Source organism: Oncorhynchus clarkii, chromosome 1, assembly GCF_045791955.1.
Source record: "Oncorhynchus clarkii lewisi isolate Uvic-CL-2024 chromosome 1, UVic_Ocla_1.0, whole genome shotgun sequence".
Taxonomy (NCBI): Eukaryota; Metazoa; Chordata; class Actinopteri; order Salmoniformes; family Salmonidae; genus Oncorhynchus; species Oncorhynchus clarkii.
The window spans coordinates 65634255-65753956 of record NC_092147.1 but is presented as its reverse complement, the minus strand read 5'-3'; the positions used below and the strand labels follow the sequence as shown (position 1 = coordinate 65753956).

The window sequence follows — 119702 nt, the reverse complement described above, 5'->3', positions numbered from 1 at the left end:
AAAGACCACACCCCCTGGATCCCCTGAATCAGCGACCTACTGCGCGCATTGTTTAACACAATTAATTTGTTAAGTGGCGGTTTGCAGGCTGCTTCAGGCTCAATTTGTCATAGCTATTCAAAGGATATAAAATGGTGCATAAGATGAAAATTCAAAAATTCATTGTGTTGCATGATGTCAGGATTTATGCCAACTGATATTCAACTTTTACATTAGAAGAAAATTATAAAAAAACAAAAAATCATTATTTTTATCTGTCTCTCCTGCAGGTTGTTTTTCTGAGCTTTCTCCAGTGTAAAGCATTTATACTCTCCATGAGGTAGAGAAATAGCAGTTTCATCACTTTGTGGTCCATATACAGTACCAGTCAAAAGTTTGGGCACACCTACTCATTCAAGGGTTTTTCTTTATTTTTACTATTTTCCACATTGTATAATAAGATTGAAGACATCAAAGCTATGAAATAACACATATTGAATCATGTAGTAACCACAAATCAAAATATATTTGAGATTCTTCAAAGTAGCCACCCATTGCCTTGATGACAGCTTTGCGCACTCTTGGCATTCTCTCAACCAGCTTCACCTGGAATGTTTTTCCAGCAGTCTTGAAGGAGTTCTCACATATGCTGAGCACTTGTTGGCTGCTTTTCCTTCACTCTGTGTTCCAACTCATTCCAAATCATCTCAATTGGGTTGAAGTCGGGTGATTGTGGAGGCCAGGTCATCTGATGCAGCACTCCATCAACTCTCCTTCTTGGTCAAATATCAACCTGGAGGTGTGTTGGGTCATTGTCCTGTTGAAAACAAATGATAGTTCCACTAAGCGCAAATCAGATGGGCTAGCGTATCGCTGCAGAATGCTGTGGTAGCCATGCTAGTTAAGTGTGCCTTGAATTCTAAATAAATCACTGAGTGTCACCAGCAAAGTACCATCACACCTCCTCTTCCATGCTTCACGGTGGGAACCACACATGTGGGGATCCTCCGTTCACCTACTCTGCATCTCACAAAGACACAGCGGTTGGAACCAAAAATCAGAAATTTGGACGCATCAGACCAAAAGACAGATTTCCACCGGTCTAATGTCATTTGCTCATGTTTCTTGGCCCAAGAAAGTCTAATCTTATTATTGGTTTCTTTAGTAGTGGTTTCTTTGTCGCAATTTGACCATGAAGGCCTGATTCACGCAGTCTCCACTGAACAGTTGATATCAAATCAAATCAAATTTTATTTGTCACATACACATGGTTAGCAGATGTTAATGCGAGTGTAGCGAAATGCTTGTGCTTCTAGTTCCGACAATGCAGTAATAACAAGTAATCTAACTAACAATTCCAAAACTACTGTCTTGTACACAGTGTAAGGGGATAAAGAATATGTACATAAGGATATATGAATGAGTGATGGTACAGAGCAGCATAGGCAAGATACAGTAGATGGTATCGAGTACAGTATGTACAAATGAGATGAGTATGTAATCAAAGTGGCATAGTTTAAAGTGGCTAGTGATACATGTATTACATAAGGATACAGTCGATGATATAGAGTACAGTATATACGTATGCATATGAGATAATTAATGTAGGGTAAGTAACATTATATAAGGTAGCATTGTTTAAAGTGGCTAGTGATATATTTACATCATTTCCCATCAATGCCCATTATTAAAGTGGCTGGAGTTGAGTCAGTGTCAGTGTGTTGGCAGCAGCCACTCAGTGTTAGTGGTGGCTGTTTAACAGTCTGATGGCCTTGAGATAGAAGCTGTTTTTCAGTCTCTCGGTCCCAGCTTTGATGCACCTGATGCACATGTTGAGACTTGTCTGTGAAGCATTTATTTGGCCTGCAATTTCTGAGACTGGTAATCCTAATTAACTTTTCCTCTGCAGCAGAGGTAACTCTGTCTTCCTCTCCTGTGGCGGTCCTCATGAGAGCCAGTTTCATCATAGCACTTGATGGTTTTTGCGACTGCACTTGAAGAAACTTTCAAAATTGAAATTTTCTGGATTGACTGACCTTCATGTCTTAATGTAATGATGGACTCATAATGTATGGACTGATGGACTGCTTATTTGAGCTGTTCTTGCCATAATATGGACTTGGTATTTTACCTAATAGGGCTATATTCTGTATACCAACCCCACCTTGTCACAACACAACTGATTGGCTCAAATGCATTAAGAAGGAAAGAAATTCCACGAAGTAACTTTTAACAAGGCACACCTGTTAATTGAAATGCATTCCAGGTGACTACCTCATGAAGCTGGTTGAGAGAATTCCAAGAGTGAGCAAAGCTGTCATCGAGGCAAAGGGTGGCTACTTTGAAGAATCTCATATATAACATATATTTGTATTTGTTTAACATGATCCCATATGTGTTATTTCATAGTTTTGATGTCTTCACTATTATTCTACAATGTAGAAAATAGTAAAGAAAGAAAGAAAAACCTTGGAATGAGTAGGTGTGTCCAAACCTTTGACTGGTACTGTATGTAATTTAATCTTTAAACCCCTAATAGCATTTTGTCAGTCAGTGGGTCAGACAACATGCTTGATGGTTCTGTAATCTTTCTCCTCATACGAGCAAACATTTTAATAATAATGATAATAACAACAAAAGTATGTTGAGTGTATCCTAATCGGCCCATAGATTTACATACAAATGACATTTAGAACAATTACGTCAGATCGTTAAGGAGCACTTCCAATGGAAAGATGACGAATCCAACTAAGTTGTTAAGCGAGACAGAACTGTCTATGTGTTGAGAAAAGAGCCCCTCTGACCTGCTTCTGCTCACATCATGGTTATGATCTTGGAATCTCAAGGAAGGTCTTTGCCCCCTTAGTTCTATATGGTATCTTTTAACCACTTGTGAACAACTACTACTACCACTACTACTACCACTACTACTACTACTACTACTACTACTACTACTACTAACACTACTACCACTACCACTACTACCACTACTACTACTACTACCACTACTACTACTACTACTACTACTACTACTACCACTACTACTACTACCACTACTACCACTACTACTACTACCACTACTACTGCTACTACTACTACTACTACTACTACTATTACCACTACTACTACTACTACTACTACCACTACCACTACTACTACCACTACTACTACCACTACCACTACTACTACTACTACCACTACTACTACTACTACTACTACTACCACTACTACTACTACCACTACTACTACCACTACTACTACTACTACTACCACTACTACTACTACTACCACTACTACTACCACTACTACCACTACTACTACTACCACTACTACTACTACCACTACCACTACTACTACTACTACTACTACCACTTCTACTACTACTACTACCACTACCACTACTACTACTACCACCACTACCACTACTACTACTACATGCTACTAAATTGCTTACAAGTTATTGTGATCACCAGTAGCAGTATGTCCAAAGTAATGGTAGTGTTTTCTCAAGGTTCTAAATATCGAGTAGTTGTTGGAGTAGTAGTACTAGTAACACTAGAATAGACTATAGTAGTAGTTGTAGTAGTAGAGAATACACAGTGCAAAGCATGTGTATATTGCTATATTTTAAGGATGGCCCACTTGATCTCTAGAGGGCTGAATTCTAAGAATTTCACTCTTTCCTTTCAAATTCCAAATACAGTAAAACCAATAAGCTCAACACAGAGGATGATTGAGAGAAATATTGTCAAATAAATATCTCAATGCACAGACTTTGCTTCCCTCCATTGTGGATAGAAACGGGTTAGCCAAATTCCCCTCTTTTCACAATTATAGCATCATAGTCTCTTCTATGAAACACTTGAGCCCCAGTACATCAAAACAGCAGGTTGACACTGCTTTGTGTGTTTACTGTTAAAACTAGAATGACTCAATACTAGATATTATGTTATCAGAGAGACCTCCAGTGTATAGCCTATTTGACCATTTATGTTTCTCTAATGGCTGGTTTTCCATGCACATAGTTAAGCCCTGCGAGCAGTACACCCTGAAATAATAAGAAAACCCCTTATTAATCTCCTTATAAAGTACCAAACAGTTGTCTAATCCAGCTCTTATTGGTTATTCTAAATACACATAACCTCAGCAAAATCCACGACCTGCTGTATTTCATGGGGACAGAGCACCATTGGATGAGATTACATTTAATCGACTTTGGGAGAATTAGTCATTCCTTATTACCATAGTGGTTTTTCAACTAACATAACAGGACTTTCCTAGAAAATCCCATTGAACACACATTTTAATTTAATTTCTTCAGCTCAATCATGTTGAAGGCAACGTAAATAATCCAATGAGATTAATCAGTATACTATTTATTTTTGCAGAGTTTGGTATGGTTCAAGAAAGGCTGGAGTACAGTCTTTCAGTCTTGGGTTTGAGATTGTTGAATAAAACGGCTTTTCTGAATATTATGATCCCAATTACTGAAGAGGATGAAAGATAATAGTACATAACAATACATCATTCTTGCATAGTCAAAATGTCCACGTCTTGGGTCAGTGGTATATGAGCAAAGGACTTTACGAAACAACCAATGAAATACATAAGGACATGCATAAGAGACAAATATTTACTTGGAAAAATTAAAGGTAGCTCAGACCAGATGTCCATGCTGTTCATCTCGTAATCCATGGAGAACCCTGATTTAAAATATGAAAAGTGAAATATTCTATTAATTGTTATTCTAATATACTGTACTTACACTGAATTATATGCCTATAAATCCTTCAAGTTATTTCCTAATAATTCTCCTTATAGTATCACGTGGCCTAGATATATAGCAAGTGGTTGTCAACCGAATCCTCACGTATACACCTCCCTCTTGGTTTTTTAATTGCTTTTACCAATATAAATAATGGTTGATTGTTTGAAGTGCGATACTATAATCCAAACTGTAAAATCAGAGACAATACAAAATGCAAAAGCTCAAATTACAAAAAAAAAGCTCAAATTCATAAATGGGAATTTACTGCATAATCATAATGATTGGCAGACACTAGTGTCCCTCAATTTCTTATGCTCATTAACCTAACCTAGCTTTTTTTTTGCCGTGGCAGGTAGCTTAGCAGTTTAGAGCGTTGGGCCAGTAACCGAAAGGTCGCTGGTTCGAATCCCTGAGCCGACTAGCTGAACAATCTGTCAATGTTCTCTTGAGCAAGTCACTTAACCCTAATTTCTTAACCCTAATTGTGCTAACTGAGCTAAATGGTGCAGGTGCAAACTTCTGTGACTTTCAGGTTGTAAGTAAAACCCATTCAAAGCTTGAACAGAAAGTGTTCTAAAGCATCAACCATGTCAGCAAACCTTGAAATTGTATACAAAAGTAACCATACACCTCCACTATTTCTCAACCCATGTAGGCACAGGACCTTAGTTGCCCTTTGTGGAGGCTATTGCTATTATAGTCCGGTCCCAACTATTTCATTTGTAGCCGATTGCATTATGCAGTTTCAATTCCATTTTCTAGCGCAGGTCCTTTCTAGATGGAAAATTAAAGGGATACTTGGGTAATACCACTTTAATTCATTATATAATGAATTCAGGGGGTGCAGGCAGGGGAACTATAATAATGTTGGGATAATTTAATGCAATTTTCAATATTTGATGTGTTCTGAATCGTCAGGCTAATCTGCAGACATTGTTTAATACATTAAAAAATGAAAGAATCCAAACTATGGCTAATCCCTCAGCCAATGTCCTGTTGGGGAGCAGTTGAGGATGATATATTTAGAATTCACCAAGAGACTTTCAATTAGGGAAAATTAAATTAACCTAACCTAGCTTATTTTACCGTGGCAGGTAGCCTAGCAGTTAAGAGCGTTGGGCCAGTAACCGAAAGGATGCTGGTTCAAATCCCTGAACCGACTAGCTGAAAAATCTGTCAATGTTCCCTTGAGCAAGGCACTTAACCCTAACTTCTCCTGTAAGTTGCTCTGGATAAGAGCATCTGCTAAATGACAAAATTGAACTGTATTGTATAAGGAGAAGGGGACAGTCATAACAGGTCAAGTGCCTTCAGAAAATATTAATTCCCCTTGACTTATTTCATTTTGTTGTTACAGCCTGAATTCAAAATGGATTAAATTATTTTATTTTTCTCACCCATCTACACATAATACCCCATAATGACAAAGTGAAAACATGTTTTTAGAAATGTTTGCAAATTTATTGAAAATGAAATACAGAAATATCTAATTTACATACTGTAAGTATTCACACCCCCGAGTCAATACATAAAAATCACCTTTGGCTGCGATGACAGCTGTGAGTCTTCCTGGGTAAGTCTAAGAGCTTTTGCACACCTGGATTGTACAATATTTGCACATTATTCTTAAAAAAATTCTTCAAGCTCTGTCAAGTTGGTTGTTGATCATTCCTAGACAGCCATTTTCAAGTTTTGCCATAGATTTTCAAGCCAATTTAAGTCAGAACTGTAACTAGGCCACTCAGGAACATTCAATGTTGTCTTGGTAAGCTACTCCAGTGTATATTTTGGCCTTATGTTCTATGTTATTGTCTGGCTGAAAGGTGAATTTGTCTGGAAAGCAGACTGAACCAGGTTTTCCTCTAGGATTTTGCCTGTGCTTATCTCTCATTCCATTTATTTTTATCCTAAAAAACGAATTAGTCTTTGCCGATGACAAGCATACCCATAACATGTTGTAGCCACCAACATGCTTGAAAATATGAAAAGTGGTACTCAGTGATGTGTTGTATTGGATTTTCCCCAAACATATTTTAGTTTAGTGTCTTATTGCAGACAGGATGCATGTTTTGGAATATTTTTATTCTGTACATGCTTCCTTCTTTCACTGTCATTTAGGTTAGTATTGTGGAGCAACTACAATGTTGTTGATTCATCCTCAGTTTTCTCCTATCACAGTCAATAAACTCTATAACTGTTTTAACCATTAACCTCATGGGGAAATGCTTAGCAGTTTCCTTCCTCTCTGGCAACTGAGTTAGGAAGGATGCTTGTATCTTTGTAGTGATTCCTCTGGCAAGTGTCTTCTTATACAATTTCAATCTCTCCTTGTCCCAGTCTGTAATTGCAACATGTTTCAAGCTGACCACCATTGTTCCTGTTCCCAAGAGCTCCAAGGTAACCTGCCTAATTGACTATCGCCCTGTAGCCCTCACATTTGTAATTATGAAGTGCTTTGAAAGGCTGGTCATGACACACATCAACACCATCATCCCAGACACCCTAGACCCACTCCAATTCGCACACTGCTCCAACAGATGCCACAATCTCAGATGCATTTCACACTGCCCTCTCCCACCTGGACAATAGGGTGAATAAATGTGAGAATGCTGTTCACAGACTACAGCTCAGCATTCCACACCATAGTCCCATCCAAGCTCATCACCAAGCTAGGGACCCTGAAATTAAACCCTCCCTCTGCAACTGGATCTTGGACTTCCTGACGGACAGGCCCCAGGTGGTAAGGGTAGTCAACAACACCTTCGCTAGGCTGACCCTCAAAACGGGGACCCCTCGCGGTTGTGTGCTTAGTCCCCTCCTGTACTCCCTGTTCATCCACAGCCTCAATTTGTTGGGGCATGGACTCTACAAGGTGGCGAAGCATTCGACATGGATGCTGGCCCATGTTGACTGCAATGCTTCCCACAGTTCTGCCAAGTTGGCTGGATGTCCTATGGGTGTTAGACCATTCTTGATATACACATGGGAATCTGTTTAATGGGAAAACACAGATAAATCGCACTTCAATCTTTTTTCTTGGCACACATACACAGTCCATATTTCAGTTGTCTCAAGGCTTAAAAATCCTTCTTTAACCTGTCTCCTCTCCTTCATCTACATTGATTGAAGTGGATTTAACAAGTGACATCAATAAGGGATCATAGCTTTCACCTGGATTCACCTGGTCATTCACCTGTCATGGAAAGAGCAGGTGTCCTTAATGTTTTGTACACTCAGTGTATACACGCCATATACACAACTACTCACACACACTACGTTGACACTCCCACACAAAACCTGCATGCACACATTCACATACACTACATACACACACACACATAACACATGCAGACGCATACCGCCACAACATTTAAAAAATCACATTACACAAGGCTCAAGTGTTTTTATCCATGTGAGGGAGGGTGCTAGAGTATTAAAAACAGGGGTGCGAATAATTTTGACCCTTATCTTTTTAAGATTTGTTTTTATTACTTGATAAACAAGATCTCTTTCTCTGAGCAATTGTATCAGTATAAAATAATATAATTTAAAACCAATTTGGAGCATGCAATATACACTGAGTGTACAAAACATTAGGTACACTTTCCAACCCGTAGCACTCACATCTGTAGCCATGAAATGCTTTGAAAGGCTGGTCATGGCTCACATCAACACCATTATATTCCAATTTGCATACCGCACAGATCTACAGATGATGCTATCTCTATTGCACTCCACACTGCCCTTTCCCACCTGGACAAAAGGAACACCAATGTGAGAATGCTTTTCATTGTCTACAGCTCAGCGTTCAACACCATAGTGCCCTCAAAACAAGACCCTGGGACTTAAACAGCTCCCTCTGCAACTGGATCCTAGACTTCCTGATGGTTGTCGTGGAAATTCAGTATTGAGAGAGACTTGGGCATTTCTTCAAACAATCTTCTTTATTTAATATTGATTAATCATTGCAATAATGAGACCGTCAGCCCACCAGTCTGGACTGACTGTTAGTCTGAGAGTCTAGCCTTTACAGATGATGCAAAGTATTTATATAGCTCATACCAAGATTGCTTAGTTAGTCATTTCTAACCTTCCCATAAGCCACGTCGGTTATCTACACAGGATGGTATTTTACTTAATTTCCCAGATGCCAAGAAGATGAGACAATGAGGCATTGTTCTCAACTCTTCCAGGCTCTCTCTATCTCGAGTCACACACACCACATCTAGTCTATAGAGGTCAGCTTCAAGCTATCTCTAGTAGAACCCATGTCCTCAACACCCAGACTAGCTGCAGGGTGCTAGAGTGAAGACCATAAAACACAGCATTAACAGGATAGAAATATCTTACTGTTTGTTAAGTAAATAATTGTTACATATCCAACAAATAAGGTGAATACATAATTTTCCCCTCACACGGGCCACCCCCAGGTGGTAAGGGTAGGTAACAACACACCCGCCACGCTGATCCTCAATACGGGGGCCCCTCAGGGGTGCGTGCTCAGTCCCCTCCTGTACTCCCGGTTCACTCATGACTGCACGGCCAGGCACAACTCCACCATCATTAAGTGTGCTGATGACACAACAGTGATGACACAACAGCCTGATCACTGACAACGATGAGACAGCCTATAGGGAGGAGGTCAGAGACCTGACCATGTGGTGCAAGGACAACAACCTCTCCCTCAATGTGATCAAGACAAAGGAGGACTACAGGACTGTGGACAGGATTGTGGACTACAGGAAAAGGAAAAGGTTGATAGCTTCAAGTTCCTTGGCGTCCACATCAACAACAAATTAACATCGTCCAAGCACACCAAGACAGTCGCGAAGAGGGCACGACAAAACCTATTCCCCCTCAGGAGACAAAAAAAGATTTGGCATGGGTCCTCAGATCCTCAAAAGATAACTGCTCCATTGAGAGCATCCTGACGGGTTGCATCACTGCCTGGTATGGCAACTGCTCGGTCTTCAGAGGAAGGACTTAAACATCATCAAAGACTCCAGCCACCCTAGTCATAGACTGTTCTCTCTGCTACCACACGGCAAGCGGTTCCGGAGCGCCAAGTCTAGGTCCAAGAGTTTATATAGCTGACCATAAATGGATGTTGCATTTTACTTTATGGGTTGGTTATGTAGGCTTCTTCTAACCCATTGCTTTTAATTACAGATTAACTATATGATTAGGCTATATCTTTACATTAAAAACCAAATCCTGTCAGATGTCCAGGCATTCCAATTAATTTAATACCTCATGATCTTCAAGAATAGGACTTGGAAATATGGAAATATAGATTATCAAAGTTGTTTGACCTGAGCATAACCCAAAACAAATGATTTATTAGCTTGTCTTGTTGTCATGGAGGATTGACTGGGCTCATTGATTTGAAAAGTAAATGCTGGTGTCATGGAATGACATGCTTTGATCACTACCAAAAAGTGCTATTTGCATATGAAAATTATTGCCACATGCTGCATTTGCTATAGACCTATTGTGTACGTTTTTGTTGGTAACACTTTAATATCTAGATAATTTGCAGCTGTTTAAGTCTATCAATGGTTTCCATTACACCTATGAAATTTGCAGCACAAATTAGATTGAGCAATAAAAGCCCCACTCGTGGTCTTCTTAAATTAAACTTGTTTTTGACAGTTTGGAGCACATTTAGAAGGGAGGAACACCCTCAAACTTTTATTCCATAGGCAAGGATCGGTGCTAGACTGAGGTAAAGACAGATTCAGATTCAAAACCTGTGGTTTTCCTTACGTCCACCAACAGCAGTTAGGGACCGTCAACATAGTGAAAATCAAATTTTTCAATTTTCAATGGCTCTTTAACCATTACTCCTAAAACTTTCAAAACAGATTCTAGCTAACCCGATGGCAGAGACACATATTGCTCACACATTGTTTGTCGATTTACATCTCGTGCTATTTAAAATGATTTATTTAAATGTTTGAAATTCAATAGCACCTTGGTCATGTGACCCACACACCTCAAACAAGGTGTATAATGTACACTAATTGGGCCTACACATTGCACACCCTTTTGTTTGTCCATTTGCATCTAATAAGATTTTACGAGAATTTGGAAGTTTCACATTTCAATGGCTCCTTAGTCATATGACCTACAACCCTCAAACTACTTTCAGAATATCCACGGAGTAGCCTTATATGTAGCACAACCTTTTGTTTGTCCATTTTAATCTCACACGATTTTACATTAATTTTCAATAGTTCTCAATGTTTCTAATTCAATAGCTCCTTGGTCATGTGACCTACAACTCTCAAACTACTTTCAGAACATCCACTCACTACTCTCATATATTGCACACACTTTTGTTCATCCATTTTCATCTCAGGTGATTTTACATGAATTTATCTATGTTTTCATTGTTTTGAATTTCAATGGCTCTCAGGTCATGTGACCTACAACCCTCAAACTGCTGTCTGAATGTACACTGACAAGCCTGATATATTTCACACCATTTTGTTTGTACATTTCATCTCACACAAATTTACTTGACTTTTTCAAATGTTCAAATTTCAATAGCTCCTTGGTCATGTGACCTACTGACCTCAAACAAACTTCAGAATGTTGATGGACTAGCCTTATACAGTGGCAAGAAAAAGTATGTGAACCCTTTGGAAATACCAGGATTTCTGCATAAATTGGTTTAAATCTATTTTGATCTGATCTTCATCTAGGTCACAACAATAGACAAACACAGTCTGCTTAAACTAATAACGCACAAACGATTATATGTTTTCATTTCTTTATTGAACACACCGTGTAAACATTCACAGTGCAGGGTGGGAAAAGTATGTGAATCCTTGTATTTAATAACTGGTTGATCCTTCTTTGGTAGCAATAACCTCAACCAAACGTTTTTGTAGTTGCAGATCAGAACTGCACAACGGTCAGGAAGGAATTCTCTTTACAAAACTGTTTCAGTTCAGCAATATTCTTGGGATGTCTGCTGTGAACTGCTCTCTTGAGGTCATGCCACAGCATCTCAATCGGGTTGAGGTCAGGACTCTGACTGGGCCACTCCAGAGGGCGTATGTTCTGAATGGCTTCTGTTGAAGCCATTCTGTTGTTGATTTACTTCTGTGTTTTCGGTTGTTGTCCTGTTGCATCAACCAACTTCTGTTGAGTTTCAATTGGCGGACAGATAGCCGGACATTCTCCTGCAAAATGTCTTGATAAACCTGGGAATTCATTTTTCCGTCGATGATAGCAAGCTGTCCAGGCCCTGAGGCAGCAAAGTAACCCCAAACCATGATGCTCCCTCCACCATACTTTACAGTTGGGATGAGGTTTTGATGTTGATGTGCTGTGCCTTTGTTTCTCCACACATAGTGTTGTGTGTTCCTTCCACACAACTGTAGTTTCATCTGTCCACAGAATATTTTGCATTTTGCAGGTACACTTTTGCAAACTTCAGACATGCAGCAATGTTTTTTTTTGGACAGCAGTGGCTTCTTCTGTGGTGTCCTCCCATGAACACCATTCTTGTTTAGTGTTTTATGTATCGTAGACTCGTCAACAGAGATGTTAGCAAGTTCTAGAGATTTCTGGAAGTCTTTAACTGACACTAGGATTTTTCTTAACCTCATTGAGCATTCTGTGCTGTGAACTTGCAGTCATCTTTACAGGATGGACACTCCTAGGGAGAGTAGCAACAGTGCCGAACTTTCTCCATTTATAGACAATTTGTCTTATCGTGGACTGATGAACATCAAGGCTTTTAGAGATACTTTTGTAACCCTTTCCAACTTTTTGCAAGTCAACCATTCTTTACCTTACATCTTCTGAGATCTCTTTTGTTTCGAGGCATGATTCACATCAGGCAATGCTTCTTGTGAATAGCAAACTCAAATTTCGTGAGAGTTTTTTATAGAGCAAGGCAGCTCTAACCAACATCTCCAATCTCGTCTCATTGATTGGACTCCAGGTTAGCTGCCTCCTGACTCCAATTAGATTTTGGAGAAGTCATTAGCCTAGGGGTTCACATACTTCTCCCAACCTACACTGTGAATGTTTAAATTATGTATTCAATATAGACAAGAAAAATACAATAATTTGTGTATTATTAGTTTAAGCACACTGTTTGTCTATTGTTGTGACTTAGATGGAGATCAGATCAAATTTGATGACTAATTTATGCAGAAAGAGTTTATTGCCACTGTATATTGCACACCATTTAGTTGGTCCATTTTTATCTCACGCAGTTTTACATTAATTTTTTAAAGTTTTTTAATTTCAATAGTTCCCTGGTCATGTGACCTACCACCCTAAAACATGCTTTAGATTGTCCACTCACTATGCCTTCATATTGTACACTCTGTTGTTTGTCTACTTTCATCTCACGCTATTAGACTTAAATCTGTAAGCCTGAGACCCAGTAGGTGTGGACATTGCTGCACAGTGGACACCCACACTCAGAAGTAATTTGGGTAAAAAGAGAGTATCTGACTGACAGAGTAGTTAACAGTGATTACTATTATCTGTCTGAACCTCTTGTACCCTCAAACCCTTTCAGGACATTACAATCTCACCATGCAGGATATTCCATGGTCCCTAGACTCCTTTCTAACAGTCCTCAAGCTTCAATAGGATGGTCAAATAGGATGGTCAAATACTGTGTAGCTGTTGAAATTCAGAGTTAATGTTATAACTTTTTGTAAGTCTTATGGTCGGGCATAAAATGTTATCTCCAGTTTCTTGCTTTCTCAGGTCCTGTTGAGTGGACGGTATTGATGCCTTTTCAGTCTAGCTCCAGTCAGGTGTCATTATGTTACAAGCACCACGCCACCCCTCTCCCATTTCATAACAGCCTATCACCTTCTACCATTTGTCTACACTTCAAGAACCATGAGAGCCCTCTAGCTGTAGACGCCCCCAGATCCATGACAACTGAGATTCCCAATCCACAGCCTTCTTCCCAGAGACACCGTCACGTCTATTAACCTGAGAGGAAGGATGGGTAAAGACTCACGTGTCCGCACAATACAAAAGGAATATCGGGGGCCAGGTTGTCTGAGACCCCTGCAGAGATAATATGTACTGTATTGTAACACTACCTGCAGGATCACTTTGTTCTGTATGTAAAAGTGCTGACATGCCCTTTGTTTCTTTGATGGCTGACATTAAAGATTGCCACGTTTTCTTACCAGATCAGATCTACTTCGGTAGAGGGTATATGCTCTGCCAGTTTGTCTGTCCATTTAGGAATGTTGTGTGTATTTGTGCAACAAAATCCAGAACTCATCCTGAAGCTTTTCCCCAAAACACCTTTCTTTCTTCTCTATTAATCATAGGTCCTTATGTTTGGTTCAACAGGTCTCATTCTTCACCAGTGGTATATTTATTTCAAACGTGTGCTCATGTAAGCAGGCCACTAGTACTTCAAAGACCAATAGTTATTTTCATGGAGGACAACCTGCAGATTTCTTACATCCAATTTCTTGAATAAACCTGTAAACTTCCACAATCTGGGTATTTGCGGTAATCTTTTGTCATAAATGATTAATTATTCTATGTCACAAAATTGTTATTAAAGTTAGAACTACACAAGTAACAATGACATAGCAGGCCCATCTTCACCTGTAACTACATTCAACTTTTGCAAGGTAATAGAAGGAATACACTAATAAATCCTTACATTTGTGTGACTATCTTAGAGGGAATCATGTTGTCTTTGAAGAAAACTAGAATTCCTGAAACGTTTTATGAGTCATTTAGAATGTCTCTATGACTGTTTTTTTCCCTTGGGTAAGCTGAGATGCACATTTGCCCAGGCCATTTAAGCAAATGGTCAGCTGGAGACAACAAGTCTGTTTGCCTCCAGAGAGATAACAGTTGCTATTGCTAAATGATACAGGCACCATCATGGAAACAATCTGGCAGTGTTTATTGTCAACGAAGAAAGCAACACAGGTTCTTCTATTATGAATTTTCATTAACAATATGCTTGAACCAAATGCTTTTACCCAGTCGGGCTGGAGACCTTGCTTTTCCATGTTAATGTAAACAACTATCTGTCACATGGCCCACAGAAACTACATAGTCTGAAGCTTCAATGTAGCTTGTTGCGTTTTTGTCCTTGCTATTTTGAAATATCAAAGACTAAGCTTTAAATGTGACTATGGAAAGTCATTTCAAGTCGAAAAGCCTTCTTTTCCCTGGTACATAAACGTATACTACTGTCACGACTTCCGCCGAAGTCGGCTCCTCTCCTTGTTCGGGCGGCGTTCGGCGGTCGACGTCACCGGCTAGCCATCGCTGTTCCATTTTTCATTGATCTATTTGTTTTGTCTTGTTCCCTACACACCTGGTTTTCATTCCCCAATCACACTGCATGTATTTATTTTTCTGTTCCCCCTCATGTCTTTGTGTGAAATTGTTTGTGTTACGTGTTAATTGTTGACGTGCCAGACTGGTTTGCGTATACCGTGTTGTTCACAAAGATGTATATTTTTAAACATAAATTATTGTGACTGTTTTGCGCGTTTTGCTCTTTTGCCTATGGGCTGGAGGTTTTGACACAGTTGCGTCCGTCTGTTGGTTTCTCCTGCCTCAATAAAGTGTGCGCCTGTTCACAACTTTCTGCTCTCCTGCACCTGACTCCGCTACCAGTACGCACACACCTGACAACTAACTAGTTCTGTTTAATTTGTCTTTGCAACATAAAAACCTCACTGGCTGTGCAGTTCACTCTCCATCCCTGCTTTGGACAATTAATAACATGACTCTCGTACTTTACCCTTTGATATTAACAAAGATATTGGTTGATATTAACAAGGAGATAAAATAAATAAATACTGTGGCAAAATAAAGCCTTAAGGAAAGGGAAAATAATCACTCAGAACTACCAATTATTATAGGTAAACATTAAAGAAAAGGGTAAACACAACACTGGACTGAACCCCCTAATTATCAAACTAATATTAATGTACATCAATATAGAAGATACATAACTAGAGGTTATGCAATATGGGTATATATCCACTACACACTTCTTAGGTGTGTAATTGACATGACCAAGGAGCTATTGAAATTCCAAACTATGAAAAATGTACGTAACACCGCGTTAGATTACAGTACACAAACAAGAGTGTGCAATATATACGGCTCGTCCGTAGACATTCTGAAGTTTGTTTGAGGTCAGTAGGTCACATGACCAAGGAGCAATTGAAACTCTAAAGTTAGAAAAATTCATGTAAAAACATGTGAGATGAAAATGGACAAACTAAAGAGTGTGCAATGTGTAGGCCCACTGAGTGTACATTCTGAACCTTGTTTGAGTTTAGTAGGTCACATGACCAAGGAGCTCTTGAAATTCGAATGTAAAAAAAGGTTTGTACTTTGTTTACGCTCCCTAACTAATTAAACTAGGAATACGGAATGCTGCTCACATTTCCACATATTAGCTTTGGAAAGCGAATTAATGTCCAAATCGTGAAAATAAGACCTGTGCAATGTTTTGCACAATTTTTCAAACATCACGACACATCAAGTCCACTGGTCGCAAAAACAATGATTGGTAGACAACTTGAACTTCTTAAATTCAACCATTATTGGGATAAAATACACATATACATTTGTGAACAGTCATCCACAACAACCACAATCCGTAAGGCACAAATAGCTAAATGAGAGAGGAGCAGTGTGATTCACATCAATGTGCTATGTAGATATCAATAAGTGATATTCATATCACCAGTAGGCTAGGCCTACTACACCACTGCTGTCGTACTTAACTCCAAACATTTATTCAAATTTGATAGTCTTTGGATGCAGACAGTAGACGCACCATTAGAAGACATAGCTTGGACTGTAAACTTTAAAGGGCTTAGCATGCATTTGACAGTACCTTACAGTAAAATTCTGTATTTCATATTACAGTTCACATACTGTAATATATAAATATGGTATCAAAGCAAGTATTGTGTAATGACACAGAGTACATTATGCCACCTTAAAATTGACTCTATTATACTGTAAAAAAAATAAAAAATAAAAAGTAAATGCTCCCATAATCGTGATGAATTCATTGAGGGGAGGGGGTTGTATTTCACAATATTTCATGTAATTACAAGGGATTTGTGCAAGCAAATTGGGTGCTAGGTAAAGTGTTTACACATTACAGCATATTATTAATGAGTATTTGGTGGCACTTCTCGAGGCCATAACAACAGCTTCCAAACTGGCAGCAACTACAGGGCAAAACAGACCAAAAGGACATGGCAAAATGCTCAACCATTTAAGGTTTAAGAATTTCTGCTACTCCAATCTGTTCTTTACACAAGGTAAACTGATGGGGCACTATAAACACATAAGAGTTCAATTGTTACAGTATTCTCACTCACGGGAGCAACAAATGCAGGTTCTTTCAAGGCAAGCCTCAAAATAGGTTAATGAGCCAGACACTACAATACCATGCAACCACTAATGGTGATAAGGTTTTTAGCGTTCCAAAGATACGGTACGGGGCTGTAATCTGTGGGGTTGAATTACAGTACCATTATTTCCTTGCCCACAAAATTTTCCCACAATGCATCATCATTTACAGTATGTTGCAGGAAAATGTTTCAGAGTACTTTACTGTTCTCAAATGACCGTGTTAATTACAGGTTTCCGTAATAAGCCTACAAAAGATCATTCCTGTTCTTTTCGCGTGATCCATCAAACGCATTTGGTGTGTCGTCATAGTTGTCTCTGGCTTGTGGTCAGACTCGTTTAGGCTGAACAAACTTAAATGTGTGCCTTTTTTCAATGCTGATTTGAATGTCATTCAGAAAACAGAAAGAATTTCTGAATGTGGAAGTAATCCTAGAAGTAATCAGCTAGTTTTTGCAAAAGTATCTATAATCTGGTTACAATATGTTTGCTTCTAACGTAACGCATTAGTTAGGTCTACAGTTTTTTTTTTAATCAAGTTACATGTAAAGGATTACATCTTATCCGTTACTTCCCAACCCTGCATACATGGTATACACTGAAAATACCAAACACTAGGAACGCCGGGGCATGGCCTCTACAAGGAGTCAAAAGCATTCCAAGGGGATGCTGGCCAACATTGACTCCAATACTTCCCATTGTGTCAAGTTGGCTGGATGTCCTTTGGGTGGTGGACCCTTCTTGATACAAACGGGAAAATGTTGAGCGTGACAAACCGAGCAGCGTTGCAGTCCTTGACACAAACCGGTTCACCTGGCACCTACTACCATACCCTGTTCAAAGACACTTAAATATTGTGTGTTGCCCATTCAACCTCTGAATGGCAGGCATACACTATCCGTGTTTCAATTGTCTCAAGGCTTAAAAATCTTTCTTTAATTAACCTGTCTCCTCCCCTTCATCTACACTGATTTGAAGTGGAATTAAGAAGTGACATCAATAAGGGATCATAGCTTTCACCTGGATTCACCTGGTCAGTGTGTCATGGAAAGAGCAGTAGTTGTTAATGTTTTGTATACTCAGTGTATAAGCAGGAACATTATGAGCATTCATTAAAAAAAAAAGTTTTATTGGGCTCTGAGACTGTAGACCCAAATCCTTTTCACATGCTCTTTTAGGCTTATATGAAATTCAGAAAATACAATTGGTAAAATAAGCTGCAGTAATCAAAACTCCCCCAGTTTAATCATAAAGTAGATATTGCAAGAATACATATTTCCACATAGCATATATCCTATGCAAACAATTGCAACAACTTACAGGAGATGAGTTTTTATAAAGACAGTAACAGCTTTGTGACCTTGAATATCAGAACGTTACCAGAAAATACATTTCACTGATAAATCTTTTTCAATCAGATTTGTGAGAAGTGGTTGAAAAGCTGATTTAAGGAACTGTAAAACATAACTTTCCCCAGGAAAAGTCTTAAATGATTTGTGTTGCCTAAAGGTCAAGGGTCAAAGTTGTCACCCCAAGTGTCGATCAGCATGGGACACCCCTCTTCCCCAATAAGCAAGGGCCTTGATTCAACTTAAAGTCGAGCCCCTTTAAATGCCAGGTAAGACTGCCCCCACTTAAATTAGAGTTGTTTAATTTGACTGATAACCTGTTAATTTTATTGTTTTCTGCTTACATTACATGATTACAGCAATGACCCAGGGAATCAAATCACTTAAAGCATTATACAGAATGATTTATTGAGGCCAGGCCAGGCACTCACCCTCCTTTAGTCAAATGACTGTTGATATTTGCTTTTAATTTAAGCAATTCCAATCCAGTACAAGACTCATTAACGTGCCAGTAGATTAACTAATTTGAAGCAGAGGTTATCCTCCCCTTAATGCCTTTTTCATGAAGGATAATCCGAGTTAACTTGGATTTGGGACCTACAATGAGATAAGCAGCAAATATTAAGTGATGGCCAAATAAATAAGATGCCTCCTGATGCAACCTGTGGTGTGGGTCCTGGCTTTTGTTGTCTGATCTCACAGAGGATGATTGTTTTTGTAATTTATGGTAATTCCACTGGAGGCATTAAATGTGCTTAATTTGTAATGTGTGTTACTGTCAGTCATTGTAGCTCACAGCTCTGAGGTGACACTGTATTTAGGAAAAACAATTATTTTTGAGGTCCCCATTTATGTCACATACACTCTTAGAAAAAGGGTTCCAAAATAGTTCTGCTCCTGTCCCCATAGGAGAACCCTTTTAGGTTCCAGGTAGAACCCGTTTTGGTTCCAGGTAGAACTCTTTTGGGTTCCATGTCAATCCCTCTGTGGAAAGGGTTCTACATGGAACCCAAAAGGGTTCTAACTAGAACTAAAATGGATCTACCTGGAACCAAAAGGGGTTCTTCAAAGGGTTCTCCTATGAGGACAGCTGAAGAACCCTTTTTGGTTCTAGATGCACCTTTTTTTCTAAGAGTGTACTCATGTGTAGGCTGTATCTTTTGTGTGTGCCTGCATGCTGCACCATCAACCATTGGGAAATGCATGGACATGACCCATTCAACTTTCACAGTGTAAAATGGTGTGAAAGAAATTCACAATGAATTGTCTTGTGTGCAGACGTTCACAATGTGGTGTCTGTGTGGTCTTGTCACTGCTGTAGCTTCATTGATAATATATTCATTACTAAAACACATCTAGTCACTAGGGAATGACCCTAATAAAGAATAAATTATCCTATCAAGGATACAACCAATTCTGACCAGGCATCTGGCAGGGCACCGGGAGGATGTCAAGGAGCATATGCGTTACATTAGGGAGCAACTGTTTCACCTCGGGGAGGGATTGGAGGTCGTAGATCCAACCAGGCTACTTCTGTTCCCCCTGTCAGAGGACTGCACGCCCCACTGCACAGCCACATAGGCTACCCTCTTTGGAGGCTCACAACAGAGACACTCAGGAACACAGGCCAATGCTACTCTGAGCATGGATGGTCGAAGATGGCGATGCACTCTGACATCTCTGTCAGACAATCCAGTTCAGCCACGGACAGTGTAATGTGTATATGGAGAAAACATTTAAGAAAAAAACATGAAGAAGGATACAACATTATTTATATGATGACATGATGATACTGTACAGTCAAATGTGGTCTGGAGAAAATTAAATGAGAATGGCAACTGTATTGACAGTAGTGTTTGCCAGTGCAAACAATATAATTCATAAATGTCCATAACATGTCCTCTGCAATCTCTATTCTATGCAGCATTCATTTTTTGACCAATTTTAGCATACAGTAGTTCACAAAAAAAATGCCATGTCCACTCATTGGCCACCAGGCATCTACCAATCAGCTCATAGTTTTGTTACATATTTCACTGACTTTTAGGAAACACTGACCTGAACGCCCACATGGAGGTTAAATTCATTGTCATTAATTGTGAATTAAACGTTTGCATTTTAAACCGATTTTCTTCTTCTTTTACTTTTCCCCTTTTTTCTAATCTGTTCTTAGCCTCATTTGTTCTAATCCTGCCACACAGTTGGTGGGGCAGGACGAAGCGGGCACACTTCTGTAAGACAGAAGCAAACGTTAATGGGAGGCATTACTGCCCTGGACACTTTCCACACATCACCCAGTAACCCCCCCCCCCGCCCCTGCTTGCCTTATCCCCCCTTCATTCCCTCCCTCTGGTCTGTACCAAGCCAGGGCATGACGAATGGCTCACGAACTGCCGATAGTAGCCACCAAGGATTATCTTCAGTGTATTAAAAGGTGTAAATGAGCTATATTCAAGCCTAATGTACTTTTATACTTTTACTACATCAGACATAGCTTAATTATGTTGTTTATATAGTCATTATAGTTAAATAGACAATAATAATAATAAGTCGGAAGTTTGCATACACTTAGGTTGGAGTCATTAAAACTCGTTTTTCAACCACTCCACACATTTCTTGTTAACAAACTATAGTTTTGGCAAGTCGTTTAGGACATCTACTTTGTGCATGACATAAGTAATTTTTCCAACAATTGTTTACAGACAGATGAATTCACTGTATCACAATTCCAGTGGGTCAGAAGTTTACATACACTAAGTTGACTGTGCCTGTAAACAGCTTGGAAAATTCCAGAACATGATGTCATGGCTTCAGAAGCTCCTGATAGGCTAATTGACATAATTTGAGTCCATTGGAGGTGTACCTGTGGATGTATTTCAAGGCCTACCTTCAAACTCAGTGCCACTTTGCTTGACATCATGGGAAAATCTAAAGAAATCAGCCTTGACCTCAGAAAATAAATTGTAGACCTCCGCAATTTCCAAATGCCTGAAGGTACCACGTTCATCTGTGCAAACTATAGTACGTAAGTATAAACACCATGGGACCCCGCAGCCGTCATACCGCTCAGGTAGGAGACGCGTTCTGTCTCCTAGAGATGAACATTCTTTGGTGAGAAAGGTGCAAATCAATCCCAGAACAACAGCAAAGGACCTTGTGAAGATGCTGGAGGAAACAGGTACAAAAGTGTCAATATTCACAGTAAAACGATTCCTTTATCGACATAACCTGAAAAGCCACTCAGCAAGGAAGAAGCCACCGTTCCAAAACCGCCTTATAAAGCCAGACTACGGTTTGCAACTGCACATGGGGATCGTACTTTTTGGAGAAATGTCCTCTGGTCTGATGAAACAAAAATAGAACTGTTTGGCCATAATAACCATTGTTATGTTTGGAGGAAAAAGGGGGAGGCTTGCAAGCCAAAAAACACCATCCTGACCGTGAAGCACGGGGTGGCAGCATCATGTTGTGGGGGTGCTTTGTTGCAGGAGGGACTGGTGCACTTCACAAAATAGATGGCATCATGAGGAAAAAATATTATGTGGATATATTGAAGCAGCATCTCAAGACATCAGTCAGGAAGTTAAAGCTTGGTCGCAAATGAGTCTTCCAAATGGACAATGACCCCAAGCATGCTTCCAAAGTTGTGGCAAAATGGCTAAACTTCTTAGGGCTATGCCCCCTTTTCTCCACTTCCTGTCTGAATAACGTGCCCAAAGTAAACTGCCTGTGGCTCAGACCCTGAAGCCAGGATATGCATATAACTGGTTCCATTGGAAAGAAAACACTTTGAAGTTTGTAGAAATGTTCAAATAATGTAGGAGAATATAACACAATAGATATGGTAGAAGAAAATCCAAAGAAAAACCAACAGAATTTTATTTTTGAGAGAGACCATCCTCTTAGAAATGCAAGAGAAGTGTCATATTGAGAATTTGCTCCCTGGGTGTCAGCAGGGTGTCAACAGTCTATGTTCAAAACCTCAAAAACAAATAAGAAATATCAGTTTTAGCAGAAGGACACAGTCTTGGAAATTCGTGTCTGCTCATGCCATGAAGACATTACGCACCTGCTAAAATCGGTTTCCTATTGAACATACTACTTTCCCTAAGAAATATTATAGTTTGACTACATTTTATGGTATCTGAGGAGTAAATATACATGTATTTTGACTTGTTGAAAGGTTTAGGGGTAGATTTTCGGATTCCTTTCTCTGTAAGTTGAACGAGTGGATTACTCAAATCGATGGCGCCAACTAAACTGACTTTTTGGGATGTAAAGAAGGATTTTATCTAACAAAACGATACTACATTTTATAGCTGGGACCCTTTGGATGACAAATCAGTTTGTAAAATGTTCAAACAAGTAAGTTAAAGGGCCTCCCGGGTGGCGCAGTGGTTAAGAGCGCTGTACTGCGGCGCCAGCTGTGCCATCAGAGACTCTGGGTTCACGCCCAGGCTCTGTCGTAACCGGCCGCGACCAGGAGCTCCGTGGGGCGACGCACAATTGGCCTAGCGTCGTCCGAGTTAGGGAGGGCTTGGCCAGTAGGGATGTCCTTGTCTCATCGCGCACCAACAACTTCTGTGGCAGGCTGGGCGCAGTGCGCACTAACCACGGTGTTTCCTCCGACACATTGGTGCGGCTGGCTTCCAGGTTGGATGCACGCTGTGTTAAGAAGCAGTGCTGCTTGGTTGGGTTATGACTTTCAACCTTTGTCTCTCCCGAGCCCGTATGGGAGTTGTAGCGATGAGACAAGATAGTAGCTATCTTGTCACGAAATTAGGGAGAAAAGGGGGTAACAACAACTAAAAGAAAGTAAGATAATGTGAATTTATGAAACCTGTGCCGGTGGAAAATTATGTGGGGCGCCGTCCTCAAACAATCGCATGGCATGTTTTCGCTGTAATAGTTACTGTAAATTGGATAGTGCAGTTAGATTAACAAGAATTTAAGCTTTCAGCCACAATATTTATGATTATTTGAATTGCGTTCCAGTTTCACCAGAAGTTGCCCTGACCTCAAATTTGTTGGCAGAACTGAAAAAGCAATGTGATGTCCGAGCAAGGAGGCCTACAAACCTAACTCGGCTCTAACCAGCTCTGTCAGGAGGAATGGGCCAAAATTCACACAACTTATTGTGGGAAGGTTGTGGAAGGCTATCCGAAACATTTGACCCAAGTTAAAAAATGTACCAAATACTAATTGAGTGTATGTAAACTTCTGACCCACTGGGAATGTGACGAAAGAAATAAAAGCTGAAATAAATAATTTACATTTCACATTCTTAAAATAAAGTGGTGATCCTAACTGACCTAAGACATGGAATTTTTACTAGGATTCAATGTCAGGAATTGTTAAACTGAGTTTAAATGTATTTGGCTACGGTGTATGTAAACTTCCGACTTCAACTGTATATGCCATTTAGTAGATGCTTTATTATTGCAAAAGACTAAAACAAATTCAGGCCTGCTACTTTTCAGTGTCACACCCTGATCAGTTTCACCTGTCCTCGTTATTGTCTCCATCCCCTCCAAGTGTCGCTTGTTTTTCCCAGTGTATTTATCCCTGTGTTTCCTGTCTCTCTGTGCCAGTTCATCTTTTCCCGTACTCCTGCTTTGCTATTCTCTTTTTCCTAGTCCTCCCGGTTTTGACCCTTGCCTGTTCTGGACTCTGTACCCGCCTGCCTGACCATTCTGCCTGCCTTGACCACTAGCCTGTCTGCCACTCTGTACCTCCTGGACTCTGATCTGGTTTGGACCTTTTGCCTGTCCACGACTATTCTCTTGCCTACTCCTTTTGGATTATTAAACATTGTAAGACTCCAACCATCTGCCTCCTGTGTCTGCATCTGGGTCTCACCTTGTGTCATGATATTCAGAACTCCCCTTGAGTTTACATTGTTTCATGGTTCCCTGGAGACTAACCCAGGTCCCTTGGCCTGGGTTAGTCTGTCTATGTGGGGACTACTGCCTCCCCACTCTCCCCACATATACCTCCCACCTGTCTTGCATCTGTTGCCACGTTGGGAATGTCTGATGGGCACGGGTCTTCATTTACTAAGGAGGAGGAAGAAGAGGAGGAATAGCTAAATGTGGTCAATGTTTTTAATCATCAAATGATAACACAAGACATCTGCTTCCAAGGCCACAGCGGCACTGGCCTGGCGTCACGTTGATGAGTATGCCAGGCTACCGTAATTCGCACCAAGGAATTGCTTTATTCCTCTGTTCCTGCGTATTCACAGCTTAATCCCAATACATAACCCCCCCCCCCCCCCCCCCCCCCCCCCATGCACACTCTTGAATAATCTTGTGTAAATACTGCTGTAGATACAGGTATTATCCCAAAAATATACGACTGGTGCAATCTGTTGAGAAAATAAATCCCCCAACCTCACAATGAATTTGTTCAGTTTTGGATAAAAGAGAGGTAGATTTTTTTTTTATCATGGCGTTAAGAATAAAGACACATGGCTTAGTCTTTGCATGCAACCTGATAGATGCGGAACAAAACCCACATTTTTGTCATTGCCAGAGAATGGAATATTAGATACTAATAACTAGGTAATCCATCAGAATAATTGCACTTTTCTATTCTTCCCTCTCAACATGGACCATATGCCTGATTCTGTACCAAATGTGATCTTTTCTACCAGAAAAAAAGTGCAATAGCATTTTTTTGTATTAATCTGCAGATTTTTATACCACAGTTATTGTTTAAATCAAGGGCAGATTTTGTTTTAATTTTCTTTGTATCACTCTTAAGGTTTCTCCATAACACTTTCAACCAGTCTTCACCCAGTTAAAGCTGGACTCTCGTCCCTTGAGTTTAGAGAAGATTTCTTTCAAAGCAGGTGGACATATCTCTAACCTTATGACCACCTGATGTTTCAATAGTTTGTAGAAAGACGATTACTTGTATCAATCTTGGTTTGAATGATTACTTATAGGGCTCAATCTGTAGTTTAAACAACAAATTGTTGTTTAGCGATCACCCTGCCACTGGTGAAGAATGGGTCTGGAAAAATGTAACCACTCTCAAATTCATACACAGGGCTAATAATGCAAGGACTATCCATCCATAAGATGAAAATGATAGTTTTAACCATGTGTTGAGGCTATAGGCCCTACAGTGTTAATTTGATTACAATTACATTGTTTTCTAGGCTAAATTCTGGCAATTTACAAAAAAGTTCCGCCTTAGATTTAAAAAACAAATGAAGAGATATAGAGAATGCTACAAACGTATTGTGCTGTATTTAAACTAATGACAGGAGCAGTGAGGGAAGTTGGTCATAGGAGCAGAACCTTGGACTCTGCCTGTAAAATAATTTTTGGTGCGCCAGCACGGCACACTCTAGACTGCCACTTGATGACTGGTTCTTTTTTTGTGTCCAGAAAGCATCGTTGACAGCGGTTGACTGTCAGTCTTGCCCAACATTCCCTAGCTGAGGCCCATTAATGAGTCTCTCCATAATTGACTTGATGATCTCGGTGTCTAATTAGCACACTTTGAGAAGGTGGGGAGAGAGGGAAGAGGGAACGAAGGAGAGATGGAGAGCGATCACCCTGGAATTAACTGAGTCAAACAGACAGGCTTTTGGCTGAGAAGATAATGGCAGCGTTGTGAGACTTGCTAACTGAAATACTTTATTTTTGGGGGGCGAAGGCTGGGGAGTCCGTTGGCTTCAGGCAGCCTATTGCGACCCATACAGACAGGCCCAAAGCGACCCCGTAGACCACCATTGGATCTCTTCACCATTCAGCTGAATACCAAACTCAAGGATCCACTCAAAATGGCTAACCTCCAGTCTTTTGAGTGTGTTTTTTTAATGAGCATTTAATGGCGGGCATGGAGCTTTTTGAGGTAGTAGAGAAAGCGGTAGTGTAGTACCAGGAGGAGATTTCCTGATCCAAAGAGGAGAATAACTGGCTACGGAGACTGCTGCTTTATCGGAGATGAAGCTATGTAGAGAAGACTCCCTCTAGTTCTCTCTTGCTGTCTCTGAGGAGGAGGTTACCCCTGAGCAGCAGCACTATGATCAGGACTGGAGCCCCAGTCTGGTGCAGGAGGACTCAGAGCCCACACAGATTAAGAAAGAACAGGAGGAACTCATGACCTGTCAGGAGGAAGAACAGCTTAATGGGCTCTTTGACACCAAAGACTCCATATTCACTACTCCCTTTGTGAAAAGTGAATGTGATCAGGAGAACCCACTTCAGTCCTTGACTCTTCCCCAAACCCAGACTGTGGAGAACAGAGAGGGTTTTTCGAGTGACTCTTAACCATTTAATTCTCAAAGCTTTTGACACTGGTCTCCACATTTCCTGTGGCCAATATTCCCGCTAATTTTTTTCATCATCACTGAGCAGATTTTAGGTCTGCTGAGCGCAACTTCCGGTGTGCATTTACTGTGAACACAGAGGTTGTACCTGCTTTAAGTTAGCTTTTACAGTGGTCAAGTAGGCTACTGTGGCTGATCATAATATAGGCCTACCAGAGTGGCCTACCATCAAAAACAATGGAGAAAATGCATCACATATCATTTTAACATGAAAATAGCTTTTCTATCGTTCATTCTACAGTAGCAGCCAATGCATGGTGTTCAGTGTATGCTTAAATTCCATCTGACTTTCGAAAAAAACATGCAGGGCTTGACATTAACTGAAAATGTTGTTGTGTTGTTTGATTCAAGAAACCACTTTACAAAATAAAATTCATCATTATTCCCATATTGCAGAAAATCAGGCAAATTATTACTACCCTCTGCCTATTGGGCTTATTCAAGCCTGTCTCAAAATACAACTCCATTTTAAGACACATTTTAAGACAAAAAAAAAACTCTACTTACTACCGCTTATGCTGTAACAACAGTCCAGTTCAAAGTGAATGGCACAGATCCATATATGGCAATACTCTACTTGCATATAGGCCTACTGCAGCACTGATTGTTGAAGGTGCACTGGTCTGTGCACTGGTGCACTGGTTCCTTTCAATACAATAGAATCCTACTCTGATGCGTTCTACCTACAACAAAATCTCTTGCATAGTTTGTTTTGTATCGGTATGTTGCATTGGAAGTGGCTAATATTGCATTGATTCGATCACAATTCCCACAGTAAAGGGAAATGTTCAAGTTTAATCTCATGATTCTCTGCACGGGCTGATATTTCTTCTGCGAGGCAGACCCAGGGAGCTGTGCACCCGCGCACTAGCGCAACTTAGAGGGAACATTGCCTGTGACCCTCCTGATAATCAAAATAATGCCTCCAGTAACAGGTCTGCCGTAAGCAGCGACCCAACAGGACTTGACATCAACCCACCACTCGATCTTGACCAACCCACCATTGGATCCCAACACACGATTGGATCCCAACACACGATTGGATCCCAACACACCATTGAGGGAACCAGCACTAAACCCAGGCCCACGTCTAAAAAACCTCACAGCTGCCTTGACTGTGGCGAATGCTGGCCAGCTGATGATGCACTCGAGGATTCACTAAGAGGACAAACCATTGAAAATGTGGTGACCGTGGCAAAAGATTCAATTGCAAGAAGACCCAGAACAGGCATATACTGACTCACACAGGAGATACAACTATTGAACTGTGCTGACTATGGAAATAGCTTCAAGAGGAAGGGACACATAACTGAACATAATGACTCACACAGTGGATACATTATTTTACTAGAACTGTTCTGACTGTGGGAAAAGCTTCCGACTCAAATTAAACCAGAACAGTCATGTACTGTTTATCCACAAAGAAAGAGAAACTTGCCCGATGGAAAGAAGAAAGACACAGAGATCATCTGTCGAGAGATGGGAACAAAAAGGCAGGATGTCAACACTGTTAGGAAAGAAAAGCAAGAATTCTTGCTGTGAGTTTCGGATAAATTGGTGTATTATGAATTTACTTTTGTAAAACGTTCTATGTATATGCAGTTTATTTATATTTTTTTTATATTATACTGATGTAATTATCAAACTGTACCAAGTATTTTAGGAAAACCATGAACCATTGTTTGAAGTCCAAGGAAATGTTGGATCCAGCTGGTCGGAAAATATAATTTTAGGGCCCTATTCAATCAAACTTTTGTGATTTCAGTCAATAGCAACAAAGGACTGCACCTTTTGGATCCATACACTCAAAGCATTTACAAATTCATATACATTCAAACATAGTAGAAGAATGTTACTTTGTATTAATCCCAGAAATGTACTTGCTTATGAATTATATTATCAGTGATAAACCACTTTTCTTGACGTAAAGTGCATGTGAAATGTATTATAGAATGCTGTTCCGTTTCAAAGGCAGCCTTCATGCCAATATCATTTTGTTTTCTTACCTGACCTCATTCTAATGTTATGAAGGACAGTTGTGGTAGTACTGTCAGTTTGGATGTGGCCATACATTTCCGTATTGTTTCCTCGAATGTCAGTTCTACGTCCCAAATAGCATTTTGCATGGATAATTGTTATTTAGTCACTTTTAGAGTAAAATGGAGGTTAAGAGATTGCAAAATAGTGTATGTGTGTGCTGTGTAGTTCATTTGTCAGATTGGCACGCGCACCAATTATGATTTGTGTGACCACATGGCTCCCCAAAAGCGTGACTGGACACGTGCGGTTGCTGCCTGGTGTTTAAGAAATGGCCCAGACATGGTGTCAGTATACCGTTAAACTTTAATCATTAGCCATTACTGCTAATGCCAGTAGACAGTGTGATTGTATTGTATTGTATTGTGTTTGTGAGAAATATCCTGAGTATGTCATGTCTGGCTTGGCCTCACTTTAAGGGTGAGATTAGGAATATATAATGAGGGGAAACGCCCATTGGAAGACTGCACCCAGACTTCCAGACTACTAGGGGTCATTATATACCCTTGTCTAATTGACAAAACTTTAATCCCAGTCGAGGAGTTGTTTACATCACAGAATTAGGTTAATCTATCCTGGGCTATTTGCATAAATGTGATTTTTTAAATAATTACTGGGCCAAGTCCGACTGTGGTGGGTTGATTTGCGGGTGGATGACGTGTGGCCAGACTGTTGTCTCCTGTGCCGTTGTCTCAGATAAACAATGGACCTGCAAAACAATTACAACACAACCAAGAAGGCCTGTTGACCAGCATCCTTTGTGTTGGTGACCTTGGGCATTATCACTGCCTGGGAGGAGAATTATTGGGCTCCAATTACTGCTATCACTTACAATGCCCTTTAGACTAAATTATTTCAGTCATATGCAGTACGGTCATTGGGTAGCAAAGTAGAATTAATGTGAGGAAATAACTGTATGTTAATTGTTTCATTGATTAAATTAAAAGGGTTTTATGATAATGTGTGAAAATATTGTGCTGGAAACATTGTTGTACTGTTTTGTTGTTATTTCTTTGAATCCATTAGTGCTTGTCATTGTTTTCAATTAACATTGTCGATTCATGTTTTTCAATCATTCTCTTAACCATGTAACCACTGTACAGTATGGGTGTTTTATTATCTGTACGAATACAATTAGCAAGGTTGGAGAAAATCTTATGTCATTTGTCATACTGTAGATATTGTGTGCCTTCTTCCACCTTAGCAACTATCTCCAACGATTTGAACTACACCACACAATAAGATGACAGGAGCTAGTCTGAATATATATTGCACAAAACACGTTTGATTAGCATTTCCAATCACACTTGCTTATGCTTTAATACAAATGTACCATTAAACAAAATTAAGCTTTTTGTCTTTTTTTTTACAGATGCACTGAACTGATTGCTTTTTTCCTCTATTGATGTTCTGAAGTGTGTAAACTATGTTATCAATCAGCCTCACTGTCTTGTTCCCAGGTGGGTACTTAAAGGACAATGTCTCCATTCTCATTCAGCTTCCCAACGCTTTAACGTCACACCCCGTCCTGATTAACAATTCTGCAGCCCCCAGCTGAAAGACTATATACTTTGGTTGTACTGTTGTCAGTAAAAAACAGAAAGGTCTGCACACTCTTTAAGCTCCCAATTCACTGCTTTATTAAATACGTTTCGATCTTCGTCATTTCGGATTGAAACGTAATCAATAAAGCGTTGAATTGGGAGCCTCAAGGGTGTGTGGGCCTTTTGGTGTACTGTTGTTGTTGTCATTTGTATCAGGATAAGTAAGGTATGACCCAGATGCAGACCGTGTCGAAGTAACAATGTTTATTACAGCAACAGGGGCAAAGGTACAGGATGGCAGGCAGGCTCAGGGCCAGGTCAGGCATAGGTCGGTAATCCAGAGACGGGGCAAAGGTACAGGACAGCAGGCAGGCTCAGGGGTAGGCAGAGTGGTCAGGCGGGTGGGCTCAGGACAGGCAAGAGTCAAAAACCAGGAGGATGAGAAAAGAGAGACTGGGGAAAAGCAGGTGCTGATACAAAAACGCTGGTTGACTTGACAAACAAGTCGAACTGGCAACAGACAAACAGAGAACACAGGTATAAATACACAGGGGATAATGGGGAAGATTGGTGACACCTGGAGGGGGGTGAAGACAATCACAAAGACAGGTAAAACAGATCAGAGTATGACAATTTGTCTTCTTTCTTAGCATTAATAAGAATATATAGCCTTTACTGTAGATTACAGTTTGTTATTCAGAGATGGGAAATAAAACTGTTGTTAAAATGAACATTTAGTCGTTTTTTTGTAGTTAAGAGCCTTTAATAAAGTGATTGCCTTCATGTCTGATATGTTTTTGTACCCCCCCCCAAAAAAATCATAATGGAAAATAAAAAGCAATCATTGGGGGTTGCATTGTTAATAATAGAGAAAAATACCTTAATTTATATGTCATCGTGAGAGCAGGAAGACAACAGAAACAATGTAATGTTGCTCTAATGCCACCATCACACACGCTGTGACCTTTTGAGGATGGCCTCCCCTTATTGGTGATAATTACAGAAAGAAGCTGGTTTTAACAGATGCAATGCACCGCCCCCTTTTCAATCCATCATGAAGCCATCCAATGGAATTAAAGTGCCTATAGAAAGTCTACAACCCCTTGAAAATGTTTCACCTTTTTTACCTGTTGCATTAAAACTTGGGAGTGAAATAGATTTAGTTGTCATTTTTTAAATTGGTCTACAGAACATAATCCATCATGTCAACGTGAAAAGAGAAATCTTACGAATCTAATAACTACAACATAGTCGTAGAATACGCATTCATCTTCTTTGTTAAGGCAAGCCTAAATTAGTTCAGAAGTCAAGTTTGGTTTAACAGATCACATAAGTTATATTGACTCACACTGTGAAATAATAGGGGTTGACATTCTTTTTTGTTATGACTACTCCTAACTCTGTCTCCCATGCAGACAACATTCTATAAGGTTGCTTAGTCTGACTTTCAAGCAGAGATTCAACCTCAAAGACAAAGACCAGGGAGCTTCTCGAAAGTCTCATAAAGAAGGGCAGTTTGGTAACAATAACAAATTAGACATTGAATATATATTTAAGCATGGTTAAGTGAATAATTATGCTGTGCATGATGTATTAACTACCCAGACACATAAAAGATGCAGTCTTGCTTCTGAACAGAGCTGCATGACAGGACGGAAACTGCTTAGAGATGTCACCATGAGGCCATTGGTGATTTTAAATCAGCTACAGAGTTCAATGGCTGTGATGGGAGAAAAGTGGGGACGGATCCACAACATTGTAGTGACTCCACAATAATGAACAAAATGACAGAGTGAAAAAAATAATACAAATATACGGAATATTCCAAAACATGCATATACAGTTGAAGTCGGAAGTTTACATACATTACATCATTAAACTTGTTTTTCAACCACTCCACACATTTCTAGTTAACAAACTATAGCTTTGGCAAGTCAGTTAGAACACAAGTAATTTTTCCAAAAATTGTATACAATTCCCGTGGGTCAGAAGTTTACATACACTAAGTTGACTGTGCCTTTAAACAGCTTGGAAAATTCCAGAAAATGATGTCATGACTTTAGAAGCTTCTTATAGGCTAATTGACGTCATTTGAGACAGATGGAGGTGTACCTGTGGATGTATTTCAAGACCTACCTTCAAACTCAGTGCCTCTTCACTTGATATCATGGGAAAATCAAAAGAAATCAGCCAAGACCTCAGAAAAAAATTGTAGACCTCCACAAGTCTGGTTCATCCTTGGGAGCAATTTCCAAACGTCAGAAGGTACCATGTTCATCTGTAAAAACAATAGTATGCAAGTATAAACACCATGGAACCACGCAGCCGTCATACCGCTCAGGAAGGAGACACGTTCTGTGTCCTAGAGATGAACGTACTTTGGTGCGAAAGTGCAAATCAATCCCAGAACAACAGCAAAGGACCTTGTGAAGATGCTGGAGGAAACAGGTGCAAAGGTATCTATATCCACAGTAAAACGAGTCCTATATCGACATAACCTGAAAGGCCGTTCAGCAAGGAAGAAGCCACTTCTCCAAAACCGCCATATAAAAGCCAGACTACGGTTTGCAACTGCACATGGGGACAAACATAGTTTTGGGAGAAATGTCCTCTGGTCTGATGAAACAAAAATAGAACTGTTTGGCCATAATGACCATCGTTATGTTTGGAGGAAAAAGGGGGGGCCTTGCAATCCGAAGAACACCATCCCAAGCGTGAAGCACGGGGGTGGCAGCATCATGTTGTGGGGGTGCTTTCCGACTTCAACTGTACATGCAACAAGGCACTAAAGTAGTACTGAAAAAAAAAGTCAAAGGAATACGCTTTTTGGCCTAAATGCAAAGCCTTATGTTGGGGAAAATCCAAAACAACACATTACTGAGTAACTGCTTCCTTATTTTCAAGCATGGTGGTGGCTGCATCATGGTATGGGTATGCTTGACATCAGCAAAGACTGGGGAGTTTTTCAGGATGAAAAGATACAGGATGGAGCTAAGCGCAGGCAAAAACCCAGAGGAAAACCTGCTTCAGTCAACTTTACACCAGACACTGGGAGAGGAATTCACCTTTCAGCTGGACAATAACCTACAAAACAAAGCCAAATCTACACTGGAGTTGCTTACCAAGAAGACAGTGAATGTTTCTGAGTGGCCACGTTACAGTTTTGACTTAAATCTGCTTGCAAATCTATGGCAAGATCTGAAAATGATTGCCTAGCAATGATTAACAACCAATTTGACAGAGGTTGAAGAATTTAGAAAAAGATAATGGGCAAATGTTGCACAATCCAGGAGTGAAAGGTTCGTAGAGATTTACCCAAGAAGACTCACAGCTGTAATCACTGTCAAAGGTATTTCTAACATGTATTGACACAGGGGGGTGAATTATTATCTAATCAAGGTATATTAGTGTTATATATTTCATCAATCTTTAAAAAAATGTTTTGGGGATGTGGGTACGCAAACCCGCAAGCAACTGCAGCCCCTCATGATGAGTTCAGATTATTTGTGATTGCTAAACTTCTAGATTTACAAAGATTCAACATCGGTTTTGATTGTATGATTTGTGCTAGGTTTACTACTCATCCAAAATCTACAAAAGTGTGTGTGTGTGTGTGTGTGTGTGTGTGTGTGTGTGTGTGTGTGTGTGTGTGTGTGTGTGTGTGTGTGTGTGTGTGTGTGTGTGTGTGTGTGTGTGTGCGCGTGTGGCATGGGGGAGGTCGTAAAAGCCGATGCTCACTTAAGCAACCTATTTCCAACATGGATTGTAATTATATCAAGAAGAGGATTAATTGATTTGGGGGGGGATGAATAATATGTCCAGATTAAGGTTTTTAGATTCTTAGCCCTTCAGAGCTTTTATCCTGATCCAGATTTCTGCTGGTTTATCTCATTGTTTCATATCTTAACATTCTAAGGGTTTCTCGGTTTTTGGTTTTGTAATTAATTGCATGTGTTCTGTAAGCACAGCCACGTTTAATTCCATTGGATGGCTTGATGATGGATTGAAAAGGGGTCCGTGCTTGCATCTTTTAAAACCAGCTCCTGTCTGTAATCATCACCAATAACAGGTGGCCATCCTCAAAAGGTCACAGCGTGTGTGGCCACATTACTCTATTTCTTTTTCTGTTTTGTACTTTTTCCCCTTTTTTCTCCCCAGCTGGTAGTTACGGTCTTGTCCCATCACTGCAACTCCTGTACGGACTAGAGACAGGCGAAGGTCGGGAGCCATGCGTCCTCTGAAACACAACCCTCCCAAGCCGCTGCTTCTGGACACATGCTTTGCTTAACCTGGAAGCCATCTGAGGAAACACCATACAGCTGGCGACCGAAGTCAGCTTGCAGGCACATGGCCAGTCACAAGGAGTCGCTGGAGCGCGATGGGACAAAGAAATCCTGGCCGGCCCAACCCTACTCTAACCTGGACGACACTGGGCCAATTGTGCACCGCCTCATGGGTCTCCCGGTCACGGCTGGCTGTGACACAGCCTGGGATTGAACCCGGGGGTGTGGTGCCGCCTCAAGCACTGCCTTAGACCTCCTCACTTTATTTCTGTTCTCATCCTGACCTCGTTGTCTCTGCATCAGGACAGTCTATTATACCACTGCTGTTCTCTTTCCTGATCTCGTTGTGTCTGCATGAGGACAGTCTCTTATGCCACTGCTGTTCTCTACGTGATCCTGTTGTCTTTGCATCAGAACAGTCTATTATACCACTGCTGTTCTCTTTCCTGATCTCGTTGTCTCTGCATCAGGACAATCTCTTATGCCACTGCTGTTCTCTTCCTGATCTTGTTGTCTCTTTATCATGACAGTCTCTTATGCCACTGCTGTTCTCTTCCTGATCTGGTTGTCTCTGCATCATGACAGTCTCTTATGCCACTGCTGTTTTCGTCCTGATCTCGTTGTCAGTCTTCTTCCTTACCGACCCATGGTACTCTACACAAGGCATACTGGGCAGATGGACAAATCCTCTCTGGGGTGGGGCATAGATAGATGGGGTGTGACTGCGCGGTGCACACTTGACGAACATGTGTTGTGCAAGCAGATGGACTGGACTGAGTCCAGATGTTTCAGACTCTCTATTAACGTTCTTCAGGATCGTAATCACCAAGAACGTGAGACACCACTGTCGTAACATATTAATGGAGAGAGCTACTTATTCCCTCATCAGCCAATGTGAGGGACCTCCTGCCGTTCCCTTCTTGATCTCATTGTCTCTGCATCAGGACAGTCTCTTATGCCACTGCAGTTCTGTTGCTGATCTTGTTGTCTCTGCATTAGGACAGTCTCTTATGCCACTGCTTTTCTCTTCCTGATCTCGTTGTCTCTGCATCAGGACAGTATCTTGATATATGGCCAATATACCGCGGCTAAGGGCTGTGTCCAGTCACTCCGCGTTGCGTTGTGCATATGAACAGCCTTTAGCCGTGGTATATTGCCCATATACCACACCCCCTTGGGCCTAATTGCTTAATGAACCTCTTTTTTTTTAAATCAGGGACTCATACTGAGACCAATGTCCCTTTTACAGATGAATTATTTCTGAATTACAGAAATTACAGAAATATACATATCAGAATACAAATGCAAAATGCAAGCAGAAAGTAAACATGGTCATAAAAAACAAACACATTCATCAGCAATAAGGTCTCAATCAGCTTTCCGAATTACACTAGAGGCACCAAAACATCAAACATTACGATTTTGAATAAAAGAAAACAATATAACAGCCTTTTGGTCCGCAATACTTTATGCTAGAAACAAACTGTTAAATACCTGGGAAAGACCTGACGCCAATGCATATGGGGATATCATTGTTTAATTTCTTTGACAGTCAGAGGCTGAGCTCCAACCTTCTATACCCGAGGAGACAAAAAAATAGAGCTGGGATTTAATCTAATTCCGTCTTGATCAATTGATTAAGCTATTCACTTTCTGTAAAATAGAATATGTTTAAACCCAAACAGCTTTTAGGGAAACACTTGTGACCTCGTTGGGTTAAGCCATGGAAGAAGAGTAGCCATCAGTTAAAGCTGCATCGGTAGGCCAAATACAGTGCATTCGGAAAGTATTCAGACCCCTTGACTTTTTCCACATTTTGTTACATTACAGCCTTATTCTAAAATAGATTTTTTTTTTAAACATCCTCATCAATCTTCACACAATACCCCATAATGACAAAGCAAAAACCGCAAATGTATAAAATAAAAACGTTTTCAGACCCTTTACTCAGTACTTTCTTACAGCACCTTTGGCATCGATGAAAGCTTTGAGTCTTCTTGGGTTTGATACTACAAGCTTGGCACACCTGTATTTGGGGAGTTTCTCCCATTCTTCTCTACAGATCCTCTCAAGCTCTGTCAGGTTGGATGGGGAGTGTCACTGCACAGTGTTTTCAGGTCTCTCCAGAGATGTTCGAACTGGTTTAAGTTCGGGCTCTAGTTGGGCCACTCAAGTACCTTCAGAGGCTTGTCCCGAAGCCACTCCTGCATTGTCTTGGCTGTGTGCTCAGGGTTGTCTTCCTGTTGGAAGGTGAACCTTTCCCCAGTCTGAGATCCTGTGCGCTCTGGAGCAAGTTTTCATCAAGGATCTCTCTGTAATTTGCTCCGTTCATCTTTCCCTCGATCCTGACTAGTCTCCCGTTCCCTGCAGCTGAAAAACATCCCCACAGCCTGATGCTGCCACCACCATGCTTCACCGTAGGGATGGTGCCAGGTTTACTCCAGATGTGACTATTGGCATTCAGGCCAATAAGTTCATTCTTGGTTTCATCAGACCAGAGAATCTTGTTTCTCGTGGTCTGAGTCCTTTAGGTACCTTCTGGCAAACTCCAAGCTGGCTGAGTGACTTCCATCTGGCCACTCTATCATAAATACCTGATTGGGGAAGTGCTGCAGAGATGATTGTCCTTCTGGAAGGTTCTTCCATCTCCACAGAGGAACTCTGGAGCTCTGTCAGAGTGACCATCGGGTTCTTGGTCATCTCCGTGACCAAGGCCCTTCTCCCCCGATTGCTCAGTTTGGCCGTGCGGCCAGCTCTCGGAAGAGTCTTGAAGGCCACTGTGTTCATTTGGGACCTTCAATGCTGCAGAAATATTTTGGTACCCTTCCCCAGTTCTGTGCCTCGACACAATCCAGTCTCGGATCTCTACAGACAATTCCTTTGACCTCGTGGCTTGATTTTTGCTCTGACATGCAGTGTCAACTCTGAAACCTTATTTTGATAGGTGTGTACCTTTCCAAATCATGTCCAAACAATTGAATTTACCACAGGTGGACTCCAATCAAGTAGAAACATCTTAAGGATGATCAATAGAAACAAGATGCACCTGAGCTCAATTTCGAGTCTCATAGCAAAGTGTCTAAATACAAATAAAGTATCAGTTTTTCATTTTTTATATATTTGCTAAATAATATAAAAGCCTGTTTTTGCTTTGTCATTATGGAGTATTGTGTGTAGATTGATGAGGGAAATTTTTATTTAATATATTTTAGAACAAGGCTGTAACGTTAAAAAAATGGGAAGGGATCTGAACACTTTCCGAATGCACTGTATGTCTGGGGTGGAAAGGTAGGCCTAACTTTTGATAGTAAGCACCATGCTACTGACTTCTCAGATTGAATTATTTGCAAACAGGGACATTTTCATTGCGAACAAGACACACTGATTTGTCATTGGATAAATATGATATGATGAACACATTGGTCTATCTGTCCATTCTTAGCCAGTCATTTCTGCATTTGGGTGGTATTAAAAAACATTGCACGAAATGTTTATAAAAGGCAACAAGAAACAATTGTACAGGCAAATACAATGGTAGATTCATGCAATGATTTTACAATGACACTTTACAGTGTCCCAGAACGTTTTTGAGTTTGTGCAACAGGATGGAAATTTCTGCTTGAAAAAGCTAGCCTTAGCTTTCCTAACTGCCTGTGTATATTGGTTCCTAACTACCCTGAAAAGTTGCATATCACGGGGGCTATTTGATGCTAATGCAGAACGCCACAGGATGTTTTTGTGCTGGTCAAGGGGAGTCAGGTCTGGAAAAAACCAAGGGCTATATTTGTTCCTGGTTCTACATTTTTTGAATGGGGCATGCTTATTTAAGATGGTGAGGAAGGTACTTATAAATAATAACCAGGCATCCTCTACTGATGGGATGAGGTCAATATCCTTCCAGGATACTGGGGCCAGGTTGATTAGAAAGGCCTGCTGGCTGAAGTGTTTTAGGGAGCGTTTGACAGTGATGACGGGTGGTCGCTTGACCGCAGACCCTTTACGGATGCTGGCAATGAGGCAGTGATCGCTGAGATCTTGGTTGAAAACTGCAGAGGTATATTTGGAGGGCAAGTTGGTTCGGATGATATCTCTGAGGGTGCCCGTGTTTACGGATTTGGGATTGTACCTGGTGGGTTCGTTGATAATTTGAGGGCATCTAGCTTAGATTGTAGGATGGCCAGGGTGTTAAGCATGTCTCAGTTTAGGTCACCTAGCAGCACGAGCTCTGAAGATAGATGGGGGGGCAATCAATTCACATATGGTGTCCAGGGCACAGCTGGGGGCAGAGGGTGGTCTATAACAAGCGGCAATGGTGAGAGACATGTTTCTGGAAAGGTGGATTTTTAAAAGTAGAAGCTCAAATTGTTTGGGTACAGACCTGGATAGTAAGACAGAACTCTGCAGGCTATCTCTGCAGTAGATTGCAACACCGCCCCCTTTGGCAGTTCTATCTTGTCGGAAGATGTTATAGTTAGGGATGGAAATTCCAGGGTTTTTGGTGGTCTTCCTACGCCAGGATTCAGACACGGCTAGGACATCCGGGTTGGCAGATTGTGCTAAAGCAGTGAATAAAACAAACTTAGGGAGTAGGCTTCTAATGTTAACATGCATGAAACCAAGGCTTTTACGATTACAGAAGTCTATATAATAGTACCAGACATAACCGAGAAACCCTTAGAATGTTAAGATGTGAAACAATGAGATAAACCAGCAGAAATCTGGATCAGGATAAAAGCTCTGAAGGGCTAAGAATCTAAAAACCTTAATCTGGACATATTATTCATCCCCCCAAATCAATTAATCCTCTTCTTGATATAATTATAATCCATGTTGGAAATAAATTAAATATGACATAGTTTGCTCAAGTGAGCAGCAGCTTATACAAGTTCACCCCATGCCAAACGCACGCACACACACGCACACACACACACACACACACACACACACACACACACACACACACACACACACACTTTAGTAGATATTGGATGAGCACTAAACCTTAACACTGTTAAGCACAATTTTTATTATCATACAATCAAAACCGATGTTGACACTTTGTATACCCTTTGTAAATCTGCACAAGCTTAGCAATCATTGTAGATTAATCATTGTTTCATTATGATTTTACAGAAGATTATACTGTACTTGAATGGAAATGAATAAAAAATGGATTAAACAATTCATTTTGCACTCGATTAATGTGCACAGTAAGGGGATGGGAAATGTGGGTGTGTGTGTGTGTGTGTGTGTGTGTGTGTGTGTGTGTGTGTGTGTGTGTGTGTGTGTGTGTGTGTGTGTGTGTGTGTGTGTGTGCGTGTGTGTGTGTGTGTGTGTGTGTGTGTGTGTGTGTGTGTGTGTGTGTGTGTGTGTGCTTGCATACATGCATGCATATGTGTGTTATGTGCAACCCAGTGTGCTTTAAGTGAGGTTAGTACAACTATAACATCTGCATCACCTTAAGATCCTGCTCTTATCATGTCCAGATTCTTAGTGGCCAAGTTTCCTGGAGATAAAGATTGCTGGAAGTGTAGTCTCGGGGACTACAAGATTGGCACACCTGTATTTGGGGAGTAGCTCTGTCAGGTTGGATGGGGAGTGTTGCAGCACAGCTATTATCAGGTATCTCCAGAGTTGTTTGATCAAGGACATTCAGAGACTTGTCCCAAAGCCACTCCTGCGTTGTCTTGGCTGTGTGCTTAGGGTCGTTGTCCTATTGGAAGGTGAACCTTCGCCCCAAGTCTGAGGTTCTGAGCACTCTGGAGCAGGTTTTCATCAAGGATCTCTCTGTACTTTGCTCCGTTCATCTTTGCCTCGATCCTGACTAGTCTCCCAGTCCCTGCCGCTGAAAAACATCCCCAAAGCATGATGCTGCCACTACCATGCCTCACCGTAGGGATGGTGCCAGGTTTCCTCCAGACGTGATGCTTGGCATTCAGACCAAAGAGTTCAATTTTGGTTTCATCAGACCAGAGAATTTTGTTTCTCATTGTCTGAGAGTCTTTAGGTGCCTCTGGCAAACTCCAAGCAGACTGGCATGTGCCTTTTACCAAGGGGTGGCTTCTGTCTGGCCACTCTACCATAAAGGCTTGATTGGTTGAGTGCTGCAGAGATGGCTGTCCTTCTGGAAGGTTCATCCATCTCCACAGAGGAACCCTGGAGCTCTGTCAGAGTGAACATTGGGTTCTTGGTCACCTCCCTGACCAAGGCCCTTCTCCCCAGATTGCTCAGTTTGGCCCGAGCGGCCAGGTCTAGTGGTTGCAAACTTCTTCCATTTAAGAATGATGGAGACCACTGTGTTCTTGGGGACCTTCAATGCTGCAGAAATGCTTTGGTACCCTTCCCCAGATCTGTGCCTCAACACAATCCCGTCTCGGAGCTCTACGGACAATTCCTTCGACCTCATGGCTTGGTTTTTGCTCTGACGTGCACTGTCAACTATTGGACCTTATATAGACAGGTGTGTGCCTTTCTCATAGCAAAGGTTCTGAATACTGAATACTCCCTCCCCTCATGTTGACTCCAATGTTTCCCACAGTTGTGTCATGTTGGCTGGATGTCCTTTGGGTGGTGGACCATTCTTGATACACACTGGAAACTGTTGAGCGTGGAAAAACCCAGCAGCATTGTAGTTCTTGACACAAACTGGTGCGCCTGGCACCTACTACCATACCCCTTTCAAAGGCACTTACATTTTTTTTCTTGCCCATTCACCCTCTGAATGGTACACATACACAATCCATGTCTCAATTGTCTCAAGGCTTAAAAAGAGTGTCATAAGAGACTGTCCTGATGCAGAGACAACGAGATCAGGAAGAGAACAGCAGTGGCATAAGAGACTGTCCTGATGCAGAGACAACGAGATCAGGAAGGGGACAGCAGTGGCATAAGAGACTGTCCTGATGCAGAGACAATGAGATCAGGAAGGGAACAGCAGTGGCATAAAACACTGTCCTGTTGCAAACAATGAAATCAGGAAGAGAACAGCAGTGGTATAAAATACTGTCCTGCTGCAGAGACAACAAGATCAGGAAGGGAATAGCAGTGGCATAAGAGACTGTTCTTATGCAGAGACAACGAGATCAGGAAGGGAACAGCAGTGGCATAAGAGACTGTTCTTATGCAGAGACAACGAGATCGGTAAGAGAACAGCAGTGGCATAAGAGACTGTCCTGATGCAGAGACAACGAGATCAGGAAAGGAACAGCAGTGGCATAAGATACTGTCCTGGTGCAGAGACAACAAGATCAGGAAGGAAATAGCAGTGGCATAAGAGACTGTCCTCATGCAGAGATAACGAGATCAGGAAGAGAACAGCAGTGGCATAAGAGACTGTTCTTATGCAGAGACAACGAGATCGGTAAGAGAACAGCAGTGGCATAAGAGACTGTTCTTATGCAGAGACAATGAGATCAGGAAGGGAACAGCAGTGGCATAAGAGACTGTCCTAATGCAGAGACAACAAAATCAGCAACAGAACAGCAGTGGCATAAGAGACTGTCCTAATGCAGAGACAATGAGATCAAGAAGGGAACAGCATGAGGTCCCTCACATTGGCTGATGAGGGAATAAGTAGCTCTCTCCATTAATATGTTACAACAGTGGTGTCTCACGTTCTTGGTGATTACGAATCCTGAAGAACGTTAATAGAGAGTCTGAAACATCTGGACTCAGTCCAGTCCATCTGCTTGCACAACACATGTTCGTCAAGTGTGCACCGTGCAGTCACACCCCATCTATCTATGCCCCACCCCAGAGAGAATTTGTCCATCTGCCCAGTATGCCTGGTGTAGAGTACCGTGGGTCGGTAAGGAAGAAGACTGTTTGTGATCAAGAGTTTAACTCTGAGGAATCTCGGCTCCTATCTGATGACCTCATGTGAGAACATCCGCATACCATTTTCAAACTATGATGCTGACCTGAACCGTATTGTGCTGGCTTGGATATTTTCTTTTTACACAGTCCTTTCCAGCACAGTACGAGCAACTAGTGCTCAAATGTGTAACCAGATGTAATGTGTAACCAGGCCAGTGAAGTAGCCTACGGGCACAGCACTGCTCAGTGTAGTAATAGTTACTCTGAACAATCTTTTTTTTTTTGGTCCAATCTGGCCTTTTTTTGCTGAAATGACATCATTTGTGTTATGGAAGGTCTCCGTTTTCAGATGGACATCATTCAGTTTACAGTATTACCTAGAATAGAGAAATTGAAGGATTTCCTTTTAAAATGTGCAGCCATCTTTAAAACTTCACCTTGGCCTACCAATGAAAAATGCGCCTCAAGAACATTATACATTGATCTTACTGTTATATATCACACATAATATGATTTTTACATACTATCATATATTATATTAGACGTATGATTTTATGCTGTAGGCAGGCAGTTTGCGGTTGCCCTACTTTATTAAAGTGGCAATTTGCAGTTTAATAAACAATAACAAAGTGGACACTGCCCCTTTTTTGGTAAAACGCTGAGGGATAAGGGCTAGATAAATGTAGCAATTATCATATTCATAACCAGAGCTATGGGTGCAATGACTGGCCATGCAGGATATAAAAATGATAGTTTTGACCATGTTTTGAGGCTATACATTGTTTGTTTATGTTTACATTGCTTACAAACATTGGAGTCAAACAAGCTCATATTTTGGGTTCTGATGAGTTACAACAGCTGAATTAAGAGCATGAGACAATCAATGGGTATAAATCATTAAGCCACGAATAAAATAAATCACATCAACCATAAAATCACTTGAGATTTAAAGTTTTTTTTTTCTTCCCATGTTTAGTGAGCATTTGGTTGGGGCATGGATGGAGCATTAAAATGACACCTGTCAACACTTCAGAGTGCTCTCACAGAGTTTCTCAACTAAATGCATACTAAACCATCTTTGGTGCTCGGATTCCCTAGTGGCTGGATCCTATTCAGATGTAGGGCACGTGGCCCATCTATTAGCCAAACAACCCCCATGTTCCAGGGTTAGACAGAGAAAATTAGAGCAAAAAGCGATTTTTTGATGTGCTCTTTAAGAGATTAATAATCTTGGTGGTGGAGAATCGCCCTGAAATATTATCTGGAAAATAATGAGCAGAGAAACATTGACTATGATTATTATTAATTTAAAAAAATTATTTAACCTTTAGTTTCATCCCAGATAATCCCATTTGATTACACCATGAAACCCAGCCTTGTAATCTGGCCCTTAAAATAATGTTTTTTCCTCCCTCCACTCAATTCACTGCAAGCACTCACTCGTTTAAGAATGAAAGGAGTGTTTTTTCTGCCTATTTTAAGGGAATTATTTCCATCAAATTAGAGAGGATGTTGTGTTTATCTCATTTTCCTCAATTTACCCACACATTAACTCATTAAATATCCTGCTATGTGGGTTTAGAAACGGGTGAAACAAATTGAATACCACGCCTGGTAGCCTACTAATGCTGGCGCTGGTGTATGAGTCTGGGTAAACGGGCCTGTATAGAGTCTTAGTTATTGGCAATGCTGTAAGCCTAATAATTGTTACTGCATGCCCTCTAGTCTAATGCATTGACTCGTTGAGGAGATTAATGATGGTAATGGTGATGATTTATTCAATTTATATTTTATTTTAAGGGATGAGGGATAATTCATGTTACTTACCTCTTATAATTGACATTGAAAACACTTATCTGATGTTAACTGTGGATTATCCTGAATAATCTTTTACTATTTTATATAATTTTAAATTCGGATAGTTCAATGTTAGGATGGTCCACTTATTATGTCCAATAACTGAGCCTATCATGTTAGAATCCCACGATTTCCCATAAACTATTAGCTATTTACGACCATATCGCTCTAAACCCGTGTGAAAAACACACCACATGCTCTTTGATGGATATGTGTCCTAAAAGCATATTTCACATGGCTCTGTATTCAAGTGATAGATTAAACTAATTTAATGCATTTGGTTAAGAAGATTTCTCTAATTTAAAAAAAAATCAGAGACCGACTCCATACCACCTCCTTAAATGAAAAGTCACAGGGCAGACGGGGATGATCTAACTTTATTAAACGATCACCATTTGCCAGAGTAACCTGTTGTCGTTATTCCCTTAACATGCACTTTCCTCTCTATGAGTATTCTGACCTTGAATTCAAGCAGGGCCAGTGCCAGCAATGTATGCGTTTGGGGGTGGAGATAAAATAAATGGAGGTGTGTCTACAGATATGAAATATTCTAACCTTGACTTAATTCCCTAATATGTCCACCACCTTTACATAACAGGAAACCATGAATAAGGTCGAGCGAACCGGCCGGTTCCAAATGGAAAAAGCATCTACTGTATTTTCTCCTATAGAAATAACAGCATTCTCCATGCGATGTTATTTATAAATTGATCAGAGCTATTGATAAGAGTTAGGTAACTGAGTAATCCGTTTGGATAAGGGGATTGTAAATATAGGTTATTGTTTTATATATATTTTTACCTGATGATGGCTGGAGATGAATGTGAACGAGTCATATGGCAGGAGAACGACCCTAAGTAATAACCACATATATTTAACTGCCAATTTAGTGTTCATTCCTTTCCCTACATTCATTGCATTCCATTAAGACTATATTTTTTGACTTAGCTACCTTTATTTATTTACTCTGTAAACGCTGTCACATCCATGTGGTTGCTCAAACCGTTACTTTGAATGTGACTAGCACTAGCCATCACACAGTTCCACGATCAGTATGGGCAATTAGGGTATATTTTTATTATATCATACTATTATATACTATTCTCCATATTATAATGATATTGTAGTCTACACTACTTCCAACCTTACCATTGATGACCAGAATGTGACAACATTCAGAATGAATCAAACCACTTTTTTCCGATTGTGAGTAAAGGCTCTATTAGGATACGATTCACGATTATTCCCTAAACATAAATAATGACTAAAATCTTTATTTATTTTTATTTAACTAGGCCAGTCAGTTAAGAACAAATGGTTATTTACAATGACGGCCTACCCCGGCCAAACCCTGAACGACGCTGGGCCAATTGTGCGCCGCCCTACGGAACTCCCAATCACAGCCGAATGCGATGCATCATGGATTCGAACCAGTGATTACAGTGACACTTCTTGCACTGAGATGCAGTGCCTTTGACCGCTCCGCCATACGTGAGTGTTCTTTTTTAAATCTACCCATGGGTTCTGAAACAGAGAAAAATATGAACATGTTTTCATGGCTATCTTTGTATATTCTGAGCGCATTCTATATAGTCTACATTCAAGTATTGTGCCGATCAAATTCAAATGAAAGGTACACCATTTTAAAAGGGTTGCTTGAGAGAAATTAATAGTAAAACGAATTGAACAAAAACTCCCTGATCAAATTGGTAGGCGACCCAGTGGGTGTTTTCTGTGGTTTAATTGCATGTATTCAATGTATACAAAGGAACCACACTAAACCTCATTGTGCGCCTCCATAAGGTAAATCTGAATACAAACTACTGAGAAGTGTGTAGGAATGGCGTTTGTATGGCGTCAATTTCCTTCTTCGTTATCGCCCCTAGGAGTAGAGCAGATGCATATGTAGAGAATCCCGCACATGCGCAGAAGCGTCGGGATCTTAAGAGGTCATGATAAAGGTCCATGAAAAGTGGCATTCGTTGCCACTCCGTTTTTTTTTTTAGACAAAGTACCTGCAGGCAGCAACACACCCCCTCCGCTCAATCCCTTGGGATTACCATCATTTGGTTTTAATGTCCAGATTTACTTTTACACAAGGAGCTTCATTTTCTCCCGAGACCTCGTTATTAACTTTATTTAGCCTACAAAATAAAGCTGATTCTGCGTCTACGTCAAACCAATTACGGGTTTATCCTAATATCTGTACAGACAGGAAATTTGGTGAAGGGCCGGATTACGAACTCTAATTACACCGGGAGATTTTCTCCACGTTAGTTTGCTGTGGTCTAGTGAAAGTGCATTTAGAGGGACATGTGTCATCCACGTCATCATGATGAATATGAAATACTATTAAGATCGGCGCCTCGTTTGCTGCTGGCAATAGGACAACCACACACACACATTTCTGACAATTTATGGGCTAGGTCAATAAAGACCCTGAGAGCAAAATATTTTAGGCTATACTGCAAGGGACAAATACAGTTGCGGACCAATAGACACCCTTGTACTTTTCGTAAAGAATTCCCTACTTCTAAAATAAATTTAAATAGAGAAAAACGTTGGTCTACAGACCTTGTGTTGAATTTTCAACCCTGTAATTCAAAGGCCAATTACCCAAACGAAAAATATGCTTTGTTAATCCAGATAACATATTGTCAGGGAGATTTTGACCTTTCTTGAATATGAAATGAATGCCTTTCCTTTTTATTCATCAGGAGTGTCTAATAGACTAGAGTGGAAAGAGTCGAAATCAGTTGTAAATATTGAATCAGATGTGGTAAACTGTCGTTTGTAAAAGTAATTTGAATGCATGATGTGATGTGCATGCATATGATGGACTTTCTTTGTTCATATTTTTCAGTTAGCCATAGGCCTAGCCTAAAAAAACGTTGTAGTGCAAAGAACATTAGAAAAAAATATTTATATCGTGGGAAACATAAAAAAGTATCGTGATTATGCATTGACAACTGACATCGCCAGGCCACGTTTCCAGGCTATTTAAATGGCTATTTAAATGTTCTCTATTCTGCAGGTTGCATCATTAGTTTGCTATAGCCTATTATATAATATTATTTGCCAAAATGAATTTAACATGCAATTTATTAAATCCCAGAGCGATTATAATAAACCAACGATTTAAACTTATTTTCAAATGTTAATCTTTTTGCGTTTTAAACCTATTTCCAGTTTGGCTATAGGCTGTCACGCTAAATAGGCTAGTCCCAAATCAACAAGCTATTCTCTCATTTTCACTACATGGGCAAACAAAGATTTTCTTTGGGATATAATATGTTTTGACATTTACAAATAATACAACAATGACATTGAAGCATCACTGAGCAATGACCATAGCCCAACAACCTCAGATTGAGATACAGTTAATAAACGTTTGATTGCTAAAAAACTCTATTTCAGTTTTGGTTGATAATTGAAAAATATGACATGAAGGCCTGTATTCCTTCAAAATATGATTTTGAAAGTTGTAAAGCATTCATTATTGTTTGGCCTGCAGACCTGGCTACATAAGTGACATTTGCCATCAGAGAAAAACACTTAGGACCAATTCGGATAGAGGGGACAGAGGAGAAAATCCTTATCGGATTTGATGGGAAATTGGTGGCAATTAATCCTTTGGGATTGAAAAAGGGAAACGCCTCCTTTCGGTTTGACGGGTGCCTTTTGCTCTGATTGGTCACTAGAGGTTATCCCTGGATATGACACAGGGATAAATTGTCCTGCCGTTTGTCATCTCCCGCCTCATCACCCCGAGCTACAGGAGAAAGAGAAAGTAGCGCTTTACAATGACAACCATGACAGGAAGAGATGATGGCTCGGATGAAAAGCCCAAAGTCAAGATGCTGGCTCCATCATTTGGGATCGATAAGTCACGACTTCATGGATCTGGGTTTAGGTCTAAAGGCTTTGCCATCACGGACCTACTGGGTCTTGAAACGGATCTCCAGCCTCGCCCATCCGGACCTCATGGAGTAGGGGGTAACGGGGATATTCAGAGCACTGGGATGGGATTCCCTTTCGCTGGAGGATCCTTGCCGCTTGGTCTAGGGTTTCTGTGCAGTTTGGCGGCTCAGCAACCTGCGGGAGCCCCCTGCTTCCTACCGAGTCACATACCCCTCCTTCAGTCCAGGACCGAGAGTCATTTCATGCAGAACTTGGAGCAACAAAGAGACCCATACTCTGGTACAGCTCACTTCAAATAGTTTACTTTAAAGTTAGTGCTTTAGGGAAGCGGTCCACTTTGCATTTCTTCTCAGGGGTCCTGAAACAGCCACTTCTTCATGTAGCTCAATTTATTTCAAATTTGATTGCGTTCAAGGTTGATTTAGCGCGAGACTAATATGGGAGCTGTTATTTTGGATAACATTCCAACGTGTAACTTTTGATACATATAATTTTATTCAATTCGTCTATATAGCATGTATAAGCTATGTTCAGCACATTTTGAATTTTGATTTTGAATAGATTATTTTGTCTCTAATATATTTTTTCCTTTTTCTTTTCAGATGATGAATGTCTCTCTGGTGATCGAAACGATTCGAAACACTCAGGGAACTCACAGAAGAGAAAGAAAAGGAGGCACAGGTTGGTACATAATGATGACAGTTTTATTGCTCCAGAGCAAAAAAATAGAGACATTGAGTAGACTATTACATTAAACTAGTACAATGAATGCCTTTGGGAAGCCTGCTTTATCAATGCTTCCAACTTTTAAAAAAATTATTTACAGAACCGTGTTCACATCGCATCAACTGGAGGAGCTCGAAAAGGCATTCCATGAAGCACATTACCCAGACGTATATGCCAGGGAAATGTTAGCAATGAAGACAGAATTGCCCGAGGACAGAATACAGGTAGGCCTATATAAACATGTAGGCCTATATAAACATGTAGGCCTATATAAACGGCCATATTGATGGTTTAATACCGGAAAGTTTTCCAAAGATCTAACATTTTGTGCCTATTTTTTTCCAGGTATGGTTCCAGAATCGTCGGGCCAAGTGGAGAAAACGTGAGAAGTGCTGGGGACGCAGCAGTGTGATGGCAGAGTATGGGCTCTACGGTGCCATGGTCCGCCACTCCATCCCTCTGCCAGAATCAATCATCAACTCCGCCAAGAGCGGGATGATGGGCTCCTGTGCTCCCTGGCTTCTAGGTGAGCCAGCAGGTTGTTTGCTTTATTCATCATATAAGACTCAAATATGTATTTAATCCATTGAATACATAGCTGAGATGTGTTTTGTATCTGTGCAATGTTTGATATAGGCCTAGATGTAGCCTACAACATAACATAGACATGATAACGAGGAAGTAGGCCTAAATGTTACATTTTCGTTTACCAATAGGGCTAACCTCTACTTATATGGATTTATTTAGCTATAGGCTACGTGTACGCCGAGACGAATTGTTTTTTTTCCTTCATTTTTATCACTTTACGCAGGAATGCACAAGAAGTCCATGGAGATAGTAAAGAAATCCCCAGGTACGCCAGAGTCTTCCCACTCGGAAACTTACTCGGAGGAAACTAAAGGGAAAGACAGCGACATGTCCTGGCCCAGCCGCGCTAGTGCTGTAGACGACAGTGAGGACATGGCAATAGACCTATCCAGCACCTCCAAGCAGGACAGCAACAAGAGCACTTTCAAATCATTGTCGCCGCAGAGGGATCTCGTTCCCAACAGTGATTCAGACGATGAGAGCTAAATAGACGTCAATCCCCGTTGCAGACAGTGAGCTCGGACATTTGCGTGGAAATGATGCTCACCTCGAAGACAATTCCCACTGGGCACAGACGTCAAGGCAACGTCTATTCCACCTTGGTTCAACGTAATTTCACTGAATGACGAGGAAACAACGATGATTCAACCAGTGTGCGCCTTGTGGGTTATTTTCCAAAGATGTGCAACGGTCCCATCAATTTAGGAGTGTACAGTGTACTTGTCTTATTTCTTAATACTTGTATTTGAACATATGTTTTATAACCTTGTCTGGTTTTAAATAAGATACTATTTAATGTTTTATTCCTTTCTATACTTTTGTTACATTTTTTGTGGTATTGAAATAATATTTCAAGAAAGAAGAGAAAGGACCACCAGAAATACACATACACAAACACATTTCTCTGAAAACAATTACTGAAAATTACCAACCTTACATCTTATTTCATATTTTTGAATGTTGATGGTTAGGGTGTAAGCCCCACCGCCTGCATTTTGTATAAAACATCAACTAAAATACACAGATCATCGTTATCAATGGGCGAAATTAAGCACTTTAGTTGTGTTGATACTGAATGTCATGCTGCATTCAGAGGTCAATTCCACTGTAATGACAGCGAAAATAAGAACAGCAATATCATGAAAACAGTCAAATAAATAAAATCTTTTTTTTTAAATTCTGTCTTTCTTTGAGTTGTTCGTATTCGTTCATTCACTTGATGTACCATTTAAATGGGTTAAAAAAAGACATACGCTGATGCAATAAGGTACTAACTATAGCGTACACTGATATAACTAACTTCTATTAAATAAATTACATTCCAAAAGGTAGACTTTGCGTATGCACTTAAAATGTTTTCTAGCACACATCTTTGACACCTGCTATCGTTGCTATGTTGGTACACTTACCACTAACACACAGTTCCACATTGTTGCTTTTTTCCCATTTATTATTTATAGTCAAAAATAAATATTGAATGTTGGGAAATTCTGACAGAAGAGGACAACCAACAGAATCAGTGTATCGATGAGGCTGTATAGTGGAGCGGGTCGATCGCTTCAAGTTCCTCGGAGTCCACATCACTAAGGAATTAACATGGTCCACACAAACACACACAGAGAGAGACAGCGCATCTTTCCCCTCAGGAGATGAGATTTCCTGTTGACCTAAAAACATATTTTTTAGAAGAAAACAGAGATGGAGATAGGCCTACACAGTTGGTTCTCTCACCGCCTTATTCACCCCAAAAATGTTAAGACTACATTAAATATTTAACAGAAATGACATAAATCAAAATTACTCTAAAAAAACAACTAATTAGTTCACGACATGGGTATCAAAACACAATGTTTTGCCAATGTTGAAAATGTAGGCTATTTATCTTTTTTTGGAATACAATAAAAGTATTAAAAAGATTCCAAAAACAAAATAGCACCCTGACCAATTTTGAAGATTGAAAGGCACATGATATTTCCTGTACATTAAACGTGTAACCTTTTAACCTCTAACAAGCAAACAAGACGGCGGTTGTTCAGTTGAAGCGCCGTAACAGCCCTGGATGCCTCATTGTATATGTATGCGCATAAGAGTAGCAGAAGACGATGATGATTGAAAGAGTTATGATGGTAATGGGAGCATCCTTGCAGTGGCTCTATTTAACGCACCCTGTCCCAGGTTGAGCAGGTCACGGTCATTCCCACTAAGCACGGACCGACGCCTGGTCCTGTCCAGACATCTTTTTGGGGGTGGGGTCCGGGCGATGAAATCTGAATCATAGGCGTTTATGTTTGGTTCAAATTGGGTCAGGTCTGGATGGGCCATGATTTCAACATCCACAGCAACACAACCTCACATTTAATTCGTGCAAATATGTACAAAAAGTATTTCAGCAGATATGGGATATGGTCAGTTTTGTGTTTTTTTGAGTGTGGCTAATTCATGTGAAAATATATATTTTTTTTATAGTATAGTATAATGTACTGTACTATACCCTCCTTTACTCTCATGCACTCTACTCTACTGAACAAAACTGTACTGTACTGTACTGAATTAAATGATACTGTATTGTAATCAAATCAAAATCCAATCAAAGTGTATCTGTCCTGTATACAGTTTAGCAGATGTTATAGCGGGTGCAGAGAAATGCTTATGTTACTAGCTCCTAACAATGCAGGAAAATGTTCGGCAAATACACAAATAATACATAGATTTTTCTTAGTCATTTTTATTGTAACAACAAATCTTGGAATGTCGGAACAATTCCAATTAACCCAAATAGCACTGTAACAGTAATAGAAATGCAATCTATACATACAGTGGGGCAAAAAAGTATTTAGTCAACCACCAATTGTGCAAGTTCTCCCACTTAAAAAGATGAGAGAGGCCTGTAATTTTCATCATAGGTACACTTCAACTATGACAGACAAAATTATTTTAAAAAATCCAGAAAATCACATTGTATCATTTTAAATTAATTTACTTGCAAAATATGGTGGAAAATAAGTATTTGGTCAATAACAAAAAGTTTATCTCAATACTTTGTTATATACCCTTTGTTGGCAATGGTAGAGGTCAAACATTTTCTGTAAGTCTTCACAAGGTTTTCACACACTGTTGCTGGTATTTTGGCCCATTCCTCCATGCAGATCTCCTCTAGAGCAGTGATGTTTTGGGGCTGTTGCTGGGTAACACGGACTTTCAACTCTCTCCAAAGATTTTCTATGGGGTTGAGATCTGGAGACTGGCTAGGCCACTCCAGGACCTTGAAATGATTCTTACGAAGCCATTCCTTCGTTGCCCGGGCGGTGTGTTTGGGATCATTGTCATGCTGAAAGACCCAGCTACGCTTCATCTTCAATGCTCTTGCTGATGGTAGGCTTTGTTACTTTGGTCCCAGCTCTCTGCATGTCATTCACTAGGTCCCCCCGTGTGGTTCTGGGATTTTTGCTCACGTTCTTGTGATCATTTTGACCCCACGGGGTGAGATCTTGCGTGGAGCCCCAGATTGAAGGAGATTATCAGTGGTCTTGTATGTCTTCCATTTCCTAATAATTGCTCCCACAGTTGTGATTTCTTCAAACCAAGCTGCTTACCTATTGCAGATTCAGTCTTCCCAGCTTGGTGCAGGTCTACAATTTTGTTTCTGGTGTCCTTTGACAGCTCTTTGGTCTTGGCCATAGTGGAGTTTGGAGTGTGACTGTTTGAGGTTGTGGACAGGTGTCTTTTATACTGATAATAAGTTCAAACAGGTGCCATTAATACAGGTAACGAGTGGAGGACAGAGGAGCCTCTTAAAGAAGAAGTTACAGGTCTGTGAGAGCCAGAAATCTTGCTTGTTTGTAGGTGACCAAATACTTATTTTCCACCATAATTTGCAAATTAAATTCATTAAAAATCCTACAATGTGATTTTCTGGATTTTTTCTTTCTCATTTTGTCTGTCATAGTTGAAGTGTACATATGATGAAAATTACAGGCCTCTCTCATCTTTTTAAGTGGGAGAACTTGCACAATTGGTGGCTGACTAAATACTTTTTAGCCCCACTGTATATACACCGGAATTGACACAAGATATACTAAGTATGATATGTACAGCAGTAAATATATTAGAGTGAGCTATGTCAAGAATCCAGTATATAAATAAATATGCAGTGCGTATAAACAGTGTAACTAAAAGGCAATGTACAGTAGTAGAAAAAATAGAATGAGCGAGAATACATTATTTAAACACACAGTACAAAACCCAATGGCAAAATGGATAGAATTGCAGGAATTTAGCTTCCAGACCAGAGTCCGGAATATAAATATACAGTCAGGTCCAGAAGTTTTTGAACAGTGACACAATTTGCATCATTTTGTCTCTGTACGCCACCACAATGGATTGGAAAGGAAACAATAAAGATGTGCTTTAAGTGTAGACTTGCATCATTAATTCAAGGGTTTAGTCAATATTATGTAATTTGACAAACTAACATAATCATCAATTAAATTGCTAGATTTAATAATTGGTTGCAAATTCTTTGCCTGAAGTCTGGAACCGATAGACATCACCAGATGTTGGGTTTCTTCCCTGGTGATGCTCTGCCAGGCCTTTACTGCAGCTGTCTTCAGTTCCTGCTTGTTCTTGGACCGTTTTGCTTTCTGTTTTGCCTTCAGCAAGTAAAATGTATGCTCAATTGGATTCAGGTCAGGTGATTGACTTGGTCATTGCAGAACATTTCACTTCTTTGTCTTAAAAAAGTATTGGGTTGCTTTCGCAGTATGCTTCGGGTCATTGTCCAGCTGCACTGTGAAGCGCCGTCCAATGAGTTTTGAAGCATTTGGCTGAATCTGAGCAGATAAATAGTATTAAACACTTCAGAATTTTTTGAAAAAAATCTGGTCTTCCTGCTTTTGAGGCTTGCCAAGGGTTTAGATCTTGTGGTAAACCCTCTGTATTTGCTCTGGTGAAGTCTTCTCTTGATAGTTGACTTTGACACAGATATGCCTACCTCCTGTAGGGTGTTCTTGATCTGGCCAATGTGCAGTTGTAAACCGTAGTCCGGCTTTTTTATGGCGGTTTTGGAGCAGTGGCTTCTTCCTTGATGAGCGGCCTTTCAGGTTATGTCGATATAGGACTCGTTTTACTGTGGATATAGATACTTTTGTACCTGTTTGCTCCAGCATCTTCACAAGGTCCTTTGCTGTTGTTCTGGGATTGACTTGCACTTTTCGCACCGAAGTTCGTTCATCTGTAGGAGACAGAACGCATCTCCTTCCTGAGCGGTATGACGGCTGCGTGGTCCCATGGTGTTTATACTTGCAGACTATTGTTTGTACAGATGAACGTGGTACCTTCAGGCATTTGGAAATTGCTCCCAAGGATGAACCAGACTTGTGGAGGTCTACAATTTTCGTTCTGAGGTCTTGGCTGATTTCTTTTGATTTTCCCATGATGTCAAGCAAAGAGGCACTGAGTTTGTGTCAGGTACAAAGTAGATGTCCTAACCGAATTGCCAAAACTATAGTTTGTTAACAAGAAATGTTTTGGAGTGGTTGAAAAACGAGTTTTAATGACTCCAACCTAAGTGTATGTAAACTTCCAACTTCAACTGTATATTTTCCACATTAGGAATAATTCTGTGAAATTGTGAAAATGATGGTAATGCCCTTTTAGTTGAAGAGCTATTTGAAAAGACCACCTGAAATGTCAGCCTGTTTTGGTGGGATGGAGTTTTGACATCACCATTTGGTATATTAGTTAATAGACCAATAAGAAAGAGAGTTCCAAACCTCTCTGCCAATAAAAGCTAGTTTTCAGTTTCCCCCTCCCCCTCAGACCACTCCCAGACAGTCCTAGCAAAATTCTTGCTTGAGAAATTACTCTTTGCTAAAAAGCTACTTCTGTTCCTTTTTGATCATTTTAATTGAAAACAATCACAGTAAGGTGCTTAATTCTTTGCCAGAAATGATTTGATATTGAGATAAAACGTATGCATTGGATCTTTCAAGTGACCAGTGTTCAATGACTCTATGTACATAGGGCAGCAGTCTCTAAGGTGCATGGTAGAGTATCGGATTGTAGCCGGCTAGTGACAGTGCCTAAGTTTCAGGGCAAGGTACTGGGCGGAGGCCAGCTAGTGAATTAAACTCTACTGTACTGTACTCTACTTGACTCCACTGAATGACACTATATGACACTCTACACTCTATTGTACCATACTCTACTGCAGGGGTTTTCAAAGTGGGGTCTGCATTAATCTGTTGTTGCACCTTAAATTAAATGCATTTTGGACAAGGGATCCGTGGAAGGTGAGTGTGCAGTACAATACAGTATATGCTTTAGACACTTACAAGAAAGCCCGCTACAACCTCCGACGAGCCATCAAACATGGAAAAGGTCAATATAGGACAAAGACAGAATCATAATACATCGGCTCCGACACTCATCGGATGTGAAAGGGTTTGCAGACTACTACGGATTAGAAAGGGAAACCTAGCCGTGAGTTGCCCAGTGACGCAAACCTCCCAGTCAAGCCGAATGTCTTCTATGCTCGTTTCGAGGCAAACAACACTGAGTCAGGCATGAGAGCCCTTGCTGTTCCGGGCAAATGTGTGATCTCGCTCTCCGTGGCCGATGTAAGACTTCTAAATACGATAACACTCGCAAGGCCACTGGGCTAGACGGAATACCAGGGCACATTCTCAGTTCATATGCAGACCAGCTGACAAATGTCTTCATGGACATTTTCAACATTTCCTTGTCCCAGTCTGTAATCCCAACATGTTTCAAGCAGACCACCATTGTCCCTGTTCATAAGAACTCAAATGTAACCTATTGTCCCGTAGCACTCACATCTGGAACCATGAAATGCTTTGAAAGGCTGACCATGGCACACATCAACACCATCATCCCAGACACCCTGGACCCACTCCAATTCACATACTGCCCCAACAGATCCACAGACAACGCTATCTCTATTGCACTGCACACTGCTCTCTCCCACCTGGACAAGAGGACTACCTATATGAAATTGCAGTTCATTGACTACAGCTCAGCATTCAACACCATAGTCCCCTCCCTTTGTTACTAGATCCTGGACTTTCTGACGGGCCTCCCTCAGGTGGTGAGGGTAGGTACAGTGCCTTGCAAAAGTATTCGGCCCCCTTGAACTTTGCGACCTTTTGCCACATTTCAGGCTTCAAACATAAAGATATAAAACTGTATTTTTTTTGTGAAGAATCAATAACAAGTGGGACACAATCATGAAGTGCAACGACATTTATTGGATATTTCAAACTTTTTTAACAAATCAAAAACTTAAAAATTGGGCGTGCAAAATTATTCAGCCCCTTTACTTTCAGTGCAGCAAACTCTCTCCAGAAGTTCAGTGAGGATCTCTGAATGATCCAATGTTGACCTAAATGACTAATGATGATAAATACAATCCACCTGTGTGTAATCAAGTCTCCGTATAAATGCACGTGCACTGTGATAGTCTCAGAGGTCCGTTAAAAGCGCAGAGAGCATCATGAAGAACAAGGAACACACCAGGCAGGTCCGAGATACGTTTGTGAAGAAGTTTAAAGTCGGATTTGGATACAAAAAGATTTCCCAAGCTTTAAACATCCCAAGGAGCACTGTGCAAGCGATAATATTGAAATGGAAGGAGTATCAGACCACTGCAAATCTACCAAGACCTGGCCGTCCCTCTAAACTTTCAGCTCATACAAGGAGAAGACTGATCAGAGATGCAGCCAAGAGGCCCATGATCACTCTGGATGAACTGCCGAGATCTACAGCTGAGATGGGAGACTCTGTCCATAGGACAACATTCAGTCGTATATTGCACAAATCTGGCCTTTATGGAAGAGTGGCAAGAAGAAAGACATTTCTTAAAGATATCCATAAAAAGTGTCGTTTAAAGTTTGCCACAAGCCACCTGGGAGACACACCAAACATGTGGAAGAAGGTGCTCTGGTCAGATGAAACCAAAATTGAACTTTTTGGCAACAATGCAAAACGTTATGTTTGGCGTAAAAGCAACACAGCTCATCACCCTGAACACACCATCACCACTGTCAAACATGGTGGTGGCAGCATCATGGTTTGGGCCTGCTTTTCTTCAGCAGGGACAGGGAAGATGGTTAAAATTGATGGGAAGATGGATGGAGCCAAATACTGGACCATTCTGGAAGAAAACCTGATGGAGTCTGCAAAAGACCTGAGACTGGGACGGAGATATGTCTTCCAACAAGACAATGATCCAAAACATAAAGCAAAATCTACAATGGAATGGTTCAAAAATAAACATATCCAGGTGTTAGAATGGCCAAGTCAAAGTCCAGACCTGAATCCAATCGAGAATCTGTGGAAAGAACTGAAAACTGCTGTTCACAAATGCTCTCCATCCAATGGGAAAAAATGTCAGTCTCTCGATGTGCAAAACTGATAGAGACATACCCCAAGCGACTTACAGCTGTAATCGCAGCAAAAGGTGGCGCTACAAAGTATTACTTAAGGGGGCTGAATAATTTTGCACGCCCAATTTTTCAGTTTTTGATTTGTTAAAAAAGTTTGAAATATCCAATAAATGTCGTTCCACTTCATGATTGTGTCCCACTTGTTGTTGATTCTTCACAAAAAAATACAGTTTTATATCTTTATGTTTGAAGCCTGAAATGTGGCAAAAGGTCGCAAAGTTCAAGGGGGCCGAATACTTTCGCAAGGCACTGTAACAACACATCTGCTACACTGACCTTCAACACGGGGGTCCCTCAGGGGTGTGTGGTTGGTCCCCTACTGTACTCCCTATTCACCCACAACTGTGTGGCCACGCACGACTCCAAAACCATCATCATGTTTGCTGACGACACGACAGTGGTAGACCTGATCACCGACGACGATGAAACATCCTACAGGAAGGAGGTCAGAGAGCTGGCAGTGTGGTGCCAGATCAACAACCTCTCCCTCAGCGTCAGCAAGACAAAGGAGCTGATCGTGGGCTACAGGAAATCGAGGGGCGAGCACGCCCCCATCCACATTGACTGGGCTGTAGTGGAGCGGGTCGAGAGCTTCAATTTCCTCGGTGTCCACATCACCAAGGACTTAACATGGTCCTCACACCAGCATAGTCGTGAAGAAGCCGAGACAGCACTTCTTCCCCCTTAAGAGTTTGAAGGACGGCCCAGTACATCACTGGGGCGCGAGTTCCCCGTCATCCAGGAACTCTATACCAGGAGGTGTCTGAGGAAGGCCCGGAAAATTGTCAATGACCCCAGCCACCCAAGCCATAGACTGTACACTCTGCTACTACGCAGCAAGCAATACTGGAGTGCCAAGTCTAGAACTAAAAGGCACCTGGACAACTTAGAAATGCCTCTTGAGCTTAGTTCAACTGGTATACCCCATCAGAACCCAAACTACAAGCTTGTTTTACGGCAATGTTTCTATACAAACATTATATAGCCTCAAACCATGATTAAAATTCTAATTTTGATATCATGGATGGTCAGTCCTTGCATCCATAGCTCTGTTTATGAATTTGAGAGTGGCTACATTTCTCCAGCCCCATCCCTCAGCTTTCTAGTGAAACAGTGGCAGGGAAAATGCTTTGTTATGTTTTAACTGCTGATTTCTGCTTTAAAACTGCAAACATTTCTCTTTGATGCCAAGAGGGGGGATTTTAAAATGTTCTTTCCCAGGGCCCGAGACTTGGTTAGTCCAGCCATGCACTGCAGAAGTCATTGTAAAACTTATTGTATTCAATTTAATCTCACTTTAAAGTAGAAGTTGTTTTCTGATACACTATATATACAAAGTATGTGGACACACCTTCAAATTAGTGGATTCTGCTATTTCAGCCAGTTGCTGACAGGTGTCATAGACAAACATTGTCAGTAGAATGGCCTTACTGAAGAGCTCATTAACTTTGAACGTGGCACCGTCAAAGGATGCAAACTTTCCAACAATTCAGTTTGTGAAATTTCTGCCCTGCTAGAGCTGCTCTGAAGCAACAACGGCTCGGACCACCGAGTACGGAAGCATGTAGCGTGTAGAAATCGTCTGTCCTCGGTTTCAACACTCACTAGACCATCAGTCCGACGGACAAATCTGAGTTTGGCGGATGCCAGGAGAACGCTACCTGCCCCAATGCATAGTGCCAACTGTAAAGTTTGGTGGAGGAGGAATAATGGTCTGGGGCTGTTTTTCATGGTTCAGGCTAGGCCCCTTAGTTGCAATGAAGTGAAATCTTAACGCTACAGCATCCAATAACATTCTAGACGATTCTGTGCTTCCAATATGAAAATTCCCCCATGAACAAAGCGAGGTCCATACAGAAATGGTTTGTTGAGATTGGTGTGGAAGAACTTGACTGTTCTGCACAGAGCCCTGACCTCAACCCCATCTAACACCTTTAGGATGAATTGGAACTCCGACTGCGAGCCAGGCATAATCGCCCAACATCAGTGCCCGACTTCACTAATGCTCTTTTGGCTGAATGGATGTAAGTCCCCGCAGCAATGTTCCGACATCTAGTGGAAAGCTTTCCCATAAGAGTGTAGGCTGTTGTAGCAGCAAATGGGGAGTGGAGGCTTTTATAGCAGCAAAGGGGCAGCAAAACTCCATATTAATGCCATGATTTGTAATGAGATGTTCGACAAGCAGGTGTCCACACACTTTTGGTCATGTAATGTATTATGAGGGGGTCCCTGATGAATGTGCTATGACAAAATGGGTCTCCGATGCCCAAAAAGTTTGTGAACCACTGCTCTACTGTGCTCTACTGTACTGAACTGTGCCAAACTGTGCTGTGCTGTTCAAACTTGTGAAACCGAATTTAGACGTCTATGATTTGTTCATATTTGGTCTGGTCCAGACTGACCACATTTTCACTTGTTTGGGGGAAGAGCTCATTATAATAATACCTAGCATGCTTTGCAAGTGTTTGTTTTTACATTTTCATTTTGGTCATTCAGCATACGCTCTTATCCAGAGCGACTTACAGTCACTGTATTAAACTAAAGTAGATAAACAACAACATATCACAGTCATAGCAAGAAAATAATATTTCTGTAATCATTACTGAGAATGTTATTCTAGTTGAAGTGGTCTGTTGGTTTATTCTGTGACAGGGGTATGCAACTAAATCCATCCACCTAATGATGTTGTTTGTTGGAGTAAATGGTTGGTGGGGGGCTGGATAATAATTATAATAAATTCTCCAAAAAGAGATTTCATACCTTAATTACGCTGAGCTACAAATCACATAGGTCTCTTCATTTGATTTGTGTGAATACTTGGGAACAGGCTTCCTAAATTAAATTGACTGGTGATTTTACAGTCTTGTTTGACCAAAAACTAAAATGCCCCAAAAATCCATTCTTATAATGTTTTTAATTACTCGACGACCACCGCGGACCCCCTGTTGCTGACCCCTGTTCTATAGGTTGGACTACTTTGAACATAATCTCTGCCAGTTTTAAAGCTTTCGACAAGCTAACATAAGTGCATGTGACAGATGGGAGCTATAATAACTATTCTATGTTGGAATCTTAAGGTGGCTCCTCTTTCCCATATTAAATTGATGTAATAATTATTATTGTGATATAATGCTTACTCAAAAAGAGGTATTTTCAACGTCTGTAAATTATGTCTTTTCAACTTTCATTCAGAACCAAAAATGAACCTGATGTGCATTGCACCATCCCCCGAAAATTCCAGTACATCTGGGCAGAAATTAATAGGACTACAGCACAGAGAAGGCTATAACAAAGCATTGTAAAAGACCACAGACCACAGAAACAATGTGTAGGACGGCTACCAATGAGTAGGCGGCTGTTCACCAGCAAAGTCAACAGCAAAAAAAATGACAATAATAAAAAATATAAATGGTCTCCCTGAAGGGATTTGCCAGAATGATCAAGGTCCTCTTGAACAGTTTTCTTGTTGAGCTGGGTGAGATGGAAAAAGAGCACATGGTACTGGTGGCCTTTGTTGAAGCCATAGTGTAAGACTGACTGATCACATGTTGTAGTCCTTGGCGGGGGGTCCGAGGGGTCCTAGGCGAGAGCTCAGGTGCCCCCCCCCCCCCACACACACACACACAGAGCTCTCGCCTGTAGACACTAAATAAATCTGAAGGATGGGGCAACAGAAATATAACCACTTTTGAGTACATGTAGCCAAGGATGCAATTAATGATAGTCCATGAGATCGACATCAACATTTTGGGTGATGGGGCAAGACTGTCCAGAATTTTCTCTGCAGATAGCACTATTTTAAGCCTATGTGTGTTGCAGTGGAGGCTGGTGGGAGGAGCTCACCAGCCTCCACTGGCTGAATGGAATTAATGGAACGGAGTCAAACATGTGGCTTCCATATGTTTGACGTGTTTGATAACATTCCATTTATTCCATTCCCACCATTACAATGTGCCCGTCCTCCTATAGCTCCACCCACCAGCCGCCACTCGTGTGTTGGGTAGTTTAACATCGTTTAATTTACATGTGCAACAGTTTACTCCCGTGACATGACCACCTTAAATGACCCGTGAAAATCAATAAATATTGCAGACTGAACCCTGAATAAGAACACTGGCTAGAGTTATCAATAATGATGAGCTGACAACTGGCAAACTAACTAATAATTTTCATCATTTGGATGGCAACTGGCAGGAAATCTGCTTATCTGCTTACACATGGTATTGGGTGTGTTTATTTATTTTAGAAGCTAGTTTGAAATTGATTGACCACTAGTTCGCTAATAGTGAGCTAGTTACATGGACTGAGGAGGTTGGTGGCACCTTAAATGGGGAGGATGGGCTCGTGGTAATGACTGGAGTGGAATCAGTGGAATGGTATCAAATATAGCCTCGCTCCTGTATATAGCCTCGCTACTGTTATTTTTCACTGTCTTTTTACTGTTTTTATTTTTTTACTTACCTATTGTTCACCAATTTTTATTTTTTTTACTTAGAAATTGAAACTGTTGGTTAGAGCCTGTAAGTAAGCGTTTCACTGTCAGGTCTACCTGTTGTATTCGGCGCAAGTGACAAATAAACTTTGATTTGATTTGATTTGAAACACATCAACCACATGGTCCTTGGATCTTGGAGGGAATGCTCAGTGCATCTGCTCTATCTATTCTAGACCACAGACTCATCAGATGTTGGCCTATCTATCTGATGTGCCTCATACTCAAAATGTAAGTGGTTGTTTTGATGTAAGGATACCACATTGCGGAGATGTCAAACAAACACAACTGGCCTAATGGATCTCAAGTAATCCTCTCAATTTTCAAGCCCCTATAAGTACGTGAACCCCTCCATATTTTCCACATTTGTTGTGTTATGGTCTGAAAAGTGACCACATTTTATTTGTATATATATATATATATATATATATTTTACCTATCTACACAACTTACTCCACAATGATAAAGTGAAAAAAAAACATGAGTGTTGTGTGAATAAGTAGGCCTATGTAAACCCCCGAGTGAGTACTTGATGAAAGCACCATTAGCAGCAATTAAGTATTTTCAAACAAATCTCTACCACCTTTGCCCACGAGATTCGGGAAATATTCATACATTATTCTTGAATAATTGACTCAAGTTTTGTGAAATTGGTGGACAATGATCTTCAAGTCTTGACCTAGTTTTAAGTCAGAACTGAGACCACTCAGGGACATTCAACAACTTAATTGTAACCCTCCAGTGTAGCCTAGCCTTCTATTTTGGGTTATTGTTCTGCTAAAAGGTGACAATTATATCCCAGCATTAGGCTGAGGCAAAATGATTGGGCGATGCGTTGTGGTAGGTTGGCCCCGGATTAAAAGCTTTATATTGAGAACAAATAAATATTTCAGTATTACTAAAATGTTGAATTGTAACAAAAAATGTTAGCTACTCAGTGGTAGTAGGCAGTGGTCAACCATGGTTATTGGACCATGTACCAAACTCAAATATCAAGAAAAAGAACATAAACATACTGTAGCTAATGTGCCCAACTGAATCAAACGGGCCTGAGGCATGCTTCAGGGTGCCAATCACACAGAGACAGCACCAGCACGGATAATGCTACCAGCAACAACAAACACACGGCTTACACAACTTATCACCATCACACCATTACCAAAAACCAAAGAAGAAATGGATGCTGAGGTGTTCATTTCACAACCTGATCATATTCAAGGTCAAGAGCAGAACTTTCAAGGTCAAAGGCAAGAAGTTGCTCATGGAGATATGCCAGAAGCAAGAGCACAAAAAGAACATCAAGCAGAGCTGTGACCAGCTCGTGAAAGAAGAATACCTGCTAGACTCCATGACTTTATCTTGACTTAGGGTCCTAGTTAAAGAAGGGGGAAATGTAGGACTGACTACATAGCTCATAGTTTAGTTATAGGACCACAATTACCAATGTTCATATTAACAGAAGTAACTGTTAACATCCGAACTGAGACGAATAGGCTAGCTAAGGGATAGCTTAGCTGACAGCTATGAGCGCTAACCATGTAACTTTCTAATACTTATTCAACCTTGTTATGATACTACAAGTTGTAATCATTAGCCTGAGAAATACTCCTACATCTGCCTTTTCAATATTTTTTGCCAGTAGTGTATATTCGACTGGCAGGAAATGAATGGCGGGGGATGGCTTATCGCTAACCCATTTTATTTTGTTACGCCTTTCCCTAATCCTAACCTTAACCACTGAAACTATACCTAACAACTTTAACCTAACCCTCATTCTTAAACCTAACCTTAAACCTTACCTTAAAAAATGTTTACCCCTATGCCGAAATGTAATGTTCCTGCTGCCGGTTGACTATACACTTCCATACTATTAACAATAAGAGATTTTTCTACAGGCAAAGCCTAGCTTTTACTGGTTTTCATTCAATCCATCTCTCCCTCTGTTTAAGTTAAAGAACAAAATATTTGGAGCCGTGGAGAGGACTACCAGACTTTCATTCTGATTAGTGGGGTCAGTTCATGCACTAGCTACTCATTAGAATATGTTATTTGCAAGACCGAAAGTGTTGAAGTGAAGGGTTTCTGTATGACTGAAATGATCATAACATGTTTTTTGGGGAGTGCAGTCATAAATGAGGACTGGTGTGGATCTCAGGTCAAAATGTGGAGAATCCTGATCCTGACTTATGAATACATATTTATTAGAAATATTGTCTTTCATACCAAAGAAAAGTCAAACATTTTGAAAAGTGAAATGCTATTACGTTATGATTGCTCATGTTTTTGCTCCTCTAACCTCACAGGGGGAGCTGAGTCCAGTTCGTATGGAGGAGAGAAGGTCAATGAGCCTCAGCACAATGAAAAGGGATCAACATCTCAGCTCACCCCTACAGAGAGCCTGGAAAAACCAGACACACTGCTGCCCTCCCCAGGCCCAACCTCAGACACCAAAGACAAGGATAGTATTACCGTAGAGCAGAGCAAAAAGTGCAGAAGCAAGACGACAGTCAACACAAAAAAAACGGCATTCATGCTAACTTTGTGGAATGCATTTTTTGCTCAGGAATCTTCAGTGAATAGTACACCTATTTAAGGCCAAATCATTCGTCTGTGGTTACTGTGGTACAGGTTTTGTCTAAAGCGGCATCACGCCAGACACGATATCAATCACACAAGAGAGACTGTGTGCCAATGTAATACACAGTTGAAGTCAGAAATGTACATACACCTTAGCCAAATACATTTAAACTCAGTTTTTCACAATTCCTGACGCTTAATCCGAGTAAACATTCCCTGTCTTAGGTCAGTTAGGATCACCACTTTATTTTAAGAACGTGAAATGTCAGAATAATAGCAGAGAGAATGATTTATTTCAGCTTTTATTTCTTTCATCACATTCCCAGTGCGTCAGAAGTTTACATGCACTCAATTATTATATGGTAGCATTGCCTTTAAATTGTTTAACTTGGGTCAAACATTTCAGGTAGCCTTTCACAAGCCTCCCACAATAAGTTGGGTGAATTTTGGCCCATTCCTCCTGACAGAGCTGGTGTAACCGAGTCAGGTTTGTAGGCCTCCTTGCTCGCACACACTTTTTCAGTTCTGCCCACACATTTTCTATAGGATTGAGGTCAGGGCTTTGTGATGGCCACTCCAATACCTTGACTTTGTTGTCCTTAAGCCATTTTGCCACAACTTTGGAAGTATGCTTGGGGTCACTGTCCATTTGGAAGACCTATTTTCGACCAAGCTTTAACTTCCTGACTGAAGTCTTGAGATGTTGCTTCAATATATCCACATAATTTTCTTTCCTCATGATGCCATCTATTTTGTGAAGTGCACCAGGCCCTCCTGCAGCAAAGCACACGCACAAGATGATGCTGCCAACCCCGTGCTTCACGGGGTAATGATGGTCATTATGGCCAAACAGTTCTATTTTTGTTTCATCAGACCTGAGAAAGTTTCTCCAAAAAGTACGATCTTTGTCCCCATGTGCAGTCGCAAACCGCAGTCTGGCTTTTTTATGGTGGTTTGGGAGCGGTGGCTTCTTCCTTGCTGAGCGGCCTTTCAGGTTATGTCGATGTGGGACTCGTTTTACTGTGGATATAGATACTTTTTTACATGTTTCCTCCAGCATCTTCACAAGGTCCTTTTCTGTTGTTCTGGGGTTGATTTGCACTTTTCGCACCAAAGTATGTTCATCTCTAGGAGACAGAACACGTCTCCTTCCTGAGCGGTATAACGGCAGTGTGGTCCCATGGTGTTTGCGTACTATCCGCTGTACAGATGAACACGGAACCAGACTTGTGGAGGTCTACAAATTTTTTCCTGAGGTCTTGGCTGATTTCTTTTGATTTCCCCATGACATCAAGCAATGATGCACTGAGTTTGAAGGTAGGTCTTGAAATACATCCACAGGTACACCTCCAATTGACTCAAATTATATAAATTAGCCTATCAGAAGCTTCTAAAGCCATGACATAATTTTCTGGAATTTTTCCAAGCTGTTTAAAGTGTATGTACACTTCTGATCCACTGGAATTGTGATACAGTGAATTATAAGTGAAATAATCTGTCTGTAAAAAATTGTTGGAAAAATGACTTGTGTCATGCACAAAGTAGATGTCCTAACTGACTTGCCAAAACTATAGTTTGTTAGCAAGAAATTTGTGGAGTGGTTGAAAAACTAGTTTTAATGACTCCAACCAAAGTGTATGTAAACTTCTGACTTCAACTGTATGTGTAAAAGGTTTTGCCAAAGTCCATTCCCTCAAATAACACCAGCACACTCACCGCAGCATAAAAACTTTGGTTTTGGTTATGCTGCCCATCTGAACCGACATCTAGATACACACAAGGAGGAGAACGCATTCGGCTATGAGACTTGTGGGAAGAGATTCTGTCTGTGGATAGCATTTCCACCAACCTTCCGAACTCAAGTTACACATGATTGTAAAACACGCAGAGTGTCCCAGAAAGACACTGACCTGCGCAGCCTGTGGAAAGATATTCTGTCATGCCTTCAGCCTCAAGCGACACATGTTTACTCACACAGGGGAAAAGCCACACCCTTGGGATGTTTGTGGTAAGCAATTCAGTCTCTGTTGGAATCTCAAGGAGCACCATAATGTCCACCAAGCTGAGAACCCATACAAATGTGCCACCTGTGGGAAGGATTTCGGTTCACAGATGTCAATCTCCAGGCACAGCAGTATTCACACAGGTGAAATGCCCTTGTGGAAATAGATTACGTCTCTGTCAGGTATGAAGACTCATTATGAGACACACAAAACAGAAGATGAGGACTGCTCACACTGATGAATAAGCTTGAAGAAAACCCACAGGCAGGTCCACAGTTTGAGTAGAATTGTTTTAGCTTTTCAGGTGAAGATATGTACAGTATGCCTACTATGGTTACTGAATGTTAAATTAGTAAATACTTTACATTACTAAAACATTACTACTACATTACTAAAAATAAAATAAAGTTAATTGTTTATTAAATTCAACCTATGTATATTTTCTAGGGTCTAAGTGCATGTCAATAAACATTTTAATGAATTGTTATTACTGTCACGACTTCCGCCGAAGTCGGCTCCTCTCCTTGTTCGCGCGGCGTACGCGGTCGACGTCACCGGCTTTCTAGCCATCGGGGCTCCATTTTTCATTGATCCATTTGTTTTTGTCTTGTTTTGCACACCTGGTTTGCATTTCCCAATCACACTGCATGTATTTATTCCTCTGTTCCCCCTCATGTTTTTGCGTGATATTGTTTGTGTTACGTGTCATTTTTTGACGCGCCAGACTGGTGTTCGTAGATTCCGTATCTTGTCACGAGGCATGTTTATTTGTTTGAACATAATTATTGTGACTGTTTGCGCGTTTTGCACTTTTGCCAATCGGCTGAAGGTTTTGACACAGTGGCGTCCGTCTGTTGGTTTCTCCTGTCTCAATAAAGTGTGCGCCTGTTCACAACTCTCTGCTCTACTGCACCTGACTCCGCTACCAGTACGCACACCATTGGCAATTACACATATTTAAATACAGTTTGTATTTTCAAACAGTCTTTTTATTTCAATATCTTACTTTTAGATACCTTTTTCTGTGAGAAAACAGCAATACAATTAGTCAAACAGGTATCTTGTTGACATTGCTTTGCTTCGCCTATATGCCTCATCGTGATGGCTTGAGTGGGTATTGGAAATGCAAAACACCATCACAGTTGCCCTATTTGGTTAATGGTTCTTAAGATTCATATTAATATCTAGTTGTTTATTTCATGTCTAGTTTAAGCCTTAAAACCCTGCTTAATCACATATAATTCCCACTTAATGGTTCACAAACCATATAATTGCTCTACTGCCTTATCCTTATTTTCCACATTATAGTCTAATGGCCCACTGCCTTTAATCTGATATTGTTTTGAGATTACAATGTTTTTGAATAGCAAATAGGGTAGTAGATTTCCAAATGAAATTGTATTTTGGTTTGGGCTCAATAATGGTTTATTTATCCTGTAATATTAATCCCATGATTAACAATATCAACAACAACAGCTTTAATATGATAAATAACACACATTTCCAAACAATAGTTATAAACAAATACTACTCAGATGGATTATAACATGATAAATTGGGTGTCAAAAAATCCTGCATGTGAGTAATGGAGAGAGTTCATCAAACAATGCTGTTGTTCTGTTTCTGTCTGCAATCCAACAAGCAGAATACTTACGTTTACATTAGTTATTTAGCAGACACTCTTATCCAGAGCGACTTACAGTTAGTGCATTCACCTTAAGATAGCCAGGTGAGATAGCCACATATCTCAGTCATAGTAAGTACATTTTTCCTCAATGAAGTAGCTATCAGCAAAGTCAGTAAAGTCAAGTCGGGAAAGGTCAAGTGTGAGTTCATGAAAGGAAAGGGTGTTAGTATATATCTTTTTTAAATGTCATTATGTTATGTTTATCTCCACAGCCTCATCAATATAGAATACCTCTGAATTTTAGCAAACGTGCAAAAACAATACAGCTAGGCTACACAGGCTGAGTAACTCAGAATAATATTATTCAGTACAATTACAACCATTGTATTAGTATTAGACCATTGATCATGTTCAGTGAACCAATCAGTGGTCACATTATGTGAGTGATTGCTTTTCCCATGGATTGAACAAACAGATTAGCAGTAGGGAGAAAAACAAAGCACAAAGAGATTAGAGACACCTCATTGTTAAGAATGAGGGGTATTAAAATCTATTAAAATGTCATCAATCAGAATTTATCGCACAAGTCACGTTCATACCTTTACACCCCCTCGCCCAAACTAAACTACAATTATATGATGGTACTATGTTAGAGCATTATAGAAAACAGGGCAAATAATCTGGCCTTTTGTTGGAATTGTCTGCTAATGGAAAACAGTGTTCGTTTATAGAACAGAATGTAATCAGAATATCTGTTGTTTTGTCAAGCAGGAACCGCCTGTCAAATGTTTGTTTTACTCCGTTCACAAGCATTCATCTTTTATGGTGTGTTTTTATATCACATACATAGTTTATAAAGAGATGATGGGCCTAAAGCGTATTTAGTAGATAGGCCTATGCAGTGTGTTGATGAAAAGTTTGTTTCTGTCTAAATTGGAAAGTTTTTTTTTTTAAACAAATGAACTATTCACTTTGGTTTAATTAGAATTCATACTATTAATGCAAGATCTGGAAATAATTGTCCATAGCATAATATATTAGTGTATTTTAGACAATATGACTGTTGCCAAACCCAATACAGTTTCATATTTCAACTGGGGATTTGAGTAAACAGTCTAATATTATCACACACAGAACAGAGAAGTGTTGTTGAACAATGTGTTGGAGTGTGTTTGCAGGTTACATTGAAACTATTGCATTTGTTTTCCCCTAATCCAGATGATGGGATTGAGATTTCATTCAGGATGAAATAAAAATATAATTTCACCCTTCTGTATGGTCCTCTAGGAGGCAGCATCATTCTTGGATTTGAGAATACATGTAATAACAGAGTAGTGGCCAATATGAAAATGTTTTAAGAGTTTAAATTGAAAAGTTGTTATTTTTTAATTATAGGGGACTACAAGAGATGATGAAAAATTCAAAGGAAAATGTACTATCACACATATGCAGAAATTCAATAGGCTAATCATGATTTGTTTCACACATTGTTTTTAATATGATGAGTTTTGAGTCTTGTACCACAATGTACCACAATCTACTAGGACATATCAATACATGAAATAGAAACATTTAAAAACACATGCACAGACCAAAGAATAAGTAAAACCTGTCTTGGCAGCAGAGAGAATGTTTAGCAGTTTTAAAGCACATTTCCTGCAATTCTATAGGTCCCTTATTATTTCTATATACTTTCTATTTGGTTTTAGTGGTTTAAGTTTACACTGAAAGCGTTTTTCCATCCCAATTTTAACTATTCTTTTTTTTTTATTATTACTTTTGGGGTTGCAATGCACAAAAAATGTCCCGACTCCCGACCCACAGTTTGGAAAACAGTGGGCTAGGCTACACTTTAGTGATAGTGAGTGCTGAAACTAACTGTCCTCTGTCATGAACACTGACCTTTACATAATACATTTTCATCAACGACTTGTTCCCACCCTTTCTGTACCACTCAAGGAAGCTTGAAAGAAAAGGATCCGGCTCTGGTCAAATTCTGCGTGCAGCAGGGGAGCAGAATATGGCTGCACATAAAAACGGGAGTTTGATACATATAATAAACAGAGCCAGTGTATTCTTCAAAAACGGCAGTTACCGAAAGAGAATTTTATTGACCTCTCTGAAACCTGTTCAGTGTCAGAGGCGAACAGTCTCCAGTATCGGCGATAGGAACACGAACTTGACACCGCACTTGAGCTCAAATCTCGCTGGATGGTCATACAACGAGTTATACGAATTGTCTGTGAAAGATCCGGAAACCTTTTGGGGATCAATTGCTAAAGAGAGGCTTACATGGAATAAACCATTCGATCAAGTGAGGGACTGCGAAATTACTAGTGGGAAAATCAATTGGTTTCTTGGGGGACAGTTGAACGTTTCTGGTAAGAATTGCCATCCCCTTTTATTATTATTATTGGCAACACTAAATATTTACTACCCCATTGCATTACAGCCTTTCTACATAGACCGGAAGTGCGTGCTCAAGACTTATTTTCTTCTAGGATTAAGTTATTGTATTGTTTTTGTTTGTGTGGATCTTAAGGTTTGCTAACTATGTTTAATGTACATTATGCTTACTGGACAGCCCCCCAAATACTGGACAGTAAGTTACATTAGTTCATCCATTTAATTGGCAGTGAATTGTTTGGATGTGCATGTTGCCAAGCATCCTGACAGAGTCGCCCTGGTCTGGGAGAGGGATGAACCTGGGACGGAGGTAAAGGTCACCTATAGGTAAGTTCATGCCTATGCAAGGACCTTCAACAGGGTGGGGGACTATTATAAAGTAATGCTTATCTTGGAAAGCTTGAGATATGATATAGATTAGAGTCATCTGAATGAATTAATCCACATCATTCAGCAGAGGAGCTGGAATTTATACTGATCTGTGCAACAGAGTAGGAGGTATCAAACCAAAATACTCCACATTCCACACTGATGTTTAACCAGAGATGATTGCCTCCAGATGTAGGATTTTCATTTCAGCCAGTTTGCTACAGCATGAAAATAATCCTGCGGCAACAGGAATTGTGAATTATTAACCTCAAATACACTACAAGTTTAAAATGTCCTGGGTAATCACATTAAGATCCTACATCTGTATCCTGTAAAAAGATAATCTTGTCCTCTGTCAAGTATCCATGTTAGGTTCTGTTTTGTTTTTAGTTTATGCTATACTGTAAAGGGTAGGAGGAAACATGGCAGAGATTCAGCAGTAATATCTAAATATTTACAATATTCCAAATAGTTCTCTAGATATGCACAGTGAGATGTTCAGCTGTGCCAAAGAAGAACTGGATAAGAACCATGTTCTGGATCTGTATGGATATATTGTTAACTTTAATATTGTATAGTACATAAATAGCATGACATTGAACCTTTATTGATACAGGGAATACCAATTGATACCAGGGTCTCTTTTTCAATGATGTCCTGTGTTACAACAATCAGCAAATCACGAAGGCTTCAATACTCCCATTACAATTTGCATTATGAATGAGACACCATATGTACTTTATTGTTGATGAGATTAAATTATAAGGAAGTGCTGTTGAAATTGCAAAATTATTTTTGGCTGGGTGTCACAGTTATTGTGTAAGGTGGTAGTGTGAGATTTCAAAATGAGGCCTTTCAGCAATAAAGCTGCTTCCTGGATCAGAATGTAAACAGGAAGCTGTGGGGTGTCCAACTGAACGTTCACTAGACATGAAACTGAAAGTGTACTGGAAGGTAATTTCAGTGCTCCCAAAAATTATTAATCATAGTTATCCATTGTTCAGTGCCTCAAAGGAGCCTCAAAGTCACTAATATACATCTTCCTATATGGCTTGCAAGGAGTAGGGATTTAAAGTAGTTCTCAAAGACTCTCATTTTACAACAAAATACTTATTCGGTTGTCACCATAGGAGAACCCTTTTGGCTTCCATGTAGAACCCTCTGTGGAAAGGCTTCTAAATAGAACCCCAAAAAGTTCTACCTGGAACCAAATAAGTTCTACCTGGAACCAAAAATGGTTCTTCAAATGCTTCTCCTATGGAGACAGCCGAAGAACCCTTTGAGGTTCTAGATAGCACCTTTTTTTCCTAAGAGTGTACACTTCAGATAGTGTTTGATGGAATCAATACAGAATACATAACTTACATACGCAACAATAGTTGAGGTAACTATTGCTCCAAGTAATAACTTCTGTCTGAACTTTATACAACTTTTCTACAGGGAGCTACTTGAGACTACCTGCCGCCTAGCCAACACCCTGAAGAGGCATGGGGTCAACAAAGGTGACCGGGTGGCCATTTATATGCCAGTGTCGCCCATCGCTGTGGCTGCCATGCTTGCGTGTGCTCGTATCGGTGCTGTGCACACGGTGGTGTTTGCTGGGTTCAGCTCAGAGGCCCTGGCTGGGAGGATTCAGGATGGTGAGTGATACTGGGCCTGGACTCATGTTTGACTGAGATGAACTCTTTAGAAATGTTAGTTGCTGCAGGGGGTGCTGAGATGTTGGCCAGGGTAGGGGTAGCCAGGTGGAAAGCATGGCTAGCCGTGGAAAAATGCTTATTGAAATGATCGATTATCATAGATTTATTGGTGGTGACAGTGTTTCCTATCCTCAGTGCAGTGGGCAGCTGGGAGGAGGTGCTCTTATTCTCCATGGACTTTACATTGTCCCAAAACTTTTGGAAATTAGTGCTACAGAAAGAAAATGTCTTCTTGAAAAAGCTAGCCTTAGCTTTCCTAATCTCATGGTCCAGTTGGTAACCCAAGAATGTATTTCAAGGACGTTTGTGTTTTGTATACAGATGCTCCCTTTAAAGCCCAAACATGACATTTGAATGGTTGACTGAACACAAGGGAAGGGCACAAGGGCATTTCAATTGTGCATGCATGTAGCTATTCAAGTTAAAATAAAAAAATAGAGATTTTCGAGGTTGTTATCTGTAATCATACAAAGCTGACATAATACTTGAGCTTTGCGCCTTTAAATAAAGCGTAATCATAGAGTTTACAGGAATTTCAGCTTTTCTATTCAAAGGCACGGGATGAATGTCTGATAGTTAAACAGGATATAGCTCCAATGGCCATGACCCCTAAAATGGCTCGACTGAATGGCTGCCAAGTTCTCTGCACTCCCAAGTGAGTCATTATGCATAGAGCAATGTCAGATTTTTTTAATTGAACATGCTCTTGGCCATTGTATCTGGGATACACCAGTCATCAAGTTTCCTCCCCTTTTTCCCAACTTAACTCCAGTGAGAAACTAACCTGTTTTACTCAAATGCTACTAACATCATGAGACTAGGCAGGGCTGTTTAATTTCAAGCTGCATTTTGCGGTCAGACAGAAACCAGGCCAATTTAGAAAGATCAAACACAAGGCCAGCAGTTTAGGACACAAACTGAAGGATGAGACAGAAAGCTAGGAGCAGCATGTCATCTCAAACCTTTATAACATGTGCAGTACAGTACTGAGTGTACAAAACATTAGGAACACCTGCTCTTTCCATGACAAACTATCCAGGTGAAAGCTATGATTCATTATAGATGTCACTTGTTAAATCCACTTCTTGAAGGGGAGGAGACATGTTAAATAAGGACTTTTAAGCCTTGAGACATGGATCATGTATGTGTGCCATTCAGAGGGTGAATGGGCAAGGCAAAATATTTAAGTGCCTTTGAGCGGGGTATGGTAGCCAGGCGCACTGGTTTGAGTGTGTCAAGAACTGCAGCTCTGCTGTGTTTTTTACCCTCAACAGTTTCCTGTCTATATCAAGAATGGTCCACCACCCAAAGGACATCCAGCCAACTTGACACAGCTGTGGGAAGCATTGGAGTCAACGTGGGCCAGCATCCCTGTAGAACGCTTGTAGAGTCCATGTCCTAACGAATTGAGGCTGTTCTGAGGAAAAACGGGGTGGAACCTCAAAGAGAACCAACAGATAGCAATTAGGCCTATTGACATCTTGCAATTGTTAGAAGCTGCTTGCATTTTCTCAAAGTACTTCATATTCTCAATTAGACTGTGTAGTGATGTGTCCGCATGATCTCAGATCTCTCAGACTGTGTTCCCCATCTCCCTGCAGCCCAGTGTAAAGCTGTGATCACGTGTAACCAAGGTGTGAGGGGAGGCCGGTTCATAGACCTGAAACCTACAGTAGATGCTGCAGTGAAGAACTGCCCCAATGTCCAGCATGTGTTTGTGGCCCAGAGGACCACTAACCCAACTCCCATGGGCAAACTAGACATCCCATTGGAGGAGGTAATACTTGTTCTTCATTCTTCTTATTGTGCCATGGAGGAGGTAATACTGAGTCTGAGTAGCGGGACAAGCCAGTGGCAGTCCTGTAACGGGATCAGATTGCATTGCCGCCAAGCTCTGCTCACAGATGGAAGTGGGGAACTGAGAGAACGGTTTTGCGATGTTATCTGTCATGTTAAGATCTGTTATGAAAGATCTCTTTATTTGTCTGTCCTTTCATCTGCCATTGTCACTGACAAGATGAAACACCTTGAGGTGTTTTGTCTTCAAGAACAACCTGTGTACAGTCCCGTTGAACAAAGCGCATAGACAGATCTACTATGAGAGGAGCATGATGACATAACACACATTTAACTTGAAGCAAATCAAGTGTAATCCCACTGCATTTAGTAATTCCACTGCAAGAAACATTCCTATCACCAAACCATACCTCCAGTCTCCCACTCTTTTCCTCTCTGTCTCAGGCGATGGCCAGTGAGTCGGCACAGTGTGCTCCAGAGCCTATGGGCAGTGAGGAGATGCTTTTTATGCTCCACACGTCAGGCAGTACAGGCAAGCCCAAGGGCATTGTCCACACACAGGCTGGCTATCTGCTCTATGCTGCACTGACTCACCAGGTATGTCTTCAGTTAACCCCTCTATGGAATACTTCTTACTTTAGAGAAGCAAATACAGGTATGGTGCCTTCCTTAAAATGGTGATGTGGCAGAAAATATGCATCTGTTTAGCTGATAAATAGAACCAACTATAAAAGGAGGAGGAAGGCCCAATTACTGTGTTGTCTGAGAATGTTTTGATGAGGGCTACAGAAAGGGGGCTACAGACAGGGCAGTTTGAACAATATAAATATTCTGCCACATGGTTTGGCATAGCTTAGATCAGAACAATGAATTCAGTGTTCCCCTTTCGTGAGAGAAGCCCCATTCCATATTCTGGGTCAAAATTAGCTCCCTTTGACTGACAAATAAAAACATCTGTTTTCTCCCTGCTTTTCGATGCTGGTGAGCATGTTGTGCTTGGTGGGATTGACAGACACAAAGCTTACATGCTGTTAGTGATAATAATAGAATGAAAAAACACAGCTATGAATCTGCACGAGATGTGCTGCTAATTTCTAAGTAGCTTACCAGCTCAGACCCGAACAGACGTTTGGCAATTGCTCGCACTGTCTCTTTTTGGCATGTTGGCTGTTTAGATTCAAATAACAGACAAAGCTGCTTTATATCTGTATCCCCCTGAAACAGACTGGGCCTCTTGGGACCATGCCAAAGAGAGACCTGTTGCTGTTGCCAGGCTGTTAAGCAGTTCTGCTCAGAGAACTATCAATGTGGCAGCCATGTTGTGTGGGAAAGCCTGTTAGCCAGAATTAGTCAGAATTTCGCAATCTTGTAATTTTGATGATTTCATTGTCTGGAAAAGTACAGCATTGCTCAATGGACTTTGTCTCTAACCTTACGTGTTCTTGGTCTTGCAGTATGTCTTCGACTACCATCCGGGCGATGTGTTTGGCTGTGTGGCAGACATTGGCTGGGTGACTGGTCATAGCTATGTGGTGTATGGTCCTCTGTGTAATGGTGCCACCACGGTCCTCTTTGAGAGCACTCCTGTGTACCCAGACCCCGGTGAGCTATAACAGTACAAGTACAAGGGCTGCACCCTGACAATATCTGATTGACGTAATCGTCCACTATTAATCATTAAGATGTGTCTACAACTGTTACATTGAGACAGAGGATACTTTGGCAGGAGACTTTGACATACAGCATCAAAGTTTGTCCCTTCTTTTCTGGTGCTTTTTACTCACTTGTCCTCTTTACCAGAGGTCATAGAGTTTTACAGGTCGTATCCACAGAGAGATAGCCAGGTGACTTGTTACCAGCTGGGTGGGTGTCACAGCTTTTGGCAGTATTGGAATACTTATTCACTGGGCTAGGGGCAATAAGGGACAAAATTCATTATTGTTTTTGATTCTATTTTTATAGACAAGTTAGAAGTTCTATATTATTTATGCAGGTGTTAAGACGTTCTGTTGCTATGTGTGCTAGAACTAATGTATAACTATTACCGCAATACGCAATATTTTTCTTTCTATAACCCGCGGATAACTTGTATATATAGTGTTTGGGACAACAAGAAAACTTTAGAAATGTGAATAAAGTAGATCACTGTAGTTGTAACTGGCTTCGCTGGCATTTCTCCAGTGTTGCGTGACTCATTAACTGTCTTGATGACAATTTTCTTCTTTGTTTATTACCAAGGCTTGTCGACTGAAGGAGTGCTTCAAAGTGATATAAGTTAATTGTTAAGGTTTGCTGTCAACTTTGTAGTGATATGACATTGGCCAATGCTCTCAATAGCCTTGGCAAAATAGGACATTTCCTGTTCTTGTTTCTGTGTCACTATTTAGTGGATTATGGAAACAGGAAGGATATATTTTGCTGATATTTGCGTGCGTGTGTATTCCTTTACCATAATGACCATGTGCCTTTGTCCCCTCAGGGCGATACTGGGAAACAGTGCAGCGTCTGGGCATTAACCAGTTCTACGGTGCTCCCACTGCCATCAGGCTGCTGCTGAAATATGAGGAGAGCTGGGTCAAAAAGTACGACAGGTCCTCCCTCAAGACCCTCGGCTCTGGTGAGACACTAGATCAGTGCCCCCTGCATAATAATTTGCCAATGAGCGCACAGTTGATCCTACCAGATGAATGAAATAACTGATCAACTGCTCTGTATGCAATTGAGTTGCATTGTTGCAACTCAATTACAAATTCAAAGTCAGTGGCTTTGCGCATTATGGAAACTTGACTTGGTTCCAGTGATTCCTGTCAGTGTTACAATGACCTTAATAAGCAATTCATCTCAGAGTTCTTGGCTATAGCTATCATCACATTCATAGGCCAACATGCTCATAAGTCATATCAGTTCAAAGCATTTCATATCTTTATTATTATTGTCTTATTACGGAAATACTCTATCAGTAAAAAAGTAGCCCATTATCTAAATAATACAGAATGTTTATGCCTAGAGTACATTTCACAATATCTTAAACTAGCTCTGAGTGTGCCCAGAGCTGGGTGTACTGTATTGAATGTACCTGTCTTCTTGCAGTGGGGGAGCCTATCAATCACGAGGCATGGGAGTGGTTCTACAACGTGGTGGGAGATGGAAGATGCCCCCTAGTGGATACATGGTGGCAGACAGGTAACATCAGGGCGGCTGAATGTCTTGGCCAAGGTTGTCTGATGTGGTAAATGCTTCAACTTTAATTGCCTTAGAGGTTTTATAATGCACAATTAAGCTAACATGTTTTATTGCACTACCATGTAGGACATCATAATACGCTACATTACATGACATGGAACAAAGGGCTTATCAAAGGCATATAAAAATCAGGTCAAGTTACGTTTGTAAGAAGGAGACAATCATGACTTGAAAAGCAAGCTTATTTTGTGCATCAAATGAATGCCAACGCCTGTGCTCTGATGTTGCATGCTGGTGGAGGAGAAAGCTCTGCCTCTAAGGCGCATCTTGATTTGTTATGGTGGTTTCTGTGCTGATCTAGACAATAAGTCTGTCTGATACTCTGTTTACTGGTGGTTTAACCCTAATTTGCGATTAGCACAAGGTACATCTGCACTGAAAATGAATTAAAATACCCCCCCCCCCTCACCCCCAACACACTTACCCCCTTCTCCCCGACTCTCCCAACCGCCAGCGGGTGGAGGCTCTCCAGTGAGGACTGGCAGGAGTGAAGTGGGGAGGGTCATGACCTAATTCCTCAAAAATCACTTTCTGGGGTTTTCTCCATGGGCGTATGTGCTAAGTCTTTTGAGGGGGGCTGGAGAGTGGGGTTCTTCCAAAGGCTTAATATCAAAATGAAGTGTAATTGTCTTGTACAGTACTGCAATTCCTTTTTTATTAAGGTGATTATCACTTATTACTAATTTGCCATAACCACAGGGGTTCAACCCTCACCCTCTTCCCCATCAGCAAAACATAGACAATCTGTAGCGCAGCCAGACTTAGGTCAAATGCAGTACATATCAACTACTCTCCAATATGTCAGCTGCACATCCCTTTAACCCTCCTTATTGCACTTCTCCATGCATCTCCTCTCTCTCTCTCTCTCTCTCTCTGTCCCCAGAGACGGGAGGTGTGTGTATTGCTCCAAGGCCATCTGAAAAGGGTGCTGAAATTGTTCCGGCCATGGCCATGAGGCCCTTCTTTGGCATTCAGCCTGTTCTCATGGAGGAGAAGGTGACCTGTCTGTGCTCAATTCAACTGTCTTGCTTTTTCTGAATGAAATGGTCAATTTGTATTATTTTTTTAACAGATTTTACTTAAGAGAAAACTTAAGAGAAAAAGATCACATGTATTTGTTCTATGTTCATCATTAAGACACAACCTTAAATGTTTTACCTTCCATTTTTGTGAATCAAGTCCTTGTGAAATGTAGTCAGTGGTATTACCGCATTCTCCTCTGACGGCATTCTGGGACTTTGGACTCTCGTTCTTCAGAAGCCATAAAAAGTATAACAATTCAAGCTGGACCATGTCCAACTGCTCCAAGGAAATTCCACTCTTCCCCTCCTCAACTGTGTGACCTTGTTCGTCGTTCAAAAGTTGAAAACAGGTTAACAATCACAAGGCCACCAGGCGGAATACCAGGGTACATTCTCAAAGCATGCACAGACCAGCTGGCTAGTGTCTTCACGGACATTTTCAATCGCTCCTTGTCCCAGTCTGTAATCCCAACATGTTTCAAGCTGGCCACCCTCGTCCTGGTTCCCAAGAGCTCCAAGGTAACCTGCCTACATGACTACCACCCTGTAGCACTCAGATCTGTAATTATGAAGTGCTTTGAAGGCTGGTCATGACACACATCAACACCATCATCCCAGACATCCTAGACCCACTCCAATTTGCATACCGCCCCAACAGATCCATAGATGACACAATCTCAATTGCACTTCAACACTGCCCTCTCCCACCTGGACAAGAGGGGAAATAACAATGGGAGAATGCTGTTCATAGACTACAGCTCAGAGTTCAATACCATAGTTCCCTCCAAGCTCATCACCAAGCTAGGGACCCTGGGACTGAACCCCTCCCTCTGCTACTGGATCCTATACTTCCTGGCGGCTCGGCCCCAGGTGATGAAGGTAGGCATCAACACCATCGCCACGCTGACCGTAAAGACGGAGGCCCCTCAGGGGTGTGTGCTTAGTTCCATCTTGTACTCCCTGTTCACCCATGACTGTGTGGCCACACATGACTCCAACACCATTATCAAGTTTGCTGATGACATGACGGTGGAGTCCTGATCACCAAAGGCGATGAGTCAGCCTACAGGGAGGAGGTCAGAGACTTAGCAGTGTGATGCGAGGACGACAACCTCTCCCTCAATGTCAGTAAGACCAAGGAGCTGACCATGGACTATAGTGCAAAGAGGGGAGAGCATGCCCCCATCCATATTGACGGAGCTGTTGTGGAGCAGGTCGAGAGCTTCAAGTTCATTGGCGTACACATCACTAAGGACTTCACATGGTCCACACACACACACACACACACACAGTTGTGAAAAGGGCATGGCAAAGCCTCTTCCCCCTCAAGAGGCTGAAAATATTTGGCATGGGTCCTCGAATCCTCCAAAAGTTCTACAGCTGCACCATCGAGAGCATTGTGACTGTCTGTATCACTGCTTGGTATGGCAAATGCACCGCCCTTGACCGCAAAGTGCCACAGAGGGTGGTAGGGACATCCCAGTACATCACCGGGGCCAAGCTCCATGACATCGAGGACCCCTATAACAGGCGGTGTCAGAGGAAACCCTGAAAAATTGCCAAAGACTCCAGCCACCCAAGTCATAGACTATTCATTCTGCTACCGCTTCTACCCCCAAGCCATAAGATTGCTATAGCCAGACTTCTAAATAGTAAATTAAATGGTACCAGAACTATCTGCACTGACTCTACGCACACCCACTAGACTATATATACACACCATATATACACTCACTCACACACACTACCTTGACACTCCCACACATTCACATACACTACATACGTACACACACACAACACAAACACACTTTTACACTCATCATTTGCTGCTGCTGCTCTGTTATGTATTTTACTCTTATTATTATTATCTATCGTGATGCCTAGTCACTTTACCCTGCCTTCATGTACATATTTACCTCTTCACATTGATCTGGTATTGGTACTCCCTGTATATAGCTCTACATTGATCTGGTACTCCCTGTATATAGCTCCACATTAATCTGGTACCGGCACTCCCTGTATATAGCTCCACATTGACCTGGTATTGGTACTCCCTGTATATAGCTCCACATTGATCTGGTACTGGTACTCCCTGTATATAGCTCCAGATTGATCTGGTATTGTTACTCCCTGTATATAGCTCCACATTGATCTGGTATTGGTACTCCCTGTATATAGCTCCACATTGATCTGGTATTGGTACTCCCTTTATATAGCGCCACATTGATCTGGTATTGGTACTCCCTGTATATAGCTCCACATTGATCTGGTATTGTTACTCCCTGTATATAGCTCCACATTGATCTGGTATTGTTACTCCCTGTATATAGCTCCACATTGATCTGGTATTGGTACTCCCTGTATATAGCTCTACATTGATCTGGTACTCCCTGTATATAGCTCCACATTGATCTGGTATTGGTTCTCCCTGTATATAGCTCTACATTGACCTGATATTGGTACTCCCTGTATATAGCTCTACATTGGCCTGGTATTGTATTGGTACTCCCTGTATATAGCTCCACATTGATCTGGTATTGGTTCTCCCTGTATATAGCTCCACATTGACCTGGTATTGGTACTCCCTGTATATAGCTCTACATTGACCTGGTATTGGTACTCCCTGTATGTAGCTCCACATTGACCTGGTATTGGTACTCCCTGTATATAGCTCTACATTGACCTGGTATTGTATTGGTACTCCCTGTATATAGCTCCACATTGATCTGGTATTGGTACTCCCTGTATATAGCTCCACATTGATCTGGTATTGGTACTCCCTTTATATAGCGCCACATTGATCTGGTATTGGTTCTCCCTGTATATAGCTCCACATTGACCTGGTATTGGTACTCCCTGTATGTAGCTCTACATTGACCTGGTATTGGTACTCCCTGTATGTAGCTCCACATTGACCTGGTATTGGTACTCCCTGTATATAGCTCTACATTGACCTGGTATTGGTACTCCCTGTATATAGCTCTACATTGACCTGGTATTGTATTGGTACTCCCTGTATATAGCTCCACATTGATCTGGTATTGGTTCTCCCTGTATATAGCTCCACATTGACCTGGTATTGGTACTCCCTGTATATAGCTCTACATTGACCTGGTATTGGTACTCCCTGTATGTAGCTCTACATTGACCTGGTATTGGTACTCCCTGTATGTAGCTCCATTCTAGTGCATTTTATTACTATTTAATTTGTACCATTATTTTTAAACTCTGCCTCGTTGGGAAGGGCTCGTAAGCTAGCATTTCACGGTAAACACCAGTTGTGTTCGGCACATGTGACAAATAAAATTAGATTTGGATTTGAACTGGTATTTTAAAGCACTAAGTACTGTACGTTAGACACTAATTGTGGGACACTGGTAGATGGGTCACACCCGCCTTACCGCCTTTCACATTGCAATTAAAACTAGCCAGCATATGCTTCCCTTTCCTTGATTAACACATTTACAGGGCTTTGTTGGAGTGGTAACGTGACCTCAACTTTATTTCCCCTCTCCGTGTCTTTTACTAGTAATTTCAGTTAACAGTAAAACTACACGCAGTACTGTATGACCTTCATGCACTGAATTTCTATGTATTGTTGTTAGCTATGTGTTTTACTGTAGAGGTTGATCTTTATGAACAGACACATTCTTATTGTTATTATTGTTGTGACATGCTTGCTGCATGATTTGTTTTAATGCACTTGTAATGTTTGTTTACATTCTATACTGATTCATTTTATTAATTCAAATGTTTTATTGTGTGAGAACCTAATAAGTTATTAAAATGTTTGATTCATTTTTCTTTTATCACCAACAGGGTAAGCCTATATCAGGAAATGATGTCAGTGGAGCCCTTTGTATTGGCCAACCATGGCCTGGAATGGCCCGGACCATCTTTGGGGACCACAAGAGATTTGTGGATGCATACTTCAAACCATATCCTGGTGAGTTGGCCTAATTCCATTTCCCTGTGGGCTCCTCTCTTTTTTTACATTTATTTTATATCACCTTTATTTAGCCAGGTAGGCCAGTTGAGAACAAGTTCTTATTTACAACTGCGACCTGGCTAAGATAAAGCAAAGCAGAAATGTAGAAGAGTAGGGAGGTAGGCAATAAATTGGCCCTAGAGGCAAAAATAATTACAATTTAGCATTAATACTGGAGTGATAGATATGCAGATGATGATGTGCAAGTAGAGATACTGGAGTGCAAAAGAGCAAGAGTGTAAGTAATAATATGGGGATGAGGTAGTCGGGTGTGCTATTTACAGATTGGCTGTGTACAGGTACAGTGATCAATCAGTAAGCTACTCAGACAGCTGATGCTTAAAGTTAGAGAGGGAGATATAAGACGCCAGCTTCAGAGATGTTTGCCATTCGTTCCAGTCATTGGCAGCAGAGAACTGGAAGGAAAGACGGCCAAAGGAAGTGTTGGCTTTGTTGGATGACCAGCGCAATATACCTGCTGGAGCACGTGCTATGGGTGGGTGTTGCTATGGTGACCAGTGAGCTGAGATAAGGTGGGGATTTACCTAGCAAAGACTTATAGATGACCTGGAGCCAGTGGGTTTGGCGACGGATATGTAGTGAGGGCCAGCCAACGAGAGCATACAGGTTGCAGTGGTGGGTAATATATGGGGCTTTGGTGATAAAACTGATGGCACTGTGATAGACTACATCCAGTTTGCTGAGTAGAGTGTTGGAGGCTATTTTGTAAATGACATCACCGAAGTCAAGGATTGGTAGGATAGTCAGTTTTACTGACTATCCTATGTTGGCGGCATGAGTGAAGGAGGCTTTGTTCAGAAATAGGAAGCCAATTCTAGATTTAATTTTGGATGCTGGGGATGCTTAATGTGAGTCTGGAAGGAGAGTTTACAGTCTAACCAGACACCTAGGTATTTAGAGTTGTCCACATGTTCTAGGTCAGAACCGTCCAGAGTAGTGATGCTAATCGGGCGGAAGGGTGCAGGCAGCAATCGGTTGAAGAGCGTGCACTTAGTTTTACTAGCATTTAAAAGCAGTTGGAGGCCACGGAAGGAGTGTTGTATGGCGTTGAAGCTCGTTTGGAGGTTTGTTAGCACAGTGTCCAAAGAAGGGCCAGATGTATACAGAATGGTGTTGTCTGCGTAGAGGTGGATCAGAGAATCACCAGCAGCAAGAGCGACATCATTGATATATATATATAGAGTAAAGAGTCGGCCCGAGTCAGTCATTTGAGAAGCCAAGGCTATTGAGTCTGCCGATAAGAATGCGGTGATTGACAGAGTCGAACGCCTTGGCCAGGTTGATGAAGACGGCTGCACAGTACTGCCTTTTATCGATGGAGGATAGGATATCGTTTAGGACCTTGAGCGTGGCTGAGGTGCACCCATGACCAGCTCGGAAACCAGATTGCATAGTGGAGAAGGTACGGTGGGATACGAAATGGTCGGTGATCTGTTTATTAACTTGGCTTTCGAAGATTTTAGAAAGGCAGGGCAGGATGGATATAGATCTTTAACAGTTTGGGTCTAGAGTGTCTCCCCCTTTGAAGAGGGGGACGCCCGAGGCAGCTTTCCAATCTTTGGGGATCTCAGACGACACAAAAGAGAGGTGGAATAGGCTAGTAATAGGGGTTGCAACAATTTCGGTGGATAATTTTAGAAGGAAAGGGTCCAGATTGTCTAGCCCAGCTGATTTGCAGTTCTTTCAGAACATCAGCTGTCTGGATTTGGGTGAAGGAGAAGCGGGGGGTTGGGGGTTGGGCAAGTTGCTGCAGGGGGTGCTGAGATGTTGGCCAGGGTAGGGGTAGCCAGGTGGAAAGCAAGGCCAGCCATGGAAAAATGCTTATTATGCTTAGATTTATCGGTGGTGACAGTGTTTCCTATCCTCAGTTCAGTGGACAGCTGGGAGGAGGTGCTCCTATTCTCCATGGACTTTAGTGTCCCAAAACTTTTGTGAATTAGTGATACAGGAAGCAAATTTCTGCTTGAAAAAGCTAGCCTTAGCTTTCCTAACTGACTGAGTATTGGTTCATGACTTCCCTGGAAAGTTGCATATCGCGGAGGCTACTCGATGCTAATGCAGAACGCCACAGGATGTTTTTGTGCTGGTCAAGGGCAGTCAAGTCTGGGGTGAACCAAGGGCTATATCTGTTCTTGGTTATACATTTTTTGAATGGGGCACGCTTATTTAAGATGGAGAGGAAAGCACTTTTGAAGAGCAACCAGGCATCCTCTACTGGCGGGATGAGGTCAATATCCTTCCAGGAAACCCGGGCCAGGTCAATTAGAAAGGCCTGCTCGCTGAAGTATTTTAGGGAGCGTTTGACAGTGATGAGGGGTGGTCGTTTGACCGCGGACCCAGTACACACGCAAGCAATGAGGCAGTGATCACTGAGATCCTGGTTGAAGACAGCAGAGGTGTATTTAGAGGGCAGGTTGGTCAGGATGATATCTAAGAGGGTGCCCATGGTTACCGATTTAGGGTTGTACCTGGTAGGTTCCTTGATGATTTGTGTGAGGTTGAGGGCATCTAGCTTAGATTGTAGGACGGCCAGGGTGTTAAGCATGTCCCAGTTTAGGTCACCTAACAGTTCGAACTCTGAAGATAGATGGAGGGCAATCAATTCACATATGGTGTCCAGGGCACAACTGGGGGCCGAGAGGGGTCTATAACAAGCGGCAACGGTGAGAGACTTGTTTTTGGAAAGGTGGATTTTTAAAAATAGAAGCTCGAATCGTTTGGGCACAGACCTGGATAGTATGACAGAACTCTGGATGCTATCTCTGCAGTAGATTGCAACTCCGCCCCCTTTGGCAGTTCTATCTTCTCAGAAAAAATTATAGTTAGGGATGGAAATTTCTGGATTTTTGGTGACCTTCCTAAGCCAGGATTCAGACACGGCTAGGACATCCGGGTTTGCGGAGTGTGCTAAAGCAGTGAATAAATCAAACTTAGGGAGGAGGCTTCTAATGTTAACATGCATGAAAACAACGCTTTTATGGTTACAGAAGTCTATAGCTTTAGAAAATAGGTATTTTTGTGAAATCAATTTGAAAATGGTAGATCGTAATCTACAGTGGCAAAGAGAAGATGAGGGCCCTGGTGGAGTGGTGCTAGGAAAATAACCTCTCCCTCAACGTCAACATAACTAAGGAGATGATCGTGGAATTCAGGAGATAGCAGAGAGAGCACCTCCCCATCCACATCGACGGGGCAACAGTTGAGAGGGTAAAAAGCTTCAAGTTCCTCGGCGTGCACATCACTGACAACCTGAAATGGTAAATTTCACACAGACAGTTTAGTGAAGAAGGCGCAACTGCGCCTCTTCAACCTCAGGAGGCTGAAGAAATTTGCCTTGGCACCCCAAGACCCTCACAAACTTCTACAGATGCACCATTGAGAGCATCCTGTCGGGCTGTATAACCGCCTGGTACGGCAATACACGTGGTCTGCCACTGCGAGGACGATCAGCTGTCCCTCCTGTCTCCCTGTAGCGCTGTCTTAGGCGTCTCAAAGTACGGACATTGCAATTTATTTCCCTGGCCACATCTGCAGTCCTCATGCCTCCTTGCAGCATGCCTAAGGCACGTTCACGCAGATGAGCATGGACCCTGGGCATCTTTCTTTTGGTGTTTTCAGAGTCAGTAGAAAGGCCTCTTTAGAGTCCTAAGTTTTCATAACTGTGACCTTAATTGTCTACCATCTGTAAGCTGTTAGTGTCTTAACGACCGTTCCACAGGTGCATGTTCATTACTTGTTGATAGTTCATTGAACAAGCATGGGAAACAGTGTTTAAACCTTTTACAATGAAGATCTGGATTTTTACGCATTTTTTGAAAGACAGGGTCCTGAAAAAGGGACGTTTCTTTTTTTGCTGAGTTTATATACTTTATTTTAGTCTACGCTCATCCTATATAACTACTGCTTTACACAACTTTTTTTTTATTCATATGCTGTCCATAATGTCTATTTACACAATTATACACTGAGTGCACAAAACATTATGAACACCTGCTCTTTCCATGTCATATACTGACCAGGTGAATGCAGGTGAAACCTATGATCCCTTATTGATGTCACTTGTTAAATACACTTCTATCAGTGTAGATGAAGGGGATGAGACGGGTTAAAGGAATGTGTTCTTAATGTTTTGTACACTCAGTGTATACAATATATTTATATTTTGGATTCCTTGTTAATTCTGATATTTCTTAATTGTTTTATTTAAATGTATGTGTATTGTTAGGTATTACTGCCCCGTTGGAGCTAGAAACATAAGCATTTCGCTGCACCTGCGAATAACATCTGCAAATATGTGTACGTGACCAATCAAATTTGATTTGGATTTGATTTGAGATAGCGGGCTAAAAAATAATACCAGTATATTTGTCAACATGGCAAACAGTGTTGACATTGTTAGGATAACGATTACTAAGACACCTTAGGTCACTGTTTATTACCCAAGTGTGAGCTTTGGAGTTGACTCTATTCCAGGTCATTACTTCACTGGGGATGGAGCATATCGGTCTAAAGAAGGCTACTACCAGATAACTGGGCGTATGGATGACGTAATCAACATTAGTGGCCACCGATTGGGTACTGCTGAAATTGAGGATGCCCTGGTAAGAACTAACACACCTAGCCTATTTGTTACATGAATGGCAGCTGTATGTTCAGTTGACTCACTAATAAAATCAATATCATGATTATGTGAAAGAGTCACTGTACTGTTGTTGTCAATGGGGATTTCTTATACATTTCTTGAATGGTTGTCTTCTGTCTTTTAGGATGAACACCCAGCAGTTCCTGAGACTGCGGTGATTGGTATTTCCCATGATATCAAAGGAGAGGGTAAGAATAAAAATATAGACATACAGTGCAAAACCACTATCATCCCACATTACCACGCACAATACACATTTGTTACAGTATGTATGTGAATTGGATATTTCTGGAGCTTTGAAATGGCTTCTAAACCGTTGAATAACAGTACACCAGGAAATGGAAAGCTTCTTAGCTTTGAGTCAATTCTCTCCTTGAATCTAGCCACTGTTCCCCTTGAGTGGAATAGGCACTAGCCTTCAGGTGTGTCAATACTAGTGTAATATACCCAAAACTAAACGAACAGCCTCTTAGTACGATTTGTTACTGAGGTCAATGATATACCCTGAGAAAGTCCTTAGAAGTTTGTTCTTGGTAAACTCTTGACACTCAGCACCACCTTGTAAAGGGAATATGTGGTGCTCTTCATGAGATTAAACCAACCCACATACTAACCAAAAGAAGATCAAGATTGCTAAAATTACATATGTATATATCTATGTACACTGAAATTACATATGTGTACATCTATATGATGATCAAGTGCATTGAAGCTTATTTACAACTTGCAATTCATAGTTATTGGCACATTCTATCAACGCTTTGTTGCATGTTTTCCTTCCCTTGTACAACAGTTCCCTTTGCCTTTGTGGTTTTGAAAGAAGACCCTTCCCTGAACCACACAGCAGTCGTTAAAGAGCTGAGAGGCCTGGTGGCCGCTAAGATAGCAAAGTATGCTGTCCCTGACCACTTTCTGGTGAGGATATTCATGCTGCTTGTGATTACTAAACTGTGCATTTATGATAAGTATGTAAAACTGCTGTTGTTGAAGATCCTAGTATATGCCCTGAACCAGACAGCAGTCGTTAAAGATCTGAGAGGCCTGGGGCCACTAAGATAACAAACAAAGTAAGCTGTCCCTGACCACTTTCTGGTGAGGACATTCACGCTGTTTGTGGTTACTAAACTGTGCATTCCTGTTATTCAAGGCAGTATGTAAAATTGCTGTTGTTGAAGATCCTATTATATGGAAATGGCATTTGTTTTAAACTAATAATAGATGGTTTCTTTCATCTATCTGTCGTTTGACCTCTTTCAGGTAGTGAAGAGACTTCCCAAGACACGCTCTGGGAAGATCATGAGGAGAATCCTGCGGAAGGTGGCTATGGAGCAGACAGGAGACCTGGGCGATGTGTCCACTCTGGATGACCCATCTGTTGTCGCAGAGATCATCAAGGCCCATGCCCAGTACAAGAGCCTGACATCTCAGAATAAATAATGAAGTAGGCTTTATCACTGCTAAGACGTTGTGTTGGCAACTTGGCACTGATCACTTGAGTAACAGCTCACTTCACTCACTCCATTCTGAATTTTATACTGTGCTGAAGCTGAGTCAGTTTTTTGACCACAGTCCTTCAGTTGTTCACTACGTATGGCTCATTTATATAAGACACAAGACACTCAAGATACACAGTACACCCCTTTCTTTCCCTTTAAGAATCATTATCATAAGGCTAATCTCTCGTGAGAGATTAAGATTATCAAATGCACAGTATTTTTTTACTTTGTTTTTTAAAGAGCCACGCCGATTGGCACAGGTGTTTTTCTGTTGCTCATTAGAAAAACAAGATTTCAGTCTGGGATGTATGTTTCCTGACCGTTGTTCAGCCCATGTTAGTAGGCCAATGGACATTTTAAAATCAAAACACAACCTTCATTTATTTACATGTTGTGATGCACCGATGCTCCAAACTCTGTTTTAGAAGAGACTGACTTTATGAACAAAATTATCAGATTTACACTTTGTAGTCAATTTTGACACTATAATAACTGTTTCTTACTCATATAGATGTCACATATGCAGTTTTCAAATGGATTATTACTTTTTAAAGGCAGTTAGTTATCTTTAAAGCTGCAATATGTAAGTCTAAGAAGTGGTATTTTTTCTTTGTGCGCTATTTCTATGCTTCCCCTTCTTAAGTTTCGTTTTTGGGTCTTTTAACTTTCAGTTTTGTTCACCAACTTCAAACAGCTGAAAATACAATATATTTTTATGAAAAATATATTTCACAGGGGTTTAGATGGTAAAATTACTTTACCTGCTTGTTTTGTCACATCAACTGAAATTAGGCGAACAATTAGACTTTTATCAACCAGGAAATGGCGATTTCTGCATAGTACATATTTTAAATAAGAAAAGGCGCTGTAATAAATTATGAATAATTCATCCAGAATAATGGTGTTTTATATATGTTATCTTTATAAAGGTCCTATTTTAACAAATGTTATGAAATAAAAATAAATGCTCAAGGACGTGTTCACTTGATTGAAACACTTACGCTGTCAGTGTGGAAGTGCTTAGTAATGAGTCTCGTATTACGAACAAATTAATAAAACGACACGTCCTGACCAAACATCCACAGCATGATGGTAAACCCAGGGAGTTCTTTCAGAACAGTGAAGAATGCTTCAGGAAACAGTGCCTCGACAGTGGAAAAGTATGTCCGCTAGCAAGGCATTGTTATTTTATAGCAGAACTATGGGAGTACTAACTAACTCTCATAGTAGTAGATGTGAGTTTCTCTTTCAAACAATCCCCTGGCCTTGTACACAGCTAACATTCGCCAAAGCAAGCTAGCTACTAATAGTGCAACCGTAAGTAACAATACAGATGAATATGAAAAATGATCAGGCCTACTAGTGTACATCTTATTATAGAAATTATTGTTGAAAACTAGTCTAGGTTGGAACTGTTGCTGTTAAAATACAATAATAATAACCGGAATAAACTGTGGCAAACACACTCACACAGTTCTGGGTTGCTCATCTACAACAGGAAGCGGTCTCCTGCCTGACTGAGAAAGCAGTAGATGTTCTGGTCCAGTTTGGCACCACATACCTATGTGAGTCAGGGTTCTCAACTCTGACATACTTAAAAAACAAGTACATAAATAGTTTCAAGGCTGAGCATGACGTCTGTGTTGCACTGTCAAAAACAGAGCCCAGAATAGGCATGTTGCTGTTAAAATACAATACACATTTTTTATTCTGAACTGGAATAAACTGATTGATCACATCACACAGATATAGACCAGAAAATGACTGTGTGTGTGATGTGATCAATCAGTTTATTCCAGTTCAGAATAAAAAAGATGTATTGTATTTTAACAGCAACACTTCCAAATTAGACTTTCTTTCAACAATAATTTCTACAGTAGGCCTAATCACTTTTCATCTATACTGTTACTTAGGGTTGCTCTATGTGTGTGTTCTGTTATTCATCTGTGTGATGTGATCAATCTGTTTATTCCAGTTCAGAATTAAAATTATTTGTATTTAAACAGCAACAGTTCCAACCGAGACATATATGTGAGTGTTTTAATTGGGGAAAATAAACATTAATAGATATTTATATGGATATTTAATTTCATTGTTATTTGTTTTTGTTTACAGTCGTGGCCAAAAGTTTTGAGAATGACACAAATATTAATTTCCACAATGTTTGCTACTTCAGTGTCTTTAGATATTTTTGTCAGATGTTACTATGGAATACTGAAGTATAATTACAAGGATTTCATGAGTGTCAAAGGCTTTTATTGACAATCGCATGAAGTTGATGCAAAGAGTCAATATTTGCAGTGTTGACCCTTCTTTTTCAAGACCTCTGCAATCCGCCCTGGCATGCTGTCAATTAACTTCTGGGCCACATCCTGACTGATGGCAGCCCATTCTTGCATAATCAATGCTTGGAGTTTGTCAGAATTTGTGTTTGTCGGTTTTTGCTTCTTGAGAATTGACCATAAATTCTCAATTGGATTAAGACTGGTGAGTTTCCTGGCCATGGACACAAAATATCAATGTTTTGTTCCCCGAGCCACTTAGTGAACACTTTTGCCTAATGGCAAGGTGCTCCATCATAAAATATAAGGTGCTGTTTTTTGTCTCTTACAGTAATGTTATACTATGCAATTATATACGGTTGGTTATATGTACAATACTATCATAATGTGATCTTGCAGACATTGATTCAACTTTGATCTAACTTTATTTAACAACCATCATTCGCCAGAGTAGCCTGTTCTTTAAATCTTCTACATCTGCATTGCTTGCTGTTTTAGGCTGGGTTTCTGTTTAGGCACTTTGTGACATCTGCTGATGTAAAAAGTGCTTTATGAATACATTTGATTGATTGACGCTCTATGAGTAGAGTAGACTGCGTAAGTAGAGAATTCCGCAAATGCGCATAAGCGGAGGGAAAGGCGAAGCGAGAGGGATAACTGGCAGAGATAATTTTGAGGAGATGGGACATTATTTGAAAGGCACTGAAGCCATTGTGTGCGTTGCCAATGCCTCGTCAATGGACCGCGCGGTTCTTTCTGGGCTATTCTGGCACAAGGAGAGCTCTCCTTCGTGGAGTAAATGGGAGTCAATTGGGAGCTAGCTCAAAAACGCAACATTAGCATGTCTTTTGTCAATAAGAACTGCAACATTACAAATAATTTCCTAGATATAAAACAATTAACTGGTTCTTTGTAATATGCTATAGCTTTTGAATCGTGACAATACGTACTTTCGATGAAAATAGGCAGGTTTCTTAACTCATTCACTGACTTTGTGGGGATTGCGTGACGATTGTTTTAGCAACCGTGTGACGCAGCATGATAACGTGAACGTGATTGGTCAACAGAGTGCTGGATGAGGCGTTATTACGTTCCTCCTTTCCCTAATATCTCTGATTTGAGTACCTGGCCCCAAAATCTTCTTCTCCAGCAGGTGGCGTTGCTTGCGCTCATCAAGCGATTGTTTTATGTATGGAGGTCAATGAGTGTCGAATTTGGTTAACAAAAAAATGTAATGGCTTATTTTCTACGTGTGGCTTATTTGATCGAATATAAGATTCGTAATGCTTAGGTTGTTGTGAGAGTACCGATATAAGTACGACACGTGACATCACGGTAAACTTTGAGAAAAAACACTTTATATCGGAGTTGTGCCTGTTGTTCCACACGCGTATAGCTAGAATGGTCGCACCTGATATTACCTCTGCCCGACTGCCTTCCATTTTTTAAGACATTTATTTTCATTGTTAGAACGGCCACTAAATATCTAGTCAATATAATTAAATAATCTGTGGCAGAAGCTTCGGGAGGAAAGGTCCAGTAAATCAGTGGAACTCAGCTTTAAACTTACTCTTGATTTGTAATAGTTGTAATAGTAGAATGCACAAGGTGCCATTTCGAAATGTGGAAGTGCATCATCAGTTCCTCTTGTCGTGTTAGTCGTTGCATACCTTAGAGAGCTATTTATAACTTGTCAGAAATGTCAGAAATGTCCAGATCAACTAGCCGGATTAGCGTTTATCGTCGAAGGAATGAGCGTTACACTGAGGCCTGTACTCTGGAGAGGGATCGATTTGGAGGTGGAGGGTCCATCATGGTCTGGGGCAGTGTGTCACAGCATCATCGGACTGAGCTTGTTGTCATTGCAGGCAATCTCAACACTATGCGTTACAGGGAAGACATCCTCCTCCCTCATGTGGTACCCTTCCTGCAGGCTCATCCTGACATGACCCTCCAGCATAACAATGCCACCAGCCATACTGCTCGTTCTGTGTGTGATTTCCTGCAAGACAGGAATGTCAGTGTTCTGCCATTGCCAGTGAAGAGTCCGGATCGCAATCCCATTGAGCACATCTGGGACCTGTTGGATCGGAGGGTGAGGGCTAGAGCCATTCCCCCCAGAAATGTCCGGGAACTTGCAGGTGCCTTGGTGGAAGAGTGGGGTAACATCTCACAGCAAGAACTGGCAAATCTCTGTGCAGTCCACGACGAGGAGATGCACTGCAGTACCTAATGCAACTGGTGGTCACACCAGATACTGACTGTTACTTTTGATTTTGAACCCCCCTTTGTTCAGGGACACATTATTCAATTTCTGTTAGTCACATGTCTGTGGAACTTGTTCAGTCTATGTCTCAGTTGTTGAATCTTGTTATGTTCATACAAATATTTACACATGTTAAGTTTGCTGAAAATAAACGCAGATGATAGTGAGGGGACGTTTCTATTTGCTGAGTTTAGTTTACTATAATAGTTAGCTAGTAAATCAAAACGTGACAGGATCAATTGCATAATCCTAACGTATTATTTGTGTAAATGTTGACTTTATATCTCAAGGAAAATGTCACGTTTAAAGGATCAACTGGTCACCGTCATGGGGCTTTTAAACTATGCAGTAGTGATGGAAATAAGTCAATTGTTTGACAAGTGCACAAGTCAAAACGTTGACACCTATTCACAGAGCAGAGCATTTGCCCCGGGACAGAGGTTGGTGCTATATGGTCTACTATGCGTTAGTGGGTTACAAGTAGTGTTTACATTTGTCTAGCTAGCCAGCTAGCTTTGTGTTGGCACAGAGGTGTGTGTAACATGGAATACATTGTATGGGTAATTGTTACATCTCATATTCAGAACTTTGTTGAAATTAAACGCTGAACCTGCAGCACAACAGCAGTGATATTCATCTTTAACCTTCTGCTGCCCAGATGGAGAATCCAGGACAGTGGCTGGGGAGAATGCTACTATTCACCACAACTTGAAGGAGGAAATCACTACACCACTCTCACCAGCAGACACCAAAGACGACCAAGACTTACAGCCTAATGCACCTACAGACATATCCAGTGATGCTAAGATAGTGGTTCTCACCGTAAGACATGTGTGGTGAGATGCACAAAGTGTCAGAAATCTGTAACAAGAGACAATCATTTAAGCTGTGTACAGTGCGGGAAGGCTTTTAGTAAACTATGTAACCTGAAAGCCCACCAGGTTGTCCACATGGGTGAGAGGCCATTTAAGTGCACACAGTGCAGGAAGGGCTTCACAGCAAAGTGCAGTCTCAAAGTACACCGCATTATAGTGCACAAAAGGGAGAAAGAATTCAAGTGCATGTACTGCGGGAAGATATTTGGCACCCAGAACCAGGTTAAATAACACCAGGTGGTTTTCAAAAGACATAAAGAGAAGATGTTAAAATGTACTCTGTGTGCTCAGGTTTTCCAAGCCAAATGTAGCCTCGAAGCTCACATAATAGCTCACATAATAGCTGTACACAGAGGAGAGAAGAGATTCAAGTGCTTTCAGTGTGGGAAGGTTGTTGCCAGGCAGAGAGACCTGATAATACAATGTGTACACACAGGAGGAAGACCATTTAAAATGTACAACGTGTGGGAAGTCTTTTACAGCTGGACGCAGTTTAAATGTACATGTGCTGACTGTACACAAAGGAGAGAGACCTTTCAGCTGTGACATATGTGGCAATAGATTCACTCAGAGAAGTGGCCTCAAGGCTCAAAGGACCCATACAGGAGAGGAGCCCTACATATGTGATCAATACGGAAAAGGCTTCAGCCTGAAAAGTGCACTTAATTCCCACCACAGAGTTCACACCGGTGAGAAAGGATTTCGCTGTGAGATCTGCGGCAGATGTTTCAGTTTAGGACCCAACCTCCGCAGACACTAACAGACTCACTCTGGCCTCAAATCATAGTCTCATGGTGGAAGATACAGCTTCTCTGTACCACTCTTAGACCGCTGCACCACTCGGGAGCCCTAAGGCACTGCATGACAGTGCTAGAGGTGTCACTACAGACCCTGGTTCGATGCTGGGCTGTATCACATTCGGCAGTGATCGAGAGTCCAATAGGGCAGCGCACAATTGGCCCAGCGCTGTTGGGTTTAGTGGAGGGTTTGGCCGGGGGTGCTTTACTTGGCTCTTCGCGCTCTAGCGACTACTTGTGGCGGGGCGGGCGCCTGTAGGCGCATTGGTGGTTTGAGCGGGTGTTAAGCGTGGTTTGGGGGGGGTCATGTTTCGGAGGACGCATTGGGGAGCTGCAGCGATGAGACAAGATTGAAATTGGGGAGAAAAAGGAATGACTGATCTACAAATAATGATGTGTAGTTATTTATGGTGATTTGTAGATCAGTCGCCTGCAATGTCAAACGTGTATAAAAGTTGTATTTTATAATGTCGAAATAAACATGCCTCCAACCCCTATCTATATCACATACTCACAAACTGAAATCAAATGTGTGTACATTTTACAATAAATTAGTGTGTCTCATATCACATTAATTTATACACTGAGTGTAAAAAAATATTAGGAACACGTTCCTAATATTGAGTTGCACTGCCTTTTGCCCTCAGAACAGCCTCAATTTGTCAGGGCATGGACTCTACAAGGGATGCTGGCCCATGTTGACTCCAGTTGTGTCAAGTTGGCTGGATGTTCTTTGGGTGGTGGACCATTCTTAATACATACAGGAAACTGTTGAGGTTGAAAAACCCAGCAGCGTTGCAGTTCTTGACACGCTCGAACAGGTACGCCTGGCACCTACTACCATACCCCCCCCCCCCCCCCCCCCCCCCCCCCCCCATTCAAAGGCACCTAAATATTATGTCTTGCACAGTCACTCTTTGAATGCCACACACAATCCATGCCTCAGTTATCTCAAGGCTTAACAATTCTTCTTCAACCTGTCTCCACTTCAGCTACACTGGTTGAAGTGGATTTAATTAAGAAATTAAATCAATAAAATATCAGAGCTTTCACCTGGATACACCTGGTCAGTCTGTCATGGAAAAAGCAGATGTTCCTAATGTTTTGTACACTCAGTGTAGGTGCCACTGTAATGTTAAAGCCTGTAATTTGTTGTGTCTGTAACATTGTTGTCAAACAAATTCAACTATTGTTGATTGTCTTAAGTGTGAATAAAATGCAATACATTTATACACATGGGTTATTGTAGGGGATTTCTACACTGCCAATTTTAGAGTGAAGAAGTTTATATCGTAAAATTGTATCCTACAGCTAAATGTTAAATAAAATAAAATGTTGTTTCACTTGAATGGATAAAATGTCATGCAGATAAGACATTAAGGGACAGTTTCCCGAACACAGATTAAGTCCTTAAGAGTCTATAAGTAACATATTTTTTAAAATCCCCATCAAACTCTTCAATGCATCTCAATCCACCGCATCCGCCTATGCCGGCCCTCCGCATCTGCAGTGGATGGTGACCAAGCTACAGCAGTCAGTTTGTCAGACCATGAGACATCTGGAAAATCAGTCTTCTGAGGAATACATGTCTGTAGCGTCCGAACGGTTTGGCCTACAAACTATTATGACCACTTTTTGGAAAGGGGAGACTCTCATGAACACAATGTTCTCCAATGGTGTTCTCTGTCACGGGACTGTCTGAAGGTAACCCATACAAACAAATGGAGGTAGTTTTATGCCAACAAAAATAAGGGGTTAAATGTGTGTACAAAAATACAAATATAAACTCAGAAAAATAAGAAACGTCCCTTTTTCAGGACCCAGTCTTTCAAAGATAATTTGTAAAAATCCATATAACTTCACAGGTCTTCATTGTAAAGGGTATAAATAATGTTTTCCATGCTTGTTCAATGAACCATAAAAAAATGTATGAACATGCACCTGTGGAACAGTTGTTAAGACACTAACAGCTTACAGACGGTAGGCAATTAAGGTCACAGTTATGAAAACTTAGGACCCTAAAGAGGCCTTTCTACTGACTCTGAAAAACACCTAAAGAAAGATGCCCAGGGTCCCTGATTATCTGCATGAACGTGCCTTAGGCATGCTGCAAGGAGGCATGAGGACTGCAGATGTGGCCAGGGCCATAAATTGCAATGTCCGTACAGTGAGACGCCTAAGACAGTGCTACAGGGAGACAGGGCGGACAGCTGATCATCCTCGCAGTGGCAGACCACGTGTAACAACACCTGCACAGGATCGGTACATCCGAACATCGCACCTGCGGGACAGGTACAGGATGGCAACAACAACTGCCCGAGTTACACCAGGAACGCACAATCCCTCCATCAGTGCTCAGACTGTCCGCAATAGGCTGAGAGAGGCTGGACTGAGGGCTTGTAGGCCTGTTGTAAGGCAGGTCCTCACCAGACATCACCGGCAACAACGTCGCCTATGGGCACAAACCCACCATCGCTGGACCAGACAGGACTGTCAAAAAGTGCTCTTCACTGACGAGTCTCAGTTTTGTCTCACCAGGGGTGATGGTTGAATTAGAGTTTATCGTCGAAGGAATGAGCGTTACACCGAGGCCTGTACTCTGGAGCAGGATCGATTTGGAGGTGGAGGGTCCGTCATGGTGTGTCACAGCATCATCGGACTGAGCTTGTTGTCATTGCAGGCAATCTCAACACTGTGCGTTACAGGAAAGACATTCTCCTCCCTCATGTGTTACCCTTCCTGCAGGCTCATCCTGACATGACCCTCCAGCATGACAATGCCACCAGCCATACTGCTCGTTCTGTGCGTGATTTTCTGCAAGACAGGAATGTCAGTGTTCTGCCATGGCCAGCGAAGAGCCCGGATCTCAATCCCATTGAGCATGTCTAGGATCTGTTGAATCGGAGGGTGAGGGCTAGGGCCATTTCCCACATAAATGTCTGGGAACTTGCAGGTGCTTTGGTGGAAGAGTGGGGTAACATCTCACAGCAAGAACTGCCAAATTTGGTGCAGTCCATGAGTAGGAGATGCACTGCAGTACTTAATGCAGCTACACCAGATACTGACTGATACTTTTGATCTTGACAACCCCTTTGTTCAGGGACACATTATTCAATTTCTGTTAGTCACATGCCTGTGGAACTTGTTCAGTTTATGCCTCAGTTGTTGAATCTTGTTATGTTCATACAAATATTTACAGATGTTAAGTTTGCTGAAAATAACCGCAGTTGACAGTGAGAGGACGTTTCTTTTTTTGCTGAGTTTATTTCCTGAGCTTTCTTATATCTCCTAGATGTAGGACAGACAGTTCAAAACCGTATTCCTTATGATATATTTTGTGACTGTATTTCTTGCCATTTATGAATGTGTTATTCAAAGCATTTCTATAGTAGTAATGGCCAAATTCAGTATTTTACCAACATTTTTTTTTGGGGGGGGGGGAGACCTAAAGGGGTCCTAAAAATCAAAATCAAATAGCTGAATAAAACAATTCCATATGTAATCTTAGTACACCCCCCCCCCCCCCCTCCCCCACCCACCCATGCGTCAATCAAAGTAACATCACTTTAAAAAGGTATCTGTGACCAACAGATATATGTCTGTATTCCCAGTCATGTGAAATCCATAGATTAGGGCCAAATGCGTTTATTTCAATTGATTGATTTCCTTATATGAACTGTAACTCAGTAACTTTTTGGTCATGCACTCACTACCTGGTTATATTTTGAGAAAATCATCACAAAAATACAAAACAAGTATTGTGAATGTTACAAAAACATTGGTCTGGTATCTAATCATGATACTTATCATGATATTCATTAATTTAAATCATGTAGGTGAAGTAGAATTACGACAGCATACACTTCAATTTAAAGACAGTTGACAGAATTATCTTCTTTTTTTTTAATGTAGCCAATTTATTCATTACAAAATTTGGTAAATAGAGGCGAATATATTGATAAAAGTCACCTTGTTTTAGAGAGGTTGACACTGTTGTCAAAACGTCAGGCCAGGGTAAGCTTACACTAAACACAGCCATTATTTTAAGTGTTTCTAAAATCCCATATGGGAAAAATAAATTGTGAAAAAACGATTGGAACAATTTCCTTGTTTGAATGCTTGGTTTTGGGGGGTATTATGACTCGTACTGTGGTACTCTATAGACCACGCTTATCCCTGTGTTCTCCTTGGACCAATGTAGACCTTCCTCAGATCATATGACCAAAGACGGTGGCTAAATTAAGATCGTTAACTCAGGTGGTAAACCATTTGAAAAAAAGGCGGTGGCTCTCCATAGACTCCAATGCGATAGTAGCAGGGTCTGGACTTCCGTTAAAATAGAAACAATGAGGGAGTGGGATGTCTCGCTTCCTCTTTCGTGTTTGATATGACCTTTAAAAATGGTCTGTAGCGCACACTCCACAACAGCAGGTGGCGTTGAATATCAATGATTAGAGACAGCACCTGTCGTCTGACGTAGAATAAAAAAATGCGTATTGCGTAAAAACTGTCCACGGCCGGGAAAGCCCGTCGTTGAATGCTGTAGCTATCACTACGATGTCCTGCATGTGTCTGTCTTTACAAGCAATCGAATTATCAACCTTCTCATGTAGCAAGCTGCTTACCTGAAACCTCATTTTTGGATAGAGTGATAGTAGAAGTCTCATTTCAGTATGAATGAGCCAGAGGGACTGCGGTTCAGGAGGCTGAACAGACCACAAATTATCACAGACGAATTACAGGAACCCCAATACAAGGGCACCAGGTAAACTAGCCTATTCTAAATAATACGCTATTCATATTAACATCAGATACTGCTTTCCTTGCTATGTAGTATGTATTGCCTTACGCACAGATGCAGACAACCACTGTGTTTCAGACTGCATGATTCGCATTTCCACTTGCTAGCTGATGACAGATGCAGAGGTAAACACAATCCATTTCTAGGTCAGTTTTCCACTCACTGACAGGTAACAGTGGATTAATTACTTTGCATTATGCGTGCATGGTATGAACCAAACCAGTCAGCGGAGAGAGCATTGGCCAGCATGCGCTAGGTAAGGCTTATTCAGGTTTGTCGTAGATGCATTCTCTCTGGAAAAAATATATATGCATTTGCATTCTGTGTGTATGTTTGTGTACTGCATCATCCACTGTTGACCTGAGTTGACCTCATGGATCTCTTCAAACACCCAATAACATATTGATATTATTAAAACTACAGTTTGAGATCTGGAAATCTGTTCAAAATACCCACTGATTCTTGAAGAATTTCACTTAGGCCTATGATTCAGGAGTTTAACACAGCAATCCAACCTGTATTTAACCAACAACATAAAGGTTATAAGCCTACTCCATTGTTTACAAACAACAAGAACATAAGCTATGTACAGTACCAGTCAAAAGTTTGGACACACCTACTCATTCCAGGGTTTTTCTTTATTTTTGCTATTTTCTACATTGTAGAATAACAGTGAAGACATCAAAACTATGAAATAACACATGAACTCATGCAGTCACCAAAAAAGTGTTAAACAAATCCAAATGTATTTTATATTTGAGATTCTTCAAAGTAGCCTCCCTTTGCATTGATGACAGCTTTGCACACTCTTGGCAATCTCTCGAAGAATCTAAAATATTTAGATTTATTTAACACTTTTTTTTGTGGTTATTACATGATTCCATATGGGTTATTTCATTGTTTTGATGTCTTCACCATTATTCTACAATGTAGAAAATAGTAAAAAAGAAAGAAAACCATTGAATGAGAAGGTGTGCCCAAACTTTTGACTGGTACTGTAAAGCATCCTAATATTTATCATGTGGATGTCATTCCTTGCATCTAGAGTTCTCTATGAATTTGAGAGGTTACATTTCCTCAGCCTCATCCCTCAGCTCTATAGAAAGGTGTCGGGCGGGTTTGATTGATCTATGTTTTGGTTTTCCCAGTACCTACAGTGGAAAGGTATTCCGTGTGACCCTGGTGACCCTGGGAGGATGCCTGATCGTTCCATTGCTTGTAGTCTTTTTTCTGCTCGAGTCTCCTATTCACCCTGAGCTGCTCAGGTGAGATGTCAAGAATTGAAATCCTCCTCTCTTTTTATTTTCTCCTGGTCTTTAGAATCATGTTAACTCTAATAGCTCAGAAATGTATGGACTTCAAGGAATGTTTGGACTAATCAGCTTTACTGCAAAATACTTTAGTCAGTCTGCATAGTCAACATTTCTGCTTACTTTTCAGCTTTTGGAAATAGTTTTGTGGAAACTGTTCTGTACATTTCTACCACAAGTCCCTCTCACAGATGTTACGCCACTGAATGACTAGGCTTATACTACTTGTATAACATAGATTATGTATAAGATACATTGTATAACATGCATACGTTAGTAAGTAGAATGGATTCAATCGTCCCTAAGCAATATAGTTCATCATGTAGTGTTCTGATGCAAATACAAAATGCTTAGCCAAACATGATCTTATATCAATAATTGATTAATTTTTGATTGAGGAAAGATTGATAAGGCACTCTGCTCATAGTCTGAATGCACGGGTGCGATTTCCTTTTAGGCGCCTCCAGTCAGTTCAGACCAGTCAGTTCAGAATCCCCCTTGTCCACTCCTCTGCCACAACCCTGATCTCTCCACAACTGCATAGCTGTATTTCTCCGTACTGCATTCTCTACTAATGCTATTAGATTGAGTGATTTGCTGCCCCAACTTGCACAGTGGCTGATCTCATTTGTCACCAGTGTCTGCCCCTCAGAACAAATAGCATGCGACTCCCTGTCCTCATTAGAATTCATTTCTAAATTTTGCATCCACAGTTAATGATCCATTCTGAGGTCTTGGGGCCAAGGATTTCCTCTCTCCCTTTTCTCCACAGCACTAGGCTTCAGGGTACAGGCTAGTCTAGGGCAAGGGTGTTGATCAGTGATTCATACTGATTCTGTTTCCTAATTTGTTTTCTCTTGTTTGTTTTTTTAGCCTCAATGAGCCTCCCCTTATGTCTGGGTGTTACGAGCCCAACTTTAAGCTGAGGGAAGCACAGCGGCTGTTTGAGGACCAGCTTGTTGGCCCAGAGTCCATTGCCAACTTCGGAGGTCAGTATGGGGGTAAAGCATTCCAGCTGGAGTCTCGCCACATGACAATGTCCTTCACCCAGTTTGTTTGGGCTTGTGTGATGTATGGTGTGACCACAGTAACGCAGCCTGATATATCAAAAGTGATAGGGCAATGTCGTCTGGATTGCAGACACGCTGTTGACCAATAATAGCAGATGTTTAGGTTTTCCAAATGAGCTATGATAAGCGTGGTCTTATCACTGGCCACTTTAATAATGGAACACTTAGTCACTTTAATAATGTTTACATATTTGGCATTACTCATCTCATATGTTCTATTCTACTGTATCTTAGTCTATGCCGCTCTGACATTGCTCTTCCATATATTTATATATTCTTAATTCCATTCCTATACTTAGATTTGTGTGTATTGTTGTGAAATTGCTAGATATTACTTGTTAGATATAATATCTGCTAAACATGTGTCTGTGGCCAATAACATTTGATTTGATTTCTTAGTGACAGACGGATATTTGAGATGACACATGTATTCACACATGACATGACTTGTGCTTGACTGGTATTCCTCTGCAACTGTTTTGCTTTTCTGAGGTCATACTGGTGAACCGTGTCCAACATATTGCCCTGGCGTTTTTTTTTCAGTTTCTAAATGCTCATTGTTATTGTCTATCTCCTTTCTCTAGATGTAATTTACACAGGTACGGCTGACGGGAAGATAGTGAAGATTGAAGGCAAGAGCATCACTGTTATAGCCAGACTTGGCAAGCCACCGTGTGGTAAGTGAGCAAGGACTAGAGCTGTGATTGATTCCTCACTCATTGCGTTAGTCCTGATTTCACAAGCTGTAATTTCACAATGTTGTCTCAACATGACATGATTTAGACAGAAATGACCCAACAGTTCAATCATAAGCAACTCTTAGCAGTTACATTTCACACATGCCTTTTTATGGATTGTTTTTATACTTGCACAACAAGGATGGCTTAATGCACAACAGGCCTAGCAGTGTGGCTCAAAACTGAAATGACATGTCAAGAAAAAGCTGAGCTTGAACTCGAGTATTTGCTCATATTAATCAGATTAGCCTGTTCAAAATGATTGAAATAATAAATAGCACCCAATAAATAAGGAATTACTTCAGATACCTGATATCCACTGGGATTGTGTGGTATGTTTTAGATGGATCCCGTGAGCAGGAGCCTAGCTGTGGACGACCCCTGGGTATCAGAGTGGGTCCTAACGGTACCCTTTTTGTAGCTGACGCCTATCTGGGGCTGTTCGAGGTTAACCCTGTCACAGGTCAGCAGCACACACAGCCAAGGGCAAGCTTCTACATAGCAATGGCTCTATTTCCTTTATAGGATAGATTTTCATATCAGTAATGTGACATAGACCGTTTTTTTTGTTGCGAGGAATTAAATATTTGTTTATGAATTTCCCAACAATTTCACCTTTTACTCAGTATAATCAATTTCGTTGCATATAATATCTTCCAAATAAAAGTGTGGTATTATGCAAGACATTTTAGTGATGTAACTCTCACTCCTTGACTCATTGTAAAGGTGAGGTGACCAACCTGGTGTCGGCTGGGCAGATGGTTGGGGGCCGGAGGCTCTCCTTCGTCAATGACCTGGATGTAACACAGGATGGGAGAAAAGTGTACTTCACCGACTCTAGCAGCAGGTGGCAGCGCAGAGACTACCTTCATCTCATCATGGAGGCCACAGCAGATGGACGGTAACTGTTACCACATACCTTAGGGCAGGGGTGTCAAAGTCAAATGGACGGAGGGCCAAATAAAAAAATCAGCTACAAGACGAGGGCCGGACTGTTCGAATGTTCATTGAAAATTTTTTAAATGACGCATATAGTCTAGTGAACCTAATTGAACCTACTGAAAACCTAACAAATATATTACAATATGATCAGATAAATAAAGCAATATTTTCTTATGGCTCTGTCAGTAATCTTTAATTTTCAACAGACACAAAAGACAAATTTCCTTTATATAAATATCCCCATAACATGAACATTAAATGAAAGAAACCGGTATTCAAGGCACCATCAGTAGACTATATTTTCTATTTTAGCAAAAGTGGGCTAAATTTACTTCAAAGAAAAAACAATAATAGCAATTTTCTATCATCCACTCAACTGAAATATTTTTAAAATATAATTGGATTGAAATACAAAAAAATAAAGTGCAAAAATCTATTAATCAAAAACAACACTTTGTTTAAGGAGAAGTAACATGCAGTGAAAACAAATATTACATTTTAACTTTTAAACTTGAACTGAGTAAAAACTCTAAATATGTGATTGCACAGTAATGTTCACTTGTTTGAGGTTGAGGGTGATACTTGGTGGTGTCCCATCTTTTCCACAAGTTCATCAATGTTCGGGGTAAGGCTCTGAGCTGAAGAAATCCTCAGAATTGAGTGGAGGTGTTCAGCAGTAAGTCGACTTCTGTGTGATGTTTTGTTCAGGTTCATCAAAGAAAACAGTTGTTCACACAGGTATGTGCTGCCAAACATAGACAACGTTTGAGCAGCCTGGATGCGCAGCTGGGGCATTGTGCCGGGGAGGAAACGGGCGAACTCCGCAGCACCCACTGCCGCATATTTTGCCCTCAGTGCATCATTGCATTGGAGGTCAATCAACTCCATTTGGAGGTTTGGTGGTGAGCTTTCCACGTCAACAGCAAATGGGTTACCGAGCAGTTCCAACCTGCTTTTTTGTGCTTCAAAGTCAGCAAATCGGCGTCGAAAGTCAGCGGCAAGCATACCTATTTTATCAGCCAACTGTGTGCTCGGGAACGCACTGGTAGAGAGCTTCTCTTTCATGGTCTGGCAGCTGGGAAAGTGGCTCAAATTTTCTTTCCGCATCTGCGTCTCCCACAGAGTCAGTTTGGTTTTAAATGCCTTCACTGTACTGTACATATCAGAGATGACACGATCCCGACCCTGCAGCTGCAAGTTTATTGCATTCAGATGACTCGTAATGTCACACAGAAAAGCCATTTCACACAGAAACATTTCGTCTCGGAGTTGTGTTGTGTCTTTCCCTTTGCTGTCCAAGAACAGACAAATCTCCTCACGAAGCTCGAAACATCTTTGAAGCACCTTTCCCTGGCTTAGCCATCGCACCTCTGTGTGATAAGGCAAATCACCATGCTCCGTTTCTAACTCCGTCAGAAATGCCTTGAACTGGCGGTGATTCAAACCTTTGGCTCTGATAAAGTTAACTGTGCGCGTGATGATGCTCATTACATGCTCCATTTTCAAGGCTTTACCGCACAACGCTTCCTGGTGTATGATACAATGATAAGCTGTCAGCTCACCTGTCGCGTTTTCCTCTTGCATCTTTTCCCGTATCTTCGCCACCAGTCCGCTCCTGTGTCCACACATCGCAGGTGCTCCGTCGGTTGTCAAACCCACGAGTTTTTCCCAAGGCAGCTCCATCTCATTTACACATCTTGACACCTCTTCATACAAATCATGCCCCGTAGTTGTGCCATGCATAGGACGTAAAGCCAAAAACTCCTCTGTCACGCTTAGGTTGGAGTCCACTCCGCGGATGAAAATTGACAACTGGGCAATGTCAGAAATGTCGGTGCTCTCATCCACAGCCAAGGAATATGCAATAAAATCTTTTCCCTTTTTCACAAGCTGCTCTTTTAGATTGATGGACAACTGGTCTACTCTCTCGGCAATGGTGTTTCTGCTCAGACTCACATTTAAAAAGAGTTGCCTTTTTTCTGGGCAAACTTCGTCACAAACTTTAATCATGCAGTTTTTGATGAAATCCCCCTCCGTAAATGGCCGGGCTGATTTAGCGATCTCTTCTGCCAAAATAAAACTGGCCTTGACAGCAGCCTGGCCTTGTGATTTGGCTTTTTTGAACAGAGCCTGTCGAGATTTGAGGCCTCGTTTTAATTCCTCTGCCTTTTGTAGCCTTTGTTCCATGTCCATATTCTTGTTTTTGTCCGCGTGTTTCGTTTCATAATGTCGTCTCAGATTATACTCTTTCAGTACCGCCACACTTTCTCCACACAGAAGACACACAGGTTTTCCAGCTACCTTCGTGAACATATACTCCGACTCCCACCTTGTTTGAAACCCCCGGTTCTCAGTATCCACCTTCCGTTTTGCCATTTTTGATGGGTATCTGAAAGTTAATTTTACTGTGATGCTGACGACTGCTGTGCCAATAAATATTGAAATGAAGCAGCCTACTGCTCGGTGCGTCACCTTTGCATTGTGGGAAATGTAGTATTGGTGCGTGTAAAAGATCTGCGGGCTGCCGGCTTGCTGCGGGCCGGTTCTAATAATAAATCAAGATCATCCCAGGGGCCGTAAAAAACCTTCTTGCGGGCCGGATGTGGCCCGCGGGCCTTGACTCTGACATATGTGCCTTAGGGAGAGCTTTGAGCACATTCTAATAGCAAGGTCTTGTCTCCTTTTGTAAATAGTTTCTATTGATAGTTGATTATAGATTTTAGATCAGTATAGGGCCTTAAAAGCATGTGTGTTCATACATGATGTGGGTACTTTTTTTCATTTTTAAGAAAAGGAACTGTTTATAAAGACAACAACCTAAAGTCTGAGAAAAGCTGTCCATATGTAACCCTCTGTCTTTCAGTGTGTTAGAGTACGACACAGAGACCAAGGAGGTAACCGTGTTGATGGAGAACCTTCGTTTTGCCAACGGGATCCAGCTTTTCCCTGATGAGGAGTCTGTGCTGGTGACTGAGACTACCATGGCTAGGATTCGCAGGTACTGTAGTTGATCCTCCTGAGCAACACGGCCAGCCTTATTTAACTAATTCACTGAGTGAAGAAATGCTACCCACAGGGGATCCCCCCCGTATCTCTCTCTCTCTTCCTCCTTTGGAACGATCTCATGTTTCATCAGATGCTAAGTTGTTGTGGTGGCCGCTTTTTGAACGTACTCAAAGTGCGTCCACAAGGTTTTTTTCTTATCTGGTTTTCATTATTTTCCTTCCACCGTAACAATATTTCATGGGTATATTTCGCCTTTGTAATATCACACTTTTTAAAACCTGCAAGGAACACAGTCACTTCTCCCAAGCCTCACCTGGATAAATGATGCAAGCAGACTGTTGCCTCTGTAACTGAGCCCCTTCACCAAGCTGCCTGAGTAGAAAGACAAAATTAGCTTGTCCTTTCTCTTGTAGTAATGCTAGTGTGGGTAGAGGGGGGAGAAAGGGGGAGGCAGCTCCTTCCTGCTGAATTTGTTTTGGGGGTGAGGGGGAATGAGTGGAAGGGAGGTGATAACTCTTTGTTCATTTCAGCCTGTATGGTAATACAGACTGTTTGGGGACGTTTTCTATTTGCTGACCGTGCAGAATGGAAATCAGTAAATTGATTCCTTGAAAAACGGGGCATTATTTTGTATTTATTTGAAATGTTCTTTTCGGTTTTCTCAGCAAGTAGATTCTTTCCTCCCTCCCATAACTAGTTTATAATAGTCATAAGTCATACATTTTTCTTTTGGTTTATCAATGCAGGCAGTTGGCTGAGAGAAATACCCTGGTGCTGCTGAAAACTCTGAATCTGGGTGGTCTTTCCATAACACAGACTTCAAAATATTGTGAAGACTTCGTACAAGAGTTTTATTTTAAAATTTTATGTCAAATTGTTTTGAATTGTTTCCCATAATACCTCTGTCTGTCACACACACCGCAAGCATGAGGCAATGGACTTTCTTTCCCTCTTCTCCTGAATTTCCATTCAATTGACTGTGTGTCCGTGTCCCTCCTAGGGTCCATGTGTCAGGTCTAAATAAAGGAGGAATGGACACATTTGTTGACAACCTGCCTGGTTTCCCTGACAATATCCGTCGCAGCTCTTCTGGAGGGTACTGGGTGGCCATGTCAGCGGTGCGGCCCAACCCTGGCTTCTCCATGCTGGACTTCCTGTCCCAGAAGCCCTGGATCAAGAAGCTCATCTTTAAGGTAGATGATATGACAAGACGTGATATCATATGGTGTTATATTATATAAAACCAATAGCTTTGTCCATTTACATGGAAGTAAAAAAAATACTACAGGGAGAACAATTTGCATGTCCAACTTACTGTGAGTCTGGTATTCATTCCTGTTAGTCTGATTTTTTTCGGTGTTTTTGCATACAAGGGTTTACAATGCCTTGCAAAAGTATTCATCCCCCTTGGCGTTTTTCCTACTTTGTTGCATAACAGCCTGTAATTTAAATAGATTTTTATTTGGATTTCATATAATGGACATACACAAAATAGTCCAAATTTGTGAAGTGAAATGAAAAAAGTTCCATGTTTCAAAAAATTCAAAACAGAAAAGTGGTGCGTGCATATGTAATCACCCCCTTTGCTATGAAGCCCCTAAATAAGATCTGGTGCAACCAATTACCTTCAAAGTGGCATAATTAGTTAGATTGCACACAGGTGGACTTTAAGTGTCACATGATCTCAGTGTATATATACACCTGTTCTGAAAGGCCCCAGTGTCTGCAACACCACCAAGCAACTGACACCATGAAGACCAAGGAGCTCTCCAAACAGGTCAGGGACAAAGTTGTGGAGAAGTACAGATTAGGGTTGGGTTATAAAAATAAAAAAAATCTGAAACTTTGAACATCCCATGGAGCACCATTAAATCCATTATTAAAAAATTGAAAGAATATGGCACCACAACAAACCTGCCAAGAGAGGGCCGCCCACCAAAACTCACTGACCAGGCAAGGAGGGCATTAATCAGAGAGGCAACAAAGAGACCAAAGATAACCCTGAAGGAGCTGCAAAGCTTCACAGCAGAGATTGGAGTCCATAGGACTACTTTAAGCTGTACTCTCCACAGAGATTGGCTTTATGGAAGTGGCCAGAAAAAAGCCATTGCTTAAAGAAAAAAATAAGAAAACATGTTTGGTGTTCGCCAAAGGGCATGTGGGAAATCCCCAAACATATGAAAGAAGGTACTCTGGTCAGATGAGACTAAAATTGATCTTTTTGACCATCAAGAAAAATGCTATGTCTGGTGCAAACCCAACACCTCTCATCACCCCGAGAACACCATCCCCACAGTGAAGCATGGTGGTGACAGCATCATGCTGTGGGGATGTTTTTCATTGGCAGGGTCTGGGAAACTGGTCAGAATTGAAGGAGTGATGGATGGCGCTAAATACAAGGAAATTCTTGTTGGAAACCTGCTTGTCTTCCAGAGAACCCATCCAACTTGAAGGAGCTGGAGCAGTTTTGCCTTGAAGAATGGGCAAAAATCCCACCGGCTAGATGTGCCAAGCTTATAAAGACATACCCCAAGAGACTTGCAGCTTTAAACACTGCAAAAGGTGGCTCTACAAAGTATTGACTTTGGTGGGGTGAATAGTTATGCATGCTTAAGTTTTCTTGTCATTATTTTGTTTTTTTGTCTTGTTTCACAATAAAATATATTTTGTGTCTTTAAAGTGGTAGGCATGTTGTGTAAATTAAATGATACAAACCCCGCAAAAATCTATTAAAAAAAAAATGCCAAGGGGGGTGAATACTTTCGCAAGCCACTGTAGGATCTTGCCAGCTGGAAACTTGCCTAACAAATATTAAAGGGATACACACACCTCATTCATTGTGACCATGAGACCAGTTTGTTTGTTTATGTGTGATGTTGTCTATTTCAGTCATGTTTTGGTGCTATGACTTATTCCTTTCTCCCTCCCTCTCCCTGCAGCTCTTCAGCCAAGACATGCTGATGAAGTTTGTGCCTCGCTACAGCCTGGTGATAGAGCTGCAGGAGAGCGGGACGTGCGTGCGTAGCTTCCATGACCCCCACGGCATGGTGGCGGCCTACGTCAGTGAGGCACACGAGCACGACGGCCACCTCTACTTAGGTTCTTTCCGCTCCCCTTACCTCTGCAAGCTGGATCTCAGCAAGGTGTGAGCTGAGAGCTGAGCACAACCACTTTCTCAGACACGACCCATATATGAGACTGCTGTCTGCCTACCTAACACCTCACTACCTAGTCTGTTTTCCAATAACAGCAAATACATCAGAATTGAAAAGAATGGCTTCATGCTTGATATGCTGCATTTGCATTGCTTTTCACCAGCTTCAGGAAAAAATGGACTAGTCTTCATTAAGTATCTGCACTATTAAGGCGCATTTGACTGGGATGCATATCCATCCTTTCTAGTCTTATCAGCCTACAATTAACTATTAACCCTTTAATTTCTGTTGACAGTGCATCTCAGTAGTTTCTCAAGGAATGTTTTTTATTTAACCAAACAGTCTTTGGGCCAAATAGTTTGCCCAAAAATCCCCATGTAAGTACATTGTCTTTCAGGTCTGTGTTTTAGGTTGTTGAAATGTGCCAAATTTGTTCTTATTTTTGTTTTGTTTGTTTAAACCATTCAGTATCTCAACTTTTAATTTCATTTTTGCACTAAGCTCTCATCTCACCCTTAAATATAACTGACAATGTTATTATTGTACTTGGAGAATTTCAAAGAGTTAATTTTATCAGTTGAAATACACACCGAGTATTATTTTAGGAGTGCCACTTTGAACTGATTTATTTTGTGTGTATTTAGAAATCCAAGATCTTGTTCATCATAATAAAGGTGATGCAAAAAGATTCCAAAATAAGTATGAATCATTTCCCCTTGTTGTGATACATTTCATCTGCTTTTGTATATTGCACTGTCAACTACCTTACATAATGTAAATGTTTTGCTCGATGTTGAATGCTGCTGGCCTTCAGCTGAGTTTCCTTTGAATTAAAACAGTAATGTTTTAAAACGGGCTTTTGTCTAATATGAAAAACATGGTGCCACATTTCTACAATTTGTTTAGCCACTTACCAGTGTTTACATACTACTGCCATACAAGATTAGCCTGTTACTGACCGACTACATGTCTTAAATGAGAGAAACCAGTGTCGGTGTACGCCTCAGCAATGTCTAGTACAGGAGACATCTACATGAGAGCAGATCGAAACCTGCCCCTGCCTCCGAGCCAGTGAAGCTCATTAAAAGAGGGTGCTCAGAGCGCTGCATCAAAGAGGGTGCTGGGAGCTCTGAGAGGAGAGTGCCGACCCCAAGAGCCGCCAGCTGCTACAGTTGTCAGCCTCTTCTGCTCTCTACTCGCTCCTCAAGATCAGATGCTGCTGCACTGGTTTCATAAGAGCCTTTGAATAATTAAGGTGTATCACAGACTATTAGACACAAGGTCAGGGTTCAGGTCACTGAGTGCTGAGGAAGAATGATAACCCTAGCTGTTAAACCAGCCCGGTGGAGCAAGCCTTCAGATGGACACTGTAGAAGGTTTATGTTTACATGGGCTCAAATCCTTGTTCACAAGGTTATGTTTTTTTTAATCAGAGCTTGTTGATTAGAGTCTGTGCAGACCCTAACTCAGGCCAAAATGTGATTATTTATAATTCAGTATATAAATTGCAAGGGTCAAAGCAGTCTACCATTTTATTATAGGATAAAATACAAGGTTAGGTGCCTTTCGGTTGTTGTAGCTGTGTAAGTTAGACTTGAAAGGCCTGAAAATCACATTGCTACTCAAGACATGGAAATTGCCATTGTTTGACTATACGTTAAAGGAGTAGTTCACTATTTTACAACTTGATGTTAGATGGTTCCTGTAGTAGGATGTCCCTTGGGGGTATCCGTACCTATGTAGGACATGCAAGGGTTAGGTTATTTTAGATCATACTACAGTTCCTCACCCTGAAAGTAGTCTATGGGACAAGAGAAACTGTAATCCATGGTTCCGTTTTCTTTAAACAGCCACTACAAACTTCAGCTAACCTTAACCAACCCCAAGCTAACAATCAATGGAAGTGATGGAAGATTTTTTAAATGTCCAAATTCAAATCAACTCCATATTTGTTCTGATGTTACTTAAAGGTGATTTGGCCAGTTCAACAAACAAAAAAACATGCTCACATGACCCCATCACTTCCATTGATTGTTATCTTGTAGTGGATAAACTTAGCTGAAGTTTGTAGTGGCTGTTTAAAGAAAACTTAACCATGGATTACAGTTTCTCTTGGCCTGTATACTATTTTCAGGGTGAGGAACCATCTAACATCAAGTTGTAAAATAGTGAACTACTCCTTTAACGTATAGTCAAACAATGGCAATTTCCATGTCTTGAGTAGCAATATGATTTTCAGGGCTTTCAAGTCTAAATTACACAGCTTCAACAACCGAAAGGCACCTAACCAGTTTAGTAATTTTCTCAGAATATTGAAATGAGGAAGGATTGGGTTTCATGAAGAAGTGGAAGGTCGGTCAGATGGACTGCAAACAAAATAGGTAGTCTTCATGAAGCGGAGCCAAGGCATAGTCCAAACCTCGAAGTCACAGTGGAATGTCTGAAAGACAAACATGCCCTCTATTAAAAATAATAATCTACAATGTTATGACTTTTAGCCATGATCCATTCCACTTGTCAGCCAAAATGAGTGCTGGTCTTTACCCAATTGCTATACATACAACTTCGACATACTGTATCATATTTAAATTCAATTCACACTGCGGTTCTTCCAACATTTGTTAATTCTGCACTAAAAACATAATGTGTACCGTACAATACCTGCTGTAACAAACCATCTGGTTGGAACTTGCAGTTGGCCAGGTCTGCTTCTTTGTGCACCTTTTTGAGGCACACAGTCCGTGAGAGGTCTACTTCCAGAATGTATTTGAACCCCTTCACAAGCTGTAACAGAAAGCTATGTTGAACTGAAGACGTTTATGCCTCGCTGGTAAAGTCCAACTACAGTATATTGTGAACCATACCATATGCCACACATTTTACATATGATCACTAACAGGTTTTTAGCCAAAGAAGTTCAGCATGAAGGTCAAAGTTATTGTCTGCCCCCCCATACCTGTCTTTCTGCTTTCTCAATTGCAGATGGCTTGAAGAGAAAAGCATCATTGGTCTGGTTGTTAAATGAATAGGCCCCGTGAAGCACCGCCTTTAGGACCCCCTTGTTATCCGTGCTGATGTTATAGGGAGAGCCAGGCACAGACGTATACCTTTGGCAACTGACTAGAAACAAATAAAAGTGCTTACTCAACACCATTCACAAATGTTTGTTAAATTAGAGTAACAGTCTGTTTACACTCCTACAAACAGTAAATCATTTTTATATATATTATATTTTTGTATTTAATGCTTTTAGATCACAACAAAATCACAACAAAATAAATATATGCCCCACCCCAAAACAAGTATAATAATTAGCCTGAAAAACAAAACATAATAAACAAAAATATATATTTTAAATAAACATAACAGGCCAACAATCAGCATATTGAAAGGCAATATAATTAGTAACATGAGACAGGTAATTGTTGACCCTAAGAACTAATACTAAAAAAAAGACTAATACTAATGAAAAATAAAAATAAACAAGGTATCCATTGTTTGGTTTGGCTCGGGCAGTGGACATGTACTGTACCTGGCGTGTTATTGTTTTCATTTATATAGACCTACTTGTTTTTTGTTGGTTGTAACTCATCTACGTGGTGTTGGCATCCCTATCTACACTGCATTTTCACAGTCTTTGCGCGAGAAACACGCACACACACACACACTAGACTGTGTGCTACTACTGACAGTCAGAACTGTAGCCAAAGACAAGTGGCACACAATATATTTTTCTCATACTGATAAATAGTCAGTCAACATGAGCAGAGAAATCTGACTCCTCATAAACAAACTGAAGCCAAGCCATAAGGGCCTAACCCGAACACGATCACAGAAATCAAGCAGGATATAAATCCATTACATTGCATAAGAATGATCATTAACTGTCATGCATTGCTACTGATCAAATAGGCACTTCGTTATTTAAATGTTTCGTAATAACAGATATTGGTGTAGTTATGTTATGGTAAAGTAATCAGAAGTGTTAAACTGAAGAAGTTGACAAAACCCTCAGATCCTCAGAAAAGCAAGACAACCAATTGGCTTCACAAACATGACACGTAAAACTTCCAACTTCAATTGAACACACACAATTTCATCCTGTTAATTAAAAGAGCTTACCAATTGAGCACAGGCACAAGCCAGAGAAGAGCAGAAGCATGTTGCCAATACCTGTTGGAGCTTTCTCAACACTGTTCTGTTTATTTTACTTCCTGTAAGGCAACACATTCACCACACATTGCAGCCTAGCAAAACTTACCATGCCCCCCCCCCACCACCCCCCCACCCCCCACAGGACATGACCTCAACCAATTACAACTAGCAGGCACAGTCAATAGTGAAAACTGAACAAGATAGTTGGATTATTTCATTATCTTTTGATTGACATTTTCTAATCTTTTTGCAACAGAACATTATTTTAATTAATTGTGCTTACTTGGAAAGGTGGTGCGTACAGTAAGTACATAAGAGAAGAAACCCACTTGGCACAGATGTCAATTCAACGTCTATTCCAAGTTGGTTCAACAGAATTTAATTGAAGTGACGTGGAAACAACGTTGATTCAACCCGTGTATACCCAGTGGGAAAGCACCACAAGCAATTTTTAATTGGCTTTAAATTGGTTTAAAGCTGTCTTTTAACAGAGTCCTGTGTGATAGCATCATTATGAAGACAGCAGAAAGGCAGAGCCTGGGTTGGTTGACATCACTTCCTGTGTTAGTTGAACTGAAAGCCACAGAAGTACTACCAACAGTCCAATAGGAGACTTTAATCTGAAATGACCCAGCTAGCACATAACGTTCTGAAAATCATATGTTTCTAGAGTTTGGTAAGAGTGGGGTTCTCCTATGGCGATTTTGCATACAACCGTCCCACAACTTTCTAGGAATGGTAGAGAATTGTTGCTTGTCTTTGGAGCATTCTTCACAAATTTAAGGAACTTGACAAAATAAACATTATTTTCTTGGTATTCATTACTTTAACAAAACGTTTCCTAAGAGTTCAAACATGGTTATATTTAATTACATTTTTGGTAATGTTCTAGAAACTTTTCCCAAATGGTTTGACATTGGGAATTTTCTCAAATAGTTCAGAGAACATTAAGAAACAGTGATCTTCTGTGGGAATTTCAGTACTTAAGCATAACATTTCCTACAAGTTTCCTCATGGTTCTATTTAAAGTCATGTTCTCAAATTAAAGTCATGTTCTCAAACAGAAACACTGTTATTTTTGTTCTCCCCAATTCCAGATACCAATTTCATGGTATCCAATTGTTAGTAGCTACTATCTTGTCTCATCGCTACAACTCCCGTACGGGCTCGGGAGAGATGAAGGTCAAACGTCCTCTGAAACACAACCCAACCAAGCCGGGAGGGATATCCTTGTCTCATCGCACACCAGTGACTCCTGTGGCGGGCCAGGCGCAGTGCACGCTAACCAAGGTCGCCAGGTGCGCAGCGGTCATGCATCCTCCGAAACACAACCCAACCAAGCCGCACTGCTTCTTAACACAGCAACCATCCAACCCGGAAGCCAGCCAATGTGTCGGAGGAAACACCATGCACCTGGCGACCTTGGTTAGCGTGCACTGCGTCCGGCCCGCCACCGGTGCGCGATGAGACAAGGATATCCCTACCGGCCAAACCCTCCCTAACCCGGACGATGCTAGGCCAATTGTGCATCGCCCAATTGGCCTCCCGGTCGCGGCCGGTTGCGACCGAGTCTGGGCGCGAACCCAGACTCTCTGGTGGCACAGCTAGCACTGCAGTGCAGTGCCCTGAATAGTCTTCATTTCTCAGAACAAGAATAGACTGATGAGTTTCAGAAGAAAGATCTTTGTTTCTGGCCATTTTGAGCCTGTAATCGAACCCACAAATGCTGATGCTCCAGATACTCAACTAGTCTAAAGAATGCCAGTATTATTGCTTCTTTAATGAACAGTTTTCAGCTGTGCTTAACATAATTGCAAAAGGGTTTTCTAATGATCAATTAGCCTTTTGAAATTATAAACTTGGATCAGCTAACACAACGTGCCATTGGAACACAGGAGTTGCTGATAATGGCCCTCTGTACGCCTATGTAGATATTCCATAAAAAATCTGCCGTTTCCAGATACAATAGTCATTTACAACATTAACAATGTCTACACTGTATTTATGATCAATTTTATGTTATTTTAATGGACAAAAAAATTGATTTTCTTTAAAGAATAAGCAAATTTCTAAGTGACCCCAAACCTTTGAACGGTAGTGTATGTACATTTCTAAAAACATGTCTTTGCTTTGTCATTATGGGGTATTGTGTGTAGATTGATGAAGGGAAAAAAATATTTAATCCATTTTAGAATAAGGCTGTAACGTAACAAAATGTAGAAAATGTCAAGGGGTCTGAATACTTTCCGAATGTACATTATTTGTTGTACAAATGACCACCAGCAGGTGGTATATGTAGCTCGCTTTTGCATTGAACTGACAAAAATAATGTATTATATTCCACAAGGAGGTAGGATCCAGATGTTGTTAATTAGAAATACATGTTGGGAAATGGCACAGAGTTGTAGAGAAGCTCAACTTTAGCACTTTGACGATTACACTGAGTGGGGAAATCAGGGTAGGCCATGTCAGAGTGACTTAAATTGAGACATTTCTGTTAACTATACCCTGTAGATACATTTTTGCATGGAAACGGAACATTTTCTGTCTTCAGGATTACAGCCCAGTTTTGAGTGACCAAGCTGCACTCCTCAAAATGTGTGATTACTTTTTTTATTTGACGTTTATTAGGCTATTTCCACAGGCTTGTCTATAAAGAAGTGCACTGCACTTTCAGTATGTAGAAGTAAAATCAAGTTAATTCTAACGTTAATACTCAATTCATAATACTTTCAGTCAACTGGTGATCTGGTCCCATACATTGGATATAGCATGGGAACCTCTACACATTTTGTTATGTCTGGCATATTTGGTCTTCATTGTCTGTATCATCATTGTCTCTTCATTCCCTATCACATCACTTGACCATGAATTGCATTCTGTTTTTGACAACTTAGTCATTGTGCGGCAAAATAATCAGCTCTCTAGACGTTCTACTGCAGAGAAGAGAGATGCTGATGCACTCGAGTTGAACCTCTGTCATCAAAGTCCCTCCCCGTCTGTTGTTGCTCACACACTTGACAGAGAACTTCGTCTTGTTTTTCACAGCTGCCCCCTTCAGGGAAAATCCTGATTTTCACTCTTCATGTTGGAAGAAATTGGTCTAAATTCACTGTGCTACTGTACAACACTCAATTTCTCCTACGCTTCAGTGGCTTTGGATGTCAAACATTACTTAAGCCTTGTTCACACTGCATGCCTTAATGCTAATATACTATAATATATATATATATATATATCAGTATACTGACTGTCCAAACAGAATACTGACTGTCCAAACAGCAAGTTACAAGGAGAGTTGCCAGGTCTAGCTATAATTTCAAGCCCATTGACCACTAAACCAGCCCAAAAGGCCTGAAAACTAGGCCAACAGCAAGAGAGGAGTTGCCATTTTTATACAATAAACCATTTTTCAATAACGCTGTTGAGGCAAATAAAAAGAAATATCGTAGTAACATGTAATGACGTTAGAAGCAAAATGAGGTTTTCCTCAAAATATTAATAATTACGAGCTATGACATGATGTAATAAAGGCATTTGAAAATGTCGTAAGAGAAAAGACAAATCGCCCTTATTAAACTCGTCAGATCGTTTTCCATCATTGGAAGTTAATTTAACTTAACTCATTTGGTTGCTATGATGAAGCAATACGGCACAAAGGGTTATGATATATGGCCAATATTCCACGGCTAAGGGCTGTTCTTAAGCATGGCCATATACCACAAACCCTCGGGGTGCCTTATTCATATTATAAACTGGTTACCAACATAATTAAAACAGTAAAACGTTTTTTTTTTGGTCATACCCGTGGTATATGGTTTTATATACCACAGCTTTCAGCCAATCAGCATTCAGGCCTCGAGCCAGGTTTATAGTTGTAAATAAATCCCCTTTGCGGATGTGCATAACTATAGATCAATCTGACAGGAGAGTTTGAAGTTATGAAAGTTGGACAGAAGATCTCGAAATCTCTGAGCAAAAAACCCTTGGGAAAAAATAAAAAACGAATGTTAGGCTGTTTTCTGGCAATTGTGCTGTTATTGTGTGCCAGATGTTAAGACTTTAAACAGTTATAAATGGCCCATTTGCGAGATTGACTTGTCATTTCAATAGGCATAGACTACAGACTAAAATCTGAGTTTATGATTGTAATTCAATTTTGCCATGGTTTGCTTCGATAAAGGCAGATAGTTTATAGCCCCTGGTAGGCCTACATCTCATTTCACTCATTTCAGATAGTCTGCAGTAGGCTAGGCAAGATGTAGGCAAGATGTGAACTCAACGACGTAGCAGCTTGCTTAGTTCAAATTAACAGACACATGTATTCGACATTATTAGCAAGGTGATTACGAGGTAAGAAGTGCTTGTGTTTCCCAATAGCATGCTGGAATAGGCTACTGAGGATGGGGTCGTAATTTTGCTCCTGTAGCCTAATCTGTCTACTGTTACAGTCAATCTAATGCTTTCTAACAACTGATCGGCAATTGCGATAGATCTTTGATAACTTCCAATTTAATTAACAAAACATGTCCATTATAATTGCATAATAACATAAGGCTACAACAACAATAAACTGAAGTTATAGGCTATTTATTAAATAGGTTTGCCAGCTCCAGGTAGGCTTCACAAGTGGCAGAGTTGATTTGCAATGACTCCAGTGATAATGCATTTGCATATACAGTAAATTAATAGGCTACTTGATGGACAACAGATGCAAATGTGTCATTCTCCACATTTAATGTCAGTTTCATTGCAGAATTTTCCCCATAAAAAAACCCCAAGGGGGACGTTCCTTAACTTCCAATTCCAATTTCCACTCGATCAGCCCCCAGACCCCAAAACTGA

The 119702-nt window shown here is 40.9% G+C and overlaps 4 protein-coding genes across 5 annotated transcripts; 3 read left to right on the top strand and 1 right to left on the bottom strand.

The window, feature by feature from the left end:
• The first annotated feature begins 48171 nt into the window (after positions 1–48171).
• On the top strand, positions 48172–50757 carry LOC139416906 (visual system homeobox 1-like). Of its 2 annotated transcripts, none has more exons than XM_071166091.1 (5): positions 48172–48581; positions 48905–48983; positions 49129–49252; positions 49374–49554; positions 49840–50757. In XM_071166091.1, exons 1-5 carry the CDS (start codon positions 48185–48187, stop codon positions 50100–50102), a joined length of 1044 nt encoding a protein of 347 aa, XP_071022192.1. In that variant the 5' UTR covers positions 48172–48184; the 3' UTR covers positions 50103–50757. The 2 variants fall into 2 exon arrangements, with proteins under 2 accessions (XP_071022192.1, XP_071022184.1); XM_071166083.1 differs by having other exon boundaries at positions 49374–49566.
• Positions 50758–70593: 19836 nt separating this feature from the next.
• LOC139410586 (acyl-CoA synthetase short chain family member 1) lies at positions 70594–91541 on the top strand. Its single transcript, XM_071155885.1, has 14 exons — positions 70594–71158; positions 71414–71510; positions 72993–73192; positions 74854–75029; positions 75494–75646; positions 76504–76651; positions 77529–77666; positions 78140–78232; positions 79176–79288; positions 83134–83260; positions 87797–87924; positions 88090–88153; positions 88759–88880; positions 89223–91541. Exons 1-14 carry the CDS (start codon positions 70798–70800, stop codon positions 89400–89402), a joined length of 2100 nt encoding a protein of 699 aa, XP_071011986.1. The 5' UTR covers positions 70594–70797; the 3' UTR covers positions 89403–91541.
• An 8609-nt stretch (positions 91542–100150) lies between these two features.
• LOC139410964 (adipocyte plasma membrane associated protein) lies at positions 100151–111369 on the top strand. Its single transcript, XM_071156704.1, has 9 exons — positions 100151–100446; positions 101631–101747; positions 102666–102781; positions 103447–103539; positions 103943–104062; positions 104326–104500; positions 107405–107539; positions 108548–108740; positions 110487–111369. Exons 1-9 carry the CDS (start codon positions 100355–100357, stop codon positions 110694–110696), a joined length of 1251 nt encoding a protein of 416 aa, XP_071012805.1. The 5' UTR covers positions 100151–100354; the 3' UTR covers positions 110697–111369.
• Positions 111132–114944, bottom strand: LOC139411027 (cystatin-F-like). The gene is made up of 4 exons (XM_071156818.1): positions 114825–114944; positions 113659–113822; positions 113364–113486; positions 111132–113142 (listed from the first exon to the last, which is right to left on the bottom strand). The coding sequence occupies exons 1-4, from the start codon at positions 114862–114864 to the stop codon at positions 113038–113040; spliced, it is 432 nt and encodes a 143-aa protein (XP_071012919.1). The 5' UTR covers positions 114865–114944; the 3' UTR covers positions 111132–113037.
• Between the last annotated feature and the right edge of the window lie 4758 nt (positions 114945–119702).

Bases quoted from the DNA above. Each gene is read 5' to 3' on its own strand.
- LOC139410586 (XM_071155885.1), top strand. From the start codon at position 70,798: ATGGCTGCACATAAAAACGGGAGTTTGATACATATAATAAACAGAGCC. The intron at 75,030-75,493 runs GTAATACTTGTT...TCTCTGTCTCAG, and splicing joins TAGACATCCCATTGGAGGAG to GCGATGGCCAGTGAGTCGGC. The intron at 78,233-79,175 runs GTAACATCAGGG...CTCTGTCCCCAG, and splicing joins GGATACATGGTGGCAGACAG to AGACGGGAGGTGTGTGTATT.
- LOC139410964 (XM_071156704.1), top strand. From the start codon at position 100,355: ATGAATGAGCCAGAGGGACTGCGGTTCAGGAGGCTGAACAGACCACAA. The intron at 104,063-104,325 runs GTCAGCAGCACA...CTCATTGTAAAG, and splicing joins CGAGGTTAACCCTGTCACAG to GTGAGGTGACCAACCTGGTG. The intron at 108,741-110,486 runs GTAGATGATATG...CTCTCCCTGCAG, and splicing joins TCAAGAAGCTCATCTTTAAG to CTCTTCAGCCAAGACATGCT.
- LOC139411027 (XM_071156818.1), bottom strand. From the start codon at position 114,864: ATGCTTCTGCTCTTCTCTGGCTTGTGCCTGTGCTCAATTG. The intron at 113,823-114,824 runs GTAAGCTCTTTT...ATTTGTTTCTAG, and splicing joins CTTGTGCCTGTGCTCAATTG to TCAGTTGCCAAAGGTATACG. The intron at 113,143-113,363 runs GTATTGTACGGT...TTTGTCTTTCAG, and splicing joins CAGATGGTTTGTTACAGCAG to ACATTCCACTGTGACTTCGA.
- LOC139416906 (XM_071166083.1), top strand. From the start codon at position 48,185: ATGACAACCATGACAGGAAGAGATGATGGCTCGGATGAAAAGCCCAAA. The intron at 48,582-48,904 runs GTACAGCTCACT...TTTTCTTTTCAG, and splicing joins ACAAAGAGACCCATACTCTG to ATGATGAATGTCTCTCTGGT. The intron at 48,984-49,128 runs GTTGGTACATAA...AATTATTTACAG, and splicing joins AGAAAGAAAAGGAGGCACAG to AACCGTGTTCACATCGCATC.